We start from the raw sequence: 134,989 nt of genomic DNA on the forward strand, positions 1-134,989 counted from the left end.
TGGCCTTCAGGTGCTTTAGAATATAGCTTGACCCCTTCCTCCTCTCTGTGGCAGCCCCTCAAATATTGGAAGACTGTTATCATGTCTCCCCTGGTCCTTCTCTTCACTAGACTAGACACTTCTGTTCCAGCCAAGCTAATGATGAATGCTTCCACCTTTGAGGCTGTGGCTAACCAGAGCAGCTAGATAGCCACATGCTGAAACAAGCAACCTTTGGTGAACAGGGTCAGACTTTTGAGTTCTTTGGCTCCAAGGGCTGCAGTGGATAAGGAATAATGCCATACAAGAAGGAAAGGATGGAGTTTCTGGGTTGATCTAAGGAGTTGCAAATATTTTTTCTGTGTTCTATGTGAGCCGCTGGAAAGAGGTAGTTTATAGATTTAGTTTAGGTTTGTGTTTCAGTCCATATCAATAGGAAATAATGCCCTTGTCGAGAATCTTTTTGGTGTAAAGCAGGCTGGGCATCTATGGCCCTTTTATGACCACTGGACCTCTATGGCTGGCTCATGAATTGTGGGAGTTGAAGTCCACAGGTGGTAAAGGGTCCATAGTGCCCACCCCTAATGTAGAAATTAAGGCACCAGGCTAGAAGCCAGGAAAACAGGAGTCCTAGTCCTGTCTTAGATACAAAGCCAACAGGGGAATCTTGGGCCAGTCACTCTCTCTTAGCTCTAGGGTAGAGGCAATGACAAACCACTACCAAAAAACCTTGCAACACCCGCCCCCCCCCCAAAAAAAAACAACCTTCAGGGATTAGTCCAGGCATCACCAATAGTCTAAATAAAAAAAAACAACCTCCAGTCAGGGTTACCATTAACCACTGTTGCTATGTTGTCTGAATGCATCTGCTAAAACTTCAACTGACCCAGCCTAGCATGTGAATGGAGTCATAGGGAATGTGCCAGTGATATTATAGTGAATCATATCTTTAATGAAGGAAAGGGGGCTACAATAATGTGAAATGCCTTGTTTTGTGGTCCGATATTTTCCCCAAACCAGTGTTTTGTTATTCTCACATAAACATTACGGAGGAGTCACCTTGACAAATGCCATTCAATAAACCTGGAAAAATATGCTGTGGTCCATTTCTGGCTCAATTTCTCCCAACACCTGGAAGTCCTGCCTTGCTTGTGAAGGAGCTCTTTCTTACAGCGTAAACCTTCATATTGTCCCGTTCCGTTCCTTGCAGTCTGGAGACTTTCAACAAATTGCTGAAATAAAAAGACAGAGTTTCCCTTGTTTCTTCTTTAACATTTCCAGTAAGTTCATTTTTTGTATACTCTGTTCAGGTATTATAATTAGGTGTGGAATAGTTTTCCTCTGTAAATGAAGGAAAAAATTTTTAAAATTGACATACTGGGGTGTTTTCTGTTGAGGGATGTGACCAAATAAAAGAGCCAAGATGCATTGTGTCCCAGGTTCCTGTGGACCTCTGCAAAATATAACCACAAAGCTGGTGTTCTAGAGGCAATGAACCCAAGGTTCAATCTTTTGCCATTTTTTTAGGAAGGGCTAGGAAAGTTCTGTGCTAAAGTTCTGGAAAATTTCTGCCAAGTGATTCACTTTATTCATTTTCAGCTGTTTATATCTTACTGATTAACCTGAAAGATTCCAGGATTATTTTACAGATCCATAGAAACATGGTAATTCTTTGCCTTTGACCTGCATCTAAACAGCCATGACATGGATTCAAGAAAGGAGTGATGGACAGACCTCCAAAAAGACACAAAAGTTACTTGTGATAGTGAACTACCACCTAAAGATCCTCAGTGTTGATGTTGCCATAGATCCCAATATGTGTCTCTTTTCATGTCTCACTGTTCTAAACCCTCTTCTTTTTATTATTTGTGTGTGTGTGTGTGTGTGTGTGTGTGTGTGTGTGTGTGTGTGAATTTATTAGCCACCTAACTCCAGTGGACTCTCTAATGGGCAAAAGATTAAAGATGTTGGGGAAAGAGGGGAAATCTTCTGAGTAGATCATTCATTAATAGTATTCACCCAAACAAGACTTAATTGATGATGCCGTCTGATAAGAACAGAGAAAGGAGTCAAATGAATTCATGGAGGAGATGATTATGTTGCTTATTATTTGCTGTAATGGCTAGTGATGAAACCCATCAGTTTAGAAGCAAAGTATCAATGACAGTCAGGAAAGCATCAGAAGGCAACTGTTGCCTTCATGGATATCAAGATACCTAGCTATTTGCAATGGGAAACAGAGATAATGAGCCAGATCAGCCTTAATTTTATCCACAAGACTTTTGCATTCTTATCAGGCTTTCTATAATTAGTTAAATTGCAGCACTGCTATAAAATTATGCCTTCTCAATCTGAAAGAAACAGGTTAATTGTGCTACTTGACAGAAGACAGTCCAGCATGAGTGGAGGCTGTCCAAATGCCACTCCAAGAGCAGTATAAAAAGAATGAACCACATGAAGATTCTGAAATTGCTATATAGCAACTTACAACAGTTGATGTAGTGACCGTTCAAAGTTACAATGGTACTAAAAAAAGTGACTTATGATCATTTTTGAGCCGAGGTGGTGCAGTGGTTAGAATGCAGTCCTGCAGGCTGCTTCTGCTGCCTTCCGGCTGCCTGCAATTAGGCAGTTCGAATCTCACCAGGCTCAAGGTTGACTCAGCCTTCCATCTTTCCGAGGTTGGTAAAATGAGGACCCAGATTGTTGGAGGACATATGCTGACTTTGTAAACTGCTTAGAGAGGGCTGTAAAGCACTGGGAAGTGGTATGTCTGTCTAAGTGCTATTGCTAAGTGGGAAAGGAAGGAAGGAAGGAAGGAAGGAAGGAAGGAAGGAAGGAAGGAAGGAGAAGGAAGGAGGAGGAGGGAGGAAGGAGGGGGGAGGGAAGGAAGGAAGAAGAAGGGAGGGAGGAGGGAGGGAGGGAGGAAGGAAGGAGGAAGGAAGGAAGGAAGGAAGGAAGGAAGGAAGGAAGGAAGGGGAAGGAAGGAAGGAAGGAAGGAAGGAAGGAAGGAAGGGGAGGAAGGACCATGGTGGTGCAGTGGTTACAATGCAGCATTGCAGGCTAACTCTGTTGACTGCCAGCAGTTTGATCCTGAATGGCTCAAGGTTGACTCAGCCTTCCATCCTTCTGAGGTCGGACCCAGATTGTTGGGGGCGATAGGCTGACTCTGTAAACTGCTTAGTGCTGTAAAGCACTGTGAAGTGGTACATAAGTCTAAGCGTTATTGCTATTTTCACAGTTACAACTTTTCAAGCATCCCCAAGATCACGTGATCAAAATTCATATGCTTGACAGCTGGCTCATATTTATGACTGTTGCTGTGTCTCAAGATCACATGATCTCCTTTCATGACCTTCTGACAAGCTAAATCATGGGGCAGCCAGATTCACTTAACAACTAGGTTACTAACGTATCCCCAGCAGTGATTCACTTAACAATGGAGGCAAGAAATCTCATAAAATGGGGCAAAACTCACTTAGAAAGTGCCTCACTGAACCACATAAATTTTGGGGTCAATTGTGGTCGTAAGTCGAGGTCTACCTGTAGTTGGCACCCAAACAATTGGCTGAATAGGCACACAATTCATGCTTCCTCAATCCTCCCCTTAAATGGAGACTGTGATTATATTTAAATTTCAGTAATGTTCATCTACCCCAATAAATCAAAACATAAATAGTTCCATGTGGTCCATCTGTTTGCGTTGCAAATTGGACATCTCAGATGACCTTAGCTGACCTACATGGAGTAGTGTTTGGGGTGGCATTTTTAGGGCAGGGATGTGGTGGTGGTGGTGGTGAGACTAGATATTCTTTTCTAAGCTCCTGGCTGATGATTCAGCATCTCCAGAATTCTCCCGGAGCAGTTCATTTGTATGAACACCAGCAGTTAGGATAGCCCATCCCTGTTCACAAATATTGACCCAGCAATCTCCATGTCCAGTGCTAGGAATAACATTTCTAGGGTAGCTTCATCAGACCAATCTTTGCAGAAGCAAAAGGAGGTGGAGGGAAATGGGTGCTATCAGTCATTTGGACATGTTTTTAGGATCACTATCAAAGAAGGCTTGTAGTCCTTTAAATCAGGGTATTGCAAGACTCCGCAAATACTGATGAAGTACAGTTTGAATATCAGTTATACTTGTCTAGGCTGGTTTAGATAGCTAAGAGTGGTACTTCAGTGGTCCCCAAAAGGCCACGGTTTGCCTAATCTTGGACCAGTTCAATAGTGGTGAAGCCAGGAAGTTAGAAGATGGATATTCCAAGTAGAAACCATTTGTCCTTTTGTAATTTACAGCATCTCCACACCATCATCCAAAACATCACTGCACTGATATAAAGGCTTTGTAATGGATAAGGTAAAGGTAAAGGTTCCCCTCGCACATGCGTGCTAGTCATTTCCAGCTCTAGGGGGCAGTGCTCATCTCCGTTACAAAGCCGAAGAGCCAGCACTGTCTAAAGACGTCTCCATGGTCATGTGGCCAGCATGACTAAATGCCAAAGGTACAGGGTACTCTGTTACCTTCCCACTAAAGGTGGCCCCTATTGTTCTACTTGCATTTTTACATGCTTTTGAACTGCTAGATTGGCAGAAGCTGGGACAGTAATGGGAGCTCACTCCGTTACACGGTGCTAGGGATTGGAACCACCGAACTGCTGATTTTTCTGATCAACAAGCTCAGCATTTTAGCCACTGAGCCACCGCGTCCCTGTGTTTGTAATGAATATAATAGTTTAGATTTGTTTTTACTGTTCCAAATTGCTGGCACACTATATAGATTAAGATAAAGGTAACGGTTTCCCTGTTCAGTTGTGTCTAGGGCACGGTGCTCATCTCTGTTTCTTAGTCAAGGGAGCCAGCATTGTCTGAAGACATTTCTGTGTTCATGAGGTCAGCATGTCTATACCCTGAGGTACACAGAAAGCTGTTATCTTCCTACTGAAGTGGTACCTATTTATCTACTCACATATGCATGTTTTCAAAATGCTAGGTGGGCAGGAGCTGAGGGAGGAATAGGAGCTCACCCTGTTGCACAGAGCTCGAGTCTCAAACCCAGACTGCCAGCTTTCCAGCTGACAAACTCAGCATCTTTAATCGTTGAGCTGTCATGCAAAAATACAAAAGCAAATAAATAAGTTTATTTTGGCATAACAATGCCTGATGCCACTCAAAAGCACTGTAAGTTACTAGTGGAAAAATGACTAGATGATGCTCATTTTCTGCACAAAGACCTTCAAGAAACTTATAATATGGAAGCATATCATATAACTTTTAGAAACTAGAAACATAGACACGCCTCCATATTGAGAAAATTGCCTGAAAATCCCTCTGTGGGGAAAAAAAAACCAATCTGTATTTTAATAGAGATCACACACATTGACTTTCCACTGCCTAAATCCCTGGCTCTGATGGCACATCAATCATTTTACATCTTTTTTTCTATTATATGTGTTCGGCTATATTGTTGTTGCTTATGATTGCTGGTCAGTAATATAATTTTATCTTGGACTGTAAGCCACTTGAGAGTGCCAAATAAATCAGTTTGAAGATTTAAAAATGATAGCTGGCTCACAAGAAAAACATAACAGTAGAATACATCTAGAGGCATTAGTGTTTGTTCTTTTAATGTTTAATTTTCTGACTGGTTTTCCATATGCTCATACCCCATCTTCTATGGAAAAAACAAATGTTCATGCAATCCTACCATTGGAAATATTTTTAAAAAAATATTTATACGATTGGAAAAGAGGAGCACAGGTTCCTTCAAAAAAAATGAGTGAAGTAAAACCAAGAGAAACTCTAATAATAAACCTAACCCCCACTTCTCACCATCTCATAGTCTGGAAATGTCCTGGACCACAGTAGTCCCTTAAACATCATTTCAGTATGCTAATTTTACAAATGACGCTAGGGATGGAATCATCTCTCAAATTCATGAAAATATATGGACTGGAAAAAGGCACCAGAACTGGTGTATATGACTAAACTGACATTCAGTATTTATTTAGCCAAGTAAGCTATAGCTTAATGATTTTAGTAATGGCAGAACTTAATTTATATCAATAATATGGATGTGGTATTGGCAGGGCTTGTATCCCTATGTTTCTATATAGATTCCCACAATGGGAATTTTGGACTTTCTATATAGATTCCCACAATGGTATTTTGGATTTTTTTTAAAAAAAAAAAAAAACCTCAATGGGAGGCTTCCAGTTTTCAAATCCATTTTATCCCAGCCTGATTTTGTGCAAATTCTTTTCTTCAGCTTCCAACTAAATTTACTCTGTTGTCATTTCCCATTTCTCCACTCACAACTTGACAGCATCTTCAAGAATCATTAGACCTTCATTGCAATAAAATGAACCATGATTTAGCAAGCCAGTTTCCTCAAAAGGTGAGGTGGGTGGCATATAAATTTAATAAGTAAATAAAAATAAATAAGGATAAGCTTCATAATATTTCAGCAATGGTTGGAAGATGCTATGAGGACCAGTAGAGAGATGATATTGGAATGCTTCATACATTTATTTGTTTGTTTGTTATGTTATGTTTATGTAGAGGTGGGGGTGGAGAGAGGTGGAGACCCTTTGAGAGCTGTATGCAACAAAATTTCATTTTAATGTATGCCGATTACTTTTCATTCAAAGTGACAATAAAGTTATTCTAAGTCTTCTAAGTCTGGAAAAACAGTTTAGAAGTCCAGTCCCGATAAACATAAATAACCCCAGACTGATGAAAGGTATTTCCTTCCCCTCCTTTCTATGTTCTTGTTTCCAATGTATCTATTTTTTCAATATTTAAATATATTAAAGAAAACTGTGGTTCTGGAGAGAAGGGAGGGTATATCCCATTACTTACATCATTAGTGTTCACAAATAGCATGTCAGAAAAATAGAAATAACTGCATGAGGTTTGCAGAGATTTTGAACAGGATCTTTATTTGGAAACAAACAAATCAACAAGTGGATTCTTAAATCAAAGTTCACCCATCAACTTACTTGCTAATTCCATGTTCGGTTCTTTGTCCTCAGTTCATCTTGGTTTTGAATAGAGGAACCTGCAATATTTTCCCTGAATTTCAATTCTGATTTACTGTGGGATTAAACCCTTTGATCAAAAAATATAGCTTTAAAAGCAGGGACCGTTGTGGAGTAAACAAATATTAGGTGGAAAATGTTTACCTTGCCATTTATTTTAAAATAGAATCTCTAACAAGTGCGTCCTCTCTTTTTCTCTGTACATTTCATACCACCAAATCAACTCAGATTTTTAAAAAATCATGATTAGGCTAATATTAGGTTCATATGTAAAGGAATAAAAGCAACATGAAAAAAGAGTTTTAAAAAACTGTTGTGAGTCAGCTATAGACATTTCCTAGGAAGCATACAAATTATTGAGATAAGCAAATAAATATAAAGAAGGTTTATTCAACTTCAAAAAGCAAAGTCTGAATTCTGCTTTTAAATTCAAACATGTGAAAACTATAAAAGAGTCCAAACAAATATCTTTTTAGCCTTTAAAAAAATAAAAATTGTTATTTGTTATACATTTGTGTCTGTTTAGAAATTACGCCTTTTTCTCTGCTTGAGCTCTCCCTTAATTGACTATTGTTTATAAATTAAAAGAAACTGTATAGATCTGGCCTTGATTCTTTGGCCCACCCCTTTTTCATTTGTAAATAATAAAAAAGTGAACCTCAATGTTTCTGCCTTAACATGGGATATTGAATTGAAAGAAACGCCCTCAAAGAGGAAGGGGGGGAAATCCTCCCCCAAAATTAAATATTTGGAACAAAGTAACTTCCCAAGCAAGAGAATGGGGGAACATACATTCAAGCATTGGGTTGATCGCATTTTTGCAACCCAAATATGTAGCCTATGTTACTTTGAACTTCTGAAGGAAAGATGGCAAGGAAACAAATGTCTAAACTTGTAGATTGCCCTGCAATACCACCAACCCAACTCTGACACAGGGTTAACAACTTTGCACAATATATTGGTCTGATTTTGATTCAAAGTTAAAAAATAGCACTAACTTTTATAATATTTAAACAATATGGAAAAGCAGTCTCTGAGTCTCTTGTTCAGGTACAATTTTACAAAGGAATGATTGAGTCTGTCATTTGCACCTCTACAATTGTCTGGTTTGGCATTGCAACCAAACAAGACAGATACAGACATCAAAGGATATTAGAATTACGGGGGGAGGGGTGGGAATTGCTACCAACCTGTCTTTCATTGAGGATCTGTATAATGCATGAGCTAGAAAGAGGGCTGTGAAAATATCTTCAGACCCCTCACATCCTGGATATAAATTGTTTCAACTTCTACCCTCAAAATGACATTATAGGGCATTGCACACTAGACACAACTAGACACAAGGACAGTTTTTCCCTCATGCCATCACTCTGCTAAACAACTAATTCCCACAACACTGACAAACCACCTAGTAGGGCTGCATTACTATTATCCTTCTCATCTTTCCTATTACCTGTTCCTTATCTTCTTATGACTATAATTTTGTTGCTTGTATCTTGCAATTTATATTGTTTTATTTAGTATCCTAGTATGATTTGTGTTGATTGCTTATTTAGTAACCTATGACTATCACTGATTGTTGTATCTTATGATTTATGATGAATGTCTTTTATGATTATGATCATGCTTTATCTCTTGTTGCTTGTATGTCCACTGAGAGCTTATGCAACAGAGACAAATCCGTTGTGTGTCCAATCAGACTCGTCCAATAAAGAATTCTATTCTATTCAGTATGTTGTGTAAATGGTGTTTAAGAGTGAATGAAAATGTTATTTAAAAAAATAATAGAATGTGCTGAGATGGATAGATTAACACTTAAAATAAAAGACAAGGAAGAAACGGAATATTTATTGACATGGGACTTGTTTTATCAATGGTTAATAGAATCAGAGATTAGAAATTAATAAGATCTAAAAGATAATAAAAACCTTTGTATTGAGGGTTTTGTAAGATGAATAAACTAATTGTATGATTGTTTTGCTATTATTACTGCAATGACGTTGATTAATATTATATTTCTACTTAATATGCAGACAACCCGCTGTTCAGATTGATATGGAATTTTTAAAAATGATATAAAGGGAAAATGTATTAATGAAACATATTTTTTTAAAAAAGTGAACAGGGTAATATGGGAACATCTGAATAATGGGAACACTGGTTTGTGTTTCAAGCCTCCTCCAGCTTTTACCTCTGCAGAGTAGAAGAGAAACATTTCGTGAGAACAAGCATTACCATGAAACATTCATGGGAACCCATAGCATAGCAACCGTCAATCACCTGAGGTATTCCCTCTATCCATCTACAAGATCAACAGAGTCTTTATTTGTAAAGAGTTGAACTCACAAAATTCTGGCAGAAAAATCAACATTCTGTATTCACCCTTACAATAGTCAACAACATTCTTCCATTGCCCAGTTTCATCGAACATCGGAAGAAATATACAATGCATTCAGCTTTCATTTGTTTGTCCATATTAGCACCTTCAGTTTTTTATTTGTGCTGCATTCTTAGCCCTGTGATTAGCAGAAAGTTAAAAATGCAAGGGATGGACAACTAGAAAAGAATGGTGAAGTTGGAGCTGGGGTGAAATGGAAACATTTAAACTAGCTAAAGTAATGCACGTGAACCTTTTCCATCCAAGGTATCTTCTTTGGTACTCACCTGTCCCATCCCAGACATTAGAGGAAATGAAAGTATCAAGAGAAAGCAAAATACTAGCACTTCATGAATAAAAATCTTTTTGGAGTAGGATAGGCAGGGTTCAGTTCACACCTATTCGCTAGAACCAGTTGTTAACATTCTAAGCAGTTCGGAGAACTGGTTGTTAGAAGAAATTACTGGCCTAATCCTGTAACGAAGGCAGGAAGGAAACATTCTGGTGTTGCTTACAGAAACTGTCTCTCTGTTAACCCTTATTACATTCTCAGCAGAACTACACTTCCTGTCTCAGGAACTTCTCTGGAGTTTTTTTCCCCTCCTTTGCTGGTACTTTGCTTGTGTGGAGTGACCATTCAAAGTTACAATGGCACTGAAAAAAGTGACTTATGACCATTTTTCACACTTACAACTGTTGCAGCAACCCCACAGTCATGAGATGCCAGGCGAGGAGTTGCATGCCTCGATGTGAGTGATATTGCCCATGCCCAGCTAATAACATGACCAAGCCACACCCACCAACTAAGCCACACCCACAGAACCAGTTTTTAAAAAATTTGAATCCCGCCCCTGAGGATAGGAGAATCCATCCCCCTCCAAGGGAGTATCTCCCTTGGCATAAGAAGAAAAGGGAGGGAGGGAGGGAGGGAGGGAGGGAGGAAGGAAGGAAGGAAGGAAGGAAGGAAGGAAGGAAGGAAGGAAGGAAGGAAGGAAGGAAGGAAGGAAGAGGAGGGAGTAGAAGAAAACTTTTGAATAAAGCAAAATTCAAAAGATTTTATATACATTATATACATTATTCTGGAAGGGAATTAATAATGTAAATAATGTAGCCTGTAGCTTCCTCTTTATTTCTAAGATTGCAAGTTGGCAAACATTATGCATTTTTTATAAAATTTTACCTCCTTGTTCTCATTTCTGAAACATTGGCTGTATTACATGGCATAATTGAGAGACATTAACCTTAGAGAGTTTATCTCTGCTTAGCTTTCCTGTGGCTTAGGGCATTGTTTGAACTCAACCTGTATGATTCTTTTAAGAGTCAACATATTGTGCAAATCTAGAAAATGGGTAAATCCAACAAATCAGGTGGAATGTGTTGTATGAATGCAGCCAGTGGTTAAGCTGGCAACTCAAGCATTTATCAGATAAGGCTTCCAGATGCATTTACAAAGATGAAAGATTAAAAAGCTTGGGCTACCTAGGAAGGAAGCAGAGAGATAACTGCACTGTCCTAAGCAAGCAAAAATAAGATTAAGCAAGCTTTCTTTAGTAACCTGTAACTAGTAACCTCCTCTGAGGTTACTTCCTCTAAATGAAATGGATCAAATCAAGAATTTGTGACATTTATTTATTTGGAATCTGAATGTGCCATCACTGATTGTGCAGCTGGTTTTTACTGTAGTGTGTAGGTTGCTCTACTTCCTGAGAGAACTTTTTGTTTAATAAAAAGACACAAGTGTTTCCTGAGTCAAATAATAGAGATACCTAATGAAAACGTCAATACTATCCAGTAATAGCTCCAGGGCTATAATTATAGTTGAGATTTAACATTTGTGTAGCATTTTCAAACTCTCCAAGCTGAATTTGCCAAAGAAAATGTTGTAACCTTTGTTTAATTATTGTGGTGGATTGGAATGGAGATCAATTTATTTCTGCCTTCCCCAGGAGGGAATTTGCTTAGAAGTAGAATTCTTGCCTTCAGAGTTTTAGGAGGCTGAGTCAGCATCCTGCACAGAATACTTTTTTCCTTCATTAAGATTTTATTCAGAGAGATATAAAGATTTACCTCTTCTTCCTTGGGGCTATGTATTCAGCTAGTGGATTATGCAGTGTTGCAGTGGTTAGAAGCCATGGGTGGCACAATGGTTAGAATGCAGTACTGCAGGCTAATTGTGCCCACTTCCAGCAGTTCGATCCTGACTGGATCAAGGTTGACTCAGACTTTCATCCTTGTGGGGTTGATAAAATGAGGACCCAGATTGTTGGGGGCAATATGCTGACTTTATAAACAACTTAGAGAGGGCAGTAAAGCACTATGAAGCAGTATTTAAATCTAAGATCTATTGCTACTGCTACATTGAAATAATGGAGAGTTGTGTAATGGAGAAAAAGAACACTATCCATATCTTTGCAATAACTAAGATTTTTTTACAAAAACATCCAAAGTATTCTATGAATAAGAACATTTTTGGAGGTGGATAGGAGAAGAAAACTTTTGGAAAAAGACCTTAGCAAAAATATGTTCATCAGTACCATGCATTAGGCTTTCCAATTCATTTTAATGAAGTCAAAGCCACAACACTTTTTATCTAATTTAAATATTTCTTTCAATTGTAAATACAGTATATAAACCAGTGGCAGACATGACCTTCTGATTCTAACTCTTCCTTGGACTTGAGGGTGGGATCACCAAAATTAAAAGATGTTATTTTATCATAAGTCCACCTGTCTGGCTTTGCCACCATTTCTTTTCTGAAAAAGACTTCCTGGGGAGACACCCAAACAGGCATCTTTGTAGAAAACCTTATTTTATATTTATTCCAAACATTTAAAATGGCACGTCAAACAAAATGGTTGTTAAAATCAACATTTACTTTAACTTTGCCATACCATAAATAACCATGCCATCCAAACCTTAGTTCATGACCTTCTAAATCTAGTAGCCTCTTATTCTAGAAGTTCACCCACTCTTTTAGCCAGACCAAATAACAAGCATTGAAATACAGTTTCAAATCTGGTAAACCCAAACCCGCTCTTTCCTTAGCATCTTGCAATAGGAATACATTTGCAACTGAGGGCAGGACAAAAAGCAAGGATGGAAATTAATCAAGGACAGAAACAACCTAGAACTAAGAAGAAATTTCTAACAGTCAGAACAATTAATCAGTGGGATGAGTTGTCTCCAGAAGTTGTGAATGCTCCAATACTGAATTTTATAAAGAAAAGCGTGAACAACCATTTGTCTGAAATGATATAGGGTTTTCTGCCTAAGCAGCGGGGTTGGACTAGAAGATCTCTAAGGTCCCTTCTATTCTATTCTATTCTATTCTATTCTATTCTATTCTGTTCTGTTCTGTTCTGTTCTGTTCTTGTTCTTGTTCTTGTTCTTGTTCTTGTTCCTGTTCCTGTTCCTGTTCCTGTTCCTTTCTCTTCTCTCCACTCCTCTCCTCTCCTCTCCTATTCTATTCTACTCTACATGGTAGTTCCAAAGCACCCAAATTTTGAACCCATAACCATGGGGATGCTGTGCTGGTTGTAAGTCATTTTTTTCTATTCCATTGTAATTTTGGATTTACAACAAATGGTTGTAAATCAAGAAATCCCTGTCAAGACTGATGCTATCCACTTAAGCGGAAGGCTGGGAAAGGCTCCCTTATAGCCTTCCAATGCATTCCCAGAAAAAGTCTAGTTGGAACGAGGGATTTCCTGATTTTTAACTTAGTTTCTTAGCCTTGTTGGCTTAATGCATCCTTTTTCTGGCTGGTTTGATGAGTAACTGGAAAGATACAGAAGGAGTTATAAAGATAGCTGGGTTGGGATAGCATTTAAATAGAGCTCACTTTGTAAGGCAGTCCCGTCCTTTTTGGGCATGTCTGCTGCTATTTTTTGCCAGTGGATGAATAAGCCACAATATTTGGGAGAGGGAGGATACAGAGGAGGGGGTAAGAAAGCTTGTAGCTGTTTATACCTAGCTATGTAAAGTGCCCCAGTCTACACTGCCTGCCATGAGAAGGAGTCTATTTTACAGCCAGCCACTGCAGGTTAAATAGACACATTGTCCCAGAAACTTTTGGCTAACAACAAAGTGGTGTTAACAACCTGAAGGCCCAACCCACCTGTGGCTAATGAAGAAGGATCCATCTGTCCCAGATATGAGCATAAATCTGTTGTAAGTGTCATGACATGGAGATTTCAATTTTGACTTCAGTGCATGTAACCCAAGAAGTTGAGAAGAATCCAATCAAACTGGACTAAAACCCCTGCTGGTCTTCTCTACAGACTCACAGACTCCATTTATAACACCTTACCTAATAAAATATCTGGGAAATACTGATATTTTTTTTACACGCAAATTACTGTGATCAGATCGGTATGAAGTAGTTCCTCTGAATGTGGCCAAATTCTGCGATAGGGAAAAGTAAAAAAGAATCCCTGCAGATGTTACTCTGCCAGTCATTGGTGACTATAGTGGAAGGTGCTCATCTCTGCTTCAAGGCCAATGAGCCAGCACTGTCCGAAGACATTTCCATAGTCATGTGGCCAGCATGATGTCATGGAGCATTGTTACCTTCCCACCAAAGTGGTTCCTATTTATCTACTTGCATTTGCATGTTTTCAAACTGCTAGGTTGACAGGAGCTCACCCCATCATGCGGTGCTCAGGGTCTCGAACCTGTACTGTCAGCTTTCCAGCCAACAAGCCCAGTGTCATAACAGGTGAGCCACTGTGTCACCCTGATTCTGCTATTCTGCTGTGCTGTGTGCAAAATTAGGCAAACTTTAACTACCCACTGTTAATCCACCACCAATTGCAATATATTATTCTGTCTCTTATTTTTATTTTTTGTATCATTGTGGTTTTACTGCTTTTGTTTGCTGGTCTGTGACAGTAATAAAAAATTGATCAGTTGATTACTGGTCTTGGATTTTTACATGAATGCTTACCTATGAATGATGCATGGAGGTGGCAATCTGGTTTTCCCTGGGCCATTCTTTTTCTTTGGTGCGCTACAAATAATGAAGATGAGGATGAGGTCTATCATGAGTGAGCATCAAAAACTATCGGTGGTGATATCAGGATGTTGTCAGAATAGATAGAATAAACTACCCCCCCACTTTTCTTTCCATTTCAGGGAGAGGAAAATGAAACAAAACAGCTATACAATTTTTGATTGAATGAAAACAAGACCAAAATTGTGCTGCTGAGAGCTAATTTTCAATGGCACCATGCTGGAGGGTCCTGGAGTCTGCAGAAATAGGGAAATGGGTGTCAAGTTGCTCATTCCTGCCCATTCCTGCCCAAGGGACTCTAATATTTAGGAAGCCTATTGACCCTGAACCAAGCAGAGCTAAGCATCTAGTCGTCATCCATAGAGAGCCTGCACAGCAGTCTTTAGAATAACTGCCTTCTCTTCCCTCCACAATTCACATCTCTGGAATTCATCCACCCAAAAATCAAAAGTTTTCTCTAAACTTCACTGCTTATAAAAAAAGATAAATGTTCTCTCTCTGTTGTCATTACATCATCAACATCTCTGTGTTAGTTTTAACAGTTCAAAAAAAAAATGAAGCTCAACTCCTGTAAAATTCTGGATAAGCTTCAGAACTAAGAATCATTTAAAGACACTGTCACTCTTCCTAAAGTTTTTATATATATATATAAACTACCCAGATTGACATCACTTTGGAAAACTGACATGGAAAATGTTAAGTTTGAGCAATGAGAGGCTGAACCAGAGCATGAGTGCAACAGTACTTTATTTTACAAATAAAGGGCTGACCGTGCTTGCCAAGCCTGGAACTGGCTCGCAGCAATCAGCAGCCAGTTGGACCCCGCAGCCTGCTTTTATAGCTGGCTGCTGGGGGAACTGACCAATGGGAATGGGGAATAACGCCCACACAAAGTGAGTGGACCTGAGTGAGAACTCCTTGAGTCCTCAGGACATAACACCCCTTCCCCCAGATGCGAACACGCATAGTCCTTGAGGTAGATGGGGGTTTGTGTTGGCGCCGGAGCGGCGCAACTCGGGAACATTGTCTGACTGTTCGGTATCAGTCTGTGACGGTTGAGCTGGCATAGTGTCGCCAACACTCTCTCTGGACTGGGCATCCTCGGAAACCACCGGGTTGGTTTCTGGAGTCAAACTCTCGTGGGTTGGATCCGGTTGATCAACTCTCTGGGCGCTGTTGTCCGAGTTTGGGCTGACCGGAGCGACCGCTGGCGCAGAACTGGTCACTGGGTGCGGTGTGGCTGGGTGGCGGATGGGACGGTTCCCCTCGACTGGAGACTCTGGATTCTTGTTTGCGAGGTTGCTGAGGCGCCTTCTGAGTTGGTCTATGTGTCTCCTCCAGGCGCGACCATCCTCCAGCCTGACTCTATATGATCTCGGCCCGGTGGCGGCGATGACCTCGCCGGAATCCAAAGTGGGTCCCCAGCGAAATTCCTTGCGAATATCGGCTCCTGTAACATAAAATGTCTAACCCCGAAGTGGAAGCGAGGGGAGAGTCAGGGCAGTATTGTGGGTGCAGTCTATCTAATACAGTCCTCAGGCGCCGGCCCATCAGAAGTTCCGCTGGGGACTTATTGGTGACTGCACAGGGGTTGAGTGCTGGCTCATCAGGAACCGTGAGAGTTTGTGGTGCCAGTCATCTCTGCCAAACCTAGCGAGGGCCTCTTTGGTGGTCCTGACGGCCCTTTCAGCCAACCCATTACTCGCAGGGTGAAATGGGGCTGTGAAAATGTGGCGAATGCCTAGGTTGGCTGCAAAACGGCTGAATTCTACTGATGCGAACTGTGGGCCATTATCGGAGACCAAGGAGTCGGGTAGTCCATGGGTAACGAACAGGCGCGTTAACACGTTGGTGATTGCTAGTGTGGTGGTGGTGGATAGCTGCGCCACGTCTATCCACTTGGAATAGCGTCCCGACCACTAGGAACATCTTTCCATGCAGGGCCGGCCAGATCGATATGGATTCTAGACCAAGGGCGTTGGCGCTCTCCCATCTGGTAGGGGTGGCGATGGGGAGCAGGACGGGATTCCTGGCAAATGCTGCAGGAACTTACCCAATTGACAATGTCCTCGTCTAGACCCGGCCACCACACGTGGCTGCGTGCCAACGCCTTCATTCTCACAATGCCGGGGTGTCCCTCGTGCAGCGCTTCCAGGACTCGGAGTGCATGGCGAGGTCGGGATGACCACTCGAGTGCCCCACAGTAGACAACCCTGCAAACTGGACAGCTCCTGCATGCGAGTCTTAAAGGGTGCGAATTTGTTATCAACATTGCCTCCCGGCCACCCCCTCCTCACCCAGTCGAGCACCTGGGCGGCGTTTGGTCTGCCTTGGTTTTGGCGGCGATGTCAAGGGCGGTGATGGGCAGGTCCAACTGGGTGATTTCAAAAATGGCATTGACAGGAGCTGGGTCTTCAGCCGAAGCGGGTAAGGGCAGCGACTGAGTGCGTCAGCGTGGGATAGAGTTTTGCCGGGCGGTGGATAAGTTTGTATGAGTAGGCCGCTAGGAAAAGCGTCCACCTTGTCATCCGAGGGGAGGACTTGAGGTGTCTGTTTGTCGCCGGCCAGTAGGCCCAGGAGGGCTTATGGTGGGTGACCAGTTCGAAGAAGTGGCCAAAAAGGAATTCGTGAAACTTTTTCATGGCTGCAACAGCTGCTAGGGCTTCCTTGTCTATTTGGCTGTAATTTCGCTCCGTGGCCGAGGCGTCCTGGAGAAAAAGCGATGGGGGCCTCGGCGCCATTGGCGAGTCGGTGACTAAGGACCGCCCCAATTCCAAAAGGGATCGTCTGCTGCCAGTACTAAAGGAAGGTTGGGGTTGAATTGGATGAGCACTGCCTCTGGCGTAAGTAGTGATTTGAGGCGTTAAACGCCTGGTCTTCTTTATGCCCCCAGTGCCACGGTGACTTTTTGTCTAGTAATCTGTGTAGGGGTTCGGCTACTGAGGCTTTATGGGGCAAAAGGATGCATAAAAGTTTAGGAGTCCCAAGAAAGCTTGTAGCTCCGTTTTGGAGGTCGGTGTGGGAGCTTCGTGGATCGCCCTGACCTTGGACTCCAGGGGTGAATGCCAGAGCGTCAATTTTATAACCCAGAAAGTCCACCTGTCTAGTGGCAATGGCGCATTTTCTTTTTTTAACTTGAGGCCATGCTGTCTGAACCTCTCTAACACTGCTCGCACTCTCTGGAAGAGTTGGGGTCTGTCCCTGGCCGAGACCAAGATGTCGTCGAGTAGGGTACTACACCAGGGAGGCCCTGTAAAATCCGCTCCATGAGGATTGAAAAATACCGAGGGCAACACTTACGCCAAATTGGAGATGCTTGCATCGGAAGGCACCTGTGAGTGACGATGGTCTGAAGTTCCGCTGTTTGGTTATCAACAGGGAACTGTTGATATGCTTGAGACATGTCCAATTTAGCAAAAATACTGCCCGGTTGAATGTGTGCAATAAGTGCTGAATGAGCGGGCACAGGGTAGGCGCTAACTTGTAAATATTTATTGATTGTTGTCTTGTAGTCCGAGCAAATTCTCAGGCTACCATCTTTTTGAGGGTGTGACAATGGCGTCTCCCACTTGGCGAAATCTGTTGGCTCAATGACCCCTTGTTTTAGTAGTTTATCAATTCAGCGTCTAGTTTTGGTCGAATAGCAAATGGAACTCTACGTGGTTTTAATCTGATTGGGACTGCCTGGGGGTCAACGGTGAGCGAGATGGGGTTCCATTATAACACCCCAGCTCCTCGCTGAACACATCTGCGTAGTCAGCGAATAAGGAGTCAGTGTCTGAGGTTGAGACAGCATGGACTCCTGTTAACCCTAGGCCAGGTGGGGAAACCAATCGGGCCCCAATAAGGTGGGTAGATTGCCGTTAACTACCACTAGAGGTAGGTGGCCTTTAAAAGCTCTAAAACTGACAAAGAACTTGCCTCTGCCAATCACGGGAATGGCCTTCCCCTGGTAGTCCTTCAGACCGAACTGGCATCTCTGAAGCCGGGTAGTAGATAGGCTGGGGTGGAGTCTCTTGAGGGTGTTCCATGAGATTATTGAGGCGCTGACCCTGTGTCAACCTCCATGTGGCACGGTTTACCTTCTAGGGAAACGGAGAGAGAAATTTTACTAACAGAGTGGCAAGTACGCCTGGCAAGGCGGTGCGTGCGACAGTTTAATACTTGCCTCTGTGGTCCCGAGTGCGAGGACGGGGGTCTTTGTGCAGCGCTTTGGGGGCTTGGCAGACTCTCGCAATGTGCCCCCTCTTATGGCATTGTTGCAAAGCGGCTCCTTTAAACTTGCAGGTGGCCCTTTGATGTGATCCCCACAGGCTAGGCACAGGGTGATGTGCTTGGGTGGACCGGTGTATTCTTGTTTGGCCCCTACCTGCGACCGTCTGTCATTGGTGAGGCGATGGACATCGTTCTCATCGTTGTGGCCTTCCTCCGCTTCCACCTCTTCGGAATGGACTGGGAACGCTGCTAGCTTGGCGCTTGGGCCCTGAATTTCGGTGGCTGAGTTCGTTGCTAGCTCGGCTGCTAGGGCCTCCTCTACCGCTTGCGCGAGGTTGAGGTCTTTTTTAGCTAGCAGTCGCCTCTGTAGGTTGAGATCCTTGACCCCACAAACCAATTGATCGAGGAGCATGTCCTCCAGGTATGTTCCAAACCCGCAGTGCAGGGCTGCTGTTCTGAGGGCGGCCATATATTGGTTGATGGTCTCCTTACTTGATTGCTTCCTCATTCGGAGCGTGAACCTCCTGGCGATTTGTGAAGGCCTGGGGCGTAGTGGTTTGTGAGGATCTCAAGCAACTCGGACCACGGGCGTTTTTAATTCTCTCGGCGCCACGAGTGCTGCAGCGGTATCGTAACGGTGGCTCCGCGAGTAGATTAGGAAATAGGATTTTTCCGATGCTCTCCGCATCCGACAGGCCGACCGCATCGATGTAATGATTGAAAGCGGTTCTTATACGATTCCCACTTCTCTTCGTCTGGTTTAAACGCCGGGAATACTGGATTGGAACTCATGGTGCTGGAACGGCTGGGCTACCTGCGGGAGAAATCTCTCTGGGACTACGAGCGCTCGTGAGTTACTAGTGATATCAGCTCTGGAGAGGTTTTTGCTACCCTCTCTTTCTCTCTCTCTGGGTTACCACGTTGGCTGCTAGCCGTTGGAGGTGTCTTGATTCGCGCCAAAAAAGTGGGCGTTAGTGACTCTCTACAGCGCTGTGCTGTGATTCCTACTGGCTCGAAATTCAAATGACACCCGTTTGAATTTCGCGCCAAATCTGCAAGCGGCTGCGGCTCGCAGTGCTTCACTTTCCCGTGGCGAGGCTAACAAGCGGCTACAGGCGCTTCTAACTATTTGACTCAGACCGCTTTCTCTGGCTGCGGATCTGCATTTGCTCTTTTTGATCACTCGTTTCGCTAGCTGACCGCTCTCTCTGGCTGCGGATCAGCGTTTCCCTTGTTGCCAGCCGATCGCTCTCTCTGGGCTGTAGATCGGTGGCTAGTGACTCAGCGGTTGCAAGGTGCTTCTGGTAGCCATCCCATCCTGCGTCGCCAGTGTTAAGTTTGAGCAATGAGAGGCTGAACCAGAGCATGAGTGCAACAGTACTTTATTTTACAAATAAAGGGCTGACCGTGCTTGCCAAGCCTGGAACTGGCTCGCAGCAATCAGCAGCCAGTTGGACCCCGCAGCCTGTTTTTATAGCTGGCTGCTGGGGAGAACTGACCAATGGGAATGGGGGAATAACGCCCACACAAAGTGAGTGGACCTGAGTGAGAACTCCTTGAGTCCTCAGGACATAACAGAAAATTCCATAAATGTTACAAGGAGTTGTTATGAATCTATTAGACTTTTCCAAATGATTTTTATTTCCTTGTGAAACAGGATCCTGGATTCTTTCAACCTCCATTCTCATCCTGTTTCAGAACACATTTTCTAATTATTTTATGGTTTGGGGTCTTATCGGATGATTTCCTCTTATAGATAGAAGGATATATTTGCTTACCATATTTCTGTTGAGAGAGAATTACTTAAGGGGTGACTGTTGGGGTGATGGGACAGGTGAGCTGAAGCAAATGATGGGTAGGCAGGATTGTCTGCCAGGGAATAAAAAAGAGAAATCAAGATGATGGCTGCAGAGCCCCACCTCTTTTAACACGCTTGATACACATACTGTAAAAACAGGCAGGATTTCAGACAACTGCAGATGCCATGTTAAATAATTGTTGCTCCTATGGATGGCCCTGACATGGAACCAATATCCAGAACTCAACTCTTCTCTTCTCTTCTCTTCTCTTCTCTTCTCTTCTCTTCTCTTCTCTTCTCTTCTCTTCTCCTTCCTTCTTTCCTTCTTCTCTTCTCTTCTCTTCTCCTCTCCCCTTTCCTTCCCCTTTCTTCCCTTTTCTTCTTTTCTTTCTTCTCTTTCCTTCCTTCCTTCCTTCTTCTCTTCTCTTCCCTTTTCTCACAGATGATCCTCGTTTAATGACTAGCAATTGTCCAGAAACTATTCATATTTAAGACAGCACTGAACTAGTGATAACTATGACCATTGCAATGTCCCATTACTTTAAAGAGCTGAAGAAGGATATTTACATTAAGTGTTCTGTCTCCCCTCACCATACACACTCTGAACTATCTTTATTGGATCTAATCTAAGCATTGATCCAATACCATAACATAATAATTAAAGCATAGTATTCTAAGATGGCATTGACTATCAGTTCAGAAGGTTTTAAAACTGAAGGTGTCTCACACAATATACTTGTTTTGTTGCTTGCATACAATTTTTGAATCACAAATAGCATCCGTTAAATAATATCTTAGAGAGAGCAGAAGTGAAGACTGCTATCTTCCTGTCAATGCTTATAACCTTCTTGGCCACTCTGTGCGTGCATGCGTGCAGGTGTATGTGTGTGCATGTGTAACAAGATGTTAGAGTAGTCAGGCCTTTAGTATGATCCAGACTCAAAGTTCTAAAGCAAGGGTCTTCAAACTTGGCAAGTTTAAGACTTGTGGACTTCAACTCCCAGAATTCCTGAGCTAACATGACTGGAGGAGGAATTATGGGAATCCACAAGTCTTTAAGCTCTCAAATTTGAAGACCCCTGTTCTAAAATTCTTAAAAGAAGAGGCCATAAAAAGATCAAAGAATAAAAAGTCTTAAAACTGCCATCAGCATTAAAACCAGCTGCTAAATGCACAGCCACTGCACAGGTTACAGATATCCCTAGTTTAAGGAGATATATTGTAATTGTGTTCAGATGTACCATTATTTCTATGCTTGCATGCTTTTGTATGTGCACATTACTGGATACCTAATCAGATACGACATGGCATCCTTTTTGGGGAGAAATCGTTCCTTAGAAGTGATGCCACTTATCCACATCAGCAGTCTCTGAAGCCAACCAAAAGATCTGAAATTCTGCTAACTTTCCTTTAGAATCAATCAATCAGAATAGAGCTGGAAGGAACCTTGGAGGTCTTCTAGTCCAAGCCCTTGCTCAAGCAGAAGACCCTATACCATTCCAGACAAGTGGCTGTCCAGCCTCTTCTTCAGTGATGAAACACCCACAACTTCTGAAGGCAAGCTCTTGCACTGGTTAATGGTCCTCGCTGTTAGGAAGTTTTGCCTTTAATTCCAGGTTGCTTCTCTCCTTGATTAGTTTCCATCCATTATTTCTTGTCCTGCCTTCTGTGCTTTGGAAAATAAGTTTCCCCCGCTCCTCTTTGTGGCAGCCTCTCAAATACTAAAATGCTGCTATCATGTCACCCCTAGTCCTTCTTTTCTCTAGACTAGCCAAACCCAAATCCTGCAACCGTTCTTCATGTTTTAGTCACCAGAATTTTAATCATCTTAGTTGCTCTTCTCTGAACTTTTTCCAAAGTCTCAACATCTTCATTTTGTACTATGGTGACCAAAATGGATGCAGTATTCCAGGTGTGGTCTTACTAAGGTGTTATAAAGCTGTACTAATACTTCACATGATTTTGATTCTAAACCTCTGTTTATATCACCCAGGATTGTATTTAGCTTGCTTGATCTGAGCCACCTCCTATGTAAGATGCTGAATATTTATTTCAAAAGCCAGCTTTGCAGTAATATTGACTGCATTGCAGACACTCTCTTTTTCACTCATCCCTTCTTGCTCAGAGGTTAGATGTAGCTGCTTTTTTTTCTTTTCAATTAAGTCATGGTCCTCTGAATCTTATTCCTTGGCTCACACCTTCCTTTTCAAACACTTGTGATGTACAATCTGGCTAGTTTTCCCTCCAGAGGATCCCACATTTTTTTTTTTTTTGCAAAATCCTTCATTTATGCCCAAGAGCTTTCTGCCTTTCCCTGTTTCTTCCTTCCTCCAAGAGGTTTGGCTCATACTTTTGCTCCTATTCCTGCCTCCCTCCTTCCCTCCTATCCACCCCCATCCCCACCCACCCCTGCCACTCTAGCCCATGTCTTATTTTTCCTGGATCTTTGCCTACCTGACTCAAAGTTTCAGTCCCCTTAGTAATCCACCAACTAGAGCAAGAGGTATCTAAAGAAGAACAGGAGGAGTCACAAACTCTGCTGCAGACGGTTGCAGCTCAACTTGGACTGTTACTTCGCTCCCTCCTTTCTTCATTCATTTCGACTTTCATTCTAATATTAACCCTGCTGCTGTTTTTGCTGCCTTTCCGACTGAAAATTTGATAGACCAGTACCAGGAACTTTGTTTTTTTGGGGGGGTGGGGGCAAGGTGACCCCAGAGAAAAAGCAAGGACATCTAGAGGCTGTGAAGACTTAACAGGGCTGGTCAGAAGTTATCCTGTCCTCCTGAACTCCCTCAGACACGACTACGAGACTTCTAGCCTTCATTTGGGCATATGGGACTTAACTTCTCAAGGCACTGATTTGTGAAAGGTAAGATGCCACCTGTTCTTTCTGTTTTTACATTTTAAGGTGTGTACTTGATAAGGGTTTTTGTAGAGATCAAGGGAAGTTGGGTGCATCATTTCTCTCTGCTAGACAGCATTGGGATCATACAGCAGGGGTGAATGTCTTCAGGTTATGTTGATGCTTCCCTAGCAAAATTGTTCCACTTTTTTAAAAAAAGGATGTTGGATTAAGCAGAGGAAACCTTATCCTTCTCCATATAAACATGCAGAATGTCTTTTAAAGCCTACATTGGAGGGGGGTGGGAATTATTCTCTTTGCCAATTGTTTCAATTAAGTGGCATCCATGAGCACTTGGCTGCCACAACAGAAAAAGTTTGTTCATGATGGATGGTTGGGTAGATGGATGCTTATCATTGCCAGGCAACCAAGTTAAGGAACAACACTTACACACAACTTCTTTCCTTGATTTTGTTTTGGGGGTAGTGGGAATGGATCTGTAGACAGAAAGAAATAGATAATTCAATGATATTGTTTTATGAGGGAGGGGTTAGAAGTGAACTCCCATTAAATTGAGATAAGAGAGTATTGAGGGAGGGGGTTCTTTAGTAGCAAACTGATTTGATCCAGCTCTAGGACCAATGCACTAGGAAGTTACGTTGGTTATTGCAGATTCTCATTATTATTATATCACCATTTCTCCTGCTCTGTTAATCTGCTTGGCATGTAGCCAATTTACAGGAGCACCATTAACAGATTTAACAGATAATCAGAGCTGGAAGGGACCTTGTAAGTCATCTAGTCCAACCCCCCCTCTGCCCAAGCGGGAGACCCTACATCATTTCTGACAAGTGGCAGTCCAATCTCTTCTTGAAAGTGCCAAGTGATGGCGCTCCCACAACTTCTGAGGGCAAGCTGTTCCACTGATTGATTGTTCTCACTATCAGAAAATTTCTCCTTATTTCCAGGTTAAATCCCTCCTTGTTCAGTTTCCATCCATTATTCCTTGTCTGGCCTACAGACAATAAGTGGGTCCTTTCCCAAATAATCTACCTTTAGACTAGGATCACACTAAGCACTGATTGCTTTAACTGCAGTTTACTGAATCACAAATTCACCAGCTTCACACAATGCATAACATCCTAGTTTACAAACTACAGCAGCTGGGTTCACAGTCCATCAAACATTATGGCTTAGAGCAATGTATGTTTGCAAAGTGGAAAAGCAGAGATGGAGGGAGGAACGTGGCTAAATGCAACGGATGCTTTGGAATGCGATCTCGAGAGAAGATAAGCATTTATTGGAGTAAAGAAGTTAACAAGTTTGCAAATATGCAGTTAGGATGCAGGCACATAGGCATTTAAAAAAAGAAAGAGGCTTAGTCAGTATGATAGCTACTTGCATTATTCATGAGCTTAGCTGTCAAAGTAGCACTAATGTTATGTCATCACTAAGCTTATTAACTACACAACTCCCTCATCCTTTTTGTCTTAAAAGATCACAAATGCCCAAATAGATTTTTCCCCTTTTCTTTTTATTACAACAACCCTATAAGGTATGTTAGACTAAGAAATGAAGATTCCCTTGGCATAACAAGTTTATTCAGGTCAAGCAGAAACTGCAGAGCTGAACTAGGACATCATATTAAGGTTTAGTAATGTTAATTTTGGGTTTTCTATGTGCTTTTGTTTTGATTTGTTCCACAAGTTCAACCCATCTTTTTCGTTTATGGTTTACTATGTTGTGAGAACCTAAAAGATGGGTTCATCCACCAACTAGGTCAAGGAATTTGTGTGAATATAGGCAGCAATGTATGAAGCCATTATTAACAAATGAGGATTTCCGTGGAAGAACTTGCCTCCGGAAGTTGTAAATGGTCCAACACTGGAAGATTTTAAGAAGAGATTGGATAACCATTTGTCAGAAATGGTATATAGGGCTTTCTGCCTGAGTAGAGGGGGTTGGACTAGAAGACCTCCAAGGTCCCTTCCAACTCTGTTATTCTATGTCTAAATAATCTTCCCAGTTCAGTATCAAAGTGCTTGGTCATTATTCCATTTTTCTTGGTTATTCATTACTCAGAGACTAAAGCTCGACATTAAAAAATTGTGAAATTATAGATCTACATCTGCAAACCAAGAGTTCTATTATCCCTTAAGGTACAAACCCGTAATATTTGGTGGTTTGTTCTCAGAATGTTGTTCCTTGATCTTTACTTCGGCCTGTAAAGCTGTCTGGAAAGATGGGATATTTGGCAAATGTAAAAAAAAAACATATACAAATGATGATGAATGAAAGCATTAAAAGCTGGGGGAGAACAGTGGCCTTAGATCCTCCTTTTCTTTTAAAAAAAGTTTCTCGCTGTAAGACGATAATCCTATGTCCCCGGTGACTTCTTACAAGGTCTAGAGTGACGAGGGGTTTTTTTTTTTTCAAAAAATCCAACACATCAGCTTAAAATGGCTAAAGACCTACTTTCTTTTTGAATGAATGCACAGAACTCTTTTTTTTTTCAATGTGGTTTCATTTTAAAAGAGACTGTGTCATTTCTTCAAGGAATCGGCTTTTTCAAACCCTTCATTAATCCTGAATGCTTGTATTTTCTGCCTGGTGCCAAACCCTTAAACTTTAGCCTTAACCAATTAGAATTATGCTTTGCCCAAAGAGAAAAATGTGACCACATACATTTAAAAAAAAAGGGGGGGGGGGGAAGAAAGAACAGGGAACATGCATGGATTATGTTCCTTTATTCTATTAGCCTAGTTCTTCGTGTGTTCTTTAAACTCTTTTTTTTGTTGTTGCTAATGGGTAAGACCCAAAATACACGTAATCATTTTTTTCCCTATGGTTAAAGGAGACTGCTTTTCTCCGGGAATAAATCAGTTCCCCCCACCTCTCGACCATAGTAGTTTAAAGATGAGACATGCTGCCAGTGTCAGAAAAAGTTTGACAAACTTTTTAGAAGTAGCCCAAACCACCCACGGTGCACACACTTTCATAGAAGTCAGTAGATTATATAAATAAAACAATCACAACAAAGGTTTATACCTATAGCATAATCACATTTTGGTTCAATAGATATTGAAAATGGGCATCCTTCTCATGAAAAGATTATCACAGTTCTCACACAGAGCAAGTCTCATATGAGAGCCATAGAGATAAATCATATCATATCATATCATAAAAAAAATGTTGAGACTCTAGAAAAAATGCAGAGAATAGCAATCAAGATGATTAGGGGACTGGAGGCTAAAATATACAATGAACAGTTGCAGGAACTGGGCTTGGCTAGTCTAGTGAAGAGAAGGACCAGAGGAGATATGACAGTACTGTTCCAATATTTGAGGGGCTGCCACAGAGAGGAGGAAGGGGTCAAGCTATTTTCTAAAGCATCTGAAGGCCAGACAAGGGATAATGGATGGAAACTGATCAAGGAGAGATTCAACCTGGAAATAAGGAGAAATTTTCTGACAGTGAGAGCAATCAATCAATGGAACAGAAGTTGCATTCAGATGTTATGGGTGCTTCATCACTGGAAGCTTTCAAGAAGAGACTAGACTGCCATCTGTCAGAAATGGTGTAGGGTCTCCTGATTGGTCAGGGGGTTGGACTAGACGCAGGGGTGTATAATCTAACACACTTCTAAAAGTTGCTGCTGTATTGGGATATTTAAAATTGCAAGGGATGGGAGGTGGGAATTGCTCAGATTGCTGTTAAATATTTCTCTCTCTCTCTCTCTCTCTCTGTGTGTGTGTGTGTGTGTGTGTGTGTGTCTGTGTGTGTCTGTGTGTGTCTGTGTGTGGCTCCTGGCAACTGATTGGACAAGTCCTTGCAGTTTTCTTGGTGAGGTTTTCCAGAAGTGGTTTGCCATTGCTTCCTTCCTAGGGTTGAGAGCAAGTTGGCTGGCCCAAATTCACCAGATGGCTTTGTGCCTGTGGTGAGACTTGAACTCACAATTTCCGGCTTTCTAGACTGTACCTTAACCACTACATCATATATGAAAGCAAAGAAATGCTTTTGAATCTAATGACTTTAAGCCTGGATCCATCCATGCCATTTACTAGGCAAAAAATTACAGAAATAGTTTGCCCTGGCCTTCTCTCATCCAAAGATTGACCAGGTAGAGCCCTGCTTAGCTTCCAAGCTTAAAGTCATCCAGAGTTGGTCAGTTGATTTTGTCATTTTTAATGAATTGATGTTTAAATGAATTAACCTTTTTTTGTCCCAATTTGATTTCTCTTATTAGTATTCCACTCAAGCTCAGTATGTCCTTCATCTCAAGTTGTGCCTCTTAGTTTTAAATAAAACTCCATCTGTTAGCCTTATCTCCTGCTTATCCTTTAGGGATCTTCCACCATTTTTTTTCTCTGCACCTATTAAAAATTTACAAAGCCTTTTAACATCATAATGTCTTGCATCCCATTCCAATTTCTGATATTGGAAGAGGCCATTCTTTTCTGTTCCAGCATGACAGACGATTACCTGGTCTCAAATCAAAGTATTCTCAACCCAAAACAGCAGCAGAAATGGTCTGTTTCGAATTTACACCTTTACTTCAAAGCAATTCATATAGTGCTAGCAACAACTTTGTGAAACAGGTTGGGATGAAATGACTGATTCAAAATTAACCTCAGCTTTGATGGCTGAGGGTAGATTTTTCAAATCCAACCCTCTAAAGGTTGCATCATGCTGCCTTGATCTAAAGGCCTGTTTAGTTAGTCCATTTAACTTTAAAGCTTCCTAAGAGATTAGAAAAGGAAGCATTTTGTCTTTGAGGAGGTAGGCACTGAATAAAAGGCAATAAACCAGTACTTTTATCAATACTGATGAAAAGTATTGGAAGATGGGGGAAGGCGGAAGGCCAGACAAGGAATAATGGATGGAAACTGAACAAGAGTCAACCTCGAAATAAGGATAAACTTTCTGACAGTGAGGACAATCAATCCATGGAACAGAAGTTGCTTTCAGAAGCTGTGGGGGCTTCATCACTGGAGGCTTTCAAGAACAGACTGGATTGCCATCTGTCAGAAATGGTATAGAGTCTCCTGCTTGGATGGGGAGATGAGAGTAGATGACGTACAAGGACCCATCCAAATCTATTATTGTGTATCTATCTATCTATCTATCTATCTATCTATCTATCTATCTATCTATCTATCTATCTATATCTATATCTCTGTATCTGTATCTATCTATATCTATATCTTTTTATCTATCTATATCTATATCTTTTTATCTATCTATCTATCTATCTATCTATCTATCTATCTATCTATCTATCTATCTATCTATCTAATCTATTCTATATGAAGAACAGTTACAGGAACTGGGCATGCCTGGTCTAAGGAAGAGAAGGACTAGGAGTGACATGATAGCATCTTCCAATACTTGAGGGGCTATTACAGAGGGGAAGGGGTCAAGCTATTTTCCAAAGCACCTGTAGACCAGACAAGGAACAATGGATGGAAACTGATCAAGTAGAGATTCAACCTAGAAATAAGGAGGAATTTTCTGACAGTGAAAGCAATCAATCAATGGAACAGAAGTTGCCTTCGGAAGTTGTGGGTGCTTCATCATTGGAGGCTTTCAAGAAGAGACTGGACTGCCATTGGTCAGAAATGGTATAGGATCTCCTGCTTGGGTGAGGGGTTGGGACTAGATGACCTACAAAGTCCCTTCCAACTCTTATTATTCTGTTTTTTAAATCATTAATTCTAAACATGTGCAAATTTACAAGCTTTTTTTGATGTAGGGTTTGTTTGGGTTTTTCTTTTTTGGCCAGGTTGTGTGCAATGACTGCCTAACTAGCTTTCAGTATTCATTTCTCATGGCTACAAGTTAATGATAGGTAACTCCTTCATAGCTAGGGTCACACTCTGGCTGGTGGATAGTGACAATGTGCTGCTAATGAAATGACACTGAAATGTTGAAGGGTCTGTAGTTGTTGTCTTTTCAGTGTCACTGAGACAGGTGAAATGCTGATATGCTCTGTTCATTCTGGCAGGGCTCCAAGGAAGTGTGTTTAGCGTGGAAGACTTTCTTCCATTGTCATTTCTAAAATGAAACAGCAAAAAGTATTCCAGTAAAAAAAATTACAGTGTCATCTTAGGAGAGCTTCATATGGTCTTGGATTCATCTGCAATCCTTGCTTTAAAGTGAGGATCCCAGATTCATTTGCATCTTCCCCAGAATGCTCCTAGATCAGACATGCAAACCTCAGCAACCAAATGACCTATTAAAGCTGCCCTTTCTAGTGATTTTTGTTCACTTGCTTGCCTGCTGACTCTCAATCTGGCCTAGAGCAAAAAGACCACACAATTGGACCCCCACTCCCATCAAAGGCTTAGAAAAATACATTTCAATCCAGTTAAGTATACAACTCCTTGGCTGGAAATAATTGACTTGCCCAGTCCTCCTTTAAAGGAATGGAAAGCTCTGATTTAAGAAGAAATCACACAGTCCTCAGACTTTGCATCAGCTGTGCCAATAGAGCAAGAATAAGCCAACCTGGCAAGCTCCCAGCTCTTTATTTCTCTAGAAAATTAAATGACAGGTTGCACCTGTTGAAGTCCTCTTTCTACACATCTAGAAAAAGAAATATGAATGGCTTCTCTGGTAGCTTCCTGCCCCACCTATCAGATTCTCCCATTTTCATTTGCTCTACCACCATCTTGTTCTGGCTCCACCTTCATCAGGGTTCCAAAAAGAATTTATGATCTTCTTCTGGGGCTTTATCCCATTTAGATCCACTCATGAGGTTCACCTACATAATAACTTTATACATTTTTTTTTGCATTCTGCAAGTCCCTGCAAGCTGCATCATATGTGAGCACAGGATTGGGTTGACATGCATGAACCTGTGACTCCCTTTGTTCATATGCATGTCTCTCTCGTACATTTCTCTTCTACCCTTATGTTGCTCTTGCATATTAACTTTGAGAGGGCAGGGAAAGCAACAAAGCTTCTCCCACTCGTCATAGATAAGTTGGTTTTATTTGATATGAAAGACCAGCAGTTTCCACCCAATTAAGTACTATAGAATTAACTCATCTGCTTGGTGTTCCTTATCTGGTTTACACTGCAAGGCCAACCTCAACCTTGCAAGTCTAAAACTACCTCATACCTGTCTCCTTTACAGCCTGAGAAACTGTTTCCACCCACTATACAATTGCAGGCTACGTTGTCTCTTATCTGACTGTTCCCTTAACAACAGCTCTTTGCCCAGACTCTCAAGGTCTTTCCTATCTAACCTTACAAAAATAAAGACAGAATTGCTCTAGAATTGCTCTTCAATTATATGTCTGGAAAAATGAGAACAGGTAAAATAGCAGGTAAAGCATTCCCTCCTACCACAATAATCTTTTTTAAAAAACAAAAAACAAAACCAAATGTTTAAAAACATTTCACAATCCTGCAAGATGTAACATCCACCAAGAGCCATGATGGCACAGTGGATAGAATGCAGTATTCAATCCTGACCAGCTCAAGGTTGATTCAGCCTTCCATCCTTCCGAGGTCGGTAAAATGAAGAGCCAGGTTGTTTGGGGGCAACATGCTGACACTGTAAACTGCTCAGACAGTGCTGCAAAGCAGGGATTCCCCAACCCCCCGGCCATGTCCCACTCCTGGGCCATGAGCTGTTCAGAGCCGGGCCACCCAAAGCAATGGACAAGCGCGAAGGTGTGCACCCCCCACTTGTGTGAACAGAGGGCGAGCGTGCGCATATATGCCACATTTGCATGAGCAGCAGGCGAGCATGTGCACACCACTCATGTAAATAAAGTTGTGTGGACCAGTGTTCTTGCCTGCCACTCATGCAGACCCATCCCCTCTCTCCCCCACCCTCACCAGTCCACAAAGTCAGAAAGGTTGAGCAACTCTGCTGAAAAGCACTATGAAGCGGTATATAAATTTAAGTGCTATTGCTCTAAGTGCTGTCATCTCAGCCACCTTTACAATGGATGAGTATAACAGCATAGAACAGTGGTGGCTAACCTTTTTGGGCTCCTGTGCCAAAAAATTGTGCGCGCACTTGCACAGGTGCGCTCGCGTGCTAGCACCCAGAAGGCAATGCGAGCGCACACCCCACACCCCTGTGCATGCGCACGCAATCCCCCGCCCCCTTACCTGCACTGTGCCTCCAAGCTGATTTTCAGCTGGTTTGAGGCCTTTTGGGGCCTCCCAGACTTGAGGAAAGCCTCTGCAGCCTGAAAAATAGGCCAGTATTTCTGGAAATACAAGAAATGATGAAACAGGCCTATTTTTCAGGCTGCAGAGGCTTTCCTCAAGCCTGGGAGGCCCAAAAAAGGCCTCAAACCAGCTGAAAATCAGCTGTGAGGCACACACATGTGCAGTGAGGTAAGTTTGCCTGCGGCTCGCATGCCAGCACAAATGGCTCTGCGTGCCACAGGTTTGCCATCACAGGGATAGAATAATAGAGTTGGAAGGGACCTTGGAGGTCTTCTGGGCCAACCCTCTGCCCAATCAGGAAACTCTATATCAATATGACTCAAACAAAAGGGATAAATCTTTAACACCCATTTACACTACTGCATGTTACACCAATATAACCAGCAACCTACTCTTACAATGGTTGGATTTTGGCATAAAATTGGACCAACTCATCAATGCATTATGGAAACGGGCACGATGGCCTAGTTCATCCAGCATGCTCTATTAATTGATCATTATTTTAACATATTGGATGTTCTAGGCCATCATGCCTTTTTTTTTTTTTATCATTGAGCTATCCCATTTTCTGAAAGTCATATTTTGTTCATCCAGATTTAGAATTTAGCATGTTGCTTCCACCGAGCTCCTGGGAGTTCCGACTGGCTTTTCTAATGGATTCCTAACTTTCCAGTACTGCCAGTCCCGAGAAATCTGGCCCATTTCAGACACGATAATTCTGCTCTACAACAATGCAAATGTCCATGGGCACAATAGGGGTAGATACTTGCTGAGGTTATTATTCAAGACCTGCTCACTTAAGCAAACTTTTCAAGATTGGAATGGTCCATCATTTCTGCAATTCTCACACACAAAGCTGAGACAATGCTATGCCAGGAGCAGAAAACAGGGGCCAAAAACAACAGGATGCACTTTTATGTTTGATTTTATGTAACACCATCCATGGACTTTTATAGAAACATCATTCAATTCCCAGTTTCTTCTCCCCGATTTATAGTCAGTAATTATAAAATGGGATTGTTATTAGTCCAGCCCTCTTGATTCCTATCCCATGCTCATTTCTTCCCAATCCAGTAGAAATTCAAATACAGCCAGACAAACGCAACAAGGTGATTTGCATCTATCCCAGCCTCCATTATTTGCTCACTTTATGTGGGGAGTCCTGTATAAGTTTCCTTGGTGCTTGGCTTAAAACAAAAATAATATTGGCACAGCCCTGCCTTTATTTTTCACAAGGAGGCACATTGGTATGCAGCTGGAGTCAACTCTCCCAGAGCCTTCGGCGTCTTCATTTCATTTTAGAGACCAACAGGCAGGTTCATCGGTTTTAAATAAGACATTTCCAATACTCCTATCTGTCTGCTGCTGCTGTTGCTTCTACTTTTTCTTTCCCAGCGTTGCACTGGGGATGAGCATTTGGCTGTTGCAAAGTTTCCCCTTCCCATAATTTGGTCATCTCCTCAAAGGCTTCCACTACAATTTCCACTGCCCTGAAAAAGCCAGCTGCCATGTTGCCCATCAGGCCAGAAGACACAATGAAATCTCTTTAATTTTGGTTCTGCAACCCAACAAGACAGACACAGACTTCAGAGGATAATTAGGATTGCAGAAAAAACAGTTACTACCAACCTGCCTTCCATTGAGGACCTGTATACTGCACAAGTCAAAAAGAAGGCTGTGAAAATATCTACAGACCCCTCACATCCCGGACACAAACTGTTTCAACTCCTTCCCTCAAAATGATGCTATAGAGCACTGCACACCAGAACAACTAGACACAAGGACAGTTTTCCCCCAAACACCATCACTCTGCTAAACAAATAATTCCCTCAACACTGTCCAACTATTTACAAAGTCTGCACTACTATTACTATTAATCTTCTCATCACTCCTTATCACCCATCCCCTCCCACTTGTGACTGTATGACTGTAACTTTGTTGCTTGTATCCTTACGATTTATATTTACTGTTTCCTAGTATGATTTGATTGCATATTGTACCCTATGACTGTTATTAAGTGTTGTATCTTATGATTCTTGATTCTTGATGAATGTACACTGAAGGCATTTGCACCAAGACAAATTCCTTGTGTGTCCAATCACATTTGGCCCATAAAGATTTCTATTCTATTTCACAACACATAAACAGACTTAACCATAGCTTCAATTGGGAAAATATAACCATCCTAGATCAAGTCAATTCCAAAAACCGCAAGGAATTTCTAGAAGCCTGGCTTGCTGACAAATTAGCCATCAATAGATACATTAAAAATAATGGCGACAATTTGCCTTAACGATCTTAAAGTGGCAATCAACATAGAATGAGGTATATTTCAAGGTGATACAATATCACCTATCCTTTTCTCAGCCTGCCTTGAAGAATTATTTCACAAACTAGACTGGGTAAAAGATGGAGTAGAAATCAATGACACCTATTTAAATCACTTAAGATTTGCAGATAGTGTTGTTCTCATGTCACAAGATCCAGAAGAGCTACAAAGACACATACAAGAGCTGTACAAAGCAGGAAAACCATTTGGCTCAAAAATAAGCCTGAAAAAGAGCCAGGTTATATTTGATAAGAAAGATTTTATATCTTGAGAAGAACTAGTCATAATAGATCACTACATACACCTTGGCCAACAGATCTCAATGGAAGATGATACAATAAAGGAAGTAGAACAGCGTGTTAAATGTGATTGGCAGACATTTGGCAAGCTAAGCATAATTTTCAAGAAAAATCTCCCCGTATGCTTGAAGAGAAAGGTTTTCAATCAGTGTCTGCTACCTGCTCTAACATATGCCAGAGAAACATGGTCACTAGCTGTCAGGATTCTGGCAGTTACCCCAATTAAATCATGAGCCTTGCACCAAACTTCCAAAACTACAAAGGATTTATTGGGAGTTAACATGTCAGCATGACCTGGATGTAGCAAACTCTGAGACACATAATTCACTGTCACCCTTGATCCTGATCATGTTCTCCAATTAGATTTTCGCACAGCAGAAACTTCAGTTGCCTAGTTACAATCTCTGGAAAAATATGAATGGATTGCACTTTCAATTCCAAACTGCTACATTGCTCTTTCACACTCCTTCCCCCCTCCCTCACTTTCTGTTGGCAACTATAAAATGGGCATAGAAATGTTTTGAGTTGACACTAACCTCACAATCAATCCAAAGGCTACGAGTGTCACAAAGAGCCATGGAAAGATACATGCTTGGCATTACAACACAAGATAGAAAGACCCATACACTGGATTAGAGAAGAAACAAAAGTATAAGATATAATCAAGGGAGTAAAAGAACTGAAATGGAAACAGGCTGGTCACATAGCAAAAAGAACTGAGGGCAGGTGGACCATAGAATGGATCCCACTTGATTAAAAAAGCGACCACGAAAGAGACCCAAAACAAGATGGATCGACCACATCAGCAAGTATTGCGGGTGCAATTGGCAAAAGAAAGCTCAGGACCGTATGGGTTGGAAACATGCAGAAGAGACCTTCATCCTGCAGCAGACAGACAGTGGCTAAAATGATGATGATGATGATGATGATGATGATGATGATGATGATATACACGGACATTAACAACATCTACAGACAATGCAAAAGAGACAATCAACCAGCTAAAAGGAGAACAAAAGATCCAAGCACCTCTCCACCAGCAATAACCACCCAGATCAGGATAGCTTAATTCCAAGACTAACATCAGACCAACAGTCAAGTAAACAATATCCCAGTCAAAAGAAGCCAACAGTCATCAGCACAACCAAAGAACCTCTAAGACCAACCCCGCTAGCACTGGCAGGGCAAATCATTGGAATATAAACTGAGAGCAAACTACACTGCTTAACTAGCATTGATGCTGTTACCTAGTTGGGTAATGAAACATCTGCAAGGGAACAAGCAAGCTCAGAGAGCACCAAGGACCCCATGTGTTTGCCCTTCCATAGCCAGTGTCTGCAACAGCAACAAAAGTTGTGTTCATCTCACAGTCCATACACTGCTGGCTTTTGGCTGCTGCGGAGCATGAAAGACCTTTAAAATAAGGGTCTTCCAACTTGGCCAGTTTAAGACTTGTGGACTTCAACTTCCAGAATTCCTGAGCTAACATGACTGGAGGAGGAATTCTGGGAGTTGCAGTCAACAAGTCTTAAAGCTGTCAAGTTTGAAGACCCCTGCTTAAAAAATTCTTATTTAAAAAGTTCCACTCTTTTTCTGAAGAGGGCAAGAGAGAAGGGTGGCAGGCTGGCTGGGATGGCTGTTGAGGTGGAGTGAGAAACAGAGCAAGTGGCTACATATTAAATTAACCCAAACAAGATGCAACAGCGGAAATCATAGCATTTGCTTTTGAAAAACTCCCTGTTCTCCTTGGAGGGGAGCAGAACAGTTCGCCCTATGTTTGCATAAATACAACTACTCCAGTCTCCATCCATCTGTGTATACAAGGGGAATGGGTATGAGCAGCTGTTTCTGCCCATCTTCCCTCAATAGACTTACAGTGCAAGCGTATAGAAGCTTTTTTGTTGAGCCATGGAATAGATGGGGCCTTTTTTTTAAAAAAAAACTCTATAATGGGGATCATCCAGCTTTTAAAAAAAACTATTCACAGCAAACTGCACATGCACACACAAACCTCTGTATTTGAGACTGAGCCTCATGGAGATTTCCTCTGAACAAATGGATGGATTGTGTCTTTAGATTACATGCTGTTGGACAGAAAAGAAATTCAAGAGGTAGCTCATGAGATTGTCACAGGCTAGCTATTTTCACATGGAACACCAGGTTATGTTCCAATGCAAGGGTCTCCAACCTTGGCCACTTTAAGCCTGGTGGACTTCGACTCCCAGAATTCCCCATTCAACCATGCCTGTTGGTTGTTACTTTCCCCTCCTACTCCCTAGAGTGGAGAGATTGCAGAGGAAGGGATGACAAGAGAGTAAGCAGGCATAGAGTATTGAAGTCTTAGTGAAGCTGGCTGGGGAATTCTGGGAGTTGAAGTCCACCAGGCTTAAAGTGGCCAAGGTTGGAGACCTCTGTTCCAATGGGACCAGATTGCTTGGGGTTCCATACATTGTGGGAACCTTGCCATGGTCTAAGAAGGAACAGGTGGAAGATCATTAAAGAGACATCTAGCTTAGAACTAAGGAGAAGTTTTCTAACAGTGAGAACAATTAATCAGTGGAATGGCTTGCCTCCGAAGTCGAGAATGCTCCATCACTGGAGGTTTTCAAGAAGAATTGGATGCCATTTGTCTGGAATGGTATAGGCCTTCTGCTTGAGCAGGAAGTTTGGACTTCCAAGATCCCTTCCAGCCCTATTACTCTAAGCTCTATGGTCTTAGCTTAATGTGTGAAATAGGTAATCATATTAAATATAATGTTTGCTCGTCTTGTGTTTATGTCGGTTTCCTGAATTTGGACTCTAAGGCTCTGATTGATTTCCTTGGGGTATCTCTCCCATTGTTTAGAGTTTATCTCTGGTTTATGCCTACCTTCTGATTGAGTATTCAATTAACAGTGAGGTTAGTTAGCTCCCCTCACTTACTAAAGATGCAACAAGACATTTTCTCCCTTGACCCAATGATTGGCACCAGAATATAATTTTCCCAATGGCCTTGATGGCTGTTAGGACACTGGGAAAGCTACATTTCCTCTAGTAGCAGAAAAATGATTAGCTTCAGATTCTGGAGAGATAGAAAGGAAAACATGCACACATCAGTAATGTAAAATGAAAGGAAAAAGGGCAGCTGAGCCAAGGAGAGAAATTCTAGGAGAATGTTCATTTCAGAGCAAGTGTTGTCCTTTGGCAAATTTTAGGAATGACATTTAGAGAAATATGATATTACAGCTGAAATCTCATTGGCTGCAATAAGCAGGCCACAACTAGTCTGATGCCTGTACATCACAAGCGTCCACCTTCTACTTGTATACTTCCATGGAAAAGCATCTAAAAACAGAATAAGAGAGTTGGAAAGGACCTCAGAGAAATTCTAGTCCAACCCAATGCTCAGGCAGGAAACCCTGTACCGTTTTCAGACAAATGGTTGGCTGATCTCTTCTTAAAAACCTCCAATAGTAGAATACTCACCACATCTGGAGGAATGAAATGGCCAGAGAAATATTTCTAGTAATACTAAATATGTATATATTATATGCTGACTGAACAATTTGTACAAATTGCTACTCTTTGGTTTAAGACTGGGTAATGGATGGCCAGGGAAGGGTGTGACTTTATCTAAAACTTGATAAATGTGATGTCTTTCAAGGCTCACGCAAGAGCTAAAGTTGCCATAAAAATCAAGGAGTGGGAAAAGTGTCTGCAAGATGAGAGATGCAGGGAGGTGTGAAATTTCTACAACAAAGGGGTCTTAGAAAGAGCACCCAGGGGCAGGGCACGTTGGGATCCACCCAAACCACAGCCCGGACTGGGGAAGCAGACAGAAGCTTCTTTGTGAAGCAGAAAACCTTCATGTTTGTCTCCCTGTTAAGCTATGAAAAAGTTATGTTGGGTTTTAATTCTAGGTGTGGCCATTTCAAGCCATTTCATTCATCTGTGGTCTTGTTTAAATGCAGATGTGACTCATTCAGCTCTTTACTCACTAGAAAATAATTATTCTTTAAAAAAAACTGAAATGAGAAGGTTGTTCCATCTACTTTCAGCCTTGTACAAAATGGTTCTTCTAAGCATCTCTATGAGTGATTTGACATAACAATGGCCATCTTGTTTTTGGAAATGGTGAAGTTCTCCAAGACACTCTGCTCCAACCTGGATGCTCCCAGATAGATAAACTTCATCTCCCATAATTCTCAGCCATTTGGGGAAGCGTTAAAGATTCTGGAGTTAAATTCTCCAGAAACTCCACACATTCAGAGGTGTCCTAGTTAAGAAAGGCTAATCAGGAGAAAAGGTTTCAGCCTCGTTCAAGGCAATAAAGATAACAAATTAACCAAGTTATAAATAAACATAGTTTGAAGTATCAGAATTTTTAGAGCTCAGTGCTTTAATTAACAACTCAATTAGCTTGGAATTTTTGTGTTTCTAAGAGTGTACTTATTCCATGTTAGTTATAGAAAGGTTTGTGATATTGTAATTAATAATTCAAATATCAGAGTTATAGAGTTCAGTGATTTATGGTTCTCTGTATAGTTCCTCTGTAGCAAGGGCACGAAGTCAACTATTTTAATGATTAACTTACATTGCCTTGAAACTTTTGTGTTTGTGTTGTTTGAATAAGAACATACTCATTCAATGTTAGTTATGGAAAGACTGATGATATTGTACTGAAATGATATTCACATTGATTGGTATAGCTGTGTTTTTATTGTGTGCTTTCTATAATGACTGGGTTGCTGCTGTTTTTAAATTATTATTGCCTTTAACATTGTTATTTTGCTTGTAATCATGTTCCTAACTGCTTAGAAGCTGAAATAAAATGGAACAAAATGAATGGAAGTAGGGTTGATTTAATTAAATTTTTTTAAAGAAGGTCTAATGAACATTTGCAAAAGACTAAAGAATGTGAAATTAACAATTCAAATGTGAAGGCAACATATTCACAGCTAGGAAAAATTCTCAGGACTTAGTTTATTTTTTAAAAATGTCTCTTTTGCATATTTCCCGTTAAGAAATAGAATGCAAGAGAAAACTCCTTGGGCAGATTTGGCTTCTTCAAGGTGCAAGTTAATTTATTAAGTGAACCTGGCAAGACTGGTGGCATTTTTCAGGGCAATGCTTCATTCTGTGCATTGTCTTTTTTATCTCCTTCCCTCCCTTTTTTCTTCTGCAATTAAGTAGTTGACAGACCAGTAAGGAAGGACTTCCCTAAAATAATTGAGGCACTTGATGTTCTTTTCCTCCATGACCCAGAACAAAGAGCTGTAAAGTTTCTCAGTTTTGATTTTTGTCTTTCTTTGTTCTCTAACAGCTTGATTGATTCCAAAAAAACACCCAGTGGAGAATAACAGCAAAACATGAGGGGTTTTTTTCAGTCTTCTCTTCCCCCCACTCACCTACCCCCCTCCAAAAAAAGAACAAGCATAATCCAAAGTAATTATTTATTTGCTGGGTCCATGGATAGAAAGAGGCAGGACTTGCTGGAATACACCGAATTCAGCAGACCTGCACAAATTTTTATTTGCTAAGTGGGACATAGTACATCAGCATCTGTAGGCAGCCTTTGGAGAACACCACTAAACCTGTTTCTTGAATAACTCCTTCTGGGTTTGTACAATACATCAAACTAAATTACTGAGCTGGAGGTTTTCTACAAAGGTGAAAAAACCAAGTTTAAATCTGGCTAAACAGGCTATATCACTATGAATGAACAAATTATCTGATTTTGCTCTATTGTGCTGCAAAATATAAAGAAGGTAGTTTTCATGCATTTATCTTATCACAATATATAGCCAAAATGGGCCATCTCACCATGGGACAATTCAACAAAGAAAAACATTAATTTCCACAGAACTGTGGCCTATAATAATAAAATAAAGAAAATCAACCCAGAAATACAAGAGTTACAATCATTTCAATGAAAACGTGGTCATCAATAGAAAAGTAACTGAATGAAATGATTAATACAGTGTGGAATTATCCAATGGGAAGTTGGCTGTGGCAAGCTGGTTGCAATGAGTTAGCCATGGTGAGTTGTCCTAGACCTAGACCCACATATAGCAGGAGAGCAGTACATTCAGTTTGACATTCCAGCTATGGACCTATGTTGATTAGTGGTTGACTATGTGCCATCAATTAGATGTTGAATCTTAGCAGACATATAGATAGATCTTCTCCAGGATGTTGCCCTAATCTGGCCCTTCCAGGCTTCCAATGGGGTACCAATCCATCCTGTGACTAGTTGGCCTCTTCCTCGTTTTCATTCCATCTTTCTCAGTACTATAGAACAGAGCCTAGAGAGCTAGATCTTTCTATAATGCATCCTGCTTTGACTAATTTGGTCTTGGTCATTTGTGCTGGATTAAATTGAGAAATAGTTTATTCTGTAATCCATTTGTTCATTTTCCCACTGTGGTGGCGGAGTGGTTAGAATGCAGTATTGCAGACTACTTCTGCTGACTTCCATCTGCTTGCAATTGGGCAGTTTGAATCTCACCAGATTCGAGGTTGACTCAGCCTTCCATCCTTCCGAGGTCAGTAAAATGAGGACCCACACCGTTGTAGGAAAGATGCTGACTCTGTAAACTGCTTAGAGAGGGCTGTAAAAGCACTATAAAGCAGTATATAAGTCTAAGTGTTACTGCTATTGCTATCAAGAAAGAAATTGTGGTGGATATAGCAGGCTAGATAGATGGTAAAAAAAACCCTTAGTGGTAAAATGTTTGGAGAATTTCACTTGTCCTTGGAAAGATTCCATGAAATTGCTCCTATCTTCTCCCTCTTTCATTCCCCATCTGACCAGAACTAAATTGGAGAATTTTGAAAGATGATTTCTGCATCTTTTTTTTGGCCTTCCTAGGAATCCAATAATATATGACTTGGTATATTAAGTACACTTTATTGTCTGGCTCAACTTGACCCATATTCTATTCTCCACTTATGTTCTTAAGCTAATTCTACTTTAATATCAACTTATGCCTCATCAGATATCTGGATATGAAGCCAGCTGAGCTCCTGCATTTTAGAGTATTCAGTTTTTATAGTGAAATTTCAATTCACTGAAGAATTGCTGCAAGTACAGTTTGTGCCATGCCTAAGCCAATTTCCTTGTTCAGATGCATCAGAAAACTGTGGTTTAATAAACCTTAGCAGCAATAGGCAGCTGCTAATTAGGAGGTGAGTACGTCCAGTTTCTAGCTGTGACTAAACACCAATTTTGAACAACTCCAGCTGGTCTGAACAATGGTAAGGGATGTGGAAATTCTAGCTCATCAACATCTGGAAATCTGGACATTGTCACCTCTTCATTTAAAATCCGTATTGACTGTAATAGGCAGCACATCCAAAATATTGAAATGCAGAGTATTTCCCTTCCTTGCCAGCTAGAGAAGGTGAAATCCTAAACACGTCATTGTATAAAATATTGCTGTCTGTCTATGTGCTTGATATGGACTGCAAAATTGTCCTTGGTTATTGTTATGTTCATCAGTACCAAAAATACTAATTCATTATCCTTTGTATTTCAGGAAAAGCATGACCACTTTACTACTAGCATTTGTGTGTTTGCATGTCATTGCTGCAGCAGCCACCTCTGTGGAAGTTTTAGGTATGTCACACCTGGGGCTCATCTTTACTATGAATTGTAAACAAAACAGAAACAATTCAGTGCCTTTTCTGGGAAGTAATTGACAATGCCCTTTCAGTTTGTAAAAGTACTAGCATGCTGCTGCTTCGTCTACATCAGGGGTGTCAAACTTGATTTGATTGAGAGCTGTGTTTGGTTGTGTTTGACCTCAGGGGTCGGGGGGGCATGGCTGGGGTGGGCATAGCCAGAATGGGTGTGGCCAGCTCGACATCACTCATAAAGGCTCCATTTTTGGCTGCGACAGCCTCCTACAGCCCTCTGCCAGTGAAAACGAAGCCTCCCTAGGCTCCATTTTTGCTGGCAGAGGGCTGCAGGAGGCTGTCATGGTTGAAAATGCAGCCCTCCCAAGCTCCATTTTTGCTGACAGAGGCACCCCAGGCCAGTCCTTCACTATTTCCAGGGCGGCCGCGCAGGCCAGATCTAAGCACCCCACGGGCCGGATCTGGCCCTCAGGTTTTGAGTTTGAAACCCCTGTTCTATATTCTAATTTATCAGAGTTTTCATCTTGTGATATTGAACCGCTTCTAAAGCAAGAAGGAATGTCATATTACCGTCTACATGACGGTAACTTGCAATCTCCATCATCCTATACTATTAAGCATATCGGTTGAGTTTATGGAAGTTGTGGCTCTTATTGTACATCCAGAAGACTTCGTGTCCTCTGCCCTTGTCTTAAGGAACTCTCTACATTTTAGAGATGCATACACTTACAGCTAAAATGACCACAGCAGAAACTAAAGAAGAAGGATAAAATATAGTAGAGAAACAACAAGCGAAATGACAATAAGTGGGCTCAGTCCCCAAATGCTCTACAAAAGAGCTCTGTTTTAAGTTTTTTGCAAAAGGCCATTAGAGAGAGAGAGAGCCAAACTAATGTCAACCAGGAGGCCATTCCAAAGGGGCGGCACTGCCACAAAGAAGCGACTTCCCAGAATTGAGGAACCACAATCCCTTTCACCTCCTGGAAGTGAGGAACCACAAAGCTGCTTCTTCTGGAATAGTTGTGCAGCTCCAGCTGATTCTAACCGGAGAAAGCAGCCTTGGAAGCAACCAAGTGCCAAGCCATAGAGGGTTATATTGATTGAAACCAGTACTTTAAATTGAACTTAGAAGCTTATTGGCAACTCGTATAGGGTTGTTGCACATGCATAATGTTCTCTCAATGACACAAATTAGTGAGTACACACAGGCTGCTGCAATCTGGACCCTCTGTAGCTTCCAAGTAGGTTTTTAAACAGTCCCATGTACAGCATACAAGAGAAGGCTAGTAAGCTAATGGGAAGGGCATGAGCCATTTTAGTGAAGTTCTTTTTACACAAGTAGGGCCATTGTTAGTGTACCATCAAAGCCAAGCAAAACCTCCATGGCCATGGACTTCACCTTCTCTTTGAGAAGAAGTCCAAGAGGACCCTTAAGTTGAATGCCTGCTTCTTCATGGGTAGGAGTTTCCCACTAAAAAAACAACAATAGAGCAATCAAAGAGCTTTGGTGGACAATAATAATTCCGTATTGCTTGGATTTATTTATTTATTTGATTTGTCAATTGCTTACAAGATAATAGGTATAAGTATAAACATAGTTATGAATGCATGGATACATATAAGAAAATAAAAGAAACAATAAGACAGGGGTGGTAGGCACTTTGGTGTGCTTGTGTACGGCCCCTACAGACCTCTTAGGAAAGGGGTGAGGTCAATAGTAGACAGTCTAAGTCTAAGTAGGAACAGGCTCAGTCTAACAACTGAGCCTGTTCCTACTGTTCAGACTTCTGTTTTTCCTGCTGTAATACAATAGACTTTTGATGGCCTTTCCAGCACTATGAAATCACATAGTGACAGCTGGTGCTCCATTCAAAATCCAAGAAAGAAATACTTAGACTCCATTAATTAGAGAAAAGATATCTTTTACTAGAAATCAAGGGGTAGCAACAAAAGAATTCTGAATCTGAGAAAATGGGCACATAAATCACATATACAAAGTGATGGCAAGGTTCCTACCCCCAATAGTTCAATTGGCTCATCCAATTAAAAGTTGTGTATAGCATCATGTGGGCATCTCCAGGTGGTGATGAGGCCTCTGTCCATTGACCTTGACATATTTTGACAAAGAGTTGCAGCTGTGCATAGCATAAGGATAGAAGCCTAAGCAAGAACCTTCCCCCTCCCCCAACTTATACAGTTCTGTTTTGTAACACCTCCAGCTCACTTCCCATAACCATATCCCCCCTCCTCCTCCCGTTACTTATGACAGCTGAAAGATGCAATGCAAAGGGAGAAAATCTTGATGTTTGACATTCGGCCCTCCTGCAAAAGAGGCATTCGTCCTATAAAAGATAAAAATAGAAGGTAACAGAAAATATACATGTAACACCATAATACTATTTTTTAGGGTTTATCAGGATATTTAGTACGAAATGCATTGATAAGCTTGGGAGCTTTAACATCCTTCTCATTCACTCATTCAGACTGGGAAGGAGGAAAATGTTTCCAAACAATCAAATATTGGAGTCAACCTCTTTGTTTTCGAGAATCCAAAATTTCTTTATCGGCAAAATGTTCTTCCATGGGGTCTGGTTTGGAAAGGATTCTGCCTGTTCAACAACAAGGATGATTCTGTGGTACTGATATTTCACTCTTCTTTTCTCCTTTTCTTTTGGGGATTAGTAGATCACAGCGGCACACTCAGTGTGAGCATACCTTTACGTTCTCCCCTGCGGGTTCCCCTGGGAAGAACGTTGACCATTCCCTGCTACTTTATCGACACTTTGAGGCCAGTCACCACAGCTCCCAACACTCCACCAGTGTCCCCAAGAATCAAATGGAGCAAACTATCAGAAGGCAAAGAAGTTGTCCTTCTAGTGGCCATGGATGGGCAGGTACGGGTCAACACTGCCTACCAGGAGTCTATCTCTCTACCCAATTATCCTTCCATACCAACTGATGCTACTTTGGAAATCAAGACACTCCAGTCCAATGACACGGGGATCTACCGCTGTGAAGTCATTCATGGTATCGAGGATAGCCAGGACATGGTGGAGGTGAAAGTTAAAGGTGAGAAAGCAAATCTTTATTGCTTTGGAATAGGGGGAATTCCAAATTTTGATTGGGGGAAAGCTACAAATTTCTCCTCCATTTTTATGAGGGGTCCTTGGTGTTCTCTGAGCTTGGTTGTTTCCATGAGTGCTAGCACTGATGACGTTACCTAATTTGGGTATTGAAACATCTGCAAGAAAACCCCCAATCTCAGAGAGCACCAAGGACCTCTCATTTCAACCCTAATATACAAATATTCTTCTTTATTGGTACCTCCATTTTTATTTTTATTGGTCTTCATTTCTTTTGATGAAAGGGTATGTTTAATTATGAGCCAGAAGGCTAAATTGAATGTCAGAAAGTATGAACTACTGTCACTTAGATTGCTCTGAATGAACAACTAAAATTTTGGAAGTTTCATGGCAGTTACAGTATGTGTTATAATAAAAGAACTAGAGATGAGCTTTAGAAAAAAAATGTACAATATTCTCTGATCCAGCATAATAAAATATTCTGCTAAGTAGCCTGAATGTATAGGTGGGAATAAGAGAACAATGAGTCATTCAGAGATCTAAGAATGATCAAGAAGAGTGACTAGGGGATATCTGCATTGAGCGTGTTTACATTGAAATCATATTCATTTGAATGTGTGACAAAGAAGCAAATATAAATCTAAAAGCATTACTAATATATTGTTGATATGATGAAGGTTAAAAGGTTATAGCTTTTGTTTGGCAAGATTCTGTCTATTGGGTATAAGGATCAGTTTCAATTAGATTCACTATCTCATCTCTTGGCTTGAGCCTGACATCAATCTTGCCAAATTAAAATATAATCTAAGTTGCTAGATATATCCTGAAAGATTCTAGAGTGTAGTTACCCTGAAGTTCTTTCCCCTCCTGCTTCCATCTTGGGATTGCCTCAGTGGCGCAGTGGTTAGAGTGCAGTACTGCAAGCTACTTCTGCAGTAGCCAGCTGCCTACAATTTGGCAGATCAAATCCCACCAGGCTCAAGATTGACTCAGCCTTCCATCCTTCTGAGGTGGATAAAATGAGGAGCCAAATTGTTGGGGGCAAGAGGCTGACTCTGTAAATCACTTAGAAAGGGCTGTAAAGCACTATAATATATATATTATACACTATAACATATATATATGTATATATATGTATATATATATACACATGCTATTGCTATTCACATTCCCTTGATCTGGCTCTCTATCTGGGATTGTCTGTTTTGGCAAAAGCCATCCCTTCTGCAAATGCACAGTCTATCACAATGATATCGATGAGTCCAAAAGGGATTAGTACAACTACACCATATGCACAAACAAAGGATAAAGTGACTACTTCCAGTATAAATGACATGTACTTTCACTGGGTTTCACTTCCTTTGGCTTGTGAGGTCACCATGCCGTTTGGATGATATGATTTCATTGAGTGAAGCCAGAAATATTCATGCTTTTTTGTGGGGTGTTAAGTGTCAAACTTGATGTGCGAAATGAAGATCACATTTTTTCCATAGGAAGATGGGAAGGCTAAGAAGTCAGTCATTTGACCATTTTTGCCTGAAAATGGTTTTAGATTTTGTCCTTGACCTCTATGGATATGAATGGTTCAATTACATCATACAAAGATTGGCTAGTTTGGGGGGAACTAGCATCCTGTAAACACTCAACCATTTTTTAAAGCTAGGCATGAAAATGTTGCACCAATCCAGAAGTTGGATTAGTTCAATAGCCAAGTGAAACATGTTGTGTGAACTGAACCAATGTTTTTTCCAGGAATTGTGTTCCATTACAGAGCCATCTCTACCCGCTACACATTAAATTTTGAGAAGGCAAAACAGGCATGCATCCAGAACAGTGCAGTCATTGCAACTCCTGAGCAGCTCCAGGCTGCCTATGATGATGGCTTTGACCAATGTGATGCTGGTTGGTTGTCTGATCAAACAGTCAGGTAAGCAATTGCCGGGGGAGGGGGGTTGTATACCATTTCCTCCAACACATCTGTCAGGAGCAAAGAATTGGGACCACACACTAAGTTCCTGTTAAGATGATGTTTTGTTCATGTCTATATACAAGAATCTAGTCAACACTCATCACTAAATTGGCACAAGATAGAGTCAGTGGAATTCAAAAGGAATTGGATTTAAACCATTTGTGGGAACGAGAATGTAATGATTCTAGAGGATGTGGTGGCTCAGTGGCTAAGATGCTGAGCTTATCAATCAGAAAGGTCAACAGTTCGGCAGTTCAAATCCCTAGCATCACGTCACCAAGTGAGCTTCCATTACTTGTCCCAGTTTCTGCCAACCTAGCAGTTCAAAAGCATGTAAAAATGCAAGTAGAAAAATAGGGACCACTTTGGTGGGACGATAACAGCATTCTGGGCACCTTCAGCATTCAGTCATGCCAGCCACATGACCATGGAGACATCTTTGGGCAGTCCTGGCTCTTCGGTTGTGTAACGGAGATGAGCACTGCCCCCTAGAGCCAGAAATGACTAGCACATATGTGTGAGGGGAACCTTTATCTTTACCTTTAATGACTCTAGACTGATTCTTGACTCCCCCACCTGGCTCTTCCTGCTCATCTCCTACACCATCTGGGTAAACTAGAATACATTTCTGTGTTCCCCAGCCAGGGTGGCCAATATGGGGAAGCCTGGCTCTATGCAAACACAGGGTAGAGAATAATCATGGTGAAATATTAAGTGGTGCTGTAGGTCAACAATTAGAGAAAGGCTGGGAAATTATGTGTCTTGGCTATCTCTCCTGTCCATTTGATGAGAACTGAAGGCTTTAGAGCAGGTGAGGAGTCAGGTTTCTCTCTCCACAGAATTCTGCTGGCCTGGATAATATTAGCCAGAAAAATTTTTTTTCTGGTGCACTGACTATAGATCTTCAGGTGTCACTGAACTACTTCTCCCACCATCCCTCACAGATTGGCTTGCTTGCTGAGATTTGTAGTTAAGTGACTTCCAGAAGGTTAAGTTTTGTATAACTGTGCTGCAAGGCAGAGATGGGCAACTTGAGGCTTCATCCCTGAGTTTTAAAGCTCCAGAATTCAGTCATCATGGTTTCCTAACAGTTAAAGGTAGGAAACTCATTGAGCTACAGTAAAAGCCCTACAAGAGTCTTAACCAAGTTGGAAAAAAATCCAAAACAACTGAACAGAACAGAATAACCGAGTTGGAAGAGACCTTGGAGGTCTTCTAGTCCAACCCCCTGCTCAGGCAGGAAACCTTATACCATTTCAGACAAATTGTTGTCCAAACTCTTCTTAAAAACTTCCAGTGTTGGAGCATTCACAGTTGGAGCATTCAAGTTGTTCCACTGATTAATTGTTCTCACTGTCAGGAAATTTCTCCTTAGTTCTAAGTTGCTTCTCTCCTTGATTAGTTTCCATCCATTGCTTCTAATCCTGCCCTCAGGTGCTTTGGAGAATAGCTTGACTCCCTCTTCTTTGTGGCTGCCCCTGAGATATTGGAACACTGCTAACATCTCACCCTAGTCCTTTTCATTAAACTCGACATACCCAACCATTTTAGCCTCTAGTCCCCTAATCATCTTTGTTGCTCTTCTGTGCACTTTTTCTAGTGTTTCAACATCTTTTTTTATATCATGGCACCTGAAACTAAAAGTCTCTCTCTCTCAAATATTTTTTTAATCTAATCCTACCCACATGACTCAATCATTGTGGTCCTAGGCACTTTGACATGCTACATACAGTTCCTGGCAGTGAAAGTGTCACCAATTCATAAGCTTGTCCTTCTGAGTCATAATCCCAATTCTTTCTGTTTCTCTGTAGAGCCAGAGAAAACAATCACAGCTTGTAATTCTATGTTTTTTTTAAAGAAAGAAACATTACTATCAGGGCTTGGATCAAGAGTTTCCCTAAGGGAGAAATCTCTTACTTTTATGAGCAAAAAATTATGGGATGGACAATTTAAAGAAAGAAAATGAAGCTTGAAAAGAGTGAGAAGCCAGAGAACTGAATGATGGAACTCATTTGTCCACAAAGTGAAGGTTCTCCATGTTAGTTTTCCAATTAACATAAAAGCTATCGTTCCAAATGCTCCTTCAGTCTCAATTATCTTTTTGATTTTTCTAGAAATTATTTCTATCCCAGAATATACTATTTCCTTTCACTGTCCTCTCCCCATGAAAATAAATTTTGCTCTCCCTAACTCTTTTATTAAACTAGGTACCCAATGCATCATCCTCGAGAAGGTTGTTATGGTGACAAGGATGAATTTCCTGGAGTGAGGACATATGGTGTTCGAGATACAGATGAGACATATGATGTCTATTGTTATGCACAGGAAATGGAAGGTAATGGTTTCTTTTTATACTCAACACACTTGTATTCTATTCTTCAGCTAGAAGGCCTTAATGATAACTTGTGCAGGGTTTAAAACATTGCTCAATGATTTAAGCAGCAAAATAAACACATTGATTTGATGTGCTTTTAGGTGCTTTTTAGGGTTGTGAGCTCTCAACCCAACTTATACAAAGATTATTAAATGGGAGTTCTTGTCCTCTAAAATATTGGGGATATCTACAACACTCAAGAAGGGTACTGTGGATATTTTAATCAGCACAATTAAAGGCAACATCAAAAAAAGAAAATGTTCAAGGTAAATCAATGTGAGGACCATGTGAAGCAGTTGCAGAGCAGCTCTTAAGATCAACCACTTTGATCCACCATCAAAGCAAAGATTCATCTTGTTCTTCTTTGTTCATTCCCCTTATCCATCTACAGATACCCATTCAAGAGTTCCATAGAATCAAGAGTTCCACAGAATCTCTTGAATTTGAAACTAGAGTCACATCTTAGCTAGATAATAATGATATCAAAACATGATTTCTGGATGATTTATCCAAAGAGCAATATGGTTTGCCTCCAGAAGTTGTAAATGTTCCAACACTGGAGGTTTTCAAGAAGAGATTGCACAACCATTTGTCTGAAATGGTAGCGGGTTTCCTGCCTGAGCAAGGAATTGGATTAGAAGACCTCCATGGTCCCTTCCAACTCTATTATTCTGTTCTGGGTTTTTTTGGAGGGGGGAGGGGGGACAGGGAATTTTTTGAAGGAACGGACCTCTCTTTTCTGAATTCTGAAATTATTTTGGAAAATGAGCTGTCTCTAACATTAAAGGAAATGATCTTTAATGAGTGTTTGAGATCTGTTGGTATCAACTAGACATTACAAGTAAATTTGTACTGTAATAACTGCACCATCAATAGCAACCGTATTCAGAACATTTTCTAGATTTATCAAAACTCTTATTTTCTTACTTTTTAAAATCCTGTACTCAAGAATCTCAAAATAGTGGATTTGGTACCCTGCTTCTAATTTAATCCTCTCAGCAACCCATGGAGATAAATTATGCTGAGAGAAAAATTGGCCAAAATTGTAGGGGGTGGCTGGTGGGCTTTATAGTTTAATATTCTGGATTCATCTTTAGGACTGAATGAAAAAGTTGAGCTTGCAGGTAGCAAACTTGGGGAGGAAGGAACAATTTGCAGACTATTCCCAGGGAGACATAATTCTCTTCTACGATGTAGCATCTGAGCAGTTAATGAAAATGTATTATAAGTGAAAGAAGGAACAAGCTGAGGACGGAAAATCTTAAGAGAAAATGATAGAGGACACCTGTTATTCTTTTCAAATGGATCCAACAGGGAATAACCTCAATCGTTATCCACATTTTTCATTGTGGCCATGACTGATAAAATGGGTGGGGTTGTCTTAATAGGGGCTGAAATTTTTCCATGCTCCAGTTCTCAAGAAATCAAGAGTTCCAATTTCTATTAGGTTCCTTCTCAGAAATTTCTAATCTGTTTTCACCACCAACGTGTTTTCCTCTGGACACTTCAGTCCCTGTACGTAAGCAAAGATGATGGATGGAAAAGTCTAATAAAAGTTCTCTGTAGATGGAAGGGGCACCATTGAGCAGCTAATCAGTTGAGCAGCTAATAATTTTTTTTATTTTTTTTATTATTTATTTAATTGTTTTTTATTTTATTATTTATTTAATTGTTATTTATTTATTTATTTGTCAGGCATGTATTAGATTACAGATATAATTAGAACATCATTATGATTACATGAAATGGGTATGAATAAAAGGGGACATTAGGACAGGGACGGTAGGCACGTTGGTGCACTTATGCATGCCCATTACAGACCTCTTAGGAATGGGGTGAGTTCGACAGTAAACAGTCGAAGGTTAAAGTTTTGGGTGTTTGGGGAAGAAACCACAGAGTCAGGTAGTGCATTCCAGGCATTGACCACTCTGTTGATGAAGTCATATTTTCTGCAATTGAGTCTGGAGCAGTTTACCTTAAGTTTGCGTCTATTGTGTGCTCATGTATTGTTGAGATTGAAGCTGAAGTAATCATTGTCAGGTAGGACATTGTAGCAGATAATTTTATGTACTACGCTTAGGTCAGACTGAAGGTGGCACAGTTCTAAGTTGTCTAAGCCCAAAATTTCAAGTATAAGGTATTCTGTTGAAAAGCAGAAGAGTGGAGGACTCTTCTAATGAAATATCTCTGGACTCTCTCAATTGTATTAATGTTCGATATGGAGTGCAGGTTCCAAACAGATGAGCTGTATTCGAGAACTGGTCTAACAAATGTTGTGTATGTTCCAGTTAGCAGTACAATATTACCAGAGAAGAAGCTACGCAATTGTGCATTGTGCTTTCAATTTCAATTTACAATTGTGTGTTGTGATTTCAGGCAAGGTCTTCTATGCCACCTCTGCTGAAAAGTTCACCTTCACAGAAGCAGCAGAGAAATGCCATAGTCTTGGGGCACGTTTGGCAACCACTGGAGAGTTATATCTGGCCTGGAAGGACGGGATGGATGTCTGCAGTGCTGGTTGGCTGGCAGACCGCAGTGTCCGGTATCCCATTAACAAACCAAGTCCCATCTGTGGTGGCAACCTGGTGGGAGTACGTACGGTGTATCTTTATGTCAACCAGACAGGGTATCCTTACCCTCATTCCCGCTATGATGCCATTTGCTACACTGGTGAGTAGAATCAGAAAGAGGCATTGAGAGTTTTTTTCCTCGTTTTGTCTCCATTTTGGCAGTTCTTTCTTCCTATATTTCATGTTACCTTCTGCTCCCCACCCTCTTTTTAAAAAAACCCACAGGTGTGCATTTCTCTTCCTTTCAAATATACATTGGTGTGTCAACGTCCTTCTAAAATTCACAACCTGACCTTCCGGTTTGAGCTTCTTTGGCAACAGACCAAAATCTGCGATCGTGCACAGTTTCGATCTGTGCTCGCCGCTGGAGAGCCCTGAGCTGGCTGGTTTCAGGGCTAAGCCACCTCGTAGAGGTGGTGAAGAGCGGGGAGACTGCCAGCAGGGTCTAGGAGAGTCACATCTCTCCTCCCTAGCTGGCCATTACTCCCTTTCCTGAAGGCAGTTGCAGTGGTGGTCAGAAATGGCCACCTCAAAGAAGAACTCAGCCGGAAAAGAATGTGCAGGAGGAAGATAAGAAGAGAAAGTTTTGGCTGACTGGGTCAAACTGAAAAAGCAACAATATAAGGTACCCTGGAATTTGAATTATAAAGAACAACATTGTTCCCAAAGAAGACTTTGAAGTGGCAAATGAGAGAGGGAAGGGAAAGGATTTGGGTTTTTTTCTTTTCTTCCTATATCAACAACTAAGAGATTTAAGCAAGAAACTAGCAAAAATCTACTTTGACATTAACAGGTATTTAAGCTGAAAATAAAATGTCAAAGAGATAGTAAAGATTTCTGGATTCTAAAAAACTTTTAAAAGAAGGAAAAAATCAAAAGGGTGGGATCTGGAAAAATGGAGGAGACCACCTGGAAGTGAAAAGAATTAACAGTGAAACTTTAACAAGATTCCTAAAAGATACATTTTAACTGAAACTTTGTAACAAGATAAGAGAACCCCAGGAAGACAAAGTGGAAAAAATAAGCAAGAAGAAACAGTTTTGGATTATTTGGATTACATGGTGATTTTTGGATTTTTGGCTATTGGATCTAAAGGACTAAAATTAATTGGGTGGTTGTTTAAAAGTTTTTTAAAATGGTATCACTCTTGGAAGAATTGAGAATGGAACTTAAAAAACAGAAAGAAGATGCACAAGAAGGAAGAGGTTCTTTTGGCTTCGTATTTCAATTTTTAGGAATGGAGATCCTGAACTATGAGAAACAACAAGAAATCACCGTAGAACAAGAAGGGGCAGGACAAAGAAGAAGCCATCTTCAATGACCAAGTATTTCTATGTGGGGGAAAAGAAAGGAAAGGGGGGAAAGAGTGAAAAATTTAAGATTTGAAAAAACAACCCCGAAAAAGAATAGTTTGAAAAGTAATTACAACATTAGGAAGAAACAGAAGAGAGGATTACAGAAGAGAGAATCAGAATTAGAGAGAGAAGGGGTCAAAAAGGGAAGGGAGAAGAAGAGGGGGAAGAGGGAAAGGAAAAGAAATTATAAAGGACAGAAACAGGACATAGAGAAACAGGGAAAACGTACAAGGATTACGGGTATAAACCTATTTAGAAGACTCAGAGATAATGTGTGAAAACTTAATTGAAAGGGGGATTCTGCAAGGGTACATAAGATAGTATTGTTATATTAGAAATAGAAATGAACTTTGAAAATATGAAACAAGTGTGATTAAAATGATAGATAAAATACTCATTGTAATGTAATGGAATGTTTAATAAATAAATGAAATAAAGAAAATGAGAGAATGAAACTAGGAAAGGAGTATTATGCATTATGTTTTGTGAAAACCCAAATAAAATTTTTATTAAAAAAAAATCACAGCCTTATAAGTTTTCTTTTCTTTCATCTACAAAACTACATGCATCCCAAAACAGGAGCAGTAGTTGGGATATTTAGGGAATAATTGTTCTGTTCTCGTGATATTTTCTCCATTAAAAAACAAACAGTTCAAACAAATGTGTCCAGCATCACTTTCACTAGAATTTACCATTTCAAAGCTATTTAAAAATGCATCTGTTTGACCAACATGCCCTCGGAAGATCAAGTTCCACTGACTTTTGTAGAATAGAAACTGTGGCTAAACATATACATTATGGTTTGTTTGAACTGAACATTGTGAAACAAGAGAGTAGCTGGGTGTATACTATGCTAAGCCATAAGCCATGATTACAAGCCATAATGACTGGATTCACACACAGACCTCAATCAAAGCTAAATAAATCATACAAGAGATTAGTGCAATGTGTGATCCCAGCTTGGGATCAGAATTAAAGTGCTAATTAACAAGGTAAACCTATGCAACTTTCTTAAAACATAGTTTCTGCTTTGTGTATAATGCTTACCGCCAGGTCGATGCTTACTCAGAAGTCAATTTAATTCTCTATCACAAGTGAGCCAAATTTGAGTCCTTGGGTTCTGAAACCCTTCAGAACAGGTACAAGAGTCCTCCAAATGTTTTTATTATTTTTCATGTGACCAAAGCAAAAAAGGATACATATGTGAAAGTAATCATGGTAACTACATCAGGTATTACATTTATAAACAAAAAACAAGGTGGTGCAATGGTTAGAATGCAGTATTGCAGGCTAACTCTGCCCACTGCCAGAAGTTCAATCCTGAATGGCTCAAAGTTGATTCATTCTTCCATCCTTTCCAGGTCAGTAACATGAGGATCCAGATTGTTGGGGGCAATATGCTGACTCTGTAAACCACTTAGAGAGGGCTGTAAAGCACTGAGTCTAAACTATCTCTAAAAGAATATAAATCAAATTTGAATTTAATTCTGATTTATGGTACCCCTTTAAAAATCTGGCAGTGAACTTACTCCCAATGGCTCAGATGGAAAGGTCCATTGTGGCCTTTCCAAATTCTATTGACTCATCTTCCCCAACCAGCTGTTTCATTTATCTATACCATTCGATATCATATATTCTAGCATTTTTAAGTGCCACCTAAACAAAGCCCTAGTAACTGGGTCAAAGAAAGGAATGAGATCTCTGAAGCAATGAGAACACTGTTACCATTGCTACCTGCCTTCACCACTGAGTTGTAGTGGCGCAGTGGTTAGAATGCAGTACTGCCGGCTACTTCTGTTGACTGCTAGCTGCCAGCAATTTGGCAGTTCGAATCTCACTAGGCTCAAAGTTGATTCAGCCTTGCATCCTTCCAAGGTGGGTAAAATGAGGAGCCAGATTGTTGGGGGCAACAGGCTGACTCTGTAAACCACTTAGAGAGGGCTGTAAAAGCACTGTGAAGCGGTATATAAGTCTAAGTGCTATTGCTATTGCTAAATGATAGTCCTGGAAACAGCCCTAAAAAGGGTGAGTTCCCTATTGAGATTTGCTTTACCAAAGTGAATAACTTGACAGTTGCCTTCTTTGTGCTTTAGATGTTGGTGTTCATGTCACCCATGACAATATCACAGATGACTCTCTCGATGAAGTAGGCAGTAGCTTCACCATCCAGACATTCACGGGGACAGATATTGAGCTGGAGCTTCCACACAGCACTACTAAAGAAGAAGCTCGGGGAAGCATTGCAACTTTGGAACCTATAGACTTTACTACTGCCACCTTAGAGGTGTATGAAGCTATCACAGAAACTCCAGATCTCTTTCCAACAGGCTTCACCGATGAGACAGAGAACAGGACTGAGATTGGGATCTGGGAGGACCCAGAAAATGGTACTATTTCAATCCTGGATACCCTCTTCCCCACTGATATCCCAGAAACTACATCAGAGGAATATGGTTCATGGTCTACTACCACAACAGAATCCGAATCAGCCTCACCATTTACAGTAGAAGAGCAAATTGTGCCAGGGACAGCTGCTTCTGCCGTTGATCAAGTCCCTCAGAAACCCACTTCTCCCCCAGGTACACAACCAAGGCTATCTTCTCTTTTTCAATGAATATTTCATCTTCCTATATGTTAAGGTAAAGTATCAAGCTGATTAATAGACAAAAAATAATAGAGAATTCAACAATAATCAGCAAAAGCACTGAAATGATTAGTAGCATGGCTTGGTATCAGGTTATCTGAAGGACAGTTTTTCCCCTGTCACATCTACTGGACCCATCAGTGTGAGGAGGCAGGGAATGTTGCTAGTCCCCTCTCCTAATGAGGTACATCTGGTGGGACCCAGAAGGGCCTTCCCCATGGAAATTCAGTTGGCCCCCATTTTGACACTCTTTTGCAAAGTCCTGAAGACCTAGTTTGCCAATGGGCTTAGGGAATCTAGAGTGGGATGGAGTCCATCGAGTGGCTTATCTGATTTATTATTGTCACCAGGGAAGTGGGAAGGAGCTACTGTCTTTATTGTTTGTTGGATTTTATTGTATATCGGATTTTTCTTTTTGCAAGCTGAGTGAATTAGGGAATCTAGAGTGGGATGGAGTCCATCAAGTGGCTTATCTGATTTATTATTGTCACCAGGGAAGTGGGAAGGAGCTATTGTCTTTATTGTTTGTTGGATTTTATTGTATATCGGATTTTCCTTTTTGCAAGCTGAGTGGGCAGCCATATAAATTTTGTTCAACAAACAAACAAATATTACTCAAAAGCATGGCCAGAGAGAAAGGATTGGGGTCTTTGCTTGTAGATTCAGAGTGGGAGTGATGTCCATGAGAATGCATTTCCTGATTGGAAGAGAGACAGGAGCTGATCCTGCCATGTGGAAACAACAGAGTGAGCATTTCTAAGCCAGGTTTCTAACAGGGTGAAATCCCTCTGCTAAGCTACGGAAGCAACTTCACCAAACTGAGTCATCTCATTGAGCAGGTTGTGTGAACATGATTTCTGGGCTCTCTTCCTCAGCTCCTGGGCATCTTCTAACTCTCTCCATACCTTTCCCCTTCTTCTCTTGACACCTTTTCTCTCTTCAGCTTTTCAACATAGGTGGATGCACAGTAGAGCCAACCAACCATCTTCATGATTCTTTCCATGAGAAAGGAAAGAGACACAATCTCTGCTGAGATTTTGGATGAGGATATTTTTAAACAAACCTTTTCTGAATCTTTGCACCACATAGGAACACTACCCTCCTCCCATGGGTCATATGAATCAGATGCCTAGAATTCTGTGGAATGCAGGAATAACTCCCAGCAAAATATTTTATCTTGTTCTTGTTTCCTTAATTACCACCTGTGTGTCCTATTTCTTTTTCAACCTACTTCCTACCTCTGTTGTGTTGATTTCTCTGCAGGTGTTGTTTTTCATTACCGGCCATCAACCAACAGATATTCCCTGACTTTTGTTGAAGCTCAGCAAGCTTGCCTAAACAATCATGCTGTTATTGCTACTCCAGAACAGCTACAGGCTGCCTATGAAGAAGGGTACGAGCAGTGTGATGCTGGCTGGCTGAATGACCAGACTGTCAGGTAAGGCTTTGGGCTGATGGCTAAGAAAGGAAAGCATCACACAGACAGAGGGATTTTCCTGTCTGCAGTTCATATTTTCCTATCTACTTTAATCAGCCTCTAGGGATTCCCCATTAAACAGGATTACCACTCATTTCTATTGATTCTGTTATTGGGAGGCCAAGGAAAATTTTCCCTATATTATCTATCTGGTTTCAAGAATAAAAATCCAGGAATATATGGGATTCTTTTCCAAGGGTGTTTTTTTTTTTCAAGAGGCAACTGGACTTTCTTGTTTCTCTTTGAAGACTTTTTGCTTCTCATCTAAGAAGCTTCTTCAGCTCTGACTGGATGGTGGGAAATGGAAAGATTTATATTCCTTGCAGTCAGAGCTGAAGAAGCTTCTTGGATGAGAAGCAAAACATCTTCAAAGAAAAATCAGAAAGTCCAGTTGCCTCTTGAAAAAGTACCTTTGGGACAACTATGACCTGAGAATCTCCATAGACATATGGAATTCTGCATATTGGTCCTCCCAAAGATTCAACTGGACCAATTTTCAATACAAAATGGGGAGCTGCACACAACACACAATGCTAAATTAATCCATTTTTGTTAGATCCCATGATGTCTTGGATCTTACACAAGCCAAATTGGTTGAGCTTGCAGAAACAGGCCAGCTGTCCAAAAGACTGAACAGCATTTAAATGATATGGTGTTTTGTATAAGCAACCAATGTGATCTTAAGTGCCCTAGGTATACCTGTTATAGGAGCCCAATCAAGCATTAAAATTGATTGTGTCTAGTTGATCAAATTATAATTCAAATGTAATTAATCACATTTAATTTTCTCCTGGCCTTCTTGAATACGATGCTTGTGTGTCACTTAAAGACCAAAGCCAATTCTGAGCTTGTGCACCTGGATCAGTCTTCTGTGATCCTAAAAAATGAGAAGGCTTAGCCTTCTACATGATTTGCTGTTTTTCCAGCCACAGAGATGGATTTCAATGGAAATTCCATCAGGAGTGTTCCTGCTGCAGATTAAAATAATACAATTGAGATTCAGGTTTATAAATTCAGTTGAATCTTACTCCAAGAGATTCTTCCTGGAAAAGGATGCTTGAAATTCTAGGTAAAGGCATAATACCAATAAAGGAGAATATTTGTAGCTCAGGGCTGAAATAAGTGACCCTTGGTGCTCTCTGACCTTGCTTGTTTTCTTAATGCCACATCTGCAAGAAAACAAGCAAGCTCGGAAAGCACCAAGAACCCCTCAAAGACATAACTTCTAAAGCCTAAACCAAGGCTTTGAAGCACTGGTATGGGGCTCTGTCTACCTAAGAGACATTTCTTTCTCTCCAGAAAAATATTTACCCCGAACTGGTCAGCTCACACGAGAGTTTCAAATTCTTCAAACTGAAGTGAAGAAACTGCCAATGACGTAGTTTGCAAACCTGAAAGGAAATGCGTTGTTCTGGCTTAAACATGTTATTGATTACTAAGTATATTTTCTCTCCCCCACAGATTTCAAAGTCCGCTTCTATTTATTTCTTATCTGTTTTGTTAAATGTATAAGGCTGTTCGATGGCAAGGAACCTCTAAGTGGTTCACAATTGATTTGAAGACATATCATAAAACAAAACAGAAATCAGCAATAATGACAACAGCACATATAGAGGAATACAAAACTTCAAGCTAAAAAGCAATGCAGAATAATAGGGTTGGAAAAATGTATAAACTTGAATCTCAATGCAGGTTCACAATGATTTTGAAATTATGCAAAGTTGTTGTCACATTCTTTTGCATTTTGTTCAACAAAGAGATTGTTCACATAACTGTGTGCCAGAACTTAGTTCAGATCTGCCCATTGTGACCTCGCCAGGTACCCAAAGGCAAAGCTTTGGATGGACTATGAAGTATTTCCAAAAGTTGTCAGCAAACTACAGCTCTTAACATTTTATCCATTAAGTACATGTGAAGTGATCATAACCTTTATTGAGTTAATTAAATATACATTTATGAAATAGTTTTAGACTTATATCCTTTGGGAATGTAGCTCCAAACACATTCCCCAAAAGCTAAGGGCAATCCTTATACTGAAAACACTTACATGATCATAGCCCAACTAAAGCATTTCTCAACTATTAGTGAAAAATTCTGAGACCTTTGATGAGATTCATCCCTGTTGGCTAGGTATCCCATTGTCACTCCACGCAGTAAATGTTCAGGAGACAAACAGAACTTCCCCGGAGTGAGGTCATATGGTATGCGCCCAGCATCGGAAAAGTTTGATGTCTACTGTTACATTGAAAGACTGAAAGGTATGTTTACATTTATGGGACCTTCTAAGAAGTGCTTTATTCGTGTGTGATGTAGTCATGGAAAGAGAGCTGGGCAACATTTTAGTTTAAATCTCCAAAGATGAAGCAAGGTAGTTGCTGCAAGGCAGTTTACAACATCTTAAGGTATTGAAGGCTGAAGTGCTCTGTAGGTGTGAGACAGAGACCTTTTTTTTGAGAGCAGGAATATAACCTGAGCAAAGTTTAGTAAAGCAGGTTTCATAGCAGAGAGGATGTTTATTTACAGGAAAAGCATTGTAGAGATAGACACAGCCTAGACCAGTGGTTGCCAACCCATGGACCAAGGACCACTGGTGGTCCACTAAAAATTTTTGGTGGTCCTCAGAGAAATGTTGCTCCCAAAGCACTCCCTCCAAAAGCAATTAATCCAGGCTGTGTGGGAACACAAGGCTGTGCCAGCCATATGGCCTGCCCACCCACTGGCCCCCACCCTTTGGCTGAGCGCAAACTTTACCTTGAGTAGAGCCACATGAGCTGGAACTGGAAGATAAGATCAATGGCAGGGAGGGAAATCCGCCCCAGGGTGGCTTGCTGACATTGGTAGGAAAGTCGGTCCGGTATTCCAGAGCTGCAGTAGTCACAGGACTGGAACTTTGGTCATCCCAGAGCAGCTCCTCCAGTCCATGGCAGGCCAGTGCACTGAGTGGAGGAGCAGCTGCTCCAGGATAACCAAAGGGCCAGTCCTGTGACTACTGCAACTCTGGAATATGGGACCAACTTTCCCACCAACGTCAGCAAGCCACCGTTAGTCAAAATTCATATTAGTGGTCCACAGGATTTAAAATTATGAGTTTGGTGGTCCCTGAGGTCCAAAAGGTTGGCGACCTCTGTCCTAGTCCCTAGCTTACTATAGCCCACTGGGAAGTGAGTCAAAGATTTGAGCTTTATTATAAAGATATTCTGGAAGAAAGACAGAAGTAAGTGACTTCAGATTAGCAGTCACTTAGACCAGTATTTCTGAACCTTGGCAACTTTAAGACATATATACTTCAGCTCCCAGAATTCTCCAACCAGAATTCTAACAGTTGAAATCCACATATTTTAAAAGTTGGTAAGGTTGAGAAAGGCTCAGTGGCTAAGATGCTGAACTTGTTGACCAGAAAGGTTGGCAGTTTGGCGGTTCAAATCCCTAGCACCGCATAACAGAGTGAGCTCCCGTTACTTGTCCCAGCTTCTGCCAACCTAGCAGTTCAAAAGCATGTAAAAATGCAAGTAGAAAAATAGGGACCACTTTGGTGGGAAGGTAGCAGCATTCCACGTGCCTTGGTGTTCAGTCATGCCGGCCACATGACCACGGAGACGTCTTTGGACAGTGCTGGCTCTTCAGCTTTGTAACAAAGATGAGCACTGCCCTCTAGAGCCAGAAACAACTAGCCCATATGTGTGAGGGGAACCTTTACCTTTACCTAAGGTCGAGAAACACTAAGATAAAGAGCAAGCAAAAGGTGAAGTCAAGAGGATCTATTCTTATCAGGAAGTGTTAATGAAATGACGCATTGGATTTGGACCTCCCACAAAATCAACTGCATCCATTATGGGATTTTTCAGCTGCTTGAGGGTGTTTTGGATATGTGCTAGATCTATGCTCCCTAGAATTTGAGGGCAATTGAATCCCAAGTACTGTGTACCTATAATGGAGATAGGATCTCACCACCTTTCATTATCCGTAGGTGAGGTCTTCTTTGCGACTCAGACAGCACAATTCACCTTCGTGGAAGCCCAAAGATACTGTGAGAGTCAAAATGCCACCATGGCTTCCACTGGACAACTCTATGCTGCTTGGAGACTAGGCCAGGATAACTGTCAGGCAGGCTGGTTGGCTGATGGAAGTCTCCGATATCCCATTGTTCATCCCCGCCCTACCTGTGGTGGAGAGAAGCCTGGTGTGAGAACGATTTACCTGTATTCCAATCAGACAGGATTCCCTGACCAGCTATCAAAGCATCATGTCTTTTGCTTCAGAGGTAAGGAACTACTCATCTTTCTAGAACTAGGAAAACCATTTTTTCTATCTAGAATTCAACCTTCATTCATTTACATCAGGCAACCCCAAGCCTGGCAACATCAAATCATAGGGTTGGAAGGGACCTTGGGTGTCTTCTAGTCCAACCCCTTGCTCAAGCAGGAGACTCTGCCCTAGGGATATCCAAATTTGGCAACCCCAAGACTCCCAGACTGAAACTCCAAGAATTCTCCAGTCAGCCAGAATTTATTACAGTTACTCCTCGACTTACAAGAGTTTGTTTAGTGATCGTTCGAAGTTACAAGACTATCATGAAGATTTCATTCTACATCTATCTCAGGTTTCTCTATTTGGGTATTCTGAACCATGATTTCTGTCTTTCAGCAACACCATCTTTGTATGGGGAAATAGACAAAGACTTAATTGCAGTCCAGACAATCCCCGGTGTAGAAGAAGTTCCTTCTGGGGAAGAAACAACTGTGGAAATGGAGTTTGCCACTGATTCTGACAATCAAACGGAGTGGGGAACAGAAGTATTTCCAACTGATACATCACTGTTATCTGGTAAATAAGTTCTATTGGTTCAACTTCAGAATAAACTGTTGCAGCTCAAATTTTCTGAGAGTATAGAAAATTGTGAATATATATTTAACAATAAGGCCTTATCTTAATATTTGTATATTTAAACTGATTGTCAGCTCAACCCTAGTAGACTCCAAATGGATTCCCGTTTAACAGGTTTCAGATTTAATGAATGAAATCTAGATCCAGACTATCCTCCCCACTCCCCCAAATGCATCCAGATAATATCAAATGGTTTTTGTCCATAAGTTTTTTTTAAAAAAATTACATTGTTTGCACATATCTACTACCTTTGTCATGTACTTTATTCACTTGTAAACTGCATCATACAAATGACATACATTTATGCTATGTAACTCTAGATTGAGAGTTTAGTGTGTGATGTGAACCCAGCTCCAGACTCTTTTTGGTGCCAGTTTTATATTTAAATTAAATAGCAAACCACTTTAGGAAAAAACTTTCCCAAGAAAACTTCAGGGATTTGTCCAGGCAGTCTCTAAGAATTCAACAGAATTGAACAAAATTCCCTCATTATAACCCATTGATATCTGCAGTTTTCTGAAACTGGTCAGATTCTTTGCCTAAAAACCTCTCTCTGCTATGCTGATGCAAATTGGCAAACCAAACCAAAAAACCCACAGAGGATTCTTAATGAAATAAATACAGCAATATGGCCTCCTTTCAAGTTATCAGATCAATAACAAAAATCCCGCAAATGTTGACATAGACTTTAGCAGAGAAAGAAAAACTAGTTCTGCATCAAGTAATGGGCATTAACACTACTGCCAAAAAAATATAAACTCTTGGAAAGCTGTTTGACAAAAATAATACAAACTTGGTTTAAAATACTTATTTACAGAGTTGGAGGAATAATATAGCAGATGTTTCCAGATGGGAAAAATTAAACCTTTTCTGGTTAGGAAGAATTACCGCTATCAAAACGAATATTTTACCAAGACTTAACTTGCTTTTCTGTACGATTCCAATGCATTGAAAAGGTATTAAGCAACTGGCACAAATGAATAATGAATTGCATATGCTCCAATAAAAGATCAAGGATTACATTCAAGATGTTACAGGATTCAAAAGAGTAAAACAAATTAAAAAGAGCGGGGATGGCATTCATAGATATTTCTGGTCTGTTACAAATAGAAACAAATTGCGGAATAAATTATGCAGTAATAAGTAATATATTAAATGTCTGGGATGAAACAAGAAAATAGTGTCCTGATTGTTCCCGTTAGTTTGTTATTAACTGATTTTTTTCATGAGGAGCAAAACACTGAAATCCATTCAGTGGCAAGAGAACAATCTGTTTAGATTGCAATATTTGATTACGAACAAGATAAAGATAAAATCTGCTGAGAGTCTTCACAATGCTCTAGTACACTTGACTGAATTTATCTTCATAAAAATAGAGTACAAAAATAACTGCAGAAACAAACAGAGGAAACATCAAGACTCCACTGAATTTAAACATTTTATAATGTATCACTCAGAATATCTGTGTGACCTTATTTATAAACAGATGATTCAGAAACGTGGAAAAGTATACAGTAGAATTAAAAGGATGCAGAACTTGTAGATGTAGTAACGGATATGCAACAATGAAATCTCCAAGAAATTTATTCTGAATATTAAAAATTATAAATGTCACTCTTGATATATTACTCCAGTTTTGATTTCCAAAATGGAGAAACTTTTGTCTTAAGATGTTCTTGGTCTGTAACCCTGTATCTATATGCTAATAAATATTTCATGTATTGCAGAATAATGTTGCTTTTTTAAGAAGAGTTTGAATGTAGCCTAAAGTTGACGTTCCTTTTTGTATTGCTTTACATCCGTGCTCTCTGTTTTTTTTTCATGCAAGTGAGTCCACCAGATGTGAGTCAATCAACCGTTTTTCCCATTGATGCAATGCCTGATGAAACAAGTCCAGAAGCTCCAATCACAGAGACATCTGCTTCTGGTTGGACTTCTGGAGCCCCAGAGATAACTGAAACAGTCGAACCTAGTGAAAAACCATCAGGATTTGGAGAATTTCCCTCCGAAGTCCCTGAAATGAGTGGGCTGCCTTCTGGAGAAAGTGGACTGCCCTCAGGAGACATAAGTGGAGTATCTTCTGGCATTACTGAAGACAGCACCTTACCTTCTGGAGAAGAAGAATTATCAGAGATTAGTTCAGGAACCCAACCTGGGTTCCAGGAAGGCAAAAGGATCCCAGAATTTAGTGGGTTGCCTTCTGGATTTAGTGGAGACCACTCTGGTATTGATCCCAGTGGCTCACCATCTGGAGAGTATGACTATAGTGGTCTCACATCTGGATTTCCTACTGTGTCTCTGGTGAATGCCACTTTGACAGAAGTTGTGACCACAGCAACAGAAAGGGAAATGGAAGGGAAAGGGACCATTGGAGTCAGTGGAGATGGAGATGCATCAGGTTTCCCCTCTGCCGACTGGGGTGTTAGTGGCATAACCAGTGGATTGCCCTCCGGAGTTGATGTCTATGGAACCAGTGGGTTTTCTTCAGGAATTGATATCAGTAGGGAACTATCTAGCACACCTGATATCGGTGAACTACCATCAGGGCTTGATGTTAGTGGACAGTCATCTGGCCTATTAGATATCAATGGATTGTCCTCAGGAATTGACTTCAGTGGAACATCTGTTGGGACACCTCATCAAAGTGGTGATGTTGAATTAAGTGGCCAAGCTTCAGGTATTGATGGGAGTGGTGAACCTTCAGGTGTTACCTTCATTGATACTAAATTATTTGAAGTGACAACTCCTTCATCTAAAGAAGAAGAAGGGAAAGGATTTGTAGAAGTAAGTGGATTACCTTCAGGAGATGAAGATCTATCAGGCACTACACCAGGAATTTTAGATGTGAGTGGCCAGCCTTCTTCTGGACAAGTACACTTCAGTGGGTTGGCTTCAGGAGTTACTGAAGTCAGTGGGCTTCCTAGTGGACTAACAGACATTAGTAGAGAAAGCTCTGGCATTGATCTTGTCAGTGGCATTTCATCTGGAACATATGATTATAGTGGTCTCACATCAGGGTTTTCTACAGTTTCCCTTGTGGATACAACTTTGGTGGAAACCATAACACAACCATCTGTTGCACAAGAATTTGGAGAAGGGACATCTGGGATATTAGAAATAAGTGGGCTTCCTTCAGGAGAGGGGGAAACATCTGGATCATTGTATGATGTGACAACATCTAGTGGAGTATTCTCTGAGGAAGTTGACTTCAGCGGGACTTCCTCAGGCATTCCATATTTTGGTAGAGAAACTGATGATCTCGCTGATGTAAGTGGAGCATCTTCAACCACAGACAGTGCCAGTGGTCATGTCTCTGGAATCCCAGAAATTATCTTAATAACTGATTCCATAGAAACAGTGACAAGACCAACAGATTCACAGCAAGTGATTGGAGGAACAGAGGCAACCTATTTCCATTTTCATGAACCAAGTGTGGAAGCCTCCACATCTGGGGCAGAAGTTTCAATATATCCTGAAAGTACCATATCATCCCCAGAATATCATGAAATCAGTAGTAAGGCATCCACATTTCATGCAACTAGTGTAGAAACCCCTTTGTTTAATGAAACAAGTGATGAAATATCCGTCTCATCAAAAAGCCACCTGGAAACCTCAACCCATTATGAATCAAGTGGAGAAACGTCTTCATTATCTGAAAGCTACTCAGAAACATCTGAGGCACTATTCATCAGTGGCTTACCCTCTTGGACTTTAGATGAAAGGACTCAGTTTAATGGAGACAGTTCAGGTTCAGCACCTGCGGCAGTGTCAGATACACCAGAGGAACTCAGTACCAGCAGTCCAGGTGTTGAATTAACTGAACATTCAAAGCTTCTAACAGAGACTCAGGCTGAAACAGAGACCAGTACATATCCAACACCAGAGTTGGAAACAGGAGACATTGCTGCTCCAGGGATTCCACTACCATCCCCAACATCTGCTGATCTCCTTCCTAAAGTTTCATCGGAGATGACTGATGGAATACAGCTTATTACACAAGGTAAATTCAGAAATGCATGTATGCAATGGAACTGCCACTAAACACTATCCTAAATATTAGGATAGTGAAAGTTACATCTCAGGAAGGTTAATCTAAGTGGTTGATTAACTACAGATTGTGAACATTCATTTGTCCCTCTCTCGTATTGTTTAATAATTTTTAAAGCATGTTTTGATCAATTTTTAACAAACAACATCAGGTAACTGCATCAACATAAATTCAAGGTACCAAAGGGGAAGGGGAAGAAAAATAGACAAAATATTAAAGAGATTTACTACAATGAGAATAGGCAGGTACTGCCATGTATATATGAAGTATTCCAATAGATTATAAATCACTAAGATAAATCATAAAATCCATCCAAATATGATGAAATTGTGGTTCCTGCCTCTGATGTCTCATTCATTTAACTTTGTGGTAGTTCTTTTTTGAAGAGGCCTCATTCATTCATAATTCAATTGTTATATTATCTAGAGTTTTTCAATGTTGCACAATTATCATTTTGGCCACTAAAGTTAAATATATAAGTTATTTATTTTAAGCTTATGGTCTGTTCCCATAAATTAATGCAGTAAGCCTAGCCCTGGGCAGCATTCAATTCTTCAGTTAGTAATAGTAGTTATCTCCACAAATATTTATATATTTTGCTTATAGTATTTTGCTTAAGAAGCCCTGGTGGCAAAGTGGTTAGAATGCAGTATTGCAGGCTAATTCTGCCCGCTGCCAGGACTTCAATCCTGACTGGCTCAAGGTTGATTCAGCCTTCCATCCTTCTGATGTTGATAAAATGGGGACTGTTGGGGGCAATAGGCTGACTCTGTAAACCACTTAGAGAGGGCTGAAAAGCACCATGAAGTGGTATGTAAGTCTAAGCACTATTGCTACTTACCACAGACTTTATAATATTAGGAAGTTATCTGTATTTTGCTCTCTTGTTATTACCTCACCTCTTTTGCTACAGCTGAGAGATAAGAGAAGTTAGAACATTGTAATGTCAGAGAGGCTCATAAATTCTATAACTTTCCAAATAGGAGGGAGCAAAAAAAAATACAACTGCATATCTGTTCCTTATACCTGCTGATTTGTTAAAAAAATGTTTTTACCTATCTAGGAAATAAAATTTTCAAATTTCTCTAAAGTATTGATGAAAAACCCAAAATTCTTTGAACCCTACTATATCATATACTCAGAAAGGACTTGTATATCGACCAATAAAAGCACATGGTTATAAAATTATATTTGTCTCACCAAAAATCATGAACTATTATTTCCATATGATCTCACATGTGGTAGCTGTACAAAGTTCATAGGCACTGAAAGCCTATGCTTTCTGCCCAAAGCTTTGGACCAAATATATTCCTTAATTTACTTTTACAATCCTTAAAGTACACAGGGGCAACAAGAGTGAGTGAAGTAGAGTTCACAGGTGTGGACAAACCATGTTGCCTTACTAGGGAAAGGAAGTTTGTTACAGTATTGTGCTAAGATGCCATTGGTTTTATTTAAGCAACACTAGAATTGAATCTTTATTTGAGGGGGCAAGAAAGTCACTCTATGCTGTAATGGAAAAGGGCCTTGACTTTAAAAGTAACTTTCAGCTTGATGACTCTGAAGAATAATTAAAGAAAAAATATTTGTGGTTGCAGCTACACCTAAAACTTGTGAGGAGAAACTATGTGGAAGTGGGACCTGCCACAAACAAGAAGGAAACATCACCTGTTTATGCCCAACTGGATTTATGGGTGATTACTGTGAGATAGGTGAGTCTTAATGATGATGATGATGATGTGTCTGACTCTTGATGATTTTATGGGCCAGGTGTCTCTTCATCTTCCAAACGTGCACCAATTCTTGGTATAAGTTTCTATGCCTCTGGCTGGGATCAGCTTTGATGAAGTCCAGTTATCCTGTTCTTTGGCAGCCTGGTTTTCTTTTACTGCTAACTCTTCAAAACATAATTGTTTTCTCCAGTGAATTCCCCCACGTGACATGATATGACCAAAATAAATGAAATGCAATTTTGTGATTTTTGCCTTCCAGTGACATGCCTGGTGTTATGCACTCCAGGACTTTGCTGTCCAAGGAATATGCAGGAGCTTTCACCAGCACCACAGATCAAATGAGTTAACGTGCTTTCCGTCTTGCTTTTTTTAAGATCCAACTTTCACAATCATAGGTAGCTAGTGGACTAACCTATTTTTGGTTGCAGGCTGGTGTCCTTGCTTTTCCATATTTCCATATTTGGCTCATGTTCATCATTGCTGTGCAGGCTAGTGCAATCCAACATTTTATTCTGGGCTACATTCACCATTGTGAGCAATTTGCGATCCTAGTAAAGAGAATTTTTTTTCACACATTCGATCTCTTCTGCTGCTTTGTTTCATTTACACAATAGCCATGTAGGAAAAATGGCTATTGCTTTGATTACTTCAGCTTATGTTGTTTGTTTGTTTTTGTTTTTTGTTTTGCAATTTATTAATGTTATAGCCACAAGGAAGGAAGAAGAAAACATATATTAATAAGGATTTAATAGAATTCCAGTTATATAATAGCTATTTTATTCTATGTATTTCCTTTTCAATTTTAGTGTTATATGTTTCCTGTCCATTGTAGGGTTATACAGTACGTTCTATGGGACTAATGCTAGAGAAGCACGTTCACATGAGCAAAGTTCAGTATTTTACCTTCAGTCTAATAAAGGGGATTCTCTAACCCTTTTATACATGCAAAATGTTTCTAGTTCTTTTCCAACTCTGCTTTCGTTGCCCTTTCTATTGTGTTTGGTGTGCAGAGGTCATAACCCACACCTTACCCACGAGGCTGCCTGTTCTGAGTTCTAGTTATCTATGTTTGACTTGCTGATTTCTCCACTGAAGTTTTCAATCATGGAACAAAAGGTTCACTCAATTGCAATTGCTACTAGGTAGTTCAAAAGCATCTGTTTACTTACGCACAGTGGATTAACATGGTAGATTAAAGTCCTTGACTTTGAATGAAGAAATTTTCATCCTGCAGTGGATAAATTCAAGATTCTCCTGCTGCTGATGATTTCTGACTTTTGTTATATTTTATTTTATTCTACTGCACTCCCCTTCAGTGACTTCTTACTTCTTGGAGATGGGGAGCTTGTATGTTTTGGGCATGGGGCTATAAACTAATAAAGTATGTCCATTGTTTTCTTCTTCTTATCTCAAAGTTCATTGTTAACCACTGAGATGCAAAGGGGCTAAAACATTAATTATGACAGGTCGGCTTTCCAAAAGTATGTCTGAATTCCAAATATTGATCTAATCTCAACTCCATTATATCTAGAACTCTTCCAATGAAGATCTCTGTCAGAAGGAGTAAATAGTAGAGCAGAATTACATTCCAAGAATGCTGGATCTGCCTTTCTTACTGAACAATTGTAAAGGTCTTGTCAATTGTAGGAATTTGAAACTGAAGTGGCAGGTTGGCGGTCAGGATTAACTTTCATCTCAGCTACTATACTTTCAACTTTCATCTTCACTCCTCTACACTCATGTTGTTGTAAGATAAGAGGAAAGCAGAATAGTAAATTTTAGGAGAGAATTGGGGAGAAGAAGGCAGAAACAGTGGAATGGGACAACTCGCCATGGACAACTCGCTGTGGAACAATTCGCTGCAGGGAAATTCAATTTAATTATTTGAAACAAATAAAGCATTGTTTTAATTTTTATCATTCAGATTTTATTCTGTCCCTCTTTTTGCATCCTTTCTTAAATGATTCTATTCTACCATTTCTTTGATATTAGTGTAAGAGCGCAGTGATTAGAATGCAGTACTGCAGGCTACTTCTGCTGACTGCCAGCTGCCAACAGTTTGGCAGTTTGAGACTCAGCTTTCCATCCTTCTGAGGTCAATAAAATGAGGACCCAGATTGTTGGGGACAAGATGCTGACTTTGTAAATTGCTTAGAGAGGGATGTGAAACTATATGTAAGTCTAAGTGCTATTGGTAACCTACAGCAAATTGTCCCATGATTAATTGGCCATGAAAAATCAGTTGTGGAAATCTGGCCATGGTGTGTTGGCTGTGACAAATTGTCTGCAGTAAATTGTCATAGACCTAGAAACAGAAACATGAGGACAAGAATGTACTCATCTAGTACAAGGAGTAAGGGTGGATCCAGAAGTAGCCAGGCAACCATCATAACAAATGAAAGATAATGGGTTGGTAGGAAGAATAAAATCTCAAGTCTAACCTTGAGATATTGCAAATCTAGGATGGGGTATGATTGGAAGAGTAAGTGAGGAGGTGTTTGCAAATTTAAAGTCTTGTTTTGCAATTAATTGATTCATTTTGTGTTTCTGAGTCAGAATTCACAAAAATCACTGGCCAATTTATGGATGGCATGGGGATCAATGGGTAGTAGTTTTGAAGGCAGAATGTCTGCCTCTGAAGGCCATCTTCTGGGAGACTAGTGAGTTTTCTTGTACAGTTGATTGGTATTCTGAGGACAGCTGAGACTACTTGAGTAAGGGATCCAACTGGGCACTACTTAGAAAACTACAAAGATAATAAATGTTTTGGTCTTTTGGTTGGTAACATACTTTGTTGAATGCCACTGTGGTGGATCACTTTTTTGAAATTTCACACTCTCATTTTCTGTTTTGGTTGATTTTAAGAAAATACATGAGCCATAGATAGGAAGATATATTATAGAAATTGTGCTTTGGAGATAAAAAGGGGGCGGGATCTACTTCTGACGGCATAGTTCACATACCAAAAATTGATGCCTGAGCATATTGTTCTGCACTGTTTGCTAAATATTTATTATAAGAATTTGTTATTTTTTTAAAGTATATTGCAAGCCACAAAATCCCAAGTCACATATAAAAAGATCCCCCTCTGCTGTGAAATTAATTGATAACCCTTCACCTCTGCAGTCTTGGGCAAAGGCACGCATTTTCTAGAATTTTTCTTATTATAAAAGCCTTCCCAAAGTTATGTGGCCCTCAGATGTGTGGATATCATGCACTCAAAATTCCATAGGCATTGTTGATAATTCTGGGAAATAAGCTCAAATATCTGGAGGCTGCCAGGTGGGAAACATCTATGTTTGGTGATGATTTTCCCAGGAAACAAAACTGCAGCCTCCTATGTCCATGAATGTGTCTCAGGGAAGCAGAATTTATAGAAGGCAAATTGCTACAGTCAGCTGATAGAGAAAACAAGACCTTGTACTGCATTCAAAATTCAAACCTTAGATACCAGAAGAGAAATGTCATGACAGGCCAGAATCATGGTCAAGAATATCAAGTGGAAAATGTTTTCAGCACCTTGGACAGGTCATTACGGGTAATGACTTGTGTCACTGCAGCAACAAAACATTTATAGAACTTCTAGTCCTGATTATTTCCTGCCCTAGAATTTCCATAGTGGAAGCACGATCCCTACCTTGTGCCTTGGCAGCATTCATGAATATGAAAATATAGATATATACATTTATTATTCTTTGCTGCAAAACATTTTTCTTATCTAGGCCACCATCTTTGTACATTTGCAGCAAATGCTAATCTTTTTTTTATAGCCCTACTGTACAGATAATCTCTAGATTATCAGTATTTCAGGATCAACATTTCTAAAGCTTTTTGCTCCCTCAGAAACTGAAGGAAAATCTTTCAAGGATAAAGGTACAGTTTCATTAACAAACATAAACAAGAGCCAATTCCATTTGATAGCCTTGAATATTTTTTTCTTACAATTAAAATTGTTTCCATGCATGTTGGTTTTGTTTTCTTGAGCTAAAAAAACCATCATCAGGCAACTTTTACTGTCTTTTTCACCAATCAGTAAAGCAGCAGGAAAGTACACTTCTAATGGACTCAAGCTTTCAGACTCACGAAACACTGATCTTACTACAATCTCTCTTGATATTTTGAAGGCAATTCTGGTTTGCTTGTATGACATTCTTGGTCAACAAGTAGTAGTTTGTAGGGCCTCAGAGGAAAATTTAGCTCTCTCTTAGGATAGGCAGCCTTCAATGACCATTCATTCAACCCAGGTCTCCTGTCATTGGGCTGGTCACAAGTTAACAGTTGAGTCTTTTCAGGAACATTGGGGAACTTCAGTTAATGCTGCTTGAGCAGAAAATGATTTATGCATTAGTATTTGGGTTAAATGCATTTAGAAGGATAGGATAGGATAGGATAGGATAGGATAGGATAGGACAGGACAGGACAGAACAGAACAGAACAGAACAGGAGTAGAGCAGAGCACAGCTGAACAGAATTGAACAGAATAAAACAGAACAGAATATTCTTTATTGGCCTTATATGATTGGATATACAAAGAATTTGTCTCTGGTGCATAAGCACTTACGAGTTTTTATTGACTTTTTATTTTATGAGATTATTGAATTTTCTTTGCTGAGCTCCAAGAAAATTAGACCTCTCAATGAACCAAGCATAAGAAAGTGGCCATTCCCCATATTTTTGTTACATTGACTAATTAAGGATATCCCACTCTTCCCATATTTTAGAGTGATTGGATTCCATCTTGGCTTGACTCTCATTCTGGTGGTCTTTGAAACATTATGGTAGCCAGGTAGTTGCCAAGCTTTTTTATTCCCCTTATGGTTGGGAAATTCTTCCCTTCGATTTCCCACTCATTTTTGTCTGGTTCAGTGGCTTCAGTTGGAAGAGATCTTGTAGGTCATATAGTCCAACCCCCTCCCCAAGCAGGAGACCCTACACCATTTCTGACAGATGGGATTCCAATCTCTTCTTGAACATCTCAAGTGATGGTGCTCCCACAATTTCTGAGAGCAAGCTGTTCCATTGGTTGATTGTTCTCACTATCAGAAAATTTCTCCTTATTTCCAGGTTAAATCTCTCCTTGTTCAGTTTCTATCCATTATTCGTTGTCTGGCCTTCAGATGCTTTAGAAAATAGTTTGGCCCACCCCTCCTCTCTATGGTAGCCCCTCAAATATTGGAAGAGTGCTATCCTGTCTCTCCTGGTCCTTCTCTTCCCTAGATTAGCCATGCTCGGTCCCTATAACTGTTCTTCATATCTTTTAGCCTCCAGTCCCCCCATCATCCTGGTTTCTCTGTATTTTTTCTAGAGTCTCAACATCTTTTTTATAGTGTGGGGACCAAAACTGGATGCAGTACTCTAGGTGTGGTCTTACTAAAGCTGTATAGAATGGTATTAGTACCTCACTTGATTTTGATTGTATTCCTATGTTAATGCAACTTAAGTGGCATTTACTCTGTTAATGCAACTCCAAATGTGTCTTGTTGCCTCTACGAATCCTTTGGTATACTTCTGCTTCCTTCTATATTCTGGTTAAATCAAGAAAGCCGAGTCTCCTTTTGTGGACTTTCTGCCCAGCCAAAGTCCTAATGGCAGCCCTTGATTTCTTCCAGACATTGATGAGTGCCACTCCAACCCCTGTCTGAATGGAGCTACCTGTGTTGATGGCATCCACACTTTCATATGCTTATGCCTTCCCAGCTACGGAGGGAACCTCTGTGACATTGGTATGGCCTGCTACCTTACCCAGCTTCAGCTAACTCTACTAACTGTATATCCCTTCTTTTTTTCATAGGGGGTTGGGGGCGAAGACAATCTAACACATATACATCTAGTACTATTGTATTGCGACCTTTTCTCATCTCCTCACAATTAACTCCTAAAATATCTGTTGCTGGAGGTGGCAGGGAGGGGGGAAAATTCTTATAGCAGTAGTACTTAGACTTGCATATTGCCCCCTAATGCTTTACAGCACTCTCTGGGAGGTTTATAATGTCAGCATATTGCCCCCCAACTATCTGGGTCCTCATTTTAACAACCTCAGAAGGATGGAAGGCTGAGTCAACCTTGAACCGGTTAGGATTGAACTCCTGGCTGTGAGCAGAGTTAGCCTGCAATACTGCATTCTAACCATTGCTACACTAGGGCTCTTATGATCTATCATGAGTGGTGGCACAGTGGTTGGAATACAGTATTGCAGGCTACTTCTGTGGACTGCCCTGCCAACAGTTTGGCAGTTCAGTTCTCACCAGGCTCAAGGTTGACTCAGCCTTCAATCTTCCTTTTTCTTCTTTATTTTTTGTAAAAAAATTTGTTTGGGTTTTCACAAAACATAACACAAACAAAATGTCTTTTGAGAATAGCATGAACCCGGGTTGTCACTTTTCCATACAGACACAAACTCAATTTCATATTCATCTTTGTATTCTATTCCATAACTTATTACTATTTTAGCATTTTCTCAGTGATTTTTCCCTTCTCTTAGTTTTCTCAACCTTGTTTTTGATTATCTCATTCCTTTTTAAGTTCAATTACATATCTTTTTCTAAGTTTCAATATCTTTCTAATCATTATGTTTATACTTTTGTCTGTCCTGTTTCAATTTCATATTTTCTTTTCTCATTAAACAAGTTTTCCCCTGTAGTTACTGATTGGAGTATGACACCTTTCTATCTTTTAATTTTTGTCCATTCAGATCTTATTTAAACTTCAATTTATGCCTTTACAATTATAACATTCAATATCTAACGTCTATTTTATAACACATAACTTTTGCCAATCGAATTCTGCTTGGTACATTCTTAAAATACACACTAAGTTCTTAAAGATAATGTGTGTGTGTGTGTGTGTGTGTGTGTGTGTGTGTGTGTGTGTGTATCTTTGGTTATTCGGGTTTTCTCCTGCATAAGATTGGCAGTATCTAGGCAATGTTTCGATGAAATCTCATTCATCATCTTCAGGCTTGTGTCTTCGGCTCTGTGCTTCTCACTCTGAGAAGCACAGAGCCGAAGACACAAGCCTGAAGATGATGAATGAGACTTCATCGAAACGTCGCCTAGATACTGCCAATCTTACGCGGGTGAAAACCCAAATAACCAAAGATACACATACAAATACCATAAGAACCTCAGAATATATATATATATATATATATATATATATATATATATATATATATATATATATATATATATATACACATACATATATACATATATATATATAACAATAATACATAAAATACTCATTCTATTCCAATTCGGCTCCACCATTAATGTTAGTTACAATCTTCCATTAATGTTAATTAACATCTTTAACATTTCTTTTCTAATAAATATCATACATCCTTAGGAACACTTGTAATATTTCCATATTTTTTTTCATATTTCTCTTCACTTAATTTTTTATAAATCATTAGTAACAATTAAAATGTTCCCATCCTTTCCTAATTTCATTCTCTCATTCTCTTTATTTTATTTATTTATTAACAAACATTCCATTAGATTACAATAAGTATTTTATCTATCACTTTAATCACACTTGTTTCATATTTTCTAAATTAATTTCTATTTCTAATATAGCAATGCTATCTTATGTACCCTTGCAGAATCCTCTCTTTCAATTGAATTTTCACCCATTATCTCTATGTCTTCTAAATAGGCTTATATCTTTAATCCTTGTACGTTTTCTCTGTTTCTCTATATCCTGTTTCTATCCTTTATAACTTCTTTTCCTTTCCTTCTTCCCCCTCTTCTTCTCCCTCCCTTTTTTGACCCCTTGTCTCTCTAATTCTAATGCTCTCTTCTGTAATCCTCTCTTCTGTTTCATCCTAATATTGTGACTGCTTTTCAAACTGTTACTTTTCTTTATTGTTTTTTCAAATCTTAAATTTTTCACTCTCTTTCCCACCTTTCCTTTTTTCCCCCACATAGAATTACTTGATCATTAAAGATGGTTTCTCTGTCCTGCCATTCTTGTTCTTCAAGCATTTCTTGTTGTTTCTCATAGTTCAAGATCTCCATTTCTAAAAATTGAAATACAAAGCCAAAGAAACCTCTTCCTTCTTGTGCATCTTCTTTCTGTTTTTTAAGTTCCATTTTTGGTTCTTCCAAGAGTGATGCCATTTTAAACACTTTTAAACAACCACCCAATTGATTTTAGTCATTTAAATCCAATAACCAAAAGTCCAAAAATCACCAAGTAATCCAAATAGCCCAAAGCTGTTTCTTTTTTTCCACTTTCTCTTCCTGGGGTTCTATTATCTTGTTACAAAGTTTCAGTTAGAATGTATTTTTTAGGAATCTTGTTAAGGTTTCACTGTTAATTCCTTTTACTTCCAGGTGGTCTCTTCCATTTTTCCAGATCCCACCCTTTTGTTCTTTCCTTTTCTCTCCTTTCCTTCTTTTAAAAGTTTTTAAATATCCAATAAATCTTTATTATCCTTTTGACATTTTATTTGCAGCTTAAATGCCTATTAATGTCAAAGGGAGTTTTTTTTCAATTTCTTACTTAAGTCTCTTAGCTATCAGTATGGGGAAGGAAAGAAAAAAATCCCAAGTCTTTTCCCTTCTCTCTCTCCTTCGCTGCTTCAGAAATCTTCTTTGGGAACAATGTTTTTATAGTTCAAATACCAGGGTCCCTTATGTTGTTGCTTTTTCAATTCAACCCGGTCAGTCAAAGCTTTCTCTTTTTATCTTCCTCCTGCACAATCTTTTCTGGTTGGGTTCTTCTTTGAGGTGTCCATTTCTGACCACTGCTGCAACCGCCTTTGGGAAAGGGAGTAATGGCCAGCTGGGGAGGAGAGATGTGGCTCTCCTCGACTCTGCTAGCAATCTCCCCTCTCTTCACCACCTCTACGGGGTGGCTTAGCCCCTGAATCCAGCCAGCTCATGGCACTCCAGCAGCAAGCATGGATCAAAACTGCACACGATCACGGATTTTGATCCATCGCCGAAGAAGCCCTAACCAGAAGTCAGCCTTCAATCTTTCTGAGGTGGATAAAATGAGGAGCCAGTTTGTTGCTGACTCTGTAAACTGCTTAGAGAGGGCTGGAAAGCACTGTGAAGTGGTATATATAAGTCTAAGTGCTGTTGCTACCTACCATTGACCTCAGTCAATGAAGGCTTGAAGGCTTGGAAGTTAAACAGAGTCAGGCCTGGCTGGGGCCAACATGGAAACCATCCGGAAATGTTGAGAGTGCTTCTAAGCTCATACAAAGGAAACACCTATAGCTTCTATAGGGAATTTTTCAATCCCTTCACTAGTATAGGCCATGGAGAAGATCTGTATTTTCTCCTGCATAATGAACGAGCATCTCGTGTTTGTGTCCACTTTCTCTTCAGGGATTAATTGGAGTACATATTGCATTTTGTTATAAAAGAATATTCTAATCAGGTGGATGTATACATGCTGCTTCTGTTTGTGTGCCATGGTTCTAATTGGGGCACAGGCAGTGAGTTTGGGTTTCTATGGCTGCTCTCACAGGCAGAGAAGGATGCATGCCATTTGCTCCGAATCATCTGACTGGAATGGCTGGGACTTAGGATGAAGGAGGAGTTGGGAGTTTTCTGAACTTCTGGCCTACCGTCTTTCCTATGGGGAAGGAGAATTTGAGAATTGTTCTTTTTTTCCCCAAAGCCCTCAGCCTCATTCTGCTTACTTCTAAATTTGATCTTTCTTTTGCCAGCTTCTTCTCCCATAACGAATTCTGTTTTCCAAGTTATCCTGCTGCAGAGTCCGAGACCTGTTCCATAATTCTTTTCATCACAGAATAATACACCATTTCTATATTATTGCCAATTAATAGATAACAGGGATATGTTTGTGCAATCCTGAGGAATACAGCTTCATTTTGAGCAGTCTTTACTATTTGATGCAGCTGGTCCCTCACTTAGCACTTTCTCAGGGAGCTTTCACTGTTAAAAGGACATTGAAGAAGAATCATTGTAATTGGCCCTCAAGGTGTAGCTATCACAGCATCTCCGCTGTCACATGATTATGACTTGGTCACATGATTGCCATTGGTAATCATAGCTGGCTTCCAACAAGCAATAGCACTTAGACTTATATGCCACTTCATAGTGCTTTCCAGCCCTCTCTAAGCAATTTACAGAGTCAGCATCTTGCCCCCAATAACCTGGGTCCTCGTTTTAGCGACCTTGAAAGGATGGAAGGCTGAATCAATCTTGAGCTGGTCAGGATCAAACTGCCAGCAGTAGGGAGATTTAGCCTGCAGTAGCAATAGGCATAGTAATTAGAATTATATTCAGCGTCATAGTGCTTTACATAGCAATAGCACTGAGACTTATATACCACTTTATAGTGCTTTACATAGCAATAGCACTTAGACTTATATACCACTTCATAGTGCTTTATAGCAATAGCAATAGCATTTAGATTTACATACCACTTCACAGTGCTTTATAGCCCTTTCTAAGTGGTTTACAGAGTCAGCCTATTGCCTCCCAACAATCTGGGTCCTCATTTTACTGACCTCAGAAGGATGGAAGGCTAAGTCAACCTTGAGCTGGTCAGGATCGGACTGCTGGCAGTCTGCAGAATTAGCCTGCAATATTGCATTCTAACCACTGTGCCACCAGGACTAAAATAAAGTCAATGGAGAAGCCACCAGCAAGTTGCAAGTTGCAGTTATGTGAGACTGCACTTAACAAGTGCATCATATAGTGACAGAGTTACCAGTCCCAATTGCGGGTGATAGGTGAGAACTATTTGCACACTTTGAGCTAGACATCCACCAACTTTGGGACTGATGGCCACCATTGAAATAAGCCTGACAGCTAGCATATATAGCAAGGGTGTCCAACCTTGGCACATTTAAGACCTGTGGACTTCAAGAAATCCACAGCCAGCCACCCAGGCTGGAGAATTCTGGGAGTTGAAGTCTACAAGTCTTAAGTTGCCAAGGTTGGTCAGTCATGATATATATGATGTTCCCGGCATGCCTGCATCCATTTTTATGCGCCGAAAGGCACATTTTCAAACACAGCAATGGGGTGCCATCATCCACTATATATTTGTTTTCTAAGAATGTCTGTGTGGCCCAGGATGCAAACAACCACTGCTGGAAATATTTAATTCAGAGGTTTATTTTAAAAGTTTAAAGGCCGACAGCAATAGCACTTAGCAATAGCACTTAGACTTATATACTGCTTCACAGTGCTTTTACAGCCCCCTCTAAGCGGTTTTACAGTGTCAGCCTATTGCCATCAAAAATCTAGGTCCTCATTTTACCGACCTCGGAAGAACGAAAGGCTGCATCAACCTTGAGCCTGGTGAGATTTGAACTGCCGAATTGCACCATCACAACTCTTAGGATAGGATAGGGTAGGGTAGGGTAGGATAGGGAACTTGGCAGAGAGCAAGGGAGATGTTTGTTATCACACTGTTATCCAAAAGCAGTCCCCACTTTAGTGTTGGGCGTGTGTGCATGTGTCTCTGAAGCTCTAAGATACCTGACTGTTTGTATTACCATTTTTCATAAGCAGAGAAAACCTTATAGCTAAATCTATAGGCAATTCTCCCTCAACCTCAATTACAACTGCCACTTGAAAAATCATATCCTTTGTTAGAAGCAATTTTCCCTGAAAAATATGCATTTTATTCAAGTGCTTCTTCTTTTGGTACTCTTCGTTCCCTAAGCATCTATTTCCGTATGCATACCTTGATCAAAGCTGTACGGTGGAACCTTGGAAGTTGTGAGAGAAAACAGACAGATAATTGCTTTCCCCTTTGTCTTGCAAAATAGACTGGTTTGTATTCAAAATGCAAGCCACAACAATGTATGGATGCTTCAATGCATGCTCAGCTAACAGCTTTTGGAAGCCTCCCTACAGAAAAAGGAAATCTGAATTATAGGGAGTCTTCAAATTACGAAGACAATGGAGCCCCAATTTCTGTTGGGAAGGGAGACAGTTGTTTAGGGAGTTTTGCCCCATTTTATGACCTTTCTTAGCAGTTGTTAAGTGAATCACTGCAGTTGTTAAGTTATTCACACAGTTGTTAAGTGAATTAGGCTTTGCTTGTCAGAAGCAGTGGTGGTATTCTACCAGTTTGGCCTGGTTCTGCCGAGCCGGTAGCAGCAATGAGTAGTGGAGACTGAACCATTTCTCCCCACTGTTCTGCTGTTGGGCCCATCCATCCACCTGGGCTCCCATACTCACCTTTATCCTCTGAATTTGAAGCGCAGCTGCTTTGCGTGGCACAGAAGAATGCCACTTGGCAGCTACTGAAGCGACCGGGATCGTGCAGGCTTGCAGGTGGCAAGTTAGAACACCTCTGTGCCTGTGCAAAGTGTGTGTTTGGCACATGCGCATGTAAAGTGTGTGAACGTGCGCAAAATGTGCCCACCAAGCCATGCCCACCGAACCAGGGATTAAAAATATTTGAATCCCACCATTGGTCAGAAGGTGTTATGGTTAGCCAGCAGCAGATGCAGATGGCTGAGGAGAGCGAGGACTCTGATTAGGGGCCAGGACCATCAGGGAATGGACTGCTACCTTCAAAGATTGTGGGGGCTGGCAGCAGTAATGAGGAGGTTCCCAAGGAGCCTGTGCCAAATGCGCATGCACGAAGGATTACTCGGAGGAAAGAATAATTACAGCAGCACAGGCCCCTCCCTCAAGAGGATAAAAGCCAGGTTTGAAAAAGTGTTCTTTGAAGAAAGCAAAGAAGCTCTTAAGCTCAACTGGTGGACATCTTAGTTCGTGTTTGGAGAATTTTGTAAATTAGTTCTTATCTCTGAGTTTTTGGCAGCCTTGACAAACAACTTGGCAAGGCTTTTTCTTGTCGGAGTTAATTAGTGGAAAGCAGCCTTCAGAACAGAATTCATTATTAAACCTTAAAAGGTGGGGGCTGCTGCCTTTGTCTGTGTTTGCTCTTTGGGAACCTGGTTGGGTCAGAACAGAAGGTCGTAAAAGGTGATCACATGATCACCTGGGACATTGCAACCATCATAAATATGAGTCAGCTGCCAAGGCTCTGAATTTTGATCATGTAACCATGGGGATGCTGCAATGGTTGTAAGTGTGGAAAAATGGTCATAAATCACTTTTTTCAATGCTGTTGTAACTTCAAACAGTCACTAAATGAATTGTTGTAAGTGGAGGACTACCAGTATTCAAGCTTTTATTTGCACCATGGTAAATTTGAGAGGGACAAAATTGCATGACAATTATTCATAGGGGAAAAAGCTGTGGAGAATGAGAGCCAAAAAATAACTTTCTGTGTATCAGATGTACTTAAGATGTATATATTAGGTCCTTCATCTCTGTCTTCTATAAAAGGATACTTATTTTTAGAAGTAGAAAACAAGGAGAAGAGAAAACACGTACTTATTCTGTTCTACTTGGCATTAATAATGTTATGATTGTGTTCATCTTTCATCTCTCCTTACAAAAGGTTCCTGTTTATTTGTCTCCCTCACAGAAAATGTAGACTCGTCTCTGACTACTGAGATGCTTAGGGACAAAAAAATCAAATATATTGAGATCTCTGCACTTATGATTTCAGAACAAAATTAGAAGGTTTATTTGTTAAAAAGGACAAGAACGCAGTATGCCTCTATGCAATGCAAAATACATAAGTATGAAATAGTACATTTTAGATAGTAGACATAATCCTCAATGAAACGCTGCCAACAGATGGCAGATCTTCTCTGCCCTATGGCATAGCATACCCCCTGATATTCAGATGGGCCTGACCTTGGTGGCCTTCATAAGGCTTGAAAATCTGGGTTTCTCCTGGCATTGAGCTAGGATGTTGGTCTAAGAGAATAACTTTTGATATATATATCACAGAATATCACAGTCGGAAGGAACTTTGGAGGTCTTCTGCTCAAGCAGGAGATCCTAAATCATTTTAGACAAGTGATGTCCAACGTCTTCTTAAAAACATCCATTGATGGGGCACCCACAACTTCTGAAGACAAGCTGTCCTTACTATGTCCTTACTATTCTTTTTGTGTTTTATTACTTTATTACATTTAAATGGGCCTGGCTAGTCTAGTGAAGAGAAGGACCAGGGGAGATATGATAGCAGTCACCTAATATTTGAGGGGTTGCCACACAGAGGGGGGGGGGTCAAGCTATTTTCCAAAGCATCTGAAAGCTAGACAAGGAATAATGGATGGAACTGAACAAGGAGAGATTCAACCTGAAAATAAGGAGAAATTTTCTGACAGTGAGAGCAATCAAACCAATGGAACAGAAGTTGCCTTTGGAAGTTATGGGAGCTTCATCACTGGAAGCTTTCAAGAAGAGACTGGACTGCCACCTATCAGAAATGGTGTAGGATCTGCTTGGGCAGTGGGTTGGACTAGATGACCTACAAGGTCCCTTTCTACTCTGTTAATCTGTTAAAAACACAGTCACAGTTTGCAAGCTGAGCAGTCACATAAACTGATGAAATGCATGCATATACAGTGTAAAACTTTAGGTGCCCTTTGCATGTGAAAAAATGCAAAGGGCACAACAATTAAATCTACAAGCGCATGGAACTGTTTTTTTTTAAAAAATTTCATATTCCCTCTTAAGGAAATTGTATAGATTAATTTATCCACAACATATATCAAGTTATTAAAGAATATTCTGCAGGATTTTTTTTCACTAGCTCATAATCTGAATGTTTACTTAGATAGAAGCTCTACAGTTTTAGATGTCTGTCAAACCTTTTGGCAGTTCTAATAAACTCTGCAATACCCTTTATCTTAAAGGGATGTCATTCATTGGCAAGAAATCAGTAATTCTTTGTTTTTGGCGAAAACAGGTAAGTTTTACACAACTTCTGAGCCAAGTACCATCAAATTTTCTACAAAGAGATTTGGAAGGGGTTAAATGTCGCTCTCTGCTTTGATTCTTCTTCATATGATCTTTTTGTGTTCATGTCTAGATCTGGCAGAATGTGAAACAGGCTGGACTAAATTTCAAGGTAACTGCTACAAGCATTTTGAAGAGAAACTCACCTGGATGGAAGCAGAGAAACTATGCAGAAGACATCAATCCCACCTGAGCAGTATCATCACACCTGAAGAGCAAGAATTCGTGAACAGTAAGTATGGAAATTTGACATTTCTTTAAAAAAATTAAAATACCCCCAAACCAATGAACTTCTAGGATTACAACACTGATACAGAATACAGTACTAATTCTGAATTTCACTTAGGAGAAATGGGTTGTCTAGATAGGTTGACTTTTCATGTCTCAGCCTTTAAGTGATTTAAGTATTTTAATAGACTGCATCAGTGCTATTGTATATTCTGATCATGAAATGTAGTGCACAAAAGCTGTGTTAAAATCAAAGTTGGCAATATTTCAGTGGACGGAGCCACAAGTTAATCTATCAACCTATTTATCTCTTGTATTTCCATTTTAGTAATCTTTTCAGTTGCATTATATTCCAAATTTTCAAATTCTATTTCAAAACGAAATGTAATATTTTATTCATGTTCTAATCCACCCAAAGAATTTCAGTAAGTAATTGGATGCATTGTAAATGTGCTAAATATATCACCATTCAGTTGATATTCAGTAATTATTATGGGATAAGCTAGACTGGACTAGACTTTAGGTTCTTAAACTGTGATGTGTAAATTGCTGGCAGTCTCTGTGATATGTAAATTGCTGGCAGTCTACTTTTCTGAAGGGAAGTGTTTGAGATTCTTTTTAATCTAAGTATTGAATGTCTTTTGAATATCCAAACAACTTGAAATTATATAAGTTATTAGTTTATTTACTATGGAAAATTGAAGTATGTTAAACTTTGGGGGGGTGTCATAAATTCATCATTAATAACAAATTTGGGCTTTAATGTCTTGCATTCATTTCATCCATTTTTCCCTTGCTTTTTTCAGTCTATTTGAATGTTGCTTATTGAATTCATAATTTTTTCACTTTAGAAATAAAAACTGCGTGGAAATTTGATAGATCACTAAAACAGCCAAAATGTCTTCACTCTATATTAACATTGATCAAGCAGCAAAACATGCATTTCAGAGCTTAATTTTTATTTATTTTAAAAAGGATGTCAAACTTGATAATAAGATGGGAGGCTATGAAATCTCTCACATAAATAGAATATAGAAGCCATGGGAGCCCAATTAAAACTTCACAATTAGCAAGTAGATTAGATTTAGAGAAATCAATAATTTCTAAGTAAAGTATAATAAGTAAGGTTCCCAAAATATAGGCAATTACAAGAAAGAAAAGAAAATACCTAGTAGTTTATAATAAAATATGCCAGAAAAGTTAAGAATATATGCATTTGACCTTGCAGTTGATTTTTTTTAATAAAATGGTTCTGGATATTAGGTACTTTAGTACACCTTTGGGTTATATGATACTGTATGAGGATGTCTGGTTTTTTTTCTATTAAAAAAACCATACCATTTAAAGAGACCTTTCATTTATTGGTAATGAAAAATGGACCATTTTAGAAAACTATTTGATATGGATGTAATGGTGTGCTAGAGGTCTGTAAATCATTCACAATGTAATTTGGATTTTCAAATGGATTCAAAGACCTGACTTGACCTAATTCAGACTTCTGAAATAATTTGGCACAAGGGCTTTTCCCCAGATGCAAAAGGCCCCTGAATTGCCGATTAAGATCCAAATCAATTCAGAAGCATCCAATTTGAAGCTCCAGATCAATTCAGATTCCAATTGACTAGTTGTGTTTCTAAACTGATGGTTTGCATAGACCCATGGTTTACAATTCATAAGAACATCTAGAATCTTCCATCTGGGTGTTCAGCACCCACCCACCCCACCCCATAAAGCCAGCTGGGTATGCCTGTAAAACTGAGTCTTTTGATCACTGTTCCCAATCTGTGGTACTCATTACTGAGCCTCAGTGGCACATAAAGGGGTATATAAGTCTAAGTGCTATTGCTATTACTCATCTGTTCAAATTCTTGCCAATGCTGACACGGAAAATGAAAATCTGGTTTGAACAAACCAGTGTTAATCATCATTGATTTTGCTGGGAGAAAATCAATCTTTTACAGAGATCCATAGTAGCTTTTTAATACTCATAGAAAAAATAAATATGAAACTATTTTAAGAAAATGAGTAATGACTGAAGTCAGGCACAATTAGTTTACCACAGTTTTATCACTGGGCAAGTCATTGCTCTTTAGGCATAAGAAGAAGAGGAAATCATTATTTGAAGAAAGAAATTTTACTTGGTCTTATTTATCCAAGGAGGCTCAGGCTATATCATACAATTATCCCCATTTAAAAAAACAAAAAACCTCTCCATAGTCCTGGAGGCTTTACGGAGAGGGCAACCAATTTAAGCTTGTGAGTTTCTGAAATGACTGGAGTTTTCTTCTGCAGTAGCTGGCAGACAAGAAAAGTAAGGTCAGAACATCTGGTTAGAAGAAAAACCAAACCAACCTGGCTGCCAACAAAACTCCATGGATGTCTCCAGGAGAGAGATGATCTGAGCTTGAAAAAGTCTCTGAACTCTTTCAAAATTATTCCACCTTGCTTGTTGTTTTGAAAAATAAAAGTAGGATCCAGTTGTGTATCCTGTCAATTAACACTCAGCTTGACTCTTCTCCCCACCAAAAGAGACTGTGTATTAGAAATGAAGGTTTATGGAGATTCTCAGTCATCCAGGCCATGGTTTTCCCAAAGGTGCTTTTTCAAGAGGCAACTGGACTTCCTGTTTTTTCTTTGAAGACATTTTGCAAAGCTTCTCAGATGAGAAGCAAAACATCTTCCAAGAAAAACCAGAAAGTCCAGTTGCCTCTTGAAAAAGCACCTTTGGGACAATAATAAAGGTCTTGTATCAATTTGGATGTTCCAAAGCATCTTTCTGTATTGAATTTGAAGTGCTCCTTAGTTTAGTTTGAATCTTGCTCTTAGGCTCCAAGTCCAGAGACTCCAAATAAACCAGCATTCGTTGTTAATTTCTCTTTCTCTGTGTATTATCTAGGCAATGCACAGAACTACCAGTGGGTTGGGCTAAGTGACCGAGCTGTAGAAGATGACTTTCGCTGGTCTGATGGACATTCTCTTGTAAGTTAAACTCTGGAAGATATCAAATATAGAAATGTTTCTGGACTGTTGGGAAATCAATGCTTCAGAAATCCAAGAATCCAATAGGATTCTTATTATTTGGGGAGTGCCAATATGAGAAAACACTATACGGACAGGACAGGAAGAAGTATGGGAAATAGAGCTATGTTTGTAGCATTGATACAAATCACCCTTCTTACTCTAGAAGTACAGTATATTAGCCAAGTCCCCAGATCTTCCTAGAGCAGCCCAAAGTCTTAGCAATAACTTACAGAACCACCCAAATAATTATTTTTAATGTTACAGGAGGGAAATGATTAAATATGCAGGGGGTAATGTTACTCATGGTGTCTTTCCATTTTTACTAATATTGAGAGGGCGACCAAATTAAATCAGTATTGATTTTGGCTCCATCTTTAATCTTAGAAATGCCCCCTTTAGAATGTAGCCCTCAGACGCCAAAATAATCCATGGTCCAAAAAAGAGATTGGGCATCTCAAAGCAGATGGATTAGGCATTTTCCTTAATTAAAATTCCTTCCTTCCTCAAAAGTTGCTTGTGATCCATAATGGAAAATGAAGGCTTGGTGGGAAAAATACAGAGCTACCTAGCAAGCAGATTATGACCCTCAAATTCCAGCGTTATAGGGCAAAAGCACTTTATGGTAAAGCTGCAACTGCTTCTAACTTTAAAAAAAAATGGAGAACTGTGAAAGATCTCATGACTTCTTTCCTCAAAAGCATAGGTACAGTATATGTGGTACCTTGCTCAATAGTAATAACTGTGAGAGGGATCTCCCAGTCCTAGTGGACAACCATTTAAGTATGAGCCAGGCATGTGCTGCAGCTGCCAAAAAAGCCAACACAATTCTAGACTGCATAAACAGAGGTATAGAATCAAGATCACATGAAGTGTCCAGTTTTGGTCGCCACAGTGTAAAAAAGATTTGGAGACTCTAGAAATAGTCCAGAGCAACAAAGTGCAGAGCAACAAAGATGATTAGGGGACTGGAGGCTAAAACATAGAACGTTTGTTGAAATTGGGTATGTCTGGTTTGATGAAAAGAAGGACTAGGGATGACATGATAGCAGTGTTGTAATATGTGAGGGGTTGCCACAAAGAAGAGGGAGTCAAGCTATTCTCCAAAGTACCTGAGGGCAGGACAAAAAGCAATGGGTGGAAACTAATCAAGGAGAGAAGTAACCCAGAACTAAGGAGAAATTTCCTGATAGTTAGAACAATTAACCAGTGGAACAAGTTGCCTCCAGAAGTTGTGAATGCTCCAACACTGGAAGTTTTTAAGAAGAGATTGGATAACCACTGTCTGAAATGGTATAGAGTTTCCTGCCTAAGCAGGGGGTTGGACTAGAAGACCTCCAAGGTCCCTTCCAACTCTGTTATTCTATGCTATGCTATGCTATGCTATGCTATTCTACTTTGTTCCTTCTCCCCTTGCCCTCCCCCCATTTCATCTGCCTCTCTATTTTACTCCAGATCTTTTTCTCTCTTTCCTTAGCAATATGAGAACTGGCGACCTAACCAGCCGGATAACTTTTTTGCCAAAGACGAAGACTGTGTGGTTATGATCTGGCATGAGAAAGGGGAATGGAATGATGTGCCATGCAATTACCACCTCCCATTCACTTGCAAGAAAGGAACAGGTGAGGCTCAATGTCCTGTGCAAAAGGTCTTCAAGCCCAATCAAGCAATCCAAGACTACGACTGCAAAAAGGCTTGCATCTCAGCAGTCAAGATCCTGAGGGCAGAATAGTAAGCCACTGTCAGGGCTGAGCAATGATTAAGGGTGCTAAGCAGTGAGGCAAGAACTTGAGGAGAAGGACATGGCACATCCAAGGACAGGCTGTCCCAGCAGCTGAAAATGAAATATTGAAAGCTGCTGGCTCTGTTCCAACACATGCTAATCATAACCAGTTGTAGAAAACAGGCCTCTTGGAAGCAATAATTCATTCTAAGGATATTGCTACAAGCGCTACATTCATGGGCCTCTTCCAGGTAATTTAACATGTCTTCATTTTGGACTTCTCCAGGGTTCATGCATTTCTCAGGTACAATTCTCTGCCTGCTTCATGCCTTGTGTGATCTTTGTTCTTCTTTCTGGGATGACAGTTTGAGAAGATTATAATCCATGTCTCCTGGAGTTAATAAAGAAAGGCCATAGCACATTTCCCAAGCTGCAGTTTCTGGCCTAATGTTTCAATCAGCACCACATAGCTGGGTCTAGTCTTTACTTAAATGTCCTACGATGCTTCCACACCACATTGGATTACGACACTATGGGAAATTGAAGCATAACCATTTGCTGCAGTGCTACTAGTTCTCAGGCCGTTGTTTCCCTAAGTCTCTCTCAAGCCACTCCTGATCTTATTTGTAATATCTAAGGATCTTCTTCTGTAACAAAGTCACGTTATTCTTACCAATGACTCAATTCCCACTGGAGTGCCTTATCACTTCAAAGTTGCCCTGATACTTTGGTATACAGCTAAATATTATCCTGTTTGCCTTCAAGTGGCAAGATCAGATCAAAAACCAGCACAATGCACTTGTGGTAAGGTTAGTGGGCCAAACCACAATTCCAAAATAAGGCCAGAGGTTGAAACAAACATGAAAAATTACAATTTTCTGGGTTAAGCTGCAAGACAATCAGACGTTCCAAGAAACTAAGATGGTTTAGCGTCCAGACACAAAGTCATACTGATACTATACATTTTCAAACCTTTGACTGTGTTTATATGGTCTGCTGCATTCTGATGATCAGACATTATAATTATAGCAGCAGCTAGGAGCATTCTATTAGCTTTGAGCAGAAAGCAATTTTTAAAAATGTCCTTTTCTTCCCCAGTTGCTTGTGGAGATCCTCCTGCAGTTGAGAATGCCAGGCACTTTGGCAAGAAGAAAGATCGCTATGAAATCAATGCTATGGTGCGCTACCAGTGCAGTCAGGGTTACCTACAGCGCAATGTGCCCATCATCCGATGCCAATCAAATGGGCAGTGGGAAGAGCCTCGGATAACCTGTATAGACCGTACGTAAAGTTTTCTAATGAACGTTCAGCATTTGTACCCTTTCCCTTATAATCAATAGAAGGAGGGTATAGTAGCCCAAAGAGAGCATGGTGCCATGACCTAGAGGTGGAGCTCTTACCTCCCAATCAGGAGGCTGTGAGTTCGATCCTAGATAGAGGCAGATATTTCATTCTCTGGGCACAATGAGAATATATGTGCTGAATAAAACTCCACATTAGCGACAGGAAAGGCATCCAGCCAGTAAACACTCTGCTAGCTCCATTCAGTTGCCCAGACTCCACCCTGGAAAGGATTATGGGGGTCGTTAAAAGATGATGATGATGATAACAGCCCAAATGGAAATTTACAATAATATTGATTCAACTGGATTAGATATAGGCATGATGTTAATTAATTAAATTTTCTGGGTTTGTACTAGCTTGGTTTACAAATCAAATGGGTTAGTTCTGACTAGCCAGCTAGCATGTGACCATCTATATTAAATATTTCTGGATTTTAAAAAAAGGAGGGGAGGTAAAGTTTGGGTATTATTTGCCTGGGGTGACTCAGTGAAGTAGACGACTAGGGAGAAAATAAAGTAGAAGGAGACATACTGTCTTTCCTCCTGATAGAGTTAGAGCTGCAGCAGATTCCTTGCTTCTCTTGATCCTGTTCACACTATTTGTATGAACCACCTACTCGTTTGTAATGTTCTTTTAATTAGGAGGGAAATCCCTGAAAGACTTTCCACAAATGAGATGTAAACCTGCTTTCAATTAAGACAATGCCTGTGCTGCTACAAAGCATCCCTCGTGTACCAAGTTTCTGTTCCACCTTTTCTTTCCTTGTTAGCAGCGATCAGATGATTCATTCTAACATCCATGCTGCTCCACAGAACCTCTCCCTACATGGGGAAATGCTCTTGACAGTAGCTTTAACATTACAGAGATTACGGACTCAAAACGTCTCCTAGAAAAGCTGGACTGCAAGGGCTGGCTGGTAATGGAGCACTGAGCCCTTTAATTAACTAAAGGATTGCCAATAGTTGGCAAGGTCTTCTTGGACAACATGTGGTCCTCAGCAAATTTCTATAAATCTTGGGTTTCTCAGAATTGTACAAGAACAGAGCAAGTAGAGGAACTCGCAAGACAGGATGAGTATAAATTAAAGAGGGGTGAAAGTAGTGGCTTCCAGGGGTTTGGAATTCAACCTTTCAGCTCAGCCAACTGGTCAGTGGTAGAAAAATGTGAAGTTCCAGTGCAAGCTCTTCATTCTCCACACCGTATCCTCAACATTTCCTGGAATGGTCATGTAAGCACATATTGCGCATCGCATGGCCATCCCAAAACACATCTGAAAAGATAGATGTAAGGAATAAGACTCCAAACTGAATCAGAAATCGGTTTGCTAACACATGCAATATGGCATTTTGGAGAAGAACAAAGGCAGGAGGTTCCTACTTGACAAGATAAAAGCCTGATCTTTTGGTGCATGGGTTTGTTTTGGACAAACCAAGAGGCAAAGAAGAAAAGTGGTCCTAAGCTGCAGGACTTGGTCATTTTCCCGCTCAATTCGTGCATTTTTTTTTCTTTTCTTCAAACGTTGCACACACACAGGTCAACATAAGATTGCTGTTGAATGTGCGTGAGAGAGTGCATATGCAGCCTTGAATCACTGTCCACTCCTGATAATTATGTCTGTACAAGTCCCTGCAGTATTCCGGGCAAAATTTTGGGGAGTGCTTTGCTATTGCCTCCACCTCCCTGGAGCTGAAAGAGAGGGTCTGGTCCAAGGTCACCCAGCTAATTTTGTGTCTAAAGTGAGAGTAGAATTCATGGTATCTACCTCTACAACAAACTGACTCTCGGTTTGAACAGTATTCTAAGCCAGCTGGAGAATTTGAGCTATGCCACAAAACTGTCCAGCCTGTGTAGATCTGTATAATCCGAGTTGGTTCTTTTATTAGAAATGATAGCATAATCTTCTTCATAGAACATAGGGCTGCAGGAGACCTTTGAGGTCTTCTAGTCCACCCGCCTGCTCAAGATAGGAGATCTTATACCATCCAGGTTAAATGGTTCTCCGGTCTACTTTGGAAAACCTCCAGTGATGGAGCACCCACAGGAGACAAGCTATTCCATTGATTGATTGTTCGCATTGTCAGAAAATTCTCCCTTAATTCTAAGTTGGATCTCTCTTTAACAAGGTTCCACCCATTACTTCTTGTCCTGCCCTTGAGTGCTGTGGAAAATAAGTCAATCCCTTCTTCTCAAGTACTCCAAGACAGTTATCATCTTCCCTTAATCCTTTTTTTTTTGATAGCCTAAGCATGCCTTAGGGCAGTGATGGCTAACCTTTTCCACTTCCCATGCCAAAAGTGTGTGCGCACGCACGCATGCACGTGCCTGCACCCATGATGCAATGCACACACCCCTGCCCCCTGCGCACGCACCGTACACCTCTGTGCATGTCCATGCAACCTTCCCTGCGCCATGCGCCTCAGCGCATGCATGCATGACCCCCTCCCTGCACATCCCGCTCCCACGGGCATCTCCCCTACGCGCGTCTCCCTGCAAGTGCAGCAGACACCCAACAATCAGCTAGCTGGCAGGGAGCACGTACACATGCGCAGTGGGGCTCTTCTGGGCGACCTCTCGCATGCCAGCAGAAATGGCTCTGCGTGCCCCTTCCGGCATGCGTGCCATAGGTTTGTCATCACGGCCTTAGGGGTTAGATTTCAAGGCTCCAAGAAAGTCTTGGCTCATTTTCTATCCTCATCATAAAATGCTGGATGTGGCGGGGAGAGCTCCTGTTTCATTTTAAGCCAGGCGGTCAAAAGATTAAACTTTCCTAACCGTTAATGCTAACAAGGCTTTCATTTACAAACAACTCCCCCTCTCCATCTGGGTCCTTTCAAAAAACTCATCCACAGGACAGGAACAGAATCCTCTCTGGCAGCAGGGCCTGAAATCTGTTTGTGGGAAGGAGGAGTGGAAGGATAGGGAGAATGCAGGACACAACCTGCCCCCCAAATGCATCGAGAAATTGCCCACCCAACTAATACATCAACTCCTGGGGGTCCAAAAGTAAGAAAAAGCACAATTGTGCAAGAGGAAAAAATCTGGCACCACCGTGCGCTCACCATGGGCAGCCAAAGAGACAAAACACTGCAGCCTCGGTGGTGTTTTTCCACAGGGAGAGAGCGAGAGAGCCAGTGGGAGGGAAAATCTCATTCAATCCAACCCAGGACAAGCCAGGCCTGTATAGCTACCATTCCTGAGTAAAGAAGGCCTCCTTTCTTCCCTCTGTCTCCTCCCACAGCCTCTACCTATAAACGCAGACTACACAAAAGAAGCTCGCGGGCTCGATCAAGGACCAATGGAAAGATGACGGCATGATCAACCCTTTCAAGAGAGCAATCGGGGAGCAGAGACAGACAGACAAAGACAGAGAATTTATGGAACAGTTATATTAACAAAATTGATATATTTTTCGTTGTTGTTGCTTTTAAGGGGGGAAGTCTCATTATATAAGGAACAATGTGTATATATAAAGAAAAAGAACAAAAAAAAAAGAAGGGAGAGAGAGGAGGGGGAAACCCTTTGCAAAATAGGAAGCGAACACAATTCCAGCATTTTTTTAAAAAAAAATAATGATTGTTAGAGCCAACTATCTTTGTGCCTTTGTGGGGAAAGGGAAGGGGAGGGTTACAGAGGGTTAAGTTAATTAAATAGACTATCTGGAGGAGGAGGAGGAGGAGGAGGAGGAGGATAGGGGGGAATCCTGATTTTTATCTTACAAGAAGCATAATTTTTAAACTGCAGAGTGGACTTTTCAAAAGCCCCCTTTCCACAGATTGCAGCAAAAATCATGGGATTGTTTGGGAACTACAGAGAGAAGCAGAGGCAGGTAAAAGTATTGTTAAGGAGGGGAGGAAAGTCCGGGAAGCTCTTTTTCAGCTCTCCCAAATATACATCACCATTGTTGCAAATGGTGATTGCTTGTTTTGAATATGTTCATTCCTTTAAATAAATGCAAAATGTCAAATCAACGTGTGGAAGTTGAAATTAGCCAGAGCATCAGAGTCGCTCAAATGCAGGTAAGAAGTGGAGGAGGGGGCAGAACAAAACTCCACACCTTACTGCCTTTTTTCAGTTCCAGACCTTCATCCTAGCTGAATCTGATGCTGCATCTCTTCTGACTTGTTCCTCTCCTCCCGCTCCCCATTTTGATTCTGAGGGAACAGGCTGGAAGCAGGCTGGGGCGCATGGCAACACAACTTCATATGCCTGTTTCTTCTTGCTGCAGTTTTCTTCCCTGGGACACCTAGCAGGCGGAACCAGCTCCCCATCCTGAGGTGGCATATTCTCTCTCACAGGGAATGGTGCAGGGCACTTGAGATTCCCTACACCTATTTATATTTTTTAAAATATATATGTGTGTGTGTTATATTAATTGAAAGCAGAGAGGAAACCGAGAGGAGTCATTTTTACAGTAACTTAAATGGACTTGCCAATGCCTTGGAAATGCTGGTAGTTATTCAGCTTTGGGTATGTGCTCTGTATCCAATGAGGAAGGTGGGCGGGGCGGTGGGAAGAGTACAAAACCTCTTGTACAAAACCAGGAAGAGCTTTTTTTATTTTGCAAAAGAAAAAAAGAAAAAGCCATCCAGGAAAAGAGCCCCAGAATTTTATTTTATCTTTTCAAGTCCTGTGCACAAAAAAAAAAGCAGCTCTGGAATGAAAAAAGAGCCAAGCCTATTGCTGTCAGTGCTATGGTGAATCCTTGTACAATAAAAATTGTTGTAATTTAACCTGGCTGAGGTGCTATTTTCATGCACTGGGGGAGGACAGAGATGCACCTGGATGCATGAATGTATTTGATTACATGGACTGCTTGTGGGTGAGTGGTGCGGTGGCCTAGAGGTGGAGCTCTTGCCTCACAATCAGGAGGCTGTGAGTTCAATCCTAGGTAGAGGCAGATATTTCTCTCTTTGGGCACAATGAGAATGTATCTGCTGAACAAAACTCCACACTGGCAACAGGAAGAGCAGCCGGCCAGTAAAAGGTAGCAGAGTAAAAAGTAAAAAGTAAAAGCTAGCAGAGGCTAGCTCCATTCAGTTGCCCAGACTCCACCCCGCAAGGGATTATGGGGTTATTAAAAGATGACGGTGCACCGCTTGTGGGTATTGTAGGGCAGATCAAATGCCCTGCTTGGTCACATCTAAATGAGACCCCTTAGTTTAGAAGATTCATGTGGAGGTGTGGAGATGACAAGGCCCTTCAAAAGATGCACCTAAAATCAATCCTAAGGGGTTGACATTTCTCACTGAAGCCGCTTCCTGTCTTGTACATCCTTTTATAAGTGGGGAGGGGTTTGTAAACATTTAAAAATGCTCAACCGTTTGTGTTTGCTTACCTTCCACAGCATAGTGGTAGAAAACTCACATTTTATAATCCTGAAATTCTAAACAGTCCCAATATCCGAGTGAAACCAGGGGAGTAAATTTAAAGCATGTGGGTGGGGAGAAGGTAACCAAACCAAAGTGTAATTAGGAGTCCTTGGTAGTATCTGAGCTTAGTGCTTTTCATGCAGACATTTCATTACCCAAACTAGGTAACATCATTGGTGCTAGTGGTAGCATCTGATAACATCATCAGGACTAGCACTGATGATGTTGCCAAATTTGGCTAATGAAAACATCCGCAAGAAAACCACCTAGTTCAGAAACCACCAAGGACCCCCTCGTTCCATCCTTGAGCTACAAATATTCTCCTTTATTGGTATAAAGCTACTGGGAAAGTAAGCTGGAAAGAGATGAAGATACAATTCTCCAATAGACCCTGTGCTGTCCTACACACAGCAAGGGGGTCAACACCATTAAACATGGTAATGTCTCCGGCAGTCTGAGGCTGGCTTCAATGGTAAGAAGAGTAAAGCAATCTCTGCAAACGATTTAAATAAAGAGGGTGGTTTAATTTGATTTCAATATTTAGGCAGAGAGTTTCAATCTGGGCTGTAAACAGCAGAGACCTTTCATTAGTTATGATGAATGCAGCTCATTCAAAGTTCCTTCCATCAGCCTTCCAGTTTTTTCCTTTGGCTCCTCCACCTCTCCCCATATTTCCTTTCCACCCCCCAGTCCAATGCATCTCACTTTTCAACACTTTCTTTCCATTCTGCTCCAAAATGCTCAGGATTCATCATGGTTATCCCACTACCCACCTCAGTGTTATTTCTATTTCTGTACTGGTAGAATCGAGTAGAAAAAAAAAAGAACTTCTGGAGAAAATTAGGATTGGTTGACGGACAGCTTCAGTTATCAGGATGGCTTACATCCAATTGAAATCCAAGTTACTTCTTTGTGGGGATGTCTTCCAAGTTTTATTAGCAGACATCCCAGAGACCCCATCTTTAGACCCCACAAGACAGTGTTCAACTCACATTTGATGATACAAAAGATAAAGAAGCAATTGTTCTCCAAAATAATGGTTTGGTTGAATGTCCCAACAGAGTTTTGCTTGTTTGGCATACAAAAACTGACAAAATAACATGGCGTAGTGAGCTGTGTTAATCCAGGTCCGCCCTTACATCAGGATGAACATCAATTGTCAATGATTCTTTGTTTTCTCCTCAAATTGGCTTACCTCTAAACTAGAGGAGGTTTATGTGTAGGGTTTTACAAAGATGAAAATCTAGATTCATACATTACTCCAAGTCATGGTTTTAACTACAGTTCACTAAATGGTTGAGTTTGCACAACAATCTATGCCCCAAACCAAACAATATACAAGACAGCAGAGACTATTGTGTAAGCCCAGCCATTCCACTTTCTCGTCACCTTATAAAAAAGAAGAGGATATAAATTGGTGACCTCGCAGGCACTGCTCAATATGGATCTAGGTCCAATCCATCATTAATCAGGAGGAATTGCATTTCCCCCAGTTCATATTGACAGTCTGAAGAACAGGAGAAAAGATACTGAGAAATAGCCCCTTCTGCATCCATTTTTTGCCCTGAGATTCTTGTTGATCACTTATCATACAGCATCTTGAGCCATTAAAATAGCCACTTCGATTTGAAAGTTGTAAATATTGGACCCCTTAAGATGAGATCATATGCTACTAAGAGTTGGGAATGTCACACTGGGGCAGGAATTCCTTTCTCAAGAGAGTCATTATAACAGCTGCCTAACCATACTTCAGATGGCTTCCTAATCTCACTGGCAGATGTTGGCAGGAGCAAAAGACATCATAAAATTGCAAAAGACATCATAATCAGATGAGCATCTTCTCACATGTGCATGCCCCATCCCTAAGCTCAGGTTTTCCGAACGCATGATTAAATGGGCAATGAAGCCGGAAGCTCTTCCAACCAACACCAAGGCAACTCAATTTCCATATCACAGCTTGTACAGCATTTTTCTGTTTCATGACAAAAGTGTTGTTTTTTTTAAAAGAAACCAGAAACTTGAAAATATACAGTTAAAACAGACCCCCTCCCCCCAAGAGACTGGCCCTTTAAATAATAAACTCTAGGTGGTGATAAAAAGGACACCGTCCACCAATGAAGGGAGCTTTTCCTTAGCTCATCTTGTAACAGTAGACTCCAAATTTCCCAGTTTGGGGAAAGCCAAAACTTCGGACTCCTGTTTCTGGTGGGCCACAGTTGGGCCGGGGAGAAGTGATGGGGTAGCGCACACTGCCATCTGCCAACCAGCCAGAATCACAGCGGTCCAGGTCCAAGAACTTCCATGCTGAGTAGAGCTGACCCACCTTGGCAATTTCAGCTTGGTCATCTTGGCAGGCTTGCTTGGCTTCTTCTAAGGTGAATTTCTTCTTGTGATCAAGATAGTAGACAGTCCCTGTTCGGGAGGGCAAAGAATATTTTACTGACATTCATGTATTTTTTTACATACATAACATGCATGCATACACACACACACACACACACACACACACACACACACACACACATGTAGGTCTAGGTGTGTTGGGGTCTTTTCCCATGTAAGATTAAGAGTATCTTGGCGACGTTTCGGCAAGGTCCCACTCGCCATCCTCAGGCTGGTGCTTTCGGCTTCATGCCAGTGCAAGCAGTGTGTGATCGGAGCTGCCGTCTCTCTATAAATACTGGTTATTTATAGAGAGATGGCAGCTCCCCAGTATTTATAGAGAGACGGCAGCTCCCATCACACACTGCTTGCACTGGCACAAAGCCGAAAGCACCAGCCTGAGGATGGCGAGTGGGACCTCACCGAAATGTTGCCAAGATACTCTTAATCTTACACGGGAAAAGACCCCAACACACCTAGACCTACATACCTGTACCCGTGAAAATCTATGAAAACATATACATATACATATATACAACTTTTCTAAAAATATGAGTTCCAGGTATACTTGTAAAAGAAGAAACAGACATCCTGAGATCTCCAGAACTAAAAATTCTATTTATTGTACTTACTAAGCTTTTGTCAGCCTCTGCTGACATCAGCGTATTAAGCTACCATTACAGAGATCTTGCCTTTGTATATCATTAATCAATTTAGCCCTTGCACATGTAATAGCCCTTCCAATCATCTCCCATCTGTAATTAACTTTTTTGCTTCAGTCATGTTAGTCAAAGGAGGCTTATCTCTTGTTGTTGGTTCCTCCCTTGGAATGCTTATCTCTATGAGGTGATGTTAACCTGCCAGCTATTGCAATTTGTTGCTTTGCTCAGAATTTAGTCAGAATTGCTAAAAAGAAAAGATAATGAATGCATTGCAACTGGTTAGGTTTGCATACTTGTTGAGCTTGTTATAATCAAACAAGCCCATTGTTGGCTAACATAGTTTATGCTAACCAATAGTTATGAAACAAACCAGAGGCACATAGATGACATAGTGCTAAGCCAGTGGTTGGCAAGACATGTTTGATGAGTTCCTACATTGCTCTAATCTAAAATTTAAAGTGATAAGCAGGTGATATGTGATTTCCCCCAAATATATATATATATCAAGAACTGGACTTTCTTGGGCTCTTTCCATTTATAAATCCTTCCATTCCCCACCATCCAGTCAGAGCTGAAGGAGCTTCTTGGATGAAAAGCAAAATGTCTTCAAAGAAAAAGAGAGAAAATCCAGTTGACTCTTGAAAAAAAAAGCATCTTTGAGACAACCATGACCTGGATGGCTGAGAATCTCCATAGACAAAGCAATATGTGAATTGAACCATTGTAAAAGAGTGTCTTCTTATCTGTACACAATTTACAGCTGTTGACAGAACATTGGCTGAAGGTATTGGGAATTGTAGTTCAATAAATATCAAGGGTGCTCAATAGGTAATGGGAGATTAATGTACCCACCAGAACATGATAAAACAAAAGCAAAATTGTAGTTGAGGTTCATTTCAACGCAAACCAAAAATCAAACAAAATAAGTAAGATGATGGCACATTCAAAGTATTCAAGAAAGGGATCCAGCCATGTATATGTACACACACACACACACACACACACACACACACACACACACAATCTGAAAATGAAGTCTCTATTAATGTTGATACAATACAACTCAACAGAAGAACACTTTTTAATGAAAAACGGTATTGGATTCCATCCTTAATCATTTTAGCTAAGAGGTCCAACAACAAATCAATGGTCCTACTTTGAAGATAGTTCCTTATGCTCCCATTAACTGGTCTATAATTTAGTCTTTGGATACTTTTCATTTGATTAATTGCTGTTTTCAAAGCTCCTTCAAAGGCAGACGGGTGTACAGGACATGCTATTGGTGGATCACAAGTGATACCAGAAAAATGGACATCACCAAAAAGAGAAAAGATCCCCAGCCTATTACCTCTTTCTCAACACATGCTTCTCAATATAGACATACTTTTACATGTCTATAGAGGTTCTCAGTCACCTAGTCATCAGTTGTCCTAAAGGTTCTTTTTCTAGACACAACTGAACTTTCTGGTTTTTCTTTGAAAGCATTTCACTTTTCATCCAGGAAGCTTCTTCAGCTCTGACTGGATGTTGGGGAATGGTCTGCTTCTACAAATAGTTGCAGCCCCAGAGATAACTGCATTCACCTTTCAGAGCAGAAGAGAAGCAAAAGACATCAAAGCGATGGAGGTTCTTGTGACGTTCTCCATAGCTTCTGATACCAGGTTGCAGGTGATGCCCACCACAAGGTTCCCGGGGTACTGTGATAGGATACTGGGCTGTGCCATCAATCAGCCAACCAGCATTGCACCAGTCTAAGCCATCTAACCAGGCCTGGAAGAGCTGGTCAAAGGAGGCTATTACTGCATCCTGATCTTCACAGATCTTCTTGGCTTCGTGGAAATTAAGCTTATAGCGTCCATGGGGAGATTGGTATGGAAAGACCACTCCTGAATTGGGAAAAGCGAGCGAATATAAATGGAAAGATTACTGAAGGTGAGTATTTGGTAAATGGATAATCCAACATTCAAAACAAAGTACAGAGTCACATTGATGCCTGGAATTGGAGGAGTGAATCAAACCCAACTTAAATTATCTTAATTTGGGAAAATGTTGTGTAAAACAGAGTTGGGCAACTTGTGGCCACTTAGACAGTGTTCGACTGGAACACATAGCATCCCTCACTGCTAGCTATACTGATAATAACAGCTGGAATTTTTAGCCAGCAACAAATGTTGCTTGGTTTTTAAAATATATCTCCAGATTACAGGACGTACATTTTTGCTTTGGATCTGGATAATGTCAAAGCAATTGCACAATAGGCTGCTTACATCAAAAGAATACCAATAAAAATGACAGACTGATGGTGACATCTGGTGGCCAGAAAAAGGAAGAAACTCTATGTTATCTGGTCACCAAAATAAATATAATTGATTGATTCACATCCCTCCATCCATCTTTGCTGATCTACTCTTTCTAAATAAAACAGGAAAATACTTTCTTGCTATAGTCAGAAGTTAATCCATCAGATTAAATGTCTCGTTTCTACATTCATATCTTCACACCATACACATGCTTTTAAAAGCCTCATACACATTTTTGTAACTCTTTCTCCAATACACATTTCTTCTTACAGTTTTGTCTAGTGTACATAGCTGTCTCATAAGTTATGCCCTTAATTTTTTTTAAAGAATATATTCATCTTTATGCAATATTATCTTAATATAAATACAATTTGGGAGCATCTCGTTCTGTGGCTTTATTGTATATTTTTACTATATTTTTGCATCTGAATTTCAACTTTTACCTGAAAGCTCAAGAGAGTATATATGGAAATTGCTCTCTATTTTATTACTACAATAACCTAGTGCAGGAAATGTATCTTTAGAAGAGCAGGCAGAACCTGGGGGTGGGGTCAAGTGAGTAATCAGCCTAGAGTCATTACGTTGCCACAAGCAATCCAAGTCCAGCCACCCTTGAATTCTGTTGATCAAGTGCCAATTTAATGGCCATTAGTTGCCTTGATTCTTGTGAAAAAGCATGATTAATAAACCATCTTAACTGGAACTTAATGTGTAGTTCTGATTCTTCCTGCCTGACAGCATCTGTCTCTTAACATCATCCAGAAGCTCTGAGGCCAAATGGGTCTTCCCAGTTCAAGGCCAACTTCTTAATCATGTCATTATATCTCAGAATAAGTGGTGCAGTGACCTAGAGGTGGATCAATCCTAGGTAGAGGCTGATATTTCTCTCTCTGGGTACAATGAGAATATATCTGCTGAACAAAACTCCTCATTGGCAACAGGAAGGGAATCCGGCCAGTAAACATTCTGCTAGTTCCATTCAGTTGCCCCAACTCCACCCCGCAAGGGATTACAGTGTCATTAAAAGACAAAAACAAAAATTATATGTCAGAATATTGGCCACATCAGTTCAATCCTACTCACCTTGCAATTCTAGATCCACAGTCCCACTTTCATCTTCCAAACCATCAATGACTTCACAGCGGTACTTCCCCGCATCATCCAAGCGCAGGTCATTGATCACCAAGGAGGCTTCATCAGAAGACTCTTGCTGCAGATGAGTCCGTCCACGGAACTCGCCAAAGCTGCGGTGATTTCTCCCAGATGCCACCAACACATCTCGATCTTTAGAGTTGTCCTCCCGCAGCTTGGACCATTTGATGCGGATCCTACGGGGGGCATCCAGTTTAGGGGCATAGTGATAATGGCAAGGCAGTATAACGTTGGCACCACGCTGGGTAGAGATGGCATCGTCGGAGGTCTCAACCGTCAGTCGGACACCATTGAACGGACCTGAGAAAGGAAGAAACCAAGGTCAGATGTCTAGCAACAAGACTCAAAATACCAGGTCAGGTGAACTACACTGGGAGAAGGTGCTTCTCAGATAAACTACAGTGGGAGGAGGTGTATCTCAGGTGAACCACAGTGGGAGAAGGTGCTTCTCAAGTGAACCACAGTGGGAAAAGGTGTATCTCAGGTGAACCACAGTGGGAGAAGGTGCTTCTAGGGTGAATCACTCTGGGAGAAGGTGCATCTGATATAAACTACAGTGGGAGAAGGTGTATCTCAAGTGAACCACACTGAGAGAAAGTGCATCTGAGATAAACTACAATGGGGGAAGGTGTATCTCAGGTGTACCACAGTGGGAGAAGGTGCTTCTCAAGTGAACCACAGTGGGAGAAGGTGTATCTCAAGTGAACCACTCTGGGAGAAGGTGCATCTGAGATAAACTACAGTGGGAGAAGGTGCTTCTCAAGTGAACCATTCTGGGAGAAAGTGCTTCTCGGGTAAACCACACTGGGAGGAGGTGTATCTCAGGTGAACCACAGTGGGAGAAGGTGCTTCTCAAGTGAACCACTCTGGGAGAAGGTGCATCTGAGATAAACTACAGTGGGAGAAGGTGTATCTCAGGTGAACCACAGTGGGAAAAGATGCTTCTCAGGTGAACTACACTGGGAGAAGGTGTTCTCCAGCTCTGGTTTGCAGACACCCTAAAGCAGGGCCTGGCAATTAACTTTCCCAAGGAGCCACATAAGAAACTGGGGGGTTGTGGAGGGTTGAACCAATAGGGAAGTGAAAGTACATAGCATGCACACACTCCCATAGGTATATTGAGAAATAATAGCAGTTGCCTTCAAAATAAAAGAAATTCATGTGGGCCAAACAGGGACAACCAAAGGACCAGATGTGACCTGGGGGCCAAAAAATGCCCAAAGGCAAACAAAAGGCTGAACTGAAATGGACCTTGGACTAACTGAGTAGAGCAATTTTTATAATTTAATGTAATTTGCAAACAACTGCAGTGCTATAAAATGTGCACATTTCTTGTTAGGTCAAACAGTTCTCTGACCCCAGTTGTCCATAAATCATATCAAAATTAAATGGGAAAATTGTGAAAGCTCGACTACAGTTTTTATTTCTCTCCTGTATGCTCTAATATTCTCCTATCAGAGCCCTGGTATTTTTTTTCTATAAATTTTCAATGAATTGATTTGTTAACTATTTACTCTACCCGCCAAGCCCAGGTACTCATCTCCCCCATCCAAACTGCATCTTCTCCATCTCCTGATCATCACCTTTATCATTCATGAGTCCGTCATAGTAGAAGCCATTGTAGAAAGGGAGGCTGCCATGACCACTCCCTGTCTGTAGCAACATCACCACCAGGGGAAGGAGCATCACTTCTGGAAGATTCTGGAACTGGAAGGAAAACCTGACAAGTGAAGGAAGAAACCATCCGGATTAATAGTGTCTTACTACATTGCCTCACCTGCGGGTAGCATCAAATTGACTTTAGGTGATTCCCCTTCAAGCTAAGCAAGTTAGACCCATAGCATAGGACAGGAAGAAACAAACACAGTGTATTAATTTTGACTTTATATGAGCTGCGGTGGTGCAGGCTACTTCTGCTGACTGCCAGCTGCCTGCAATTTGGCAGTTCGAATCTCACCAGGCTCAAGGTTGACTCAGCCTTCCATTCTTCTGAAGTGGGTAAAATGAGGACCCAGATTGTTGGGGGCAATACATTGACGCTGTAAACTGCTTAGAGAGGGCTGTAAAAGCACTATGAAGCACTATGAAGCTATTACTCTTTATCCCACCTTTATTGCTTTAGAAATAACTCAAGGCAGTGATCATATAGAAACAACTCAAGGCAGCAAAACATATAGAATACTCCTTCCTCTTCCTATTTTCCCCACAAGGACCACCTGTGGGGTGGCTGAGAGAATGTGTCTGGCCCCCCAGCAGTCTTCCATGCCAAAGACAGGACTAGAACTCAGTCTCCTGGTTTCTCAGCCAGTACTCTAACCACTACACCAAATTGACTTAGGTCAGTGCATTCTATCTCTTAGCAATCCTGGCTTCAGAAAAAGGAACTGGGCATTGGCAATCTAACTGAATTTGTACTATATTGAGGAAATATCCCAATACAAATAAGGTTTTTCAACTTCCTTCTTAAGGGCTTTGGTTTATCCATGCTCTTTTCTTTCCCACCTTTTTCCCTGACTTCCAAAGTTCAAATGATGCTTGGACTTTTTAAAATAGTATTTTAGAAATTCGTATCCTGTCTGGAAAGAGGGTTTTGTTTCATTTGGGGTTTTTGTCGCATTTAGGAACTGACATTTGTCTGCATGCTGAGAAAGATATGCATCCCCTGAAAAAAAAATTTCAACGGCTGGAGTTTCACAGTAGTTTCCAAATGTCATGACTTCATGAACTCATCCTTTTATTTGTGAGATGGGTAGTCTCTACATTTGATACATTAAATGAACATATTTATTTAATTTTAAGCAACCTTGCTCCTCTTCCCCCAGAATTCACGGACTCCTCCATAAACCACTTTTTGTGGTTTTCCTCTGTTGTGTTTATCCCTTTTTTATTTACATGATGCAAGGGTCCTCGAGAACATAACCAAATAGAAGTCTACAGTTAAAGGATAAAGATTCCCTCAATTTGAGTTCAATTTCCAGTGACAACATAAAGATAGCCAGTTCCTTGGCAGCAGTCCTGAAGTGGCTTGTAATTTCATTCCTCAAGGAAGTTTTACTAACTTTTCCATCTAGCATATAATTCTGGAATTTCCTGGTGATATCTCCTCCAAGCAATCCTGCTTAGCCTTTTTATGATCAGCCAAGGTCAGCTAAGTAATGTTGCCTATCTGGGCAAAACTATTTTGGAATGCTTTTATGGCTTTCCAAGTGCCATAAAACATTTTTAATTCCGAAGTTTCCAAAACCTTTAAAAAAAACACTGGGGAAACCACTTCTCAATACTTCTTTGTTCTTTTCTATTCTTTAAATCTAAAACATGTCATGATGAGTCCTTTTTTTGTACTCACAGTTTTCTGCCTGCCTTGGGCTCACTTAGCCTAGAAAAATATAAATACCGTGGCTTTTGGAGAATGGCTTTATATAACTTGGGTGAAAGGCAACTTAAAGCTGTGAATTCTAAGTGGTTGGCAACCCATTTTTTCCAACTCTTAGCATTGGAAGAACAGATTCAGCAGATGTTCAAATGTCCATTCTTAAGGGGATTAAAGAAGAATAACAGAGTTGGAAGGGACCTTGGAGGTCTTCTAGTCCAACTCCCTGCTCAGGCAAGAAGCCGTATACCCTTTCAGACAAATGGTTGTCCAATCCCTCCTTAAAAATGTTCAGTGTTGTCGGGGAACTTCCAGTTGCAGGCTTCGGCGGCGGCAGGAATCCGCGACGCTGCGGGTCCCTGCTGCGCTCGCCGCTGAGGTACCCCCGATCCAATTGGATTTGGGGGTTGTTGCTAACCCAAAGAGGTAGCAGAATATAGAGGAGATCCGGGCAGGGGTCTGGGGATATCGCAACCCCTTTCCCCAGCCAGCTAGACTCCTTTTTCCTGAGGCGGTGGAGCGGCTGTCAGAAATGGCAGCCACAAAGGAATCTTCAACCGGATAAGATCTGTGCAGGAGGAAGAATCAGAAGGAGAAAGTTTTCTTGGCTGAACCAGGACATTAAGTTACTTTTAAACACCCTGGAAACCTGACTTTTGGATTGATACATTTGTTTCCAAAAGTTGTGAAAGCGGTGAAAGTGCTGAAAGTTCACTCCCCTTCCTTATGGAGAAAGCAAATGAGCACTGAAAAATCTGCTTCTTTAAGGTAAAAATAAGCTTTTTGTTATAAGTGGGAAGGAGAGGACTAAAAAAACCTTTAAAACTTTGTTGGAAGAGACGCCTTGAAGATTATAAGACCAGCAACTAACTGTAATACGGCTTTAAAATATATTTTGGGATTTTGCCCCAGGAGGAAAAACTGCAAAGAGAAGAAGAGGAAATATTTTGTGTTTGTTTGGATTGTTTGATAACTTTGACACTTGGAAATTACTTTAAGATTAAAAACATCTGGGTTGTTTTTTAAAATTTACAATGGCAATATCTGTGGATGAATTAAAAATGGAATATGAAAAATTAAAGGAAAGAGAACAAGAAGGCAAGGATTCTTTGGGAGCTGTCTTCCACTTTTTAGAAATGGCGGTTTCTACATATCAGCAAATACATGAGGAGAAGAAGAAGGGAGGAGGAGGAGGAGGAGGAGGAGGAGGAGGAGGAGGAGGAGGAGGAGGAGGAGGAGAGGAGAAGAAGAAGAAGAAGAAGAAGAAGAAGAAGAAGAAGAAGAAGAAGAAGAAGAAGAAGAAGAAGAAGAAGAAGAAGAAGAAGAAGAAGAAGAAGAAGAAGAAGAAGAAGAAGAAGAAGAAGAAGCAGCCATTTTTAATGGACAAAAAAGTTCAATTAAGAAAGAAAATAGGAAGAGAGGAAGGAAAAATGAGAATTTAAGATTTAATAAAACAACCAAGAAAAAGAAAAGTAAGATGAAAAAAAGGTACAATGTTAGAAAGCAACAGAAAAGAGAAATACAACAGAGAGGGGAAGTTAAAAAAGTGGAGGTTAGGAGAGGGGGGCGGGCAAAAAGACCAGACTGGAAAAGAAAGGGAGGGAAAAAGGGGAAAAAAGCCACAAAGGCCTGAAACAAGATGTAAAAAAGCAGATCTTTTTCAGAGATAAAGGATAGAGTATAATTAAAGAAAGATTCTGCAAGAGTACATAAGATAGTATTGTAGTATTTGCATTTGAAATAGTCCATTGGAATATTATAAGATTTAACAAAATATTAAAATATTAAAATGTTTAATAATGATAGATCTCAATATTCAATAAAATATCAAAGAGAATGTGTAAAATGATTAATGTTTAGTTATAGTTTAATTTGTTATTGTCTTAATGTTATTATAAATTTACTATTTCATTTTCTTATTTTAAAATAATGTACTAAGTAGAATTAGAATGGAAATTATATATTTAACTATATTATAAATTTATTATTCCTTTATTTTAAAATGCAACATGTAGAATGTACTAAGCAGAATCAGAATGGAAATTATGTATTATTTTAAGTGTTAATTTAGGGGAAAGATAGAAAGGCGTTACATTTTAAAAGTGATTACAGGGGAAATTTTCTGTTAAAGAGAAGTGATAAATAGATAATTGGAAAATAATGGACAAAAGTTACAAGTATAATGATTTTAAAATAAGATGAAATAAACAAAAAATAATTAAGAGAGTGGAAAGAAGGGAGAAGTTATATAGAAAATATAGAATGGTAAATAAGATAAGAATGGTATATAAGGTGAGCATGAATTTGATTTAGGTCTGTAAAAAAAGATGTAACCCGGGGCTAAGCCACTTTTCAAAAGAAGTTTTTTGTTTTATGTTTTGTGTTTTGGTTAGCTATGTTTGATTGAGAATTAATAAAACCTTGGAGGAATAAAACTAAAGGGAGAAACAATGAGAAATTCGGAAAAGATATATAGGTGTCTAAATGGAAATGTGATAATTTGAAACTATGCTGTATAAATGTTTATATTTGATTGAGAATTAATAAAACCTTGATAGAAATATAATTGAATAAAAGTGAAGGGAGAAATAATGAGAAATTTGGAAAAGATATATATGTGCTTAAATGGAAATGTGATAATGTGGAACTATGCCTTAAAAAATAATGTTTTATTTGCCTTGTTAAAACTTATAAGTAATTTTTAGAAAGGAGGTTTTATGCCTTTATGTCCTATGTTTTGTTTGTCTTTAAAAAATCAATAAAATTTGTCTTAAAAAAAAAACGTTCAGTGTTGGAGCATTCACAACTTCTGGAGGCAGCTGATTAATTGTTCTGTCAGGAAATTCCTCCTTAGTTCTAAGTTGCTTCTCTCCTTGATTGGTTTCCATCCATTGCTTCTTGTCCTGCCCTCGGGTGCTTTGGAGAATAGCTTGACCCCCTCTCCCTTGTGGCAACCCCTGAGACACTGGAACACCGCTATCATGTTATTCCCTAGTCCTTCTTTTCATTAAAAGTAGAATATTCAATTCCAGAAACCCTTCTTTATATGTTTTAGCCTCCAATACCCAGAAATTACTACATATATATTAAAAAGTAATTGCTTCCTTTAACTGAGTTCAAAATTTGGTGATCATGTAGACACCTCCATGGAAAAGGGGACAACAACATGGTGCTTTTTCAAAAGGCAACTGAAGTTTGTTTTTTTTCTCTTGAAGACGTTTCGCTTCTTATCCAAGAGGCATCTTCAGTTCAGATTTAAAATAAGTCTTGGTCAGGCAGAGATTCAGCATCGTGAGCCACAGTGAAGCAGTGGTTAGAATGCAATACTGCAGGCTACTTCTGCTGACTGCTGGCTGCCAGCAATTCGAGTCCCACCAGGCTCAAGGTTGACTCAGCCTTCCCTCCTTCCAAGGTGGGTAAAATGAGGACCCAGATTGTTGGGGGCAAGAGGCTGATTCTGTAAACCATTTAGAGAGGGCTGTAAAGCATTGTGGCTTATTAGCTCCTATGTAGCTAATAAGCCAAGATTTACTAAAAGAACTTGCATTCCATTGCTAGTTAGCCCTAATCCTGCTTTCTTCTGTGCCTTCTCCAGGTCAGAGAGCTGCGTCTACTTGCTGAGACATAGATTAAATAATGTAAAAGAAATCAAATCCAATATTAGCGACCACCCACTCTTTGGAGGGTGGTCCCTAGCATGCTACCTAAAGGCCAATTGTGTCTGCCAGCCTCAAAAATATTGCACATACTTAGTCTAATCCCTCAAATACAAATGAGCTCCAGTGAAGCACACACAAATCACATACTTTTGCAGCTAAGCATGCCTCACCCTTCTCTCCCCCACCCCCAAAATTAATTTGATGGAAAAGTGCTTCACCAGAACTTCATTGTATCTCATAGACAGTACATCTCATTAAGGTGACATGAATGCATCTTTAATTTCTCCTCCAAAGCAAGAATGGATCTCTTTCTCTCCTTCTCGCAGGGCAAAACTATTGCAAGTTGCCTGGCTTGATAGATTGAATCTCAAAATGCTGTTCCTTTCTGCCCACAGAGGGCACTTTGCACCCATCACTAATTTTTCCCTGTAGCTCTGTTTGCTCATAGTTTTGACTTGTTGGCCTCCAGGCTAGGCAAAGATTGAATCTCCTTTCGAAATTGCCACCTCCCTGTCTGCACCAAAGGAGCAGCTTTATCAAGAGGATTCCCCCACCCCACTTCTTATGAAAGGCCTTAAATGGCTTTTCTCATCACACCCACATATTGCAGAAATTCACATGCTTGGCTTCTTACTTACTGAGCCCAATAATGAGTGTCTTTCTTAGCCCTGTGAACTCTGGAAAAAAATGTCAAAGGTGGTCATCATAGTAACTGCAAACTGATGTGCTAAATTACAGCAGAACAGAGCCAAAATGTTGTTGGGTGTGAATGGCAGAATACTAAGAAGATGGAAAGGCAGGTATCATAAAACAGCATAACTGGCTGGCTGATGCCTTCAATAGGAGCATCCCAGGTGAAGTATTTTGTAGGCCTCATTTATCCATATTCAAGGGACAGAATAACCTGTGCTATCCTCTAATTTGCTTAAATTTCTTAAATAAAGCCATGTTTAAGCAGCAGAGGGCAGGACAAGAAGTGATGGGTAGAAGCTTGTAAAAGAGAATTCCAGCCTAGAACTAGCTTTGGTCACCACACTATAAAACAGAAGTTGAGACTCTAGAAAGAGTGCAGAGAAGAGCAACCAAGATCATTAGGGGACCAAAGCAGTGATAGGATTCAAATTGTTCTTACTACCAGTTCTGTGGGCATGGTTTGGTGGGCGTGGCAGGGGAAGGATACTGTAAAATCTCCAGTCCAGAGGTGGGATTTGCCGGTATTCAAAATTTCTGCTACCAGTTCTCCAGAATTGGTCAGAACCTGCTGAATACCAGCTCTGGACCAGAGGCTAAAACATACGATGAATGGTTGCAGGAACTGGGCATGGCTAGTCTAGTGAAGAGAAGGACCAGGGGAGACATGATAATGGTCTTCCAATATTTGAGGGGCTGCCACAGGGAGGAAGGGGTCAAGCTATTTTCCAAAGCACCCAAAGGCCAGACAAGGATGGAAACTGATCAAGGAGAGATTCAAACTAGAAATAAGGAGAAATGTTCTGACAGTGAAAGCAATCAACCCATGGAACAGAAGTTGTCTTCAGAAGTTGTGGGAGCTTCATCACTGGAGGCTTTCAAGAAGAGACTGGACTGCCATTTGTCAGCAATGGTGTAGGGCAAGGGTCTTCAAACTTGACAACTTTGAGACTTGTGGACTTCAACTCCCTGAATTCCTTCTCCAGTCATGTTAGCTCAGGAATTCTGGGAGTTGAAGTCCACAAATCTTAAACTTATCAAGCTTGAAGACCCTCAGTGTAGGGTCTCCTGTAAAAGGCAGTCATTATAGTAACTTGAAGCTGATATGCCAAATTACAGCAGAATATAATCATAATGTCACAGAATGTTTACTGTTAGGTGTGGGTGGCAGAAAAGTAAGAAGATGGGAGAGTTGGATTAGAAGACCTATAAGGTCCCTTCCAAGTCTGTTAATCTGTTTAATCTGCTTAACTAAGGATACATTTTCTGACAGTGACAGTGGGAACAATTAATCAATGGAGCAGCATGCCTCCTGGAGTTGTGGCTGTTCCATCACTGGAGGTTTTCAAAGATAGACTGGACAGCCTTTTGACTTGGATGTTATAAGGTTTCCTGCTTGAGGAAGGTGTTGGATTAGAAGACCCCTGAATCCCTTCCAGCCTTTCTTAAACAAGCCTCAGTTCAATTCAGGTTCTTGAATAAGCCACCATCGCATGGACTGATGCACAGGCAGAGTCTTGGCCACAGTTTAACAACCCACAGTGACTGCATTTGCACATAAAGGCCAAATCAAGGCAACCACATCATGGTTTTGTGCAAGCCACATTTGTTTAAATGCAAAATGCCTAAACTAAACGTAATTATCCTTTGTACTACCAAGATGTGCCGGAGACATATTTCACTTTTACAGCAATAGTATTTCCTTTCCAACTGAAACACAGTAAGAATTGCTTGCTTGCGCATTCATCCGTCTGCCCATATTTCTGAGCTAACAGCTCGAACCTATGCAAGTTAAGCACTGTTTAAGTTCCAAGAGAGTGCATGGAACTGAGCCCCAGGCTGCTGCCTAACTGAACATCTGTACACATGTTTATGGAGACAAATCCTATTAAGTGTATCAGGATTTAGGATTTCAGCTAAATCTCTGTGTATTTAGTTCCTTGAATGGAAGAGAATGGTATGCAAGGAGGGAGATTCTGTTAAAGGATGCTACAGAAGCAGAGATCCAACCTTTAGGAGGGGCAGGAATAAAATCTCTGCCAGCTTATAACTTTAAATTCAGAACAACGTCACATGCAGCAGAGAATAGGCAGCCTCATCTGTGGCATTAGAGAATGGCTTCAAAATATGCTTTATTTTGACATTTAAATCATGCCACTCTTCTATTTATTTGTTACATTTAAGAGCCAGGGTGGTGCAATGATTAACATGCAGTATTGCGGGCTAATTCTGCAGACTGCCAGCAGTTCGATTCTGACCAGCTAAAGGTTGAGTCAGTTTCTATCCTTCCGAGGTCACTAAAATGAGGACCTAGATTGTTGGGGGCAAGAGGCTGACTCTGTAAACCCTTAGAGAGGGCTGGAAAGCACTGAAAAGTGGTATATAAGTCTAAGTGCTATTGCTATTCACAGCCCAATTTCTCTTCCAGAAATTCAAGATTGTGAGTGTATCCTCTCTACTCCCATAACATTTTAGCCTCAAAAACACCTTGAGAGATCAATTAGGTGCAAAGTCTAGATGACCCAAGGTTAAGCCTAAGGGTATACGTATGTAAATATATATTATGCATATGTCCTGTAAAAGTTTTATTAGCACTTTGAATCTGCACCACCTCATTCTTAGACCAATACTCTAAACCCAAGGTTCCTTTAAAAGGAACAACCAATTAAAGAGTCAAAATGCAAATCGATATATCTGGGAGAAATTTCCAGGCAACATGTTCTACAGAGTGACAAATTGATCTTGTCTAAGAACAAGCATCCATGTTCTTAAAGCAGAACTAACCTGAAGGTGGAATCCTCATATTAAACAATTTTGTATGGTATCATAGATTTGCTAATGCTAATGAGCATAATAAAAAGGGGCAGATTAGAACATAGAACAATAGAGTTGGAAAGAACCCCAGGTTTTCTATTCCAACCTCTTGCTTGAGCAGGAGACCCTACATCATTTCAGTTAAATGATTGTTGGATCTTTTTTTTGAAAGCTTCCAGTGATGGAGCACCCACAATTTTTGAAGGCAAGCTGCTCCACTGGTTGATTGTTCTCACCATTAGGAAATTTCTCCTTAATTCTTGGTTGCTTCTCTGGGTTAGTTTTCAAACATTGTTTCTTATCTTGCCTTCTGGTGCTTTGGAAAATAGTTTGATCCCATCATCTTTGTAGGAGCCACTCAAATACTAGAACAGTACTATCATATCACTCCGTCCTTCTTTTCATTAGATGACACCTACCCAGTTCCTGCAACCATTCTTCATATGTTTTCAGCCCCCTAATCATCTTTGTTGCTCTTCTCTGCACTCTTTTTAGAGGCTCAACATCTTTTTTTTATATTGTGGTGATCAGAAATGGATGCATATTCTGAGTGTGCCTTACTAAAGCCTTGTAAAGCAGTACTAGAACTTCTCTTGATCTTGATTCTATCCCTCTATTAATGCAGCCTAGGATTTAACTGCCTTATTTATGAAGCAGGCAATCAGCATCCTTTCAGGCCTGCCTATTTCAATGAGAGCTAGTTTGGCATAGTGGTAAAGGCATCACATTACAAAACCAGGATATTGTGAGTTCTAGTCCCACCTTAGGCACCATGCCAGCTGAGTGACCTTGGGCCAGTCACTTTCTCTCAGCCCTAGGAAGGAGGCAATGGCAAACCACTTCTGGAAAACCTCATCCAGAAAACTGCAGAGATAGGCCATCTCTGAGAATTGAATAGAAGGGAGGAAAGATGGAACAGAAACTATTCTTCAATTTCTTGACTCAAACTGCCTATTCCTTTACAACTCTGACATAAAATAGACATCATCGTGGTGGCACCAGGATAAAAAATAAGTAAATATACTTAATATTAGAAATTGGGGAATTCTAGGAGAGTTGTGCATGGCTTGGTTGGAGCTATTATCGCTTGTCTTTAAGCAGAGCCATTGGTTCTGGAACAATCCTTAGAACACAAGTTCTATCATCTTTTGTGCAGCTAATCACATTTCCCCTAAACCCCCCCCCCCACACACACACACCCTTTATTTCTCTCAAAATTGTCCACTATAAATTGTGATTACGGTCTTTGGAAGGACTTTTATTTTAAAAACACCCAGCACAATGCCTCTTCAAAGTCCCACCATTATTTATCATGTAATAATAGCATTGACAAGAGTAAATTACATGTTGGCATTCTTTTTAGATTTCCCACAGAGAAGGGGGGGTGGGAATCAGAGACATCCTTGTACATTCTACAAGTTTTTTAAAAAGTCTTAACTTACAGGAATGATGAAATAAAACAGAAAAGGGGCAGGGAGTACCTTTAAAAGACTCCCCAATCCTATCAAATCGAGACTTAACATAAGAAGAAGTGTATATACTACACATAATCTAATACTTACACACAATCCAAACAAGAGAATCTGTTTTATCTGGTAGGTGGGAAGTAAAACAATTAACCTGATCCTTTTGCGATCAGTTTTTACATATTCACTGCACCCAGTTTGGGGGATGCCAAGAAGATTCATTCAGCTTTTTAACAGCCAAGTGTAAGCTGTTCTCAAAAGCACCTGAGGGTAAGACAAGAAGCAATGGGTGGAAACTCACCAAGGAGAGAAGCAACTTAGAACTAAGGAGAAATTTCCTGACAGTTAGAACAATTAATCAGTGGAATGACTTTTCTCCAGAGGCTATGAAGGTTCCAACACTGGAAATTTTTAAGAAGAATTTGGATAACCTTTTGTCTGAAGTGGTGTAGGGTTTTCTGCCTAAGCAGGGGGTTGGACTAGAAGACCTCCAAGTTCCCTTCCAACTCTGTTACTCTACTCTACTCCACTCCACTCCACTCTACTCCACTCCACTCCACTCTCCACCCCACCCCACTCCACTCCACTCCATTGGAGGCAAAGTCCCATAAATTTCAAGGAGCGGCTTCTGCAGGACATGGTTAATCTTGCTTGATCTACAAAATCTAAGCAAAAATACTGGTTGCATTGGGATTCACCAAGGAATACCAAGGCTTGAAGTCAAAACAACTATATGCACAGACTCTCCGGAAATTCAGCTTGACTCAAATTTGAAACTTTATGTTCCTTAGCCCACTTTGTCTAGCAGCACCTGGCTAAACTTGGTTTGTCTAAGAAGCTAAGTAAGGTAGATCCTGTTTAGCAATAGGGTAGGAGAGCACCAGAGAATCCTTTAAGCAAGACTGGAAAGTACAGAGGGTGCTTGACCTACGAACTCAACGGAGCCCAAAATCTCTGTTGCTAAGCAAGACATTTGTTAAATCCATTTTGCCCCATTTTATGACCTTTCTTGATACAATTGTTAAGTGAATCACTGCAGTTGTTGAGTTAGTCACACGGTCGTTAAGTTAAATCTGACTTCACTGACTTTGCTTGTCAGAAGGTTGCAAAAGGGGATCACATGATCCCAGAACACTGCAACAGTCATAAATACGAGTCAGTTGCCAAGTCATCTAAATTTTGATCGTGTGACCGTGGGGATTCCTCAATGGTCATAAGTGTGAAAAATGGTCATATGTCATTTTTTGCCATGCCATTGTAACTTTAACACACACTGAAATAAACTGTTGTAAGGTGAGAACTATTAAAAAGAAGTTTCAATGGTTACAAAAGGAGAACCTTATTAAGGTGAAGAGAGTGAGACCCTCTGACTTACAACAATTCATTTAACAACTGTTTGAAGTTACAATAGTGCTGAAAAACTGACGTGCGACAGTCCTCAGACTTATGACCTTTGCAGAATCCCCACCATCACATAATCAAAATTCAGGTGTTTGGCAACTAGCTTGTATTTATAACAGCCAACAACCTATACCAGTAGTGGCTAACCTTTTGGGGCTCCTGTGCCAAAAATTGTGCGCGTGCTGGCGTGCATGCGCTCATGTGCCAGCATCCAGAAGGCAATATGCACCCCCCCACACGCCCCCTGTGCATGCGCACACAATCCCCCTCACACTGCCCCCCTTGGCCCCCTTACCTGCACTGCGCCTCACAGCTGATTTTTTTGGCTGGTTTGAGGCCTTTTTCAGTCTCCCAGAGGCTTGAAAAAAGCCTCTGCAGGTTTTGCAGGCTGAATAATAGACCTGTTTTGTCACTTCCGGCATTACAGGAAGTGATGAAACAGGCCTATTTGGCCTGCAGAGTCTTTTTTCAAGCCTCTGGGAGACCGAAAAAGGCCTCAAACCAGCCAAAAATCAGCTGTGGGGCGCGTGCATGCACAGTGAGGTAAGTTTGCCTGCGGCTCGTGGGCTGGCACAAATGGCTCTGCGTGCCACAGGTTTGCCATCACAGATCTATACCATTTGTCTGAAATGCTATAGGGTTTCCTTCCTGAGCAGGGGGTTGGACTAGAAGACCTCCAAGTTTCCTTCCAAAAGGTTGCAATCCATTCAATGAGCACATCGCTTATTGACAGATGTTCCAATCCCAATTATGGTTACAAATTATGGATTATCTCTATATAGATCTGTCCATAATAGCATAACATCGTGGATCTAGTGAGCAAATTGACCTGCTGTTCAGGAAAACTTATTTGCTGGTTCTAAAAGGTGCTATCAGATTCCTTTTGATTTATGGACATGCATAAATGAAATTGCCAGGAGTCAAATTAGACTCAAAGAAAGCTCTACTTTCTCACTAGGAGGTAAACAAGTTTACAGTCCCTAAGATTGGACGTGGTTTTTTTTTTTCACCATTAGCCACTGAACCATTTCCTGTTCGTAGTAAGAAAGTTTGGGTAAAGAGCATCCATTCAAATCTAGCAGTAAAAATAAATTCTTGGATTGAGAACCTCTTCCAGATATTCTAGATTTTCAAGCCAAGCTAGATTACTTCCAGAGTTATTAACTTGCATAGGGAAAACTCAGGATTTTATATAAAATTAAAGTAGATCCCATAATCCTGATTTTAACTGTAACCCTGACCAAATTTATTTGGAAGGAAGCATTGGTGTAAAGCACTTATACTTCTAAGGAATGGGTTGCACATCATGGGCAATGGAATAGCAATAGAAATAGCACTTAGATTTATATACCGCTTCCCAGTGCTTTACCTTAATCTCGAAGCGGTTTACAGAGTCAGCATATTGCCCCTAACAATCTGGGTCCTCATTTTACCAACCTCAGAAAGATGGAAGACTGAGTCAACCTTCAGCCAGTGAGAATCAAACTGCTAGCAGTGGGCAGAGTTAGCCTGCAGTCTCAAAAGCCCTTAGACTTATATATCGCTTCACAGTGCTTTACAGCCCTAAGCAGTTTACAGAGTCAGCAACTTGCCCACCACAATCTGCGTCCTCATTTTACCCACCTGAGTCAACCTTGAGCCTGGTGAGAACTGAACTGCCAAATTTACAGGCAGCCAGCAAAAGCAGCCTGCAGTACTGCAATCTAACCACTGCACCACCATGGCTCATACACCGAGGTATACATTTTATTAACACACCGTTAAGCAAACTGATTTGGGAAGTCAAGTTAGTTGAATGGTACAAGAGTCCATTTAGTGACCAAAGTTACAATGGCACTGAAAAAGTGACATGACCTTTTTCACACCATTGCAGCATCCTCATGTTCACTGTGAACAAAATGTGGATGCTTGGCAGCTAGTTCATATTTATGATGGTTGCAGTGTCCTGGAGTTAGGTGATCAGCTTTTGTGACTTTCTCTTCAGCAAAGTCAATAGGGAAGCCCAGATTCACTTAGCAACCAAGTTACTAGTAACTGCAATGACTCACTTAACAACAGTGGCAAGAAAGGTGGTCAATGGGGCAAAAGTCACTTAGCAAATGTCTCACTTAACAACATAAATGTTGGGCTCCATGGCGATCATAAGTCAAGGACTACCTGTATCCCAAAGTTGGTTCTGAAGAGGGAAGGGGTAAAAAAGTGATCAATTACAGAATTCAGTAAAAGTTATCACAAGAACAGGAGTCATTGGCAAACACAATAGAACCAGAGAGATTCCTTTATCCCGCTTTAGATGGGATCCATTACTAGCCTGATATTGAAAGGGTCACCAAAGCAGCAGAATTACATGGCCAGCATTAAGACTGGGGCTCCAAAGACACCACTGAGTCAAAGATGAGTCATGAATTTCCAAAGGTTGATGAATTCAGAATAGTTTCCCTGGCATCATTGATAGGTGGTGCTAAGTCAGCATGGAATTTTGGAAAGAAATCAAACATGTCCCTCAGCTGATGATGGCTTCATTACTTTGCAACATATCTGTCTACTGCCTTTCTTTATCAAGTGGAGCAGTGGTGGGATTCAAATATTTTTTACTACCGGTTCTGTGGGTGTGGCTTGGTGGGCATGGCAGGGGAAGGATACTGCAAAATCTCCAATCAGAGGTGGTATTTGCTGGTTCTCTGAACTACTCAAAATTTCTGCTACCAGTTCTCTAGAACTGGTCAGAACCTGCTGAATGCCACCTCTGGAGTGGAGGCAAGTAGTATCTCTTTCAACTAACAGTTTTATTCAAAGGTACAATTTCCCACGAACTGCAATCACTTCATCAGAGCCATAGTATTAGTCTGAAAGGATGCTTCAGACTCCAGTACCCCCCACCATTGATTAACAGGGCTCTCCTCTGACAATGCCTGTGAAATATAGAATGGAGAGAACAAAGAGTTAGAAGAGACCTTGGAGTTCTTCTAATCCAACCCCCTGTTGGAGCAGGAGACCCTATATTTAATAGGGTATAATAATTTGATCATTCCTGATAGGACTGATTAAAGTATTATACTGGGATGCATCATAACCTGGTATGGTTTAAGTTTTAGGTAGGAAGGTTGAAGATTCCCACTATCTATTGTGAAAGGTGTAAGATATATTACTTTTACAAAAAGACTTTGGCATCTCTCAGAGAAGGAAAATGGAGCCCTGATGCAAAGCAAGTTTTAAGGCATCAGCATTTCAGTGTTATCACAGATCCACCAACTCATCTTGAAGAAACTGGTGCTGCAATCCAATCCATGCTTGTACCAGAGTGGAAAATTTAGAAAATCTGTTGGCTCACTGGGACAGGGTTTCCAAGTATATATAGAAAGGCAGAGTTACCTTTCATAGATTCCATCAAGAGACCAAACAGTGCAAAACATGCAGCTATGTATTTGCTTTAGTTTATCCCAACCCATAGAGCAGCTGGAAAGAGTTCATCACGTCAGGGTAGTCATACAATGCATAGAATTCCCCAACCTGAAGTGAAGTCATGGCTTATTGTAAATAATTAATCAGCAGTAGGTAAAAGTTGCTAAGTTAGCTCAGTGGCTAAGGCGCTGAGCTTGTCGACCAGAAAGGTCAGCAGTTCAGCAGTTCAAATCCCTAGCTCTGTGTAACAGAGTGAACTCCCATTACTTGTCCCAGCTTCTGCCAACCTAGCAGTTCGAAAGCGCCTAAAAGTGCAAGTAAAAAAAATGGGGATCACTTTGGTGGGAAGGGAACAGCATTCCATGTGCCTTGGCGTTTAGTCATGCCAGCCACATGACCACGGAGACATCTTTGGACAGGACTGGCTCTTCAGCTTTATAACACAGATGAGCACCACCCCCTAGAGCCAGAAACGATGAGCACGTATGTGCAAGGGGAACCTTTACCTTTACCTTTAAGTAAAAGTTACTAATTCAAATAATCATGCAATTTCACCATTCTTGGGAGGCAATCTGACGGTTAATCTCAGGTTTTTGTCCAATTAGACCACAGTCCACAGGCTATTCCTTTCCGTCATCCTTTTCTAGAAAAAGTTATTATTTACATTGGTCTGGTTACCGGTTTATCAGTTTGGTCAAGTGGTTAAAGCATCATACTATAAACCAGGAGACTATGAATTCTTGTTCCACCTTAGATATGAAAGCTGGCTGGGTGATTTTGAGCCAATCACTAGGAGGTGGTGAGGTCTAGTCCTGCCTTAGACATAAAAGCCAGTTAGGTGGCTTTTTGGCCAATCTCCAGGAGCCAGTGAGTTCTAGTCCCTCCTTAGGTATGAAATCTGGCTGGGTGACTTTAGGGCAATCTCTCTTTCTCAGCCCAACCCACATCACAGGGTTGTTGTTGCATGGAAGATAGGAGGAGGAGGAAGTATGTTTGCTGTCTTGAGTTATTGATAAAAAAAATAAGACAGAATAAAATACATAAATTGTAATTACTTTGGACGAATTTTCTCCACTCCCTTTCCTTATTCACTTCAAAATTATCCTGAATTCATTCAAGGATTTCGTCATTGGATATCAAGTTTATGCCTGTTAAAACTTTCTTTCATATCAGCAGTTCTCTGCCTGCTAGGCTCAGATGGGTTTCCATCCATCCTCCTGTTCCTTTCCTACTCTCAGGTGGTAGCCCAGGTAATTTCATCCTTACACATGTCGGGCTCAGTCTTAATACCCCTTTTTTAAGAGGTCGCTGGCCACTAAATGCAAAGGGATGCTTCCCAACAATGCAACCTGATCAGGCCATACATTTCAGGTCTCTTTGGCAGCCAAGCCCACCTTGATAATACCAGAGGCATCTCCATGCTTGTAGACAATCAGTCCAGTTGAGTTTGGTCTTAAGATCAAGGCACTGTTTGGACGAACTTCAAAGCAGCTGGATCCTCCCCACTGCTCTCCAGCACAAATATGAAAAAGATAAAACAAAATCAGCCTGTACTGCAATGGCCCTGTGCAACCTGACAATACGCCAATAAGAGGCAGGCTTGAAATGTTCCGAAGTGTCTTAATTGGTAGGAATCTTCTGCTTGGTAGTTTTAACAGAACGGCAGTGTTGGAAGGGACCTTGGAGGTCTTCTAGTCCAACCCCCCCCCTTCAAGCCGGACACCCTATACCATTTCAAACAAATGGTTGTCCAATCTCTTCTTTCACAAAAAAGAGATCCATAGCTTGGCGATACTCTGCACCTTCGTTTGCCTCTCTAGCCTTGCACAAGGGTTGTGTGTGTTCCCAAAAGGTGCAGATTTACCCAAATTCACACCTTCTCTGGGTTGCACAATATGCTGAATTACATCCGGACCAAACAAGCTGAGTTCACACAACCAAGTAAAAACCAAGGCTGGGGAGGATAACAAACTCTAACTGAGATAAACCCTTAAAAATCAAGGCTCTGCACCCTCCAGGTTTATCACCCACCGACGGATTCTCTAGGTGTGTGTGGTATCCTCGTTACCCCCTCTGCAAATTGCTCCCTACTTCTCCCCTTCCTCGAATTTCTCCTCCACTTCTCACGTTCCGCCTCATACCCGCGGATCGGGTTGCCTAGGTGGACCGCAAAGGGGTTTAAAATTGCGCCAGGGCGCGTTCGTGCCTCCCGCGCTCCGATCCTGCCTCCTCCCAGTTCGCCCCTCCGGGGGATGAAAGTCAGAGTCCCAACGGAGAAAAAGAGGGTCTCTCTCTCTCCCCCCCCCCTTCCTCCCTCTCTCTCTTTCCCTCCCTCTCTCTTTCTCCCTCCCTCTCTCTTTCTCTCTCTCAGTCTTTCCCTTCCTCCCTCCCTCTCTCCCTCCATTTCTCTTTCTCTCCCCCCCCCTCCAACGCGTTGTGATTTTCTTTCTCTCCCTCCCTCCCTCCCTCTCTCTCTCTCTCTCGCTCCCCCCCTCTTTCTCTCTCTTCAGCTTCTGCAAATCTTACTTACGGAGCAAGAGGGCATAACAAGCCCGCAGCGTCCTGAAACGGACTCTGCCAGCAGCAACTGCAGCAGCAGCAACAGCCGAAAAGTTGAAACTTCCCTCCGCGGCGGGCAAAAACCAACTGAGCCTCTTGCAACTTTAGCGAAGTGGGTTGTAGAGCCGCAGGGCGGGGCGGCGGCGACCCAAAAGGAAACCGCGGCAGGACCAACCCCTTAAAGGAACACGCGAGCCCTCCACCCCCCCCCCCCCACCTCACCAGCTCCCCCCCGCCTCGAGCCTGGGACCCCGGGAAGGACTCCGCTGGCTTCTCTCTTTCTGTTTGTTTGTTTTTCCCTCGCGCTGAGATTTTCGGCAACACCCGTCTCCTCTGAAGGGTGGGAAAGGTCCCCCGGGGCAGGGGCAGAGTTAGCCTTCCCTAATTCTTATTCACGCCTTTGCTTCAGAGAGAGCTTGTCTTATTTACGGCTTGGCTTCGGCGCTTTAAATATTTGTCGGCTGCTTCCCGTTAGAAACATGCCAAATAATTTTTATTTGTGTTTATTTTTTTGGTAACAGCTACTGCGAGAGTTTGCAGGGGTTACTGCAAATTTTAACAGGTCTTGTGGCCAGGATTGTCCTTTCGTTATTTATTTATTTCATCGAGGAGGAGGAGGAGGAGGAGGAGGAGGAGAGAATATTGGATGAAAAAGAAAAGCACAATATTTTCGTCTTTTAAGCATGTGTGCGAGAGATTATTACATAACCCTGATCCATAACAACATCTGATCTGAACTGATCTGGACCTCCAACACTGGAAGTTTTCAAGAAGAGATTGGACAACCCTTTGTCTGAAGTGGTGTAGGGTTTCCTGCCTGAGAAGGGGGTTGGACTAGAAGATCTCCAAGGTCCCTTCCAACTCTGTTATTCTATTCTATTATGTTCATCTTCATAATCATAAGGGAATCATGGTGAAATTGAAGGAGAAAATGGGTAAACAAAGGCTTATTCTTTAAAAAAAATGACTTTACCCCTTATGTTGAAAATATCAGTTTACTCCAACACTTAACGTTTTCATTATTAAGCTTAAAATGTACATCCCCAAAACGATAGATGGCATCCAATTTTCTACCAGGGAAAAACCATTCTTTGTTTTCTCAATCAATTTACACCAAAATGTATTATTGAGCAGTGGCCAAGAAAGATGGCTTGGGTTTTGCATTAGAATTGCTTCTTGGGTTCTAGCCATGGTTAAAAGCCACATGTGTTGGACCGCAGTTCCTGTTTCCCCAGCCAACCTGGTTATGCTAGCTGGGGATAATAAAAATTGCAGTCTGCTTGATTGGGGTTGCCTAAGGTTATCTTAAAGCCATTTCCATAATATTCTTATTCTACATTTGTGTATAGTATCGGAATAGGCATGTGGTAAGCTTTTAGCAGTTTTTAAGGAATACCTTTTCAGTGGTATTCTGATCTTCATATCATGGAGCATTTAGGATTGCACAAAGAGTGGAAAGACCCAGATTCAAGTTCTCATTTTCTCCAGGAAGTTTCTCTGCTGAGTCTGCATTAGTCATGATCTCTTAGGCAATCTTTCTTACCTGGAATAGTGAATGATGTATGATCCCTTGAGCAAAAGGAGAAAAAGAAAAAGGTGAGGTGAGGTGTAAATAAGCAATAAAAGTGATGGCCTTTGCTGCAGGTGCTGTCTGACGTCCACATACAAGGCAGAATCTTCCAAGAAGGATGCTTTGTTTGAGTTATCACTCTTAAGACCTCGGGGAATGGATGATGGATAAAACTGGGAGAGCAAATTCCTTTGAGTGTGGCTGCTTCTGGGCAGATAGAATGAAGCTTGCACTTCATAAAATTCCTGTCTTTAGACGTTGTTAAACTTCTGAAACCATTGGTAGGTAGCAAGTAGGAAAATAAGGAACCAAGGGTTTGCTCATTTCATCCCTCCATTTTCAAAAGGGGTTTCCTGCTTAAATTTTGAATGCTAATCTTATGTTAACAGCATGAGAAAAGAACTTTGTTGAAATGAAGCAAATTTGGCAGGATGACCTCTTGTCGGAGTTATCTTCTGCCTCATCAGTCATCTCTTTAGATGCCTGATTTGATGTAGCTTTCCACTCGTGTGCCCAAGGGTGTTTTTTTTTTCCAGGTCTTGTGGTCACAACACTCTGAGCCATAATTTCATTGTCATTTGGTCTGGCTTAGCACATTTTTTTCACATCAATACTGTGATTTTCATTTTACCACATCTAGCATGGAATTTGAATGTAACCTATTCTTTCCACACATGCTTCAGAGGTGAATATTCAGCAGGTTCTGACCAGTTCTGGAGAACCGGTAGCGGAAAATTTGAGTAGTTCGGAGAACTGGCAAATCCCACCTCTGACCGGCCCTGCCCCCCTCTATTCTCTGCCTCCCATTGAGTCCCAGCTGATCGGCTGGGCCTTCTTTGGTTGCCCTGCACAGGAGAACGGAACTGGAAAGCAGGTTAGAGGGCTGGGGTAGGAATGGAGATTTTACAGTATCCTTCCCCTGCCACACTCACCAAGCCATGCCATGTTCACCAAGCCACGCCCACGGAATTGGTAGTAAAAATGTTTGAATCCCACCACTGATCTGTCAATAAGGCCATCAACTGCTCAAAGAACATGTCAATTAATCCATCCACAGTCCAAATCACCCACATGATCTAAATTAGCTTTAATACAGTCTTCTTTAACCTTGGCAACTTTAAGATGCCAAGTATGGTGGCTGGAGAATTTTGGGAGTTGAAGTCAATCTTTCCATTCCCCCCACCCAATCCTGTCAGAACCTATCATTCCTCTGCCCACCAACCAATCTCAACTGTCAATAACTCTTTCCATCTCCCACGCCATCTAATACAACTGATGAAGCTTCCGAGATAGGAAGCAAAAGGTCTTTTTCTTCTACCACCTCAAAACAATCAGTCCAGTTGCCTTTTCAAAAAATCAAAACCACCTTTTGGTACAACTACGACCTATGAGAATCTTCATAGATACACATCATAAAGTTGCCATGTTTGACAAACACTGCTCTGATACAATTTTTGGCAATTGTCCATGGAGATTCTCAGTCATCCATGTCATGGTTGTCCCAAAGGGCTTTCTGGTTTTTCTTTGAAGATGTTTTGCTTCTTATCCAAGAAGCTTCTTCAGCTCTGACTGGATGGTGGGAAAAGTCAGAGCTGAGGAAGCTTCTTGGATGAGAAGCGAAACATCTTCAAAGAAAAACCAGAAAGTACAGTTGCCTCTTGGAAAAATAAAACCTTTGGGACAATTTTTGGTAATGTTTTTTGCCATCCTGACCAGCAATTATGGAAAGACTGAAAGAAAATGGATGCAGTAGAGGCTCATATTTGGAATAGACTCTCCTCTTCAAGCAGGGGGTTGGACCAGATGACCTCTAAGATCCCTTCCAACTTTGTTATTCTATGTCTATGTTCAAATCTGCAGCAAAACATTGTGACTAGATTTCCTGGGCCCTGATATTACGAAGGACATTTTTTGGTGATTTCACTGGTATTGGTTGGAGGGCTGAGTTTATCAAGAAAAAGCTTCCCAAAGAAGTTCAGGTTAGTCTCTTAAATGGGGACTCTGGAAGCCAGAAGATTACCAATATCCAATCTCAAGCTAGTTAAGATGAGTTAGCTTTGATGGTGTGAATTTCAGCTGAACTCATCTGTAAGGATTCTGATTGGGGGAGAGGGCTATGGTTTCTTCTGCCTTCCAGGCACAAATTCCTGCCTTCTGCCTGTCGCTGCTTAACTGCTGGACTGTTGTACCAAAAGGAATTGGAAAATTGTGTGCACTGTGACCTCTCGGCCCTTTGGGCTGCAGCTTAGCAGGGCAACTTTGTTATTCTAGGATGAGGAAATGGGGTTTGGATCCAGGCAAAACTCTGGAATCAGGAACTGCTCAAAGTAGAATGAAAACAGCCATTGATTTTAAATAACAATAATAACAACAACAGCAATAAAACAACAATAAAAATAATAAAGCATCTGCCCGGCTTGGAGCACCACATGTGGATGGCACCCTAAATCTGAGGATTTTTGCAAGCAGAGTCTGTGTTCTGGTGTTCAGCTATGGAGTATCTCTTCCCCAGACAGCTGTTTCTGCTTATTTAATTAATATGGACATGTTAGCGAGTCTCTGGTGGCTTCCCGAGACCTCCCTTCCTGGCTCACTTGCTCTGCACAGGGGCAGCCCTAGCCAACTAGCTATCTCTCACCCAGATGCTGCTCCTTCCCAGACTCCTTCTTTGATCTTGGGGGCCCAAGTATCCTGGCTAAAGGCTGAAGTGACGCTATTCTCTTTCTGCTTCTCTGATAAACAGCGAGTGGCTTTATCAGACAAAACCAGTCTGTCTCCAGATTCCCAAACAAGGAAGCCTTGTCTAGAAAGGATGAGGGTTAAAATTTCTTTGCTTCTGGGGTTACCTCTGGAAGGTACCCTGTACTGGACAGGCAAAGTTTGATGCCTAAGTACTTATTTCAGCAGGCTTCTCTCTTGCACCCAAGACCTGTTCCTTGGTATTTGCAGTCTCACCTAAAAGTGTTATGTTGGAGGAGGAGGAGGAGGAGGAGGAGGAGGAGGAGGAGGAGGAGGAGGAGGAGGAGGAGGAGGAGGAGGAGGAGGAGGAGGAGAAGAAGAAGAAGAAGAAGAAGAAGAAGAAGAAGAAGAAGAAGAAGAAGAAGAAGAAGAAGAAGAAGAAGAAGAAGAAGAAGAAGAAGAAGAAGAAGAAGAAGAAGAAGAAGAAGAAGAAGAAGAAGAAGAAGAAGCCGTTGTTTGCAAATATTTATTTGTATTCATATTTACAGACTGGAGAATCCAGCTTTATTAAAAAGTAAAAGCAAGAAAGCAATTGGTTGGAAACTAATCAAGGAGACGATCAAATTTCCTGACAGTGAGAACAATTAACCAATGGAACAGTTTATCTCCAGAAGCTGTGGATACTCCATCACTGGAGGTTTTTCAAATCAGATAACTTAACTGTGGTCATTAAGAGACTGGACAGCCATTTATCTGAAATGGTATAGACTAGGGTCTCCTGCTTAAGCAAGGGGGTTGGACTAGAAGATCTCCAAGGTCCTTTCCAATCCTGTTAAATATCTCCTCCTGCCTTCCTTCTAGAATTCTAGGTAGCTTCTACAAGGATCTGTCTTTATTTAGAAAAGAAATCCTAGAAAAAGTCAATGGCAAACAACTTCCATATCTTTGCCAAAGAAAGAACATAAGCATATCGACCAACAGTCATCTATCAACAGAGATCTATCAACAGCTATCATCAGATCCTGAGAATGTAGACATGGGAGAAAGGTCATTATAGAAGATGTGACAAAAAATAAACATTCTGGAATCCAAAGGAGAGGGAAAAACTTAAGAAAAAGACTCAGATTAACTCCACCTTAATTAGGCTTGGAATAAATTGAGCTAGATAATTGCTTTCAAGACATTGTTGCACTACACAACAATGCAAGGAAGATTTTTTTCCAGAAATCCAAGTGTTTCTTGTTTCCTGGGCTTGCCTGCTTAGCACATCTCACTCCCATGAGCTAAGCTCAACTCAAAGAAGTTTTTAATTTTTATCCAGCCCCAGACACTACTTTTTGGAATGCAGGCTTGGCTCACCAAGTCAAAGAGCAAACTTTGACCTGAAAAAAATTGCACACATTTGGTTTAAACTACACCTTGGGGGCTTCACTTCATGAGGGTTTTGGGTTCGCATTATGATTAGGGTTTGTTTCTTACATACTGTACATTATCTATTTTATATGCAGCCTGAGACAATTCCTCTTTATTCAATGTGGCGCAGGCAAGCCAAAAGTTTGGACAATCTTGCTTGAGACGGACACTGAGAAAAGGACCACCATACCAATACTTGTATGCATGTTAACTTACCACTGTTCTTTGGTGGTTAAATACAAGGAATAATAATGCCTTGTGTGCATTACCATGGCACAGTAGTTGGAATGCAGTACTGCAGGCTACATCTGCTGACTGCCAGCTGCAGTACGAATCTCACCAGGCTCAAGGTTGACTCAGCCTTCCATCCTTCAGAGGTGGGTAAAATGAGGACCCAGACTGTTAGGGGTAAGATGCTGACTCTGTAAACCACTTAGAGAGGGCTGTAAAGCACTGTGAAGTGGTATATAAATCTAAGTACTATTGCCTGCCTTCCTTCCTTCCTTCCTTCCTTCCTTCCTTCCTTCCTTCCTTCCTTCCTTCCTTCCTTCCTTCCCAGTGCTTATAATGCAATATTGCAGGCTAACTCTGCTCACATTGCCAGGAGTTTCTGACCAGCTCAAGATTGACTCAGCCTTCCATCCTTCCAAGGTTGGTAAAATGAGGACCCAGATTGTTCGGAGCGATATGCTGACTCTGTAAACCACTTAAAGAGGGCTGTAAAGCACTGTGAAGCGGTATGTAAGTCTATGGCTATTAGCCCCCTCCCAGACCCTGACACAAATGTATCTCAAGTCCACCAAACCCCATTTCTACACACCATAGGGGAAAAATAATCAAGTGCAATAATACAAATGTGATTTCCAAGTGTTGCATTTGTTGATATTTATCAATGTTCTAATCTAGCCAACGTCTCTGGAAATCTCACTCTGGAGTCTCTCATCCCAGCATTATCCAACCCTGCTTAACTTAGGAGCTGGGATAATTCCCTACCACCTGTTGAGGCTGTGGAGGAAAACACATTTATTTACTTCAGGTTTGGATTAGGTTTTTTATCACAAAGCAGTTATGTCTGTCATTGTTTTCATATACTCTGCACTCCTTGTTGATTATTCTCTGTCATGCATAAATATTATCAATTTTGGTTACTGTGTTGCATCTGTAGACCTTTTCACATCTAAATCTGCTGAGGATAGTGGTATGCTATTAGAAGCATAATACAAAAATATGTTGTTCTTAAAATAAAATGGAAAGATCTAAAAACCCAGGCATTTCCTAGCACAAGACTTCTCGGTATATGGCAAAATATGTTGTACACACAAGAACCATTCCATAGACTCTTCCTCTCTTTCTTGTTCCCATATGGCTTAATAAAAATAGCTTGGCAAGAGATTTGAGTACAAGAAATGCTGAAGCATTTAATAGAGGTTAAAATCTGATTGAACTACGAGAGGGGGAACCTGGCTACAGAAAAGGAAAAGGAGATTGAAGGTTTCATGTGTCACACAGTGCTGTTGATTTTGGATTATACTTTTCTAATGAGGCGCCTGAATCTGGGCGTCTAGATGGTGCCAGGAAAAGAATATTGATTCAGATGGAACCCCAATTGAGGAAGTTACCCCCAACTTCCATGAAGTACTTTTGCAGTTTCTTGGAATGAGTTCCCTCATTAGATACCAACGATGGTAGTTTTGCAAAAACCCAACCTTACAAACTCTTTGAGGATTTTTTTTTTAGTGCTAGGTTGAGAAATATTCATGCACTCTCCCCCCTTATCCATTCACACTTAGTTTGATGGATGAGAATTTGCTTCTGAAACTCTTTTCCATGGAGAACGTTTTGGTGCAATTCACATCAATGAAAGCTGTGTTTTTGCACCCACTGGATGGCCAGAATGCGTATGTGAATGTTTCAGTCTGTCAGCTTCCACTTTATGCTGGCTTGTGTGCTTCACTACCATGCAGTGACAGTCTTCCATGAACTCTGGGGAGGGTAGATGGGAGGAGGAATGCTTGGGGGAAAGCGAAAGTAACTACTGTATCTCTCCGAGATGCTGCTTCAAGTTCACCTGGCTGGGAGAAGAAGGCAACCACATACCAACCTAAGCTTGAAGTGACCATTTTGAAAACATCTTACTTGAACCTGATTGGTCATGGGAGGGGGGGAATCAATGAGGAGAGTCAGTTAAGGGAAGGAAAAGTAAAACTTAGGGATTTTGGCACATGTGATTCTCAGTTCTGTATGCAATACACTTGACTTCTACAGAATTATAGAAGATATATTATATCTTTCTCAACTAATGGAGCCAAGGATCATTCCTACTTAGAGGTTTAAGTGCTGACATGTCTGTCTTTCACTACCAGTCTTTCTAGCACTTGAAGGCTCTATTCAACCCCAAGAAAAATATTGGGAGGGACTTTCTCCCAAGAACTTTTCCAGTAAAAAATCCAGTTAGGTGCTACTTGTTACCACTAGTAAGGAATCCGATTTTCATGCTTTGTCTGTGTTATTGTGTTCTTGGGATAGCAGGCACCTGAGAAAGTGATTATATTAGCAATGTTAATAATTTTCCCACTTTTTTTGTAAACCTCCAAAGGGAATACTCTTTTTCAATATTCTTATTCCTCTTCCAATGTGTAGATTAGCCTATCCATCCTATAGTGTATTTGCCTTCCTTTTTTGCCACCTCTTTTTTCTGCTACCCCTGATTCACACCAAGTCCTCACCCATTACCATAATGACTACCTGTGGTGGGAACTAACCCCAAGAACCATTGCCAGCATGGGCAGTAGTTTAAGGTGATGGGATCTGGAATGCAGCAGCAATTGCCTCGGTAGCACAGTGGCTAGAATGCAGTACTGCAGGCAATTTCTGCTGACTGCCAGCTGACTGCAATTTGGCAATTCAAATCCCACTAGGCTCAAGGTTGACTCAGCTTTCCATCCTTCTGAGGTGGGTCAAATGAGGACCCAGATTATTTGGGGCATGATGCTGACTCTGTAAACTGCTTAGAGAGGGCTGTAAAGTACTGTGAGTGGTATATAAATCTAAGTGCTATTGCTATTCTCCTCTTCTGAACTATGTAGAATCCCTTGCTTCTCATGTCCTGTCTGATCTGCTCCCAGATGTTTGAAGGTGGCTCATTATCCTTCCATATTGGATTAGATATTGATGGATACATGTCAAGGGTTCTGTTAACTGAAAAATGGGTGAGCAGCAGCAGCAGCTGCCCATTGCAGGTTTGCAAGCACCAATTAAAACATAAAAAGATCTCTTATGCACAATTGGCATAAACATTGGGTTAAGCATCTAAAAACATTGGTTTTTTTTTTTCAGAGTGTTTGCTCTTGTTTCTCTGCTGTTTTTGGAAGTGTTGCCTTCCCTGATACCTCCACAATCATGGGATACACAATTTCCCCAAGCCAAAGATGCTGAGTCACCTACTCCATTGTTTCAGGTAAAGGAAAACACTGCCTGCTGTCTTGTGTGTGGCAATGGAGCACAAATGGCTCCCAGGAGGTTTTAAGGAATGTCCTGAGGTGTGCACAGCCTGTTCCTTTTCTTCCTGGAAACAGAACCAATTGAAGATTCATGGTCTTGAGCAGTTCCTTGCCAAGCATCACAAATCTCCACAGTGGTACGAGGGCAAATTTCTTCAGTGTTACAGAAAATACCTTTGGCTTCCATTGACTGGATTGGTGTGACTCAAAAGGATCAAGATAGCCCAACCCTCTGCCAACATGATTAGCTGGCCTCTCCTTACATCACAGAAGGGGGAAATGGCCATTGGCTGCAACCACCTGGATTGGTGGTCCCCAACCAGTCCAGCCCAGCCCAGTGTAAGGGGGGTATGAATGGCAGGCTCAAACTCATAGTTTCATTTGTGTGAACGGTGTGCACATGCGCCCTCTGCTCATGCAAATTGAACTTTGCACATGAGCAAAGGGTGCTTGCACTCTTGCACAAAGCTCCTCTCACATGAGTAGAGGCTGCTTGAATAGAGGGTGCTTGGGCTCGCGCATGAAGCCTCACTCGCATGAGCAATACCTTGGGCTGTTTGTGTGGGTGTAGGTTTCACATATGCGTGTGTATACTTGCCCATTTCTCCCGCAGCCCAATTTTGAACAGGCCGCAGCCTGGCAGATGGGGACCCCTGTCCTGAATTATTATTAGCCAAGAGAGTAGGGTGATAAGGCAAAGTCTAATGACCTTGGGCAGGAAAGGCCTATTGGAAAAGATTGACAAATACATTGTTTAATGACCCAGGTCCCATTCCTTTTTTTCCCCCCTTTAAAAGCATGTTAGAAAATGAAGGCAGTTCTAACTGGAATGTGCCAGCCGAGGTAACTCATGAGCAGACAGCTATGCATGGGTACAGCATTGCTTACTCTTTAATAAATTATCAAAGCTGAAAGGGACCTTGTAGGTCATCTAATCCACCCCAACATCCAAGCAGGAGACCCTACACCACTTCTGACAAATGGCAGTCCAATCTCTTCTTGAAAGCTTCCAATGATAAAACTCCCACAACTTCCGAAGGCAACTTCATGGATTGATTGTTCGCCCTGTCAGAAAGTTTCGCCATATTTCCAGGTTGAATCTCTCCTTGATCAGTTTCCATCCATTATTCCTTGTCTGGCCTTCAGGTACTTTGGAAAACAGCTTGACCCTTTCCTCTCTGTGGCAGCCCCTCAAATTTTGGAATGCTATCATGTCTTCCCTGGTCCTTCTCTTCACTAGACTAGCCTTGCCAGTTCCTGCAACAGTTCAGAACTCCTTCAGAAGGGGTGCACCCTAGGATGGTTATTGTTCCTGGAAATAATTCCAGGGTAATCATTCAGCTGTCACAGATTGGCAAAAGCCTCTAGGTCACCATGACCCCACACATCATATTTAAAGCTGGAGGTAGATGCCTACAGAAGGAAAAGCTGAGCTTAGTCCTTTTTAGAGTCACCCATTGCTCAAATGTGCAAGGACTTCCCTTATTCATGTATAACAATGATTCAACAAGATCAAGGCACTTTGAGTCTTGATTCTGTATGAACATTCTTACTTTGTTTACTGTGCACAGTTACATGACCTCTTCTCCTACTACAGCCTACCCTGCCAAGTTTTTGTGAGGATAAATTGGAAATTCTGGTTTTTTGCTCCTTTCAGGAAGCAGCTTTCACGATGGACTTCAGACAGAGTCTTTCCAGGGCATTGCTCTCTGGTTCAGCACCATATCTCTGACCAGGAATTTCCTTCTTTCAAGGGAGGATGGCCAGAGCCTTGTGTTTCCGGTGCAGATGTCTTCCAGACACCTGGCAGCACCAGATTGATATGCAACAGTGAGAGACAATGTCTGTCTCTGCAGCACGACCTACAGAGAGACAGGATTCCCATGTATTTCCTGCTTTGATATTCTGGAGACTTTATCAGTTTCTGCTCCACAGGGGGAAAAAATGTTGGAAGGTTGCTGGTGGCAAAAGTCAGAGGTTACCAGGAAAAGTTTGTTACAGGCCATTCCCTGTTAGGTCCATGGTCTGGAAAACATCAAAGTGTCAGTGTATTGTGAGCCAGCTATCTATACACACACACAGAGAGAGAGAGAGAGAGAGAGAGAGAAAGAGAGAGAGAGAGGGAGAGAGAGAGAGAGAGGGAGAGAGAGGGAGAGAGGGAGAGAGAGAGCGCTTTAAACTAAAGTTGAAGAATGAATAAAATAAAAAATGAAAATATTTCTGGTTCAATGCACAATGAAGACTTAACAGTATCTTAGAGTCTCCTTATAAGGGAGATGGATGCCATAAAAATTTAATAAAAAGATAAAATAAATAAGACAGCATTGAGAATTTATTTAGCATCTTGTCTATCTATTCAGGGAACCCTGCATTCATGCTGGCTGGATTCACAATCACAATAAGCCCTGATTTGTTTTAAATTTGGCTTATCCAATAAACCAAAGTAGCTCGGTTCACACTCATGCTGAGCCAAAAGCAAATGAAATGCATTGTGGCTTAGTGCAATGGGGAACAGAGAGGTGGGGGGAGAGAGGGGGGGAGAGGGAGAGGGAGAGGGAGAGAGAGAGAGAGAGAGATCTGAAACATCTTGTGATATTTGCAAGAAACACCTGGAAACTGCAATAGACAAAACTGCAATAGACACAACCAAACTGTATCCAGTAAATTCAAGGGAAGGGAGAGATCCAAAGTACAGACTTCACAGCTCTGCTTTCCAACCATCGGTCATGAGGTCTTGCCTGTTTTATGTAGAGGATTAAGGATCTTTGAAAAACAGCTCTAAGCTCATGAGTGCACCCAACTTGATCAAAGAATACCTCCATCGAAAGCCAAACTGTTAACAGTATTATTATTTTTTAAAGGAGCAGAAATAAAGACATTCTCCCAGTATAATGTGAGATCCATAGGTGAGAAAAAAATGCAGAGAGAAAGACTATACTGAAGCATGAGTTAGATGTGCAAGCGTATGAAACTTTAATCAGTTAATTGATCTGCCAAATGCCAGATCCTCTGTTTTGTTTAATGAGCTGACAATTGTATTTACAACTTGTGGAACAGAGGTGCGAGGGAGGGACTGACTGAATGGCAGCATGGGTAGGGAGAATGGAAGGAGTAGGGAGAGTGGAACCAGCTGGTAGAGCCATTCTCTCACCTTGGCACCAACTTTTATGATAGCTGTGCCTGTCTCGGACAGCATCCAGGGCCCCAGCATTTATGTTAGCAGCTGAGCAATTAAGAATGTCCCATCCTCCCTCCGCCAGGAGCACCTCAAAACCTTTGATTCTGGAAGAGCTGCAAGTGAATAGTTTCGCTGATTTCCCAGGGAGAGAAGCCGCTCCTCCCGGACGGGCTATGAGCCATACCCAAATGAGAGCACCCATGAAGCATGGCAGGATGACAAAACCTTGAAGTAAAGTACAATTAAAAATAATGATACGCCGAAAAGATGCCCCTTTTCGAATGGCTCACCAACTGTGAGAACAAGATGGATTTATTCAGCCCACTTTGAAAGGCACTCAGCTTCGGTGAGTGTATTCGCACGATACACTTGCATGTCGTTAATCGTGGTTTCTCCAGCCAATTTTGCACAGTTCACTGAACTACAAACTAATTTCACAGCTTGAGTGATGCTAAATTGCAATCAGTAGTTGGCGGTGTTTGCACAACACAATTTAGCTGTTGCGTTGGGGCCCTGCGAAAATTCCCACAAAGTGATGGAGAAACTTAAGAACCATTCTAAGAATTGGAAATGGTGTTTCTTTCAGAAATTGAAGTCTTTCTCTCTTCATGGTGCAAACAATTGAAGTGGGGAAGAAGCACAGCTTAGTATCACAGCAATCCCTTGCAGAGTCAAGGTGCTAAGTCTCACCTACTTTAAGAGTTTAGCTACCAGTCAATACAAGAATCCATGTCTAGTTCACACATCACCCAAACCATAGTTTGCTTAGTATTCACACATCTTCATCAACTATTAGCCATGGTTTACCAACATCACAAAGGCTTGATTCAGACAACATGCTGAGTTACAATATGGCCCCATGGGTTTCGTTGAAGGGCAAAGCGTAGACTCAGCTGGTAGTTGCTTTGGTTTCTACAGATTTTGAGATCCAGATGAAAGCACTCTGCAATTTTTTAAGCCCTGAACTGTCTCCAGTGAAAGTTTTAATCCTCTAGAGATCTGCAGTGCATCTGGCAGAGATACTAAGAAAAGGATTTTTCAGTGATGCTATTAAGTTACATTTGGAAAGAAGACATGGCCTTTGCTTAGGAAAAAAAAAAGAATACTAAAGATAAACAGAAGGGGGAGTTGGGGAAATTCAATATTTTGACCACTGGAAAAGTAAAAGAGGATTAGCAGAGATGGCTGGGTGGAGCTTATTGGTTCCCATAGCATTCTTCCAAAGTCTCTCAACTGTGAATTTGTTTGGACTGTTCTTCAAATAAACAGTTTGTTATTAACTCCGAGTACCTATCAGTGCTTACCTTGCTACAAGGTTTCTTCACTGCATAAATATCTATCCTCAGCATCTTCCAGCACAGCAAGATTCACACACTTCCACACTGCACCACCCAAACCCCCCGGAAGATAGTCTGGAGAAGATGCTTCTACTGTAGTCTCACACATCCTATATTCCCCAGCCAAGCACAATTCAATTATTCACTTCTTACTCCTGAACTACATCTGTCCCCTCTTTGCTACTTCTTGTACATTGGATTTGTTCCCTGTGCTGTCACTCTCTGATTGGCTGCTTTGAAGCCTCGGGGGTTCAATTGTCCTAGTTAAAAAAAATGAATATGGAAAAAAGAGAATTGCCCTACAGTAAATTGTCAGAATTTCTTAGTGTGCCTTTGTGACTTCATTGTGTGGAGAAGAGCACAAGGTGTGCTGCCCTTTGCTGCAATACTCAAGGGAATTATTGATTGTGGAGCATTGAAGTTCACACCTGCTCAATAGAAGAATCTTAGCTACATGGGATCAGTGACTAATAGCTGGTCAAGTCCTGCTTAAATGCCTCCACCAAAGACAGGACCACTATCTCTTGATGTTTTTATTCATACAATATGCTGCACCCCAACATATTGACCATATTGTGATTTAATTTAACAGAGCCCTGGAAGAAGGCAATATTGTAGGTTAATTCTGCCAACTGCCAGCAGTTCGATCCAGACCAGCTCAAGTGACTCAGCCTTCCATCCTTCCAAAGTTGGTAAAATGAGGACCCAGATTGTTGGGGTTCAATGTGCTGACTCTTTAAACTGCTTAGGGAGGGCTGTGAAGTGGTATATAAGTCTACATGCTATTGCTATTAATTTGATGGTTTAATCCATGGAGATAGAAGAGGGAAGTCCTACTGGGGACATTGTTAGTATACAGTAAATTTTGGAGGCAATAATGGCTGGGTTATTCAAATTTTATGACATTTTTTATTGATAGCGTTTGCAGATGTGGTTTTATTGATTTGGTTTTCATGAAATGATTCAATAATGTTGCACACTGCTTAGAGTGCATAGTGGAAGCAGTTTAAAAGCACTGGGTGGATGGAAGGTCAAGGTGGGCTCAGAAAACAATCCAATCAGAACATGTTGACTTGTGACATAACTGCATCCCAACAACAGGAAGGATGCC

The 134,989-nt window shown here is 40.9% G+C and overlaps 2 protein-coding genes across 4 annotated transcripts; one reads left to right on the forward strand and one right to left on the reverse strand.

The window, feature by feature from the left end:
- Positions 1 to 22,950: 22,950 nt before the first annotated feature.
- Positions 22,951 to 92,466, forward strand: ACAN (aggrecan). Its single transcript, XM_087941345.1, has 18 exons — positions 22,951 to 23,289; positions 41,598 to 41,677; positions 44,380 to 44,766; positions 46,533 to 46,707; positions 48,957 to 49,084; positions 51,500 to 51,793; positions 55,142 to 55,627; positions 56,956 to 57,130; positions 59,300 to 59,427; positions 61,137 to 61,430; positions 61,814 to 61,993; positions 63,882 to 66,053; positions 67,700 to 67,813; positions 82,736 to 82,894; positions 85,787 to 85,869; positions 87,386 to 87,530; positions 88,730 to 88,912; positions 92,214 to 92,466. Exons 2-18 carry the CDS (start codon positions 41,605 to 41,607, stop codon positions 92,288 to 92,290), a joined length of 5,253 nt encoding a protein of 1,750 aa, XP_087797471.1. The 5' UTR covers positions 22,951 to 23,289; positions 41,598 to 41,604; the 3' UTR covers positions 92,291 to 92,466.
- A 2,381-nt stretch (positions 92,467 to 94,847) lies between these two features.
- HAPLN3 (hyaluronan and proteoglycan link protein 3) lies at positions 94,848 to 120,484 on the reverse strand. 3 transcript variants are annotated; one of them, XM_026709423.2, is made up of 6 exons: positions 120,173 to 120,484; positions 119,037 to 119,147; positions 102,424 to 102,560; positions 100,772 to 101,140; positions 98,972 to 99,274; positions 94,848 to 96,756 (listed from the first exon to the last, which is right to left on the reverse strand). In XM_026709423.2, exons 2-6 carry the CDS (start codon positions 119,060 to 119,062, stop codon positions 96,476 to 96,478), a joined length of 1,116 nt encoding a protein of 371 aa, XP_026565208.1. In that variant the 5' UTR covers positions 119,063 to 119,147; positions 120,173 to 120,484; the 3' UTR covers positions 94,848 to 96,475. The 3 variants fall into 3 exon arrangements, with proteins under 3 accessions (XP_026565208.1, XP_087797477.1, XP_087797476.1); XM_087941351.1 differs by lacking the exon at positions 119,037 to 119,147 and adding an exon at positions 112,936 to 113,103 and having other exon boundaries at positions 120,173 to 120,328; XM_087941350.1 differs by lacking the exon at positions 119,037 to 119,147 and having other exon boundaries at positions 120,173 to 120,309.
- Positions 120,485 to 134,989: the final 14,505 nt, after the last annotated feature.

Source organism: Pseudonaja textilis, chromosome 13, assembly GCF_049901715.1.
Source record: "Pseudonaja textilis isolate UNSWEBS1 chromosome 13, rPseTex1.2, whole genome shotgun sequence".
NCBI lineage: Eukaryota > Metazoa > Chordata > Lepidosauria > Squamata > Elapidae > Pseudonaja > Pseudonaja textilis.

Bases quoted from the DNA above. Each gene is read 5' to 3' on its own strand.
- ACAN (XM_087941345.1), top strand. From the start codon at position 41,605: ATGACCACTTTACTACTAGCATTTGTGTGTTTGCATGTCATTGCTGCA. The intron at 46,708-48,956 runs GTAAGCAATTGC...TTATTAAACTAG, and splicing joins TTGTCTGATCAAACAGTCAG to GTACCCAATGCATCATCCTC. The intron at 49,085-51,499 runs GTAATGGTTTCT...TTGTGATTTCAG, and splicing joins TTATGCACAGGAAATGGAAG to GCAAGGTCTTCTATGCCACC.
- HAPLN3 (XM_026709423.2), bottom strand. From the start codon at position 119,062: ATGGAGATGCCTCTGGTATTATCAAG. The intron at 99,275-100,771 runs GTGAGTAGGATT...TTCCCAATTCAG, and splicing joins TGTGGATCTAGAATTGCAAG to GAGTGGTCTTTCCATACCAA. The intron at 96,757-98,971 runs GTGAATGCAGTT...CCTCCCGAACAG, and splicing joins CTTCTCTTCTGCTCTGAAAG to GGACTGTCTACTATCTTGAT.